The sequence below is a fragment of the Pocillopora damicornis genome, chromosome 1, assembly GCF_964200805.1.
Source record: "Pocillopora damicornis chromosome 1, jaPocDami1.2, whole genome shotgun sequence".
Taxonomy (NCBI): Eukaryota; Metazoa; Cnidaria; class Anthozoa; order Scleractinia; family Pocilloporidae; genus Pocillopora; species Pocillopora damicornis.
Window position 1 is genome coordinate 11,055,527 of NC_142670.1, and position 142,192 is coordinate 11,197,718.

Sequence of the window (142,192 nt, forward strand, 5' to 3'; positions counted from 1 at the left end):
GAGACTACAATTTTAGAAGGTGTTGCGATGTCTTTGATCAAGGTGTTGCGATGTCTTTGATCAGAAATCTTCAAAACTGTTCAACGACAAAAATACTAACGTCTTACGAAAGGGAGTTATGTCACCGCAAACTTCTTTGCTTCTCAAAATCCTTGCTCTAAGCTTCGAGTGCGAAGAATGGACACAGAAGAAATGTAAGATTATGTAACTTAGGGTCTTCATCCACGAGAAGGTTGTTTGAAAAGACAACAGACCACCCTTAGACGGAGTGCTAGAGTAGGTGACGTGCGTTTTCACTATTTATTCGTAAAAAGGTGTGATAGTCAAAACCTTTATTTCCTCGATTTTCATTTCGACAGAGGGGTGCTAGCTAGGAAGGGTTGTGTTATCAATCATTTATCTAGTTGGTCATTTTTTCTCTTTTTTTTATGTGAAGTTTTAGCGCTCCTAATTTCTCGTGTAACCCGATCCCAGTTGCACGCGCCCGTAACGCGTTTGTCTCGGCTTTCCAGAAAAATGCTCAAAATAGCTCCACGCATGTTCTCTGGGTCACGTCTACGGTCGAAAGTTACTAGATGACAAGAAAGGGGAGTTTTAAAACACTTAGAGGCAAATATTTATTCCTCACGATCATAGACCCTTTGAAAACCAAGAAGGATTCAACCCCATCGTTCGCCTAGGGACGATGGTTACAAATGTTTGCATTCTGCCTTGCAAACTGACACGGTGAAGACTTGTGATAACTCGTGTTAGCGCAACAGGTTGTTCTTAACACAAGTCGCTCGATTAACTTCAGTCATGAAATACCACAATGCTGTGTTAATTATGATACTAGGTATTATAAGTTGCTTATAACTTAATATTTCTTCGTTATGTTAATAACAATGTTAAACTTGTATGGGGAAGAGTAAAATAAGTATTGCCATGATATGGCAAAGTCCGAGGACTCTTATGTAATAACCTGTTAATAGGGCAAACTTGGATGACCGGAGGTCATTAGAAAGATGACTCGTTCGAAAGTACGAAGGTTACAGTTTCTTCCTCACGTTTCCTTTGATATGAATCAAAAGGAACCATTTTTAACAATCTCTTAATGTTATATATGTAGGAACACAACGAGACAACTCAAGCCCGCTACTTTGAATTGTCTGTTTTTTTTAGAAATGATTCCGGTGGTAAATAAAGCTGTCAACTTCTGGAAGGTTGAACATGGTCAAATGAAAATAAAATTTCAAGGTGATTGTCAAATTGAAAGTGAATTATGTATTTCTTGTAAGGATTTGTACGCGTTTACCTATGTGGACATATCTACGGTAACTCAATATATACACGTGCTCTTTCAGCGCCTTAAAGCGATTCCTCCTTCATACGCTGTTTGTGCGTTCCCTCACGAGAGGAGCTGTCTTTATTACGTAAGCGGGTCAGAAGTAACAGATATCGATATAATATTCTGTGCTGTCATAAAATTTATTTGTGAGAGTAGTTATGGTAGACTTTTATTGTTTCTCGATGCCTTCACAACTAATGGGCGAGATCGAGATTTGAGAACCAATGTAATAAAAGAAATACATTTGAACATTTCAGCGAGTGCCTGGAGTCGGTTCACTTTACTCCTCATTAATTAGCTTTGACCGGCATGACTAAGAACATACTCGAATCACGTGAATGCCTCGTTCGCACCAATCGCGCAGTAATTTCGAAAACTGAATGACTCCCTAGAAAGTGGGCTTTCTTTCCTGTGATGACAATTTCGTGAGTCACAGAGGATTTCTACATCAGCTTTTTCTTGGCCATTGTAAGAAAAAAATTCATGCTGTCAACATTGACGCATTCTCAAGTTGTTATGGTTAAGTCGGCGATCTTCAGAGGTCACTGATTATATTTGAAACGGAAATTCCACGAGAGGCACATTACGACTTTCGAGTAGTGCGAAAAAAGAGATGTATTTGTAATCTTGAGTTGCCTTGGACTCGAGTGACGCAACTGGCATTGGGGCCGAAATCAGTTGTTTTAAAAAAAATTTCTAAAGGATTGCTACGTCTTTCGAATTCGTCAACAGATTAAAGATAGGAAACCCAAGGAAAACTGAAACTTTCTACGTTCTCACTAGACGTAAATACAGAAGAAAATATTTCCTATCAGTTAATAGACGAAACAATAATTGTGATCGCAAACTTTCTCGAGTTCAACTCATCGGTAAATGTTGTTATTGTAAGTTCCATTAACAACATTTACCGACGAATACGGCGGATCCCTTGTAAACTTACTTGCTGTTTCTTTTAAAAGAAAGGACAGAAGTGATATTCAAGTTTAGCGATGAAGGGCAGAGCGTGAATAAAAAAATTAGTTCCTCATACAAGATGTTGGCGAGTTACAAGAATTCGGCAAACTACACAACGCGATCCGACCCAGGCCTCTCTCTTTTTTTCACTCCTCCGCTGCCGTGTTTCTTCCCTTCACTACGGCACTTCGTTTTATTAACTGAACGCCTGGAATAGTGTGGATGAAGTAGGATGTAGTCTCCTTCGAAACCGTTCTTTGGGGTGTCATACAACGCTTCGGGGGCGTTGCGTGACCATATAAAGAACAGCTGCAATGGAGACTAGAATAGATAGTGCCCGACTTTGGCTGTCACGCACAACCGACAGTGCAATGTTCAGAGTCCAGTTTTCCGAGTCATCAGCTAAAAAGTTTCTCGTGTGACTTCAACAAATAACAGATGTTTTGAGCAATGTTCTCGACTGCACGCGCCTGTGAGCGCAACCAAATCACGAAAAAATTCCTGAATACATCACCAATGCAAAAATGCGCGCGCTATTTTCGCAAGTAAACAGCTCTTTGATGCGGAAGGCTGCTAAAAAAGAAAGCAACAGAATTCTCTTCGCTTTTATCACTATGACCGCGTTTGCTTCAATCATATCCGGCTTATGGGACTTCTACGTCACCAATGCTATTCTAACTGGCTGGTGCGTTGCACGAATGAACACGTATAACACAAGTTTGCTACTAGCTTGGTTAGTATGCCTGTGCGACTTGGTTTACATAATCGACGGCTTTGCACGAACATCGAGACGCGTTAACCATTCAATTTTAACACTGAATTTTTCTTTGCTCATTGGAGATGTAACTGTATCTACTCTACTTCGACTGGTTTTGTATCCGTTGAAGGTCTTCTCTTTCGTGCCATATCACTGTCTGGTCATGTTAGACGTAGAACATTCTGGGTTGTACTTGGTGATTTGCGTTCTACGGTTCCTGAAGATTTTAATGTGTGGAAGACTATACTTTTTATTTACAATCTGTATCAAGATAAATTCAAGTGATCAAGAGCTCCATGCAGCTGATAACTCGTATAGGGCAGACTTGTGCGCTAACTTACAGACGGACGAAGGAGATCAGCTCTCGCAGGACAAAAATAATGAGGATTGAAATTTGGACCATATGAAGAACCTGTGGAAAGTATTAATATTTAAGATTTGTAAATAGTATTCGCTCTTATTTACATTGTACATAAAAAAATGAGGGTTTGCAAAGGCAAATTGAGAAAAAGAAGTCAAATTAGCTCTTTTTAAATACATTTTCGCGTCTTGAAATGTGTGAATTCTTCCCTATGTATATTAACGTATAAACAACAACCTTTTCCTTTCAGAAACAAGTTATATTGAAAATCTCTCTAGAGACAGACGTCTTCGGATAAAAAAGCATTAGGTCTCGGAAGAAGCAGATATGAAAATCGCTTTCATCCACTTCGGTTCCGACTATCAACGAAAACATCGAAAGAGATAACCAAATTCCGTGAAAACTTTCAAATTTCTTGGACAATCAATCATTATTACTCCAATCTTATTAGGGTGTGGTGTTTCGACACAATTTTCTGTTTTGTGTATCGGTCTATCCGGTGAGAATGCAAATCCTTCGTTTCGCGACGGTAAAGCGTCTTAGCCGCTGATCGAAAGGACTGGAAAGCTCTTTGTTGAATATCACCACACTATTTGCAGGTATTCCTGACAGATTGCTACGACACTTCGCTACTCCTGGGTGGTGTCAACCTCTCCAGGAGTAGCAAGGGGCCCCCAATTATTATTATTATAGCATATTTGAGTCTTTGAGTGACGCCAAGTCGCGCGAGGTTCGCAATGGGTACAGACTCCCGGCAGTACCCCTGCTCATGAGGGCCAACAAAAGTACCTCTACATCGGCCGTTGTAAATGCTCTTCGCCTGTTACAAGTATACATCGACAATTATAATTATCCACGCGAGAAAAGTAGATGTAATTTTGTTGGCTCATATCAGCCACGGTAGAGCAGTCGTCTTCTCAACCCGTCTCAAATCTTCCTATGAACAGAGAAACGCTCGTCTTGCTGCGCTAATAATGAGAGTAGGCTAGCATGCTATAACAAGATCAACTCATCTTTCAAACTTTCGTTTTATTACGTCCTTTTATTTACCAGTCATTTAAAATTGGGAGTGGATTGTATACCAATCTGGACAAAACCAGCAGAAATTCGACACAAAAAAAGGAGTGTTCATCTCATTAACAAGTAATCTTGCGCTTTTCATCGAAATGAAAAGGACGGCCCTTATGACCCAATAAACATTTACAGTTTTGATGTACTATCTCACACTTTTAATGAACAAGTATTCAAAAAGTAAAAAAAAAAAGCAGTCAAATTGTTGGGTTTTTCTCAAGGTCAATTTAAGAGTCTACGAAACTCGCCGATTTGATAATCTGTACACTAGTCTTTAGTCTGTATTTTCAAGCTGCTGTAGAGCCTTTCTCTTGTTTGGCGGCGTATTCTGCCATCCTCTCTTCCAGCATCGGCCTAAAGTGACGAATCAATCCCTAAAAAGATAAAAAATACAAGAGCAGTTTCTTCGGCTGTTTCACTCAAATTGAGCTCCACCTGTCACGTTCGTCCCGCAACGTATATCTACTGAGTGTCCCCTGAGTGCAATCTTCTACCATTTGTAAGTAGTTTTGCGCGGCTAAAGGAAAGTTAGGAACAAAAGAGGATTCTAAACATCTGAAGTAATGCTTTCACAGTTCACAGCTTCATTCAAGAGTCCAATAAACCACTAGCCAAATATCTGCACGAGCGAGCACCTTTCACAAACATGATGCCTCTGTCCAAATGACGCACGCATCACAGGTTTTCCCGCGCGGTCGATTTGATACTGAAAGCGCGCGAAATTAAAGCCTTGAGGAGGAGACTTTCGCTGGAACCTCCTTACCTGCACTGGCCAGGCAGCACCGTCACCCAATGCACAGATTGTGTGTCCTTCAATCTGTTTACTCAGCTCCTATTAAGGGCAACACATTATGATAGTGATGAGGTTACAGAAGAGACGAAATGAGAGAGAGAAAGGTACCATCTTTAACCTTTGACTCCCCAGATCTGATTGTTAATTCTCCCCTCTACCAACTACAGATTTCCATCTAAGTTAGTAATGAGAGGTTTGCATTGCAGATCAAGATAACAAGTTCTACCAGATAGGTTTGAGTGTTCTCAAACCCTGTTTGCTGGATAATGTATATGGATATTATAGGGAGAACTTATATGTTGATCCGGCACTTGTGGGTGAATTACTACACTCAGTAGGAGGCGCAAGATTTTTGAGAAGCAAGGAAATAGGATTTAATTACGACAAGAAAATGGGGTTCGGTGCGATGCGTAATAATTTAAGGCTGCACGAAAATTAATTTAAAGGTAAGTCTGAGAACATTTGAGGCCATCGATCCGTCGAAATTTCAAATTTAAGAAAGTTTCTTGCACTAATAAACGAAGCAATTGCCCTATTTAAAACAATTCCTCTTTACTTAATAAATCTCTTACCCACAACATATCAATCTCATCTGGTGTTGCTTTCCCCTCAACTTAAAAAAAAAAAAAAGAAAAAACGAAAAGAAAAATTAAGAACGAACGAAAAAAATATTTCTACCAGGAAAAAAAACAGAAAGGAAATAATAACTAGAGATGTTCCGCTACTAAAGAAACATAACTACACTCAAGGAACTCAAAGTCATGTATTGATATTCTACTTAATTCGTTGTTGAAACTGAACAACGTGTATTCTTTCAAAGCGAGATAAGACAATCAGGAATTGCGGTGTCAAAATTGCACCCTAGTTAAAAAGAAACATAACGAAAATTAAACAAAGTGAAGAAATAAAGAGATTTTTACAACACGAGGCTTACAAAATCAACAAGTAATCATTTAAGGAGCGACATAAGATGGTTAATGAGCCCCTTTTTGGGAATGAGCTCACGCTTCTCGAACGCAGACCAAGCCTAACCGAGAGTACGGGGTAATTTGAACCTAAGTACCAAACGGGGGAAGATAATGGATTATTCTAGCTGAAAAAAGATCTAGCAATGAAATGACAATTTACCAAATCTGTACATGATGGTAGTCATCCAACTACAGCCTTCCCTGCAGGGTGTGCACTGAGGAACAGGAAATAAAAATGGTACAATCACTGATCTTAACCCTTTACACCCTAACATCAGTATGCATATTCTCCATACTGTTCTCTATACATTTCCTTAGGTGCTGACAAGGAGAATTTGTTTAACAATCAAGAGGTTCTTCAGTTGATTATCATTTCCTTTATTCTCCTGACCTTAGTGTGTGATTTAAGGGTGTGATTGTAAGGAGAATTTAGATGCAAAACACTTTTAGGGTTGAAGGATTAAGTTTGAAACCTGACGAAATAATTAATTCAAGCGAGCATATTCATATACGTTTCCACCTTGAAGTGTTGCAAGGAGGTCACTGTACACAATATCAAAGTGCCTGTAATTCTTTTTAGGACGTTAGTAGTTAACGGAACACACATAACAGACTTACCTGGCCACAGCTCTCGTGCTTGTAAAACTCAATCAGTCGAGCAATGGCAAGGATGAGATCACACTGAAGGAAAAAAAAAGACAAAAAGGAGGAATATTACTGTACATGAATTTTTTTTAGCATGAAAACAAATGAACGTTAACGAGAAAAAAAAAAAAAATTTTTTATACGATTCCGAGAATGGTGCATTCGCGCTGACCATGAATACCTCTTTAAATCCCTCTGTGTATTCCCCTCGCAATTTATATGTAAGTAAAAGTTAAACCTTTTTTTTCAAAAATACTTCTCTTTGGAAATTTTAACCTCGACTATAAGAGTTTTGCAAATAACGTTTATCAAACGTTTCTTTCGATTTAAGACCAATTACTTTGCATATCAAGCCATAGGGAAGTCAGCTATAATTTTTCTGGCCACCAATCCCTTAATAGCTTGGCTCCGGTAACCCCCGAGTTACGGATAAAAAGCCGTTTTTAAGCTAGCGAGACAGACGCCTGTCGACCTCCCGATACATCGGAAAACTGTGGAACGGTCGGGAATGGGGAAATCGCCGATGGTCTATGTTTTCCTGACACATGAAAACCAGGCTTTAGGAGATAAAGTCTTCAGTTCTATCAATTTCACTTACCTGCTTGTTCATCACGATAATGGCAGCCGTTCCCAAACCAGTCTGTGCCTCAACTAAGGCATCAAAGTCCATCAGTACATCTTCACACACACTACAAGAAACAAGAGAAGAAATTTTCTAGTCCCTGGTAAGCCAGCTACCACCAGTAAAATTTAACTTGTACAGGTATGCCTGGAGAGAAATTGCCATAAGTATCGAGCGTCGCTGGTCGAGTTTCGAAAACCCCATACCAAAGGAATCACAACAGCCAATCGGAGAAAAGGTCGACGTTATCATTAGCCAATGAGAACTCAAGGTAAAAAGAAGCAACCTACATGAAACGCGGGAAAACGCGAGTGGCCAAATCACGATTGGCTTCAGTTTTGAATCTGATTGGTTTGAAGGTGGCGCGATTTTCTGCCCAATCACGAGGTGAATTTACGCAACACCAACGCCAATGAGCCCTTTTCGATACAGTAAAAATCAAACTTGTCTCCGAGGCTTGGGGGAATAAAACAAAGGAAATCACATTGAGGTTGAGGGATGAGTAGTTTACTTCTTTTCTTTAATTCCCCATAGCCTCTGAGCCATGTTAGAATTTTAATATATCGAAAATGGCCTATTATGCAGTACTTTCGACACTCGGGTTATAAATTGCTCTTGAAAAATTTCAACAACTCACCTTTTCGGAATAAGCGGAGTTGATGAGCCGCCGGGTATAACAGCTAACAGGTTGTCCCAGCCACCTTAATGGCATAATTGAAATAAATAGAAACAAAAAAATATCAAGTATTTTGTTTTTAAACAATAGAGTTGATTCAGTGCTCTTAGCTGCAACCGTTGTGAAGGAGCAAACCTATTTCAAGTTTCTCATAGAAACGGGAAGGATTGATCCATCATATGAGAGCAGCCGTAAAAAAAGAACCTATCACCTAGTGTACTCAACTTATCAGAGGTAAATTAAAAGATTTCCTTCTATCATGTTGAGTGGAGGTTGCATGTCGCGAATTGATGAAGTTGAAAAGATTGAGCTTGAAGCTCTGTTATACGCAGTTAAATAAGAAATTTTATTCTCAAACAACATACCAAGTACTCCTCCGGCGTGCTTTTCAATGAGCAGCTTTAAGGGAACAGACATCTCCTCTTCAACAGTACATGGATTATTTACGTGGCCAGATATGTTGAATAACTGGAAAGAAAGAACAGTTATAACTATATAAAAAAAGATACTTTAACTAATTCTAGCTGAGCACTCTTAGCGATACGTGCAGTAAAGAATGTCGCGTTCTAAACCAAAATTAAATTGATAATGAAGTGTTTCGTCACTCTCTGCCTATTTTCTTTAAAACTTTACTGGGCTCGCGGCCGGCCAAATCGATCCCTTTGGGCATACCCTACGTTTGACCGCGAGTCATAACGCTCATATCAAGGAGAAACACTGTGGTCGCCCAAGCACATTGAGCAAAAATAGCACTAAGTGTCTTCTTTTCCCCCGCGATGACCGAGCTTTACTTCTTGCAACCGTTCCATAATTTTAGATCATGAAATGGCGACTTTGAAAAACGCGAGCTTAGAGCATTGTACAGATCTAACTCCACGGTGGCAAACTGATCTCCTTTACATGTATATGCAGCTCAACTTTGTTGATAATCTTACTATGGATTCAGAATCCAATCTATTTGTTTTGTTTCAGGCACTTTTGTCTCACTAAACGCATTTCGTGATTTCTAGTTGATTGAGTACGTGTATTTGCAAGCATTCGCCCCTCACTAGGGTGCATTTTTTTATTGCATTCGCGTGCAGTGACGCTCCGTATGTGTTTTTTTCGCGTGTAACGCGCGGGAATTTCACGAGCTTCAAGTGCGTGTAATACTGCAATACACGTTAGCGGTAATGTACATGTAAATCTTTGTGATACTTGCCTTGGTTCCAGTGTTTCTTGGTCGACCAAATGAAGAAAACCAGTCACCTCCTCTCCTGCAAATGGCCTAAAAAAATTCAAACAAATGATAATGGTTTGTCTTTGCAACAAGATGGCCATTCAAGACACGGCAAAGGACAGTCGTAAGAGAGTTAAAGGAGCCGCGGCTTAGAACCTGAACGGCTAAAGCAGCCGCAGCTATGAAGAATTGCGGTCGTTTCACCGACGACAAGTTCGCCAACGTCCTTAGTCGTTTCGCAACGAGTCAGGTCAGTTCGCTAGAGTCTTAGAGGTCGCTTTGCTAACGTTTGAACGTATTTCACTGTAGTCTCTTTTCAGTATTGCTTCTTCAAGGAAACGACATGTGACATGTACCGTGAACATACGTGTAAGATCGTCCGAAAATGGTCTTGTTGAGATCGAAATGACTTCATTTGTATCAAATCGACTCTTTCGTGTGTCGAACCGACTTTCAGTTTGTATTGAAATGACTTACCTCCCTTACGACTTTTTATACGTTTTGTAATACGTTAGCGAAACTACCAGCTCTTTATAAGACGTTAGGGGTACCACCTGAGACGTCGGCAAAACGACCGGCTACCGCAGTGGAAGAGTACCCCGAGAATAAAATGTCAAATACAAACCGGTGCCACAGCAACAGTTTCCACATTCGCCACAGTCGTAGGGCAGCCAAATACTCCTTAAAACGGAAAAAAGAGGCACATCTAATCAGCAACGGTGAGGGAAAAAAACAATTACAGGAACAAACTCAGTCTCAGTTGGTAAATATTCACCCCAACGATCAGAAAACAAAATCAGCTTAGATGAGCCAGTTAGCGTCTCTTGGCCCTCCTCGTGTAGACTAAGAGCATTTCCTTCACTGTGACGAAGTCCACCGCACGAGTCCAAAAAATTTTGCCGAAAAAAATTGACGTCGATGCCCTGCGGGTGCTCTAGGAATGAATTGCATCGACGTCAATTTTTTTTTTTGGGACTCGTGCGACGGACTTCGCTGGAAAGAAGGACTTCTCGTAATCTACTTCATATACGCATCCAATCCAGCAAGAGTGGCAATATCCACAAGTTTCAAAAAACACATGTTACCGATGGTCCTTCCCCGCCTATAGGACCTTTCACCACCCTCTGTTCAGCCGACAAGTGGACTCTCGGGATTAAGTTTTACCTTCCCACTCCTTTTCAGGGAACAGCTGCCTAAAACACCCACAACAGCCGCTTATGGGAAAAGTTAGTGTAACCTTTAATCCAGGGTTCGTACCCTTTTTCAGAAAAACATTTCGAGGATTTTTCTAGGACTCAAATTGATTTTTCCACGACTCCCAATTTCCTCTTAAATTCCCAAGATTTCAAATTCAATTCTCCCTACGGTCTTTATTTATGTCTTAAAGCGTAAAATCTGAAAACTTTATTGCTTGAGTTCAGTAGATTTCCACGAATTTCAAGGATCTGTAGTCTTTTTCCACGATTTTCTAGTCCTGGAAAATATCAAAATAAAATGCCAGAGCTTTCCAGATTTTCCAAGACCCATGAGAACCCTGTTGAATACCTCGAGTCAGTTTGTATACCACGAAAGACTTGGATACGTGGGTGGCTTGCCCTAAGTGCGAAACCTTTCTTTTCCTCCTTGTTGTAAGTGCTGGGTAGAAATGAAACATAAGTGTACCTAGGATGTTTACAAAGACTTACCAACATCTGCAGGGAAAGGAGGCTTCAATCGGGGTTTGCCTTGTTTTCCTTCTAAACTTTCGATCAGCGCCTGATTACAGAAATGTTCAAATCATTTCAGATCAACAACAACATGTGCAGTATTCACACACACAAAATGAAATTCAACCTGCTTTTCTTGCAAACAACAAGCATTGTTCTCTTTACAGGAAGTGACCAGTAAAATTTGCAACCTAGATTATCTCTTAACTCCTAAGATCTGATTGTTAATTCTCCCTTCTAGCTGCTACACATTTCTTCATAAATCGGTTACAAGAATTTGGTGTTCAATTGAGACAATAATCATGTTATGACTGATCAGTTTGAATATTCTCACTACCTGTTTGCTGAGTAATGTATGGACACTGTAGGGAGAAGTTACGAGTTAATCACGACTGAGAGTTCCAAGGTCCATACCGCCTAAAAACACTTGGAATTCTTGAAAATTAAACTAATAAAAGGGCTCATCTATCACTGAAAACTTATTTTACCTGTCGTGCTAACAAGGGAGAACAGCGAATATGCTCAAAACACACTACGTTTTACAGTGAAATTCAGTCACACCATCTTGCACTGTGCATAAGTATCTACTACTTTAACCCCCGAGAGTGACAAAAATCTAAATTCTCCTAATAATATCAACCCTACAACAAATATTAAGGAAATGAGAACAAAGGAAACAATCACAAACTAAAGAAGATCTTGATTGCAAACCAAATTCTCCTTGTCAGCACTACAGAAAAACTTATAGGGAACAGTAAGGAGAACTTGCACGCTGATGTTAGGGTGTGACTCATCAATACGTTCCATGCTCAAGAAAAGAACAGTGGATCCACATTACCGTTTCTTCTCCACAGATGTATGCCCCTGCTCCTCTGTGCATGTAGACGTCAAAATCATATCCACTGCCACATGCGTTTTTTCCAATCAGTCCTTCGTCATAAGCTTCATTAATTGCCAACTGCATGTTGGATGCTTCATTGTAGAATTCCCCTCTGATGTAAATGTAAGCTGTGAAGTTCAAAAATAACAAAATCGCTTGTTTTATTCTAAGTTTTCTTTATGATGGGATCACAAAGTTTTGTTCCATAAAAATTGGGAAAAACAAAAATTCTTCTCATTTCCAAGTACCTCAAAACATTCTTTCAATAGAGGCAATCCTACTAAAGTCTTCACCAGAAAGCTTGTATGAACCAAGTATTCAGTCTCTAACATGTACATGTATAGTGAAGATAGCCACAATTTCCTTGCAGCTTAGGTTTACAACATTTGACTTCCCATCAAGCTCATGTCCAAAAATTGATTGCATAAAACTACAGTTAGCTGAGTCTTGTATCAGCCAAGAAAAAAGAATTGAATCTGGAAACATTACAGACTTTTCCAATATCTGACACTTCAAGTTGTATTATTATAAGGGTTACAACCATATGACCCTCTTCTCCACAACTCAGATACAAATATCACCCCTGAATCACACATAAGGTCACACGACAAAAGGAAATTATAACCAACTAATGAAGCTCTTGATTGTTAAACAAATTCTCCTTATCAACAATTAAGGAAATGTGTGGAGAAAAGTATGGAGAAGATGCATACTGATGTTAGGATGTAAAGAGTTAACCTTAAATTTTCAGCATTTACTACTTGAACAATCCTTTAATTCCAAGAAAAGGATTAATTTTTTTGTGCCAATGAGTTTCACCAAGTCAAGCAATGATCTTCACAAGCTGCAATTCAAGCAATAGCAAAAAAGAAGCCTGCAAAAAAATGGGGCTTAAACAGGATTTGAACCCATACCTTCCAGATAATAGTTGGGGCCCTATTGCCTACTGAGCTACAGAGCTGCACATCAGGAGTGGGGTACATTTGAGAGGGTTTTTCCTGTCCAATGGAGGAATATGATCCCAATCTTGTCCAAGCCTGAGGCATCTTTTCTACAATTCCTTAAATTGCACCTGACCTACCAGGGCCACTGCTTTCCTTGAGTTTAATCAGATGGTCAAATGTAACAATTCATTCAGAGTTGTGAGCAAATTTTATATTTAAGCCACTAATTTTTCTTACCAGCTCTAGCACCCATGCCAGCACCAGCCACCAGACAACCTTCAATAAGTTTGTGTGGATCATGCCTCATAATCTCTCTGTCTTTACATGTCCCTGGTTCTCCCTCATCAGCATTTACAACAAGGTACTTGGGTCTAAAAGGTAAATAAGGAAAAACACTTCACCAATTGGCCAACAGAGAGCTTGTGAAATAAAAGAGGAAAGTTTCTAAAAAAATTGTGGTGCTGTGTCAAAGGGGGGAGGGGGGGGAAGGGGGGGGAGGTATGTTTTACAAGATAATTTGGTTTCTAAAGCTGATCTTTCCTGTAATTCATCATTTGCTCTGATCTCTGATGAGGTGTTAGGTAATGTTGAAATGTCAGCCTTAGAGAATCCTTGAACAGTGGCCAATTTACATTATCAACTCAGTGCTTAGAACCAAATGAACTCGCTAAAAAGTAATACTGTACTTCTCAGAGGGGGTCAGACTACTTTCTGTTATTATATTAATTAACCCTTTAACTACCAAAAGTGATTCAAATCAAACTTCTCCCTGCAATATCCAAACATTATCCAGCAAACAGGTAATGAGAATACTCAAATATATCAAGTATAAGTTGTTGTCTTGATCTAACACCAAATTCTTGTTAGTAATTTAAAACGAAATAAGTAGTAGCAGGAAGGGAGAATTGACTATTGGATCTTGGAAGGATGAATACCCTGAATATGTATGCTATACCTTCCATCTCCTGGTTTGTTCATAAACCCCCACTTCATGCCAGTTGGGAAACCTGAAAGAGTGGAGAAATATTCCACATCTCATTTTTTTAATTGTTGGAGAATTAAACAACACATAACCTCTTCATTACACAGACGTCAGCACATTGCCAAAGAAAAAAAATCACAAACCAACCTGCCCCTCCACGTCCTCGTAATCCAGATTTGCTGATTTCTTTGATGATCCAGTCCTGCCCTTTCAGTATGATTTCTTTTGTCTTATACCAGTCACCCTGAGATAAACAAAAGCAGACAAAAATGGAAAATATTTTGACTTTTGTTTTGTTACAAGATTTTTTTCAACCTGAGCCTGGTTGTCTGAAAGGTGGTTAGTGCTAATCTAAGATTAAAAGTTAAACTTGCTCTTGATTTCTCTAGAAATAGAGTATATTTCGGGGCTTCTATTTTAAAGGTTTTGCCCTAGGAGATGACCAAACTGAAGGAAAAGGTATAAACAACTAAAAATGTCTGTAACACTACAAAACTAAATGAAAAATTGTTGGCTACCCCTTTCAGAACTCCTACCACCTTCATGCTATGGAAACAGAGATAACTTCAATCAACTCCAGTACCTTAACGTGAGTATGGACATAACCTACCCTTTTACGTGCTCCTGATAACTTCCAATCATGGCGACCGTACAAGTTTGTAAAGATACGGTCCTCGTCCTGGCAACAAACAAACAAATAGATAGGTGCATTTCATTAGCAAGAGATACCTTCATGTATCTGATATTGTATTACTGCTAGTGTCTTTTTGCTCTAGATACAATTTCGCATTTCTACATCATATCCTGCAAACTGAAAGATTTGAATCACATTAAAAATGTAAAAAGACTAACCTTTAAGTTTCCAAAGGAGGTTTTGGTCTGAAAATAAAAAATAACAGCAAATTAAGTGAGTCCACAGAGAAAAAAAAAAAGACAGGTTGATTATGCATCAAAGTTAATCAAGCACCATCCATTATTACAAAACCCACTAAAAACAAGAAAAACCAACAAACACCACCCCTGAATAAGTGCTGTATATAGAGGCATTGCACTTATTCTTTGATTCCTAAGAGTGACTAGCACCTAATTTCTACTCATAGCATCAGCCCTGAATTGCACAGAAAGGTCATGAGAATCTCCAAAATGATCACTCAATGAACGGGGCTCAGAAACTATAGATCATTATAACATCATTCTCCCTATTATATTTAGGAACTTGCATCATGAAGGGGGGCAGTAGCATAAATTTTCTGCAAACATAGAGCGTGCCAGTACAAAGAGAAAACTAAATAATCTCACCCAAACTACACAGTGAATTATGTTTTGATCATGTTTCCATTTTAACTGCTAGGTCACTTTCGAGAGTGGCCCTCAAAATTTCAGAGGCGCTATAGCACTTAACCAAGTAAAAACTGTATTTAAAACTCTTAGAAACAAACCTGTGATGGAGTAGCCGCTGTGGAAGACAACCTTGTGCTAACCAAAGCTCGACATAACGAGTGTAACTGCCCTCCTTAAATATTTAGAAACAGATATAAAAAAATCAGTTTCGTTGATGTTGTATAGATCACATTCCATAACGAGCCCAAAGCTTCCGTTACACGATGTAAAGCTGTACAAAGTTTAAACCAAGCCGAAGGTATCCCGTCGTAGTCTCAGAGCACTTCAGTTCATATCGACGGTTGTGTTTCACACGCAATAACAGTTTTTCTTGTTTTAAAAACGTACCTTGCAATCCATTTGTGTGTAACCTTGTTAAAGGCTTGGCCATGGTGATGGCTTCTGGTTGATCTATGGGAGTTTAAATCTCAATTAACAATGTGAACGACAGAGAATTCTTTAAGTCGTGGATCACAAGTTGCATAACTAGACACTCCGTTCAATATGGCGGACTAGTCAACAAAGCAGATGAATGATGGGATATTTGGGTCCAGTACTTTGCGGATTAATCTCGGCTGTGAGTTCCTGGTACTGGTAAAAAGTGTGCTTTGGATGACAAATAAAAGCATTGAAGGAGCGGACTGTTTTGTCCAAAAATATTGCTAGGTGGCATACTTAGCCAAACCAGAGTTCTCGGTTCCAGACCTCTCTATTTAAACTTATGCCCCATTCACACCAAAGCTTAAACATGTTTAAAAGTTGTTTTGTTAAACACAGTTTAATTTTTTTTTTCTTCATAGAAACTATTTAACCGAATATTTTTGACTTGAATGTAGCACATTGGAAATGTAAGTTAGCTAGTACTTGAATCCAATGGAAAATCAAGTTTTTCAGTTCTCTGTTTATAATTTTCATTCAATGAAAACCAGTTTAACAAAACATGTTTTGCTGGTGTGAATAGGGTATTAGACTTAACAGACTTAACCATTTACTCGCTCTGACGAAGGGCTAACGATCGAAACGTTAGCTTTGAAACTCTTTACGGTGGCCAATTTACATAAGCGACTCAGTTGATAAAGCCAAATTATCTTCAGTAAATTATCACGGTGGCTAATTCACATTATCAACCCAGTTGATGTAACCAAATTGTGACCTGTTTTTGCATAACTTAAACGCTTTTTAGCAAATTTATTGTTGCATAAAGGGGTAAGTTTCTAAAGAAACTGTGGTGCTGCGTCGGTGGGAGAGTATAGCAGGTAATTTAGTGTTAACAACTGGGTTGAAAACGTAAATTAGCCACCGTAAAGCTTTTTTACCCTTTACGGTGGCTAATTTACGTTTTCAACCTAGTTGTTAACACTAAATTACCTGTTATTGTTGCATACATAATAAATATTTTGTAAATGTCCCTTGAGAGCGCGTCTGACGCAGATGTGTTTTTTTCTTGCCATTTTTGTACGATCTTTTATAAGAGGAAAGTTTCCGAAAGTTCCTTATGAAACGTGAGCTGAGAATCTTCAGATTAGTATTCGTTTATTTCGCATACAGTTCTTCTTTGATTAAAGAAACGATGACGCAAACAATAGCTAACCTTTGGGAGTTAGGCTTTGTCTTTGTCTCTTGCATGGATCCGTTTGGTGATGGCCACCAGATGCAACTACATAGTTCATAAAGCCGGAAAAAATGAATGATTAAAACAACGTAACTGCGTTTCATGTTGAAACTCAGTAGCCATGCAAAATCTTTTGTCTTTTTTTTCACTCATGGTGAGGTAATAAATCATTGGGACGTGTAAAGTTGTAAGCCATGAAGGCTTCAAAACAAGAACTTTTTTTTGCAAACACTAATACTAACTCTCACTCAATTCCCGCCCGCTGTCTACTGTTAAAATTCCTGGATGTACTTATCCTTAAAATAATATCGCTTGCCTGTTTAACCACAGCTGGAACTTTCTTGTGGTCACTTGGCTCAAAATGATTGGAGGTCCATTGAACGTTCTGTTCGCCGTCCGAAAAACGGCTGGGAAAAAGAAAAAGCCGCAAAAATCTTGTTTTCAAAGTTTTTTTTTTTTTTTTATCATATTCGACAACTGTGGATATCCAGCCACAAGAACAATCAATCTAAAACCCTACTGTACTCAACTGTAATTATAATAATGCGATCCAAAAAATATATATTTTTGTTGATTGGGTCATTTGACTTTCTTATACCCCATTCACACCAGCAAAACATGTTTTGTTAAACTGGTTTTCATTGAATGAAAATTATAAACAGAGAACTGAAAAACTTGATTTTCCATTGGATTCGAGTACTTGCTAACTTGCATTTCCAATGTGCTACATTCAAGTCAAAAATATTCGGCTAAATAGTTTCTATGAAGAAAAAAAAAATTAAACTGTGTTTAACAAAACAACTTTTAAACATGTTTAAGCTTTGGTGTGAATGGGGCATTAGATACAAGTCATTGTCGCATAGGGTGGGGAGGGGAGAGGAGAGGGCAGTTGTCATCAATAGAGTATAAAGGGGTACTATAGAAAATCGACTGCAATTGCCAAAGAAGGTGGTGGGGGTGGGGATTCATGAGAATACTACTGAGCCATATATGACGAAAGTGAATCATTGGTCAAGAGATTCTATGCAATTGTGACACACAATGATAAAGTGACACAAAAGAAAAACAAAACAAAACAAAAATAATTGAACATCTACGGCTTACATATAGCCCTGCATATCTTGAGCGACTTCATTTCGCCACCTGAAAGTGATCGAAGCAAGTCCACCAAAAGCGAATTATCTTAAAATGATGAAATCAACTTTCTTGGTAGCTTTCGTGGTTAGTGCATTTCTGCTGGTCATTCTATCAGCCCGGAAAATTCCAAATGCCAGACATGTGCAAGACTCTCCAGGTTAGTTTTGAAGATAGAACTGTTATTGCATCAAATCCGCTTTTGCAGTTGCGCGCCTTTTTTTTCAAAGGAAATTATAAAAAGTTGAATTACCTTGAATTAGACAAGTGCTCACAACTGGACCTAAATTTCGAATCTCTGTTGAACACGCGAAAACACACAGATTTATTTCTTTGGTGCTAGCTTGAAGTTTTTCAAATTTAATCCGCACTCAAGCTTCCGATTTGAAGATTTTTAAAAGACTCGCTTTTCTCTCGATATTATTTTGTATTACATAATTTTTTTTGTGTTTTTTCTCCAAAGAGCGTTCTCTCAAGACTGGAAGAAAAACATCATTGGCTCGGTTCTTCGAAAGAGCCAAGATTCCGATGCAGGATGGTAAGTTACTGAATATCTTGTAGTTAGGATGCGCGCCAAAAGTAAAAGGCTTCTGTATGCTAAATCAGTAGCGCCTTAAATTGCTTATGACACGAAATTTTGTTTTTGCATTTTCTGGTTAATAGCTGTTTTTAAGATTTGAAATAATCGACCTTAGCGCTTAGCGAGCTCCCCTTGACAATTTTTTAGCGCACTGAAAGTACGATTTTGCGAAAACAGTGTTTGTCAGTCTTGGCGTAATCTTCGTTCGATGCACGTAGCACTCCTTGGTAGGCTAAACCGTTCTCGCAACTTATATTTCTTCTTTACTATTTATGCATGAAGGTAGGTATAAAACACTATCGGACATTATATCAAGAGTATTTCAACGCTGACTAATTCAAAATTACAAGAGATGTGAGAGAGTTTTCACAGTTTTTTATGTCATTACCCGCTAACTCGTTACCGGTCTGCGGGACACTTTTAAGACAACATTAGAGCAATTTAACGCCCGGGAAAAAACGAGTTTCAATTTTTTTCCTTTTATTTTCCATCGGAATTGGTTTGTACCTATTATAAGTTAAATGAGTACCCATAAAAAATCCGTGTCATAGGCACTTTGATTTCTTTGAAGAAAAAGGCGGGCGGCAGTTAACAGAGCTCTTAAACAACAGAATTGTGTCCTCAAACAGAAAAATTAACATCTCAGCTACCTTCTGGATCCCATGAGAATCGACTTAAATAAAAAAAACAAAAAACAAAAAACGAAATAAAACTATGGGGGCTTTTGTTTTTTAAAACAATAACACCTAATTATAAAAATGTTGATGATAAGAAAAATGCAAAGATCTAAAAATCTAGATTTTTACTGTTCACCTCAGAGACTGTGCCGTGAATGAAAACTTTTCCAAAAAGTGGACAGGAGACGTTATTGAATTACTTTAAATCAGTTCAACTCGAATTTTTTTAAGAAATGCCTTAGAACTGTCAAGATTCTTGGAAGAAAATTTATATGCTAATTATTTCTAAATGGGTTTTCCCTTTTGATTTTGTGTATTTGTTTACCACAAAGAGACCTTTCAAAACCGCCTCGTCGCCAACACCTGGGTTCGTGATTTAGTAAGCACTGACGCCCAACAAGCAGCTACTTAGCAAAGATCTAAGCCCGCTAAAGACTTGATAACTTTTTCAGGCCTCAAATTTAGACTGCAGTCGACTCCCGTTATTCCAGACACCCTCGGGGGAGATTTAGTGTCCGTAAGAGCGAGAGTCTGCAATGGCAGGAGAAGGAAAGAAAAAAAATTGTTTTGTCTCTAAACATGTGAATTAATATGTAATTACGCAAACAGAACGAACCAGAAAAAGATGCGTCCGCAAGCAGGAAATTCTTATATTCGCACCCAATTGAAGAATGGTTTCTTTGTTTTCGTTTATCAGGCTGTCGCTTCATTTTGGACCGAGTAGCGAGTAGCGAGAGAAAAAACAAGTGAAATGTCGCGCTGGCGGGGGAGCAATGTATATGTGTGGGGTGGGGGGAATGCATATGTGGGGGGGGGGGGGCGGGCGGGCGGGCGCTGTGTTGTGTTCTCGGTTGATCAGGCACGTTACTTCAAGAACGTACATTGGTGAACGGTTAGGAAAGTTTCACGAAAAACGGATATGTTAACTATAAAATTACCAAAATTTTAGTCGTAAAAGCCAGCACCCCATTGTGACCTTCTTAAAAAAAAGAGGAGTCTATCCTGATGCCTTAAACCAAAACGTTGCCAAACCGTTTTATTACGCTCCAATAAATCAACACCTAACTTTTTGTGTGTGTTTTATTCTTCCAGCGACTGAATATTGTCCTTGTTACTTTTGTGCCTGTGGCTGGGGTGTGGCAGATCCGGACTGTGATTGCAACGCTTCTCTCCCAGACGAGGAAGGATCGGGAAGTTCATAAACATTTAGCCAAATACAAGAATGTAATCGATTCTTTTTTTAAAATTCGGTGTACGTTGCTGAAATAAAGTGCACCACACTCAAGAAATCGATGTTATATTTAACGTGTTACGAGTTATTTTCTTTTGAGTGGCAGGTAATTTTTTTTAACATATCGAAAGGGGAGGGGAACCCGCGTTGTGTGGAGGATTTTGGGGGTACGTTTTCAGAAGAGGGGGGGGGGGGGGAGAGCCATCGTCGTTAAATGAGTATTAAGATGGGAATATAGAAAATTGACTGCCAATGAGAGAGATCATTAGAATACTACGGGGCCTTAGTAAGGATCAGGTAAATTTCATTGCGACATAACCAATACACCCCCTCCCCTCCGCGTCCCTGGCGATAAACGATCAGCATTCACCATTTTGATGCTCATTTTGCTTTCGTTACGTCAACAAAAACTTCCTTTCGGCTGAATTAGGAATCCATGCCGTTATTCACTCACCTCGGACACCCTTATCATCATTTTGCTTCGCTTGTTTTATTTCGAAATGTTCCGCGCACATTGTATTCAATGTCCAACAGTTTACCATAAAATAAAACCTTGATCTTAAGTTAGAGTGGCTACCTCCTAAGCTAAGCTAGAATTATTTTCTTTCTGAATACAAATATTGGTTTAATGTCGGACCATGTCGGACTGATGTTGGTTGGTATTTACTCGTCGCTGATCAATATTTTTCTTCCGTTTTGTCGATTATATTTTTTGCCCTTTTTCGTCGGTGGTTAGCCCCATTCAGACCTCTTACATAAAAATATAAAAGTGTGGCGTTTATTGGAAACCAAAATAATCAAATTAAACCCAAAAGAAATCTATGGAAGACAGAGCGGAAAGTTGATATTTGGATCCTAAGAAAGAAAAGATTTGAGCAAGGAAGAGCTGATATTAAGCTATCGGGGTCATTTATGTCAGAGAAAGCCTCCACTACAGAAAAAAAGGCCTTTGATTATCACTCAATAGGATCATCATGGGCATGAATGGAAATATATCAGTTAGTTCGAGAAAAATTCGACACAAATATCACCCATTTTGAGACTGCAATGGACCATTTTCGATGTAATTAAATGCTAACATGGCTCCGAGGCAATAAAACAAAATAAATTAATTATACATCCATAAACCTCGATATGATTTCCTTTGTTTTATTCCCCCAAGCCCCTGAGCCGTTTGAATGTTAACATACCGGAAATGGCCTATTTGTGTGCACGCTGCCATGTTGGATTGTATGACGCTTTATGGTTGCAACCATATTCGATACGATCCTTCTGGGACACTCAGAAACGAAATAGCTTCTGTTTGATGACAGGGTAATTTTCGGGTGTCGAAAGTAATCTCAACCAGTCAGATGCAAGCTAAAAACAATCGCGACTTGTCGTAAAAAAACAAACAAACAAACAAACGACCAATCAGAAGAAAGTAAAATACCGTCAAGAGCCAATGACAGAGTTAAAGAAACCAAACTGCCTAAAGCGCGGGAAAACGCGGGATTAGTTTTGGTTTTGCATTTGATTTCTCGAGAGAGTGGCACATGTTTTCTAGACCAATCGCAGAGGGTCTTATAACGGGGTTAACCGTTATCCGAGGACGGCCAAAAAATTTAGCCGTTAGGCGTAAATATTGACAAATTTTAACCGGTAATCGTAAAAATAGATGTCCGTAAAAAATTTCTTTTGAGAACGATGGAAATATATATCAACCGTTTGCCGTAAATTGACCGAAATCTATCACCCCATTGAGAACCTCATTACAGAGCGAAGTTGTACATAAACAAAGCAATTACAGATTAATTTTGAAACTGAAATGAAAATTTACTTTAATCCTGGTTTCTCAGCTACTCTAATGGATCTTTATATTATAAAATATTATAAAACATTTTTATGTTATAGGCTGGTTTCTGGAAACAAGTGTCACTGAATCTTTTGTGGCGGCAATTTGCTCCTCCCTTCAGTGGAGTCTTGTCGTGCAAAGAATATTAAACGAGAGAGACCTGACTGGTGGATCTATAAACTCTACAAGGTCTCATTTGGTTTGATTCAAATTCCCTGGCTTTATCCCAAGCTGGCCTGCTGAGGACGATCTGACTTGTCGATCTTTTGATAGGCTGGTTACTGACAACAAGTCTCACATTATCGTTTGTGTTTTTCGACCCGGTCCCCGACCGCGGTCGTCCCCCGCTATGCATTACGGGCATGCTACCGTGCCTCGTGAGTGAGCCAAATACAACAGGTAGTTTTTTTGGGGAAGGGTAAGACACTCTGTTGTCGTCCTCGACTTCGCTCTGTTGGCGACGATATCCATAAAAAGCGAAAGTTTTTGATCTAGTTGTGTTCCGCTGTAGAGCGTCTCCGGGAATCTCGTTGATAACTGGCATACTTCCAAAGCGATTGAAAGTTCCGTCCGCAAAGAACTGGGGTCGATTTCGCGGTGACACTACGTCGGTTGATGGTCGTTCGACTTCGATTCCCGCAACACTCCGCGCGCGGACTCGGACTACCCCACGCGTGGGTCCACGCTCAGTTTCACCACCGCCATTTTCTTCTCGTTTCACACCGTAACCGGCATACTTGGAAGAAAAGGAAAAAGAGCTGCTTCTAGGTCTGACGGGTGGCGGAAAGGTTTTTAACAATTCTTGTACACTCTCCTCTAACTCCTCATCATCGCTTCGTTCTTCGTCGCTCAAGATCCCGGAATCTTGTTTAACGTGACTTATTCTGAGCTCTTCCCGATCGTTGTTTACGACTTCAACTTTGGTGACGTAGCCTCGAGCGTGGGTGGGTTCGGGTTCGGGTTCGGGTTCGGGTTCGGGTTCGGGTGTATCTTCTTGTTGGTTCTCTAATTCCCATTCCTCCCGCTCGGTTTTAAGCTCCTCTCGGAGACTGGAGATGCTTGAACGCATTGTCAAGAGCTGTTTGTGCATGTCTCTGTCTTGCAACTGCATGGCCACCTGCAAAGTTTGATTAAATGACTTAGCGAAATGCGCAACTCCATTAAATCACTGAACAAAGTACGTAAGTTTCTAAAGAAACTGTGTGCTGCGTCTGTGAGAATATTACAGGATAATTGGGTTTTATTGACTGAGTTGAAAATGTAACCACGGAGAGATAATTGCCACCGTCAGAGCAAATGACGAAGGACTAACGTGTTTCTGTATACCTGCTGTTTACGTGACTGTACATACTCGTAAGCCCTTATTCCATCCTGACTCAAAGACAGTGCTCCCGCAATTCTAGATAAGGATATTGATGACTCCAATTCGGTCCTCTTGTATCATTTTGTTTATTTTCTTAAGTCACCGAGGCGCCATCCACTATCATTTTCATCTAAACGGCCCATATTTATACACAATAAAGTTTATATTCAGCGCGTGCCATGGCCTCTTTTTTTCCTCCTTTCTGATACCGTCAACTAAATATAAACTCCTATTGTTAGGACCTGAATGGCGACAGAAGGCTTGTGAAAGCTTACCACCGAATTCACAGCAATTTTCAAGCAGTTACAAAAGCCAATCAGAGTGAAGGTTAACATCACTATTAGCCAATGAGCGCTCGAATTTAAAGCCGATAATGTGCCTGATGCGCGGGAAAATGTGAGTGCGTAATCGCGGTTTGTCTTAGTTTTGCATTTGAAAGGTGGCGTGAGTTTTCTAGACCAATCACGTCGCGAAGTAAAGCAATAAAAAAGCCATCCTAAATAACTTGTGACAAGCTATTCAAACTTCAATCATCATACGGAGAAATGATTTTTTACAAGTAAATAAGTAGTAATTGGAAAACTGTGAGCTTTATTCCAAGAGTCGTGCTCTTACTCACCTCGCCCCTACTCAACTTAACACGCAAAAATATGGGACCTTTTTCTTTTACTGAGCCACTGAATGGTGTCAAATTTCACATGGACTTAACACCGGAAGCTGGATAAGCTCGCTTCATAGTGAAACCTGTATTAAGCCGACACCCACGGGATTAGTAAAATGCGTAATGACAGGCTTAAACTTTTCGGTCTGTTTGAGATCAATAAAGACGTCACTAACTACTTTATTAAATTAAATGTTTCGCGCCTTTTTATTCTTCTTCTCACTTTGATTGACGCGGATTGCCGAAAGGAAATTAGATTGCAAATATCGCTGGAGACAAAGAAGGTGTATCTCGCTTATTCTAGTTTATGCATCAACATGTTTACTCGACACATTTCGGTGCTGTTGGGTCATATCACATTTTTAGAAAGGATAGGAATACCAAAGGATGGAATTTGGCGATTTTGAAAGAATCTTTCGAGTTTGGTGAGGTTCCAGCTTAAAAAATAAAACTTAAAATGTGAATATTGCGCCGACACGTTTGATGGATTTGTGGTTTATATCGGTTTTTCGAAATCACTTCACCTCTATCATCTCTTCGATATTATGTTCTATCAAAAATTTTCCTCTTTGCGGTTGGTTTAAACGCGTCACTTTGTCCAATATATCCAAAATTTACGGGGAGTATCAAGTGTTATTAAAAACTGGATCATTGGTTAATGTTATTCAAGATATTCCATTGGCTTAGTCATCATGCATCATTGGTTATGAGCCATTATATCCTGCATGCGCACGAAGGCGAGCTACACCAGAAGAGTTTTTGTACATTGTAACATGCTGATCGTTCTTAAAAAATAAAGTTGGAAGATTTATCTATATTTTAGGGTGTTTTTGATAAAAAAAAAAGTTATTCCACTCGCGCTTGTAGAAGATACGGGCCGGCCTCATCCATGTCCAACGCACGCTCGTGGGGTAATTGATAAGTATTCAGTCTGTGATAGTTCTCGAATTTGGGACCATGCGTCCACTTCGATTATAGTATATAGAAGTTGATTTAAGAAAGCAAAACATATAGCTTTTGTTACAGGGAGTGAGGCAGACATATTTGTTTTATAAAGTTTCTCCGAAAAATCAACAACCGTTTTCCACAGTAAGCTGTTTGTAAATGTTTTGTTTCGTGCACCACAAAAAAAATTGGAGGATGATAGAGACAATAGCCAGCCTTAGGCTCGCAAATACGCTTGTATATTTGACCTGTCTATAGAGGCTCACAGCTTTTCTCGAGCATCCCTGTGGGAAGATAGATTATTTGCATCTCACAACAGACTGTTCCCGAACAAATATCCAACATTAGACGCGCTAATGGGAGCCTTTTGATCACATTTAAGTTATTTTAGCCTTAGTTTGTCAACACACGATAAACCTCCAAGGCACGTACGTTTTGCCATAAGGATTAAAGCTATGACCTCTGGATTAATTTTTTAATCAGAACTGTAGCTAAATTCGCGAACGTGATTGGTTATCAGTCGCAGGATTTGAGCACTAATAAGACAGTTGACGTTTTATTCCTGTGTAACTGGACAGTGTATGCGTTTGGGGGCGCTGTTTATTTAGCTACTGCACTCATTCTCTCACTTGTGGGAAAAAGTTCATTATTTTTTTTTAACCCTTAAACACGTGTAGCTTAAAAAAAGTTACCTAAATGTTTTTAGAATTTTGATATAACTGCTTTACGATGTATCGTCAAATTTTGTCTCTGTTCTGTTCACAGGCGTCTGATCCCTCGTACCATCCCTGCCTCAGTTGTGCACCATTCTGTCCCATCACCTTTATCAATTTTCGAGTCAAATATTTTGAAGTGATTCGCGAAACTTTTCTCAAAGAATCTCTACGAATGTTATTTACAGACATGTTGCATGACATGAAGAAATATACACGTAAACGATATTGATTGTCTTCACAAACAAAAGCTTTAATATCCTGAATTAAAAATGAAAAAATAATAATAATGGTCCCAACTAAAGCGAGAAAACTAATTTCAAAGCATTATGCAGCATGCACGAAAAAAAAGAAATCGGTTACAACTCGGTTATCACAGCCTTGTACCACAGTATTGTTGTAAAACAACACAAAAACTTATGTAATCAGTAATGAACAAATTAAAAAAAGTAATTTATTGCGTGCTCGAGTGTTTAATGATGTTTATGCACTAACATACTTCAGAGTGAATGGTATTTGATGATACTAGTTCTGTTGATAAAGTTTAAGGTGACTCTGCTAAATATACTCTCCACATCTAAAAGTATACCGCGTTTTATTTCTTCCTCTTTAGCAGGAAACATACAATTGTATTCATTCACGAGGGTGGAGTGTCCAATATAACGACATAGATTTCATGACTTTTAGATAACTTTTCGAGAATTCAGAGTTTTTAAATATTGATCCCTGTATTCTTTAGAACATTAAAAGATGATCATTAGGCTTTTTTGGCAATAAATAGCGATATTACCCTCAAAAATTAGTTTTCTGCGGTTTGAATCTATCAAACGCCTTCTTTTCGATATGCGCTGAAAAAAACTGTAGACCCTTAAAGGGGAAGTCGATTCATCAGTTCTTACTGATTTCCTTCGTAAAAAGATGAAAAGAAAAGAAAGAGATTTGAAGTAAAGGCAGTGTAAAATCACTGACTGTTTGAACTAAAAATCACCGGTTCTAAATTTATTGTGTTGAACCCAAGAGGCAAAACGTGCATTAGTTTGTACTCTGAGTTATGTACATAAATTTTCTTTAAGTGCCCACTTCTGGAGAATGACTTTGGAGAGAAGATCTATAAAATTCAAAAGTTTCCTAACCACCATATTTTGCCACCTGCCTTGATGAAAACCCCAAAAAATCTTCGCTAGAAAATTGAATGCAAATGAGTCTAAAACAGTTATGTCTTTGGAGTGTGAGCAACGTGGCTGTTTTTTCGTTGTATTGAAGATAACTTGATAAAGCGTTTGAAAATAAACTTAATTGCGTTAGCTCTTGATATTTTCCGGTTGATTTGGTAAACTTAACGACTTGCCTAAGGGTCAAAATCGCTCCTGCAATGCAAGTATTTGAAATGCACGTCACAAGTAACATTTAAGACCGCTATATAAGAAGACATGTAAATTAAAAAAAAAATGATAGTCTGACCGTGCCAATATTTTCCACAGTCCATAAAAGAATTTGTTTAAGCAGGTTCTTTCCGTAATATTGATTCGAAGGACATTTAGACCGAGAAGAAAGCGTAAAAGAAATTGGTTGTAGAACTAGGAACTTCAGAACCATGCGTGATGTTAAATAAATGTAAATGTACTGAGTCAATTTGACTGTTATGACCGAGACATCTTTTTGCAGCTAACTATAGTTCATAATTTCGTTAACCTTTCTCGGCAGTGAACGGTTCGTTTATTATTATTTACAAAGTTTTGACTAAATAATTCCTTTCTTTGTGCGAACGAAACGCTATCGACATTCGATGTATACCCCTGAAGTTTCTGGAAAGATAATTGACTCGCGATCGAAATGGAAGGTTTGTTCATATAAATTGAGCGGCTACCATTTTCCTGTTCTTAGCTCTACACTAAGCGTTATTTCGAATGTGCGATCTTTGTCAGTTCACGAACCGCAGAAACACGAAACTTAGAGCAGCCATGCGCGAAGGAACATGAATCGAACACTCGAACGGGATGGCATAAAACATGATGTTATATACACATGTTTTTACTCACACTCTTGGTGATTCAAGTTGAAGATACAACAGTAGTTATTGTAACCGAATAATTTTACATCCCTAAATGCGCGATCAGCCTTCTTAAATATGTATGATTAAAAGTATCTTTTTACAGCAGACACGGGAAAAATCTGCGGAAATCATTTGGTACTGAATTTAAGTCGTTTCATAAATTATTTGCTTGTAGAGAGACCTAAACAAACCTCAAATATCACATGTTAATGAAAGAACGAAGTATATGTCTTCCTTGTATCCTGCAGGCTATGGATAATATTGAGTCTGAAAATATTCTAGATTAAATTAAAATAGAAACACAAAAAGAGAAATCTCTTGTGCCAAAAAATGCGATAAAAAGTTCGATATTCATCGGTGTAGTCTTCATTAAAAACCTTTGAAAATAAATTGCAATAACATAACGCGCAAAATGAATACAGACTAGTGATCAGCGAAGTAATTTTTTCACCATGAATCGTTGTGTTTTTTCGAACACATGATCGATCGTGGTTTTCTGCGAACGAATGTACATGGTCGATCTAAAAATCATTTGGTTCCGGCTGTCAAAATTCAGCCATGGTCAAGTATCTTGTACCACAAAAGAATATTTTCTACCGATGTCACAAAGGTGCGAGTTCTTAGAGAAATGATATCTGTTAACAGAAGCAAAAGGTACTCACTAGCTCTCCTCTCAGCCATGCTAAAGCGGTATCCATGTTTGGGTTTCCAGTTTTTCGAAGTTTTGTATCCAAATCTGGAACTCTTGGACCTAGCGGCGAAGGCCAGAACGGTGGCGAATCTGAGAAATCCATGTTGCTTTCCTGCAATGAGTCGTCGAAAATAACACCACCTTTTAATTCGGTGCTCGGTGATCATACAACAACTTCAGGATTACTGCTTATCCAAGCAATAAAAAAGCCAGGAACGGGTAAAACCAGTTCGCTTAAGTCCTTGCAGCACGGCACTCTAGAATTTCTTGCAACGGTCCATACTGCGCGCCAGTAAATATTGTTTATGAATAAAATTATAATTCCCTTGCGGCCAATCTATTGTTTAGAACACTTCTTGTTTTCTGAACGATTTAATTGTCCAACATTGTTTGCTATTAAATTTGTGGGCGACTTAACTGAGGGTTTATGCGCCCTCCTAGCCAATTACGTGGGAAAGTCCTAAAGAAACTATTATTTATAACAAACGGCTCGCTAACTCTCTGCTGGCCGCGGTTATTGTTTGGTTCTGAAACCACCGGAGTGCTGAAAAATTTGCATATCTAACTCTTTAGCTTTGTAGATATTGAATCATTTTGTTTATATTGTTACTTCAGCCAAAGAAATCTTGGATTTTTATAAAAGCCTAAATTCATCATGATATCTAGTCATAGTGACCCTGATTTATATAAAACTCAAACAATACACGTCTTTATAAGCTAGACTTTTACTACTTCTTTACTCCTCTTTCTAGAACGAAATCTGCTATTAAAATTTGCTTTTCCGGCAACTTGTTCCACATTATTTACAAAACTCAGGGCGAACAAGGAATTTATTTGGCGTGCTTGTCATTTCAAATTATCGTCACGTAAAGTGTTTCTTATAGAGAAATAAAATAAATCAGAATCTTTCCATAGAGTTTTTTTCAAAGTTTTGAAAAGTTTCTTTTACATCCTATTTTCTTTCGTTCCCGAGAATTCTAACAACTTTGTTTTTCCTTTATATACTAGCTCAGTGAACACTCGGATTGTTTGAAAATGTTTACTTTTCAAGTTAGCCTCGAATAACTTTCTTGCGGCACCAACGTCAAGAATAATTTTAATGCATCTTTCTCGTCTGTGAACAGAAAAAGTCGTTTGTCACTATCTTCAGACAATAACCTTTACATTTCAAAGTGTTTAGCCTTGAAGTGAAATTTATAATTGCGAAATCGTGTGGAGGCTAATTGCACAAGAATAACATACCGGAAGACATACTTAGCTCTGTTGTATAAACTGTTAAAACAATAAAAACTCTCCTTTTGAAGTATTTAGTAATAAAACCAGTCTTGCAAATGGAAAGTACTTCATGCGCCAACTGAGAATGTCTTAATCGCTACCGCAGCTTCCTCTTCTTCCGCAAGAATTTAAATAACAAAAAAGTCAATGCTTGTTTAATTGCATGTCTTGTCAAGAGAACAAACTGCAACAAACTAAAGTATTCCAATGATCGAATTTCTCTGAGTTGAATGTATTTATTACTTAAAGATGGAGGCTTGCGATAAAACATTCTGGTTTTTGAACATGGATTCCTATCCGAGAGAAGGTTGAACGATCAGGATAAAAGCTCTCACAGCATATTTGTAGATTAAACCCCACCACTGTACTTTGATCCAAATTATTTTGAGGGATCATGATAAATGATATCAGTGGTTGCTAGGAAAACCTCTGGCACCAAAATGAGCCTGGTTCGGGACTAATAATAATTTATCAGTTAGGGGAGGGGGGGGAGGGAATTGTGAAACGATAAAATTTACCCGATCTCCCCTGAGGCTCTTTAGGGTTCTACTAACCCCCCCCTCTCAATGGTCATCGGTACATGATAATCTCCCTTTTATACTTTGTCAGCGTCGACTGATCCCCCATGAGGCTCTTTAGTGCTCTCATGACCTCCCCCCACCCCCCATTGGTGGTCAATATTTCCCCTCCCCCTTTAAACTTTGTTACCGACGACTGATACCCGCTCCGCTCCGCTCCCCCTGAAAACTATGCGATCCCTAAAATTCCTCCGCCCCACCCTTCCCCTAGGCCGGATAAATAATGGCCAATCTCTGAGCGTTACGATTTTTGTCCTTTGTTCAAACTATTACTCTGATTTTTCCTCTTGGTAAGGGTTAACCGTAGTGATGTGACAAGTTAAACAAATCCTAGACTGTAATAAACCGATTCGACCGTCCTGAGGCTGTAGATTACGCTAAGGCTGTCAGAGAATCAGAAAGAATTGAACGAAGTGGTTGCCAACTCATCCGTTGCGCCTCCTAGCTCGACCAACCTTGTAACGAAGCAAGTGAAGCGAGACAACGTGTGCGGTGCAAAGTTCAGTTTCCGAAATTTCTCCTCCCCAGTCATTTCGCTTGGAAATATTACGCTGATGTTTCAAATTGTGTACTGGCTCAACTCAGTTATTGACATCCTTTGTGTCATTTTAACCGCACGAGTGACTCAGATGAAATAATTTGGTTTTAACAACTGAGTTGATTATGTCAATTGAACATCTAAAGAGATTGTAAGGCTGATTTCTCGAGCGGAAACTCCTCTCTCTGACGGTGGTCAATTCAAGTCATCAGCTCAGTTGATAAAATCAAATCATGTTGTTAGAAGTCCGACCGACGTAGCACCACGATTTCTTAAGAAACTTATCCCTTTTACTGATTTGGACAAACACACGCGGGAAGGGAGTTTATGTCTCTGATCTCTCGCGCGCGTTGCTTGCACTACCCTTGCGTTCTGCTGTGCAGGTTCCATCAGCGAGTAACCTGTCGATGCGCAGGAAAATTCCCCGTATAAACAGTTGAACCGAGTTACATGGACATCAATGACAGGGAAATTTCATCTGCCACAAAACTGAATTTCATCCCGCAAACTTTTCTTTTGGAAAATTTCACCTCGTTTGTGATGAACAAGGTCCAAACTTTAACATATTTCTAGCGGTGTCCATTTTTTCAATCTTCAATTTTACAGAATCCAGGAAAATACAAAAAAATTAAAGACGCGTTTTTCCTTCCAAATAGCCTTTAATTTTTCCTAGGTATAGAACCCCTGCGCAGAAGGAGAACAAGGAATCAGAGACACTATTTATTTGCAACTGCCTTGGTATAGGATGACCTTAGACACCTCTATGGCATCAAGGAGGTTTCGTACGCAGAAAATTCCTAATTTTTTTGTACTCTGTTTTAAGCAACCCAATCAGAATAATTTATACACCTTGAACCCTGACGAGAGTTTCTCAAATCACAATTACCATTTTTTTTAAAACCACATTAAAATAAATGTATGTTGAACAACTGGCTTCAAGACAGTTTCACAAGGGCATTATGAGAGTAAAATCATTTTTCCCATAACACAACATAATGACCTGAACAAACTAACCAACTCGCCACAGCATAACCAACCTTAAACTTCAAAGGAAAACACAGAGAATCACAAACAAGTGAAAGGTGTTTCCAACATGTGTTCATTGCGAACTTCTATAGCAAATGATCTCTTCCCTTAAATAAATGAACTATTTTCCACAGTTATGATCCTAAGGTCTAGAAGTCCCTCCATAAATACTAGTTCCATTTTCTTGTACAAATTCTCTTGAAAGCTGGCAGGTTTGTTTTTTTAGGCTTTTGAAAATATTCCAGCCTGTATGTTTTTCAGGTACTCAGAGCGTGCTGGGAGATCATCTGCTGGCCTGTTATGAGGTGTCCAAACTGGCTCACCAATAAACAGCCGCATGGCTTTGATGTAGTTCTGTAGAGAAAAAAAGCATAAGAACAAAAGAGATACATGTTTTTTAAAAACCTTTTACACCCTAACATCAGTATAAAATTTCTCCACATGGTTCTTTATACATTTATTAAGGTACTGACAAGGAGAATTTGTTTGCCAATCAAAAGGTTCCTTCCCTGGTGATCATTTCCTTTATTCTCATGACCTTCATGTTTGATTCATGAGTGATCTTGTAGGGAGAAATTAGATGCTTGTCACTCTTAGGGTTTAAAGGGTTAATGTATTATTCAGGGGTGATATTGGTACGATCAGATCAAAGGATTTACCCTTTTCAACATTTGTGAATTCTCTCCAATCTCCTATGCCTAATGGACTCCTTCGTTATTTTGGATGGAAAGGATACACCTTTTATAAACTGGAACTAAATTACCACTGCACACCTCTCTCGCTCTGTTAAGGAGTCTCCATTGAGGTGCAAGGGGAGTTAACCCTTCAACTCCCATGAGTGAGCAAGACAGAATTTCTCCTTACAATATCAATGCAATATCAACCAGATAAGTGATAAGAATAAAGAAAAATATCAATTTGGGGATAATTAGTTGATCTGATACTAAATTCTCTGAACTAACATTATAAAAATTGTATGGTTGACAGTAAGGAGAACTACAAATTTGATCCAGAAGTTAAAGGGCTAAAAATCAATCTATTTCCCAGGGTTGTCATTGGAAAATGTCTTTACTGACCAGGTGGCTGAACTGAATCATGCTCACATGTTGTAAAGCACCTTACTGAAATTTGAAACTCTCTATGACATGATTTCCACCATTTCCAGCATTCTGGGATATATTTGAGCTATCTTTGATGTTAGAGTCAGTTCAATATTATTGACTTTTTGTCTTTGATCAAAATTCACAAAGTATTTGGTGCAGAATGGTCTGCAGCAGGCAGGTTTCTGCCACCAGCTTATTTTTTCTATCACACGCATGTTCTTTTTTATGCTGTGTACACTCAAACCAGAAGCTGAACTTACCTTGTCATCCAAAGTGAAACGATGATAAATTCCAGCAGGAAGAATGATCAGATCACCTTTTTCAACAAAGATGCGGATCCACCTGTCATCATAATTCCTTATGTCAAAGTAGCCACTGCCGTCCATAATAAACCTTATTTCCTCATCAGTATGAAGATGCTCTTCAAAAAATGACTTGATCTGCATAAAATTTGTAATAAACAACAGTTTGTTAGTATACAAATTCCTATGATTGCCTTTAAGCAATTAGCAATAAATTATTGCTTTGTAGTTGTCTTAAAGTAATATAAAAAAGGTACAGTTTGTTCAGAGCCACGTGGATCATCCAGGGGAAGCTAATCCCAGTTTCCTTGGCATAGATTGATGAGGAATTTTTATTACTTCCCTCCTGATGGGATGCCAGTGCACAACAATTTTACCCCCCCCCCCACCCCCCAACATTTCATTAGACTTCCCTGACAATTTTCCAGTACCCATTTATACTTCTGGGTGGAGTGGCACTGTGAGAATATTTAGTGTTTAACCAAGAACACCACAGAGTGACCCGACCAGGTCTCGCTTGTAGAGCTAACTAAATGGCTCTACTTGGATGAAAATTTAGCCAAAGGAAATATTTATCCACCTGAAAAGACACCTACCTTTTGCTCATAGTTAGGTAGCCTCTCTGGAGTGCATGTAATGCAATCACTGTACGAATAGCCTCTCTCTTCACGAATCTCTGCCAGTTTTCCTTCCTTCTCAAAATTATCAGCATCCAGCTACAAGATAAAACAGCAGTTGATCTTTCATGCAGATGTCATAACACATTCTCCTAGGTTATTTTAAGACCCTAAATATTGAACTAGTCCAGGCCTTGGACTTGCAACCTCTTGCACAGCAATCCTGTGCTAAATTTTTATACCTTCCAGTACAATACTCCACAGTTCTTCAGATCCTCTAGTGAGACAGGCTGTGGAGGATCCAGTTGATGTGGAAGTCTTTGGTCCTCATCAGAGGAATCCATAAACCATGCTTGAACCATCATGTAACAATCTGTTCAGATCAAATTAAAGTGAGGCTTATATTTATCCTTTAACTCCCTGACCAAATTTGTAATTCTCCTTACTCTCAATCATAAAATTCTTATAATATTAGTCCAGAGAATTTAGTATTGGGTCAACTCACTATCCCCAAATTTATATTTTTCTTTATTCTCACCACTTATCTGCTTGATATTGTATTGATATTGTAAGGAGAAATTCTGTCTTGATCACTCTTGGGAGTTAAGCAGACCCCATAATAAGCTGACACCCAGTTTTTAGGCAGACATATGCCAAATAACAATCTACTGTATTCAGTGGAAAACAGTAGATTTATATTTTTGATAATAATTGTAAAAAATAAAAAAAATATATATATTAGTAATAAAGTAATTATACCAATAAGCTCCAAAGTGCTTTATCACACTTTGTGGTGACTTCATGCAGAATGCACCAAGCAGTTTATAACAATTTGCAGGGGACTAATTTGGCCAGACTGCAATGAGCAGATTACAAATTTTAAAAGGAAAATTTTCAGGTGCCCCCAATTTTTTTAAATTTTATTTCTTTGGTATACAAGCCCTGACCATAACACTGGAAGCTGCAGGGTATGGAGAAGTGAAGAAGTGATCAGTATCTTACTTCTCTTTACAATATCCATAGATTAACCAGCAAAAAGGTAATGAGTCAGAATACTCAAACTTATCAAGTAGAATTTGTTTCCTAAATAGATTTAACGATAAATTCTCCTTTCTAAATTACGAGGAAATTTGTAGCAGCTAGAGGGGAGAATTTACAATCAGATATTGGGGTTCAAAGGTTAGAAGGCTGCAAATGTGTTTTTTCAGAGAATTCAGGCTTGTCTATCACATCATGCCATACTATACAGAAAAAAAATTAAAGTAAAAACACAGCACAAACTGACAAAGAACAAAAAAACATTTTACAGAGTTTTATTGTTACGCTGGTGGATATGATTCTGTATGTTTGTGTCTTTGCCAAGAAAGCTGAAAGCGTATCGATTTACGAAGTAAATGAAGGATAAACAAAGCCTGCTGCCTCAAAAGGTGATCAGGACTGAGATTGTTAAATTTCATAAATGCCGTTTCAGTGAAAAACAAAATAATAATAATAATAATAATAACCTTCGGATCTAGTTTTTAAATATTATTCAAAGAGCGAGCTCGAGGTAAGCCAAACTTTGTATAGACACACACAAGCGAACTATGTCGGGTCTTACTGATTTGCGCAATAACTGTAATTCAGCAATTTTCAAGGTTCTAATCCCTGATCATCGCAAAAATAATTTCTTTAAGAATACCCAACGACTATCTCAAGTTGTGGAAGCTTCTGAAAAGGCAGCATCGAGGTTTAAATTTCCGATTCATGCTTCAAATTAAACCAAAATAAATGCAGAATTTCGCAGCCTATTCTGATATGTAATCAATGCTGTTTTGCATAACAGCCAACGGGAAAACAACGCGGATATGACATCAAATACAACAACACTCTTTAAACTAACATAAAACGTTGAAAAAGTCGTTAACAGACGGTTTAAAGTCTTAAAAAAAGTACTCACGATGTTCGCTTCCGTTCGGGAAAAAGTTAACACGTCTGTCTGTCTGTCTGTCTACTCGTGATCGCGTGACCACGTTGACAATCTTGGTTCCCAAGCTCCCTTCCTCTGAAACGTCGTTTGATTTGGTCACATGTCAGAATAATTGGCTCGTTGGGAGCCATTTGCGCCGAAGTTATCAATCGCTTGTGATAAAACTCAAGCGTCAGTGGTAGCAAAAAATCGTTATTGTAAATCAATCTAGTTTCCGTTTTAGGAAGGTTAATCGTTAGTGCTGAACCTCGACCGCTTGTGTTGTGGCATCAAACATTGTTGTAAGCGCAAATTATAAATCGCTGGTGTTTTGAGGCAGATCCGTGATAGCGCTAAATATCAATCATAGTTTTAGTGTCAATCGATAGAGTAAAACCTTTATGGTTTGATTCATTTTTAAAATACAGCAGTCGTTTTTTTTTTTTTTTTTCACTCCATGCAAGGTAATAAGGATTCCGGAATCCATGCAGGAAATTTTTGCTTCTGGAATCCGGAATACTGGGCGTTAACATCCAGAATCCCGCTAAAGAAAGAATCCAGAACCATTTGCGGAAAATCAATTATATTTCAAACGGCATTGACGGCTTTCACGCTCACCCATGCAACCACTGGAGGGTGCAGTTCACTCAAGTGTTCAATAAGTATGCAAATTTAGAGGGTCAAAAAGAAAGTGTTTACATAACAAAGGGTTTAAATCCCACATGGTTTCCGTGAAACACCATCGTGGGCGCTATTTCACTGTTTTAGAATACCTTTAAACAAAAAAGTGACCTCTGAGACGTCCTGTGGTTGTTATAACAAAAGTTGGGACGTGACTTTGCTCATGAGTGGTTGTGTTACATTAAGTTAAAAATTACGAGTCGATATAAGTATTTTTATTGTTAAAGATACGCTTTAGTTTTGTTTTAAATCGAAGAATTTGTAATTTTGTGTGAAAATAATCTAACTATTGATATCTTGAATGCTTCGCTTTTGCCTGCTTTCCTTGCCGGTTCTTTCTCAAGCAGCCCAAGCTGCGGCTGTTGGATGATCGTTTTGCGAAACTGGAGTCATGGCGAAAATTTAAGAGTTTGTATGAGAATATTTACGACCGCTCTTAGGAAGTAAAAATACTGTTAAATCCTCAATAAATACCTCACCTTACTTCCACCGTGCATCGCTTGTTGTCTGAGCGCTTACTAGGTTGAAAATAAGCCATTTTAGCAAGTTAACCATTTCTAGGTTTCCAACTCTTTCTCTTAGGAGTAATAAACCTAGTTATGGATAACTGGCTAAAATGGCTCGTTGAAACAAAGTAAGCGCTCAAAAACGGGCAATGAACTGTGAAAGTAAGGTGAGGTATTTATTGAGAATTTGAACTTATTTTTAATCCTTAAGAGCGGTCGTAAATATTCCCATACAGACTCTTATATTTTCGCCATTGCTGTTATTTTGAAAGATTATCACCTCACAGCTGGAGCTTGGGTTGTCTGTGGTTTGTTAGCGATTTGGACGCCCAGCGAGCACTGCGCTACTTTTATCTGGCACCCAGGGTCGAGGTATAACCTTGGATCGACTTAATACCCTTTTCACTTTGGACGTTTTCGAACTTTCTGGCACTTCTAATTCGCAATTGACCAAAATTAAAAATAAATATTAATTTTCCATAAATCATCATGAACTCGAGCATCAAAAAGTGGTAATATATTCTCCTGGTGGCCATGGAAGCACAGTTATAATTAGAAGCAGTCGAAAGCCAGGAACTGTCAAAATAGCACGAGAGAGTTGTCACTCAGAGCACGTGGGAGGGGGGGTGGGCACACAGGCCGAAATATTGCGGAAAATTTGCAGTATTTTTTCATTCAAGTTTTTTTTTCAATTGAGATATCAGTTTGTTTGTTCGAATCGCTCTTTGACTAAATCTCAATACTTCAATCATTATCTGTGGGGAAGCAGAATAAAAAGCAAAATGCGGAGAGGGAAAGTTAATTGTAACAGTCTAGTGATTCAGTTGATTCTCTGTTCCATTTTGAAGAGCAAGGCGAGCTGGCGTATCGGTGAGGGAGGAGGAGCTTTACGTTTGCGTTTAAGGGAACGACAACAACACAATTTTATTTGACAACAACACAACTTAATTTGTACCCTACATTAATTTACATGATACAAAAAAAATATATATACATGTTGCATGAAGATTTGAGAAAGTTCAAGCTGCCCATAATAACCATTGAGGGCTATAAAGATAGGGCAGCCTTACTTAAGTTATTAATAAATTATTATGTCGAAGGGCCAGGTACCACACACGCGCACACACTACATAAAACACAAAAAGAAAAAAAGAAAAAAAGCTAATAGAAAAAGAAAGAAACAAAAGAAACCTAAATATGCCAGTAGGAACGGAAGCATTAGAGTGGCAAATGTGAGATCGCTTTTCTGCCATGCTTCCAGGATTGACCAAGAAGATTCAGACGCGCAGGGAAAGCCAGAGTGAGGATGAGGATTTCGCAAAAAAAAGAAAAAGAAAAAGAAAATAAAACACGGCAATGGAAATTTCCCCCGCCTTAAGTGAAACCATATTTGCCTGAAATGTTGTGTCTTGCATCATTGTTCTTGTTCTTGATAATACAAAAGTTTGTGGTAACTGTCCTTCTCTTTCCACATCTCACTATATGGTAAAACTCACGACCTTGTGGTTTCTAGCCTTCCCCATGTGGGTTGTCCCTCCTTCCTGATAATAAAATCCTTAGATCGTCCGAGACTCCTACCGAGATTTTCTTACCAGTTTTCCTTTCCGGTCTCGTCACGCAATTCTTGAGAGAATGCAATGCGTGATGAGTGGTGTCACGCAATGCGTCTAGCGTAGAAATAACAAACCATGGCAAGGACAAAATTAGTTTTTTCTTTTTCTTCTCTTACACCACGCCTTAAGTTTCTTCAAAATATCTGATCTGGTTCGCTAGGTTTGATTCCTGCCGATTTCTCGGATTCCGTATTCGATCCTCCCGTAAAGAACGAGGGATGGGAGAATGGGCTCTTGCAAAGGCGACCTTTTGGCTTTTGGCGCGATAAGAAAAGGAACACGTTGCTAATACAATACAAGCTGATTTGAGCTAAGGCTGACTTTTACTCAAGATTGCGCGGCCACCCCGGACGAGAATCCTAGGCCTTGCTTTTTGTGATCAAGATAAGAGAAGCCGACGACCCCCTTAGTCGAGAGCATCAAGGGTTTGGTCCCTTATCAGTCTCATTATGTGCCCGTCTGATCCAAACGTCTGGAGCAATAAGACAACAACAGTGCAAGAAACGAAAAAGACTGCTTGTAACCAACAAAATGCTCGCAGGGTGAATAAAGAGATTGCTCATTGGATTAAATCAGTTTATTTTTCCGGCCGAACGACTTCAGAATAAAGACAAAACTGCTCGTGTAAAATTACTCAAAGGATAAACAACCATTAAGACTACCAGTAACTCCTAAAACTTCTTGAGGAGATCAATTTAACTGTTGAAGAATGAGATCTTATCTTACTTTTCACTATCATGCAAGCAAATTGAAGAAAACAACGCTTTTTTTGTTTCCGGAAAAAGGTTGCACTGATTAGGGCCATTATAAACTAGTTTGATTGTTTACGTAAAATACGCGAAATCTGTTTAAAACAACTCAAAAGATTCCTTGTTATAAGAACTGTGATTTCTTCAGTGAAACAGTATTTTCTTAATTTAACCCTTCATGTCAGGTTACAATCAAAAAGGTTTTAAATCTATCCGAATTATATGAAAAAGATGTCAATTGCGTGGTCTCGAGAAAAATCAGCAAAAATCGCTCGGTATTTTTTTTTCTGCCCGTCCCATGTAAGCTTGTCAATCAATCCAACAGTTAACCACATTAGCTTTTCTCAGTTTACAAATATCTCATGCCGCCTTCCTACCGCATTGTGTCATACAACAAAAAAATATTGTGTCTCGTTGATCAAATTTTGAGTGGTGTGGGAGAGAAGCGATTATTTCTTTCACTCCGTGAAGTTGAAAGTAGTGAACACATATGCCAAGTGATCGAGGAATTGGAGAGAACGAATCATTTTGAGGGGAGATTTCTACTCACGTTATCTGCCATTGTTCAAGAATTTATGTCAACAGACAGTTGCTGTGAAATGTCGGAGTTATGGGTCATGCTAGGTAGGTGAATTTGTGTTGTTGAGCGTGAATGATTCGTCTTCGAGCGCCATCAACTTGAAGCATAATTACCACTTAAAATGGTGTCTTCTTTGAATTTTCAGCGTTATTATTCTGCTTCACTACTGTGCCACCGAGTTTCGCAACTGGGCCTATATATTCTTCGCAAAGCAAGAGTACTTCGAGTGTCTTACTCAGCACCTTCGTCAAAGTGGAGTCTGATGAAAAAGAGTTTTCGTCCTTCTTTACTGTATCAAAATGGACTACAACAACCTTGCCCTCGAAAACAAAGAAACAATCAGGGATTTACTCATCGCACAACAATGAAGCAAACGGGCGTTTGTCTCCTGAAACAATTCAACCAATCTTGCCTTCGTTATCAAAAGTTGTTACCGCTCCGTCAAGGACAAATTTACCCACATACGGTATAGTTCTTAAAAACATTTCATCAAAGGATCGCGCGGAAAAATTTTCTTCGTTTAAAAACCTGAATGGATTTTCCAGTGTGGGTGAAAATATGTCAGCAGTATCATTGAAGCCTGCCGTCACCATTCCGGAAATTGCTACAACCACATTCCGAGTTAATTTTTTCCCTTCCACGTCTGAAATGAAGAAATATTTGGATTCCTCTCAAACAGGGGATTATTCTAATGGAGATAACCCCTCGCGTTTATCGGATTTACAAAGTAGAAAACTCATCGATCAAACAGCTCATTTTTCAAACGAAAATTCTATTTTGGGACATTATAACAATAGTGGCATCTCTGTCGGCGGAAGCAGATTGTTTACAAAAGGATCGCTTTCGTTAACAAAGCAGAATATTAGATCTTCCCTTCTTCAAAGCCCCTTAAGAATGGATATCAAAACCACACAATCACACATCCTTAAAAGTGCTCCGAGCCCTTTATTTTCTGTAAAAGTCAGTGCTTTGTTGACTCACGCAACGAGAACATGTGACACCAATATGATAACTGCATCCGTAAAAGCGTTCTCGTCCTCTCACGGAATGCCGAAGGTTACTACAGCGAGTAAAATCGCCAGTGAAAATAATTTATCTCAGATAAGTTCCTCGCCAGCAAGCACACCTCAGATGACGGCCAGTTCTTTGGGGCATTCCCCAGCTGAAAAAGAGAATTTTACTTTCACTTCAATAGTAAAACCTTCTGTTTGGAGCAGAGAAAGAAACCGTACTCCTCATACATCAGGTGTTGCGACGGCTTTTTCGGAAACTCCATCATTGAAACACTCTGTCTCTAGCGATGCAAACTATATGTTTACTCTAATTGATGAAAGTGAATCCCTGTTATTAAAGATCCGTTACACAGAGGAGTTTTCCAGCCGGGTTTCTTCTTCAACTTTGCGCGTTATACGTAGTAATACTTCACATTCCTCTGCAAGAGACATTCCTTTGATTCCTTTTCATAAAACTTTCCTTTCCGCTCCACACGAAACGACAACCACTTCCTTAGACTCACCTTCAATTTCCTCATCAAAAGCTCACGCGATGACGGAAAAGCGAGCGACACAGTCCAGTGTTCAATCTGCAGATTTGACTTTATCTTCGACCCCTCAAGAGAATTTCTTCAAAGCCAGCCCGTCGCAACGACCACATATTTTGAGAATTAGCCAAGAGAGTGCGAACTTCTCTACAATTATGCAGGAAAGAGACTTTGCCTCCATATCCAGGAACCAGGTAGCTCCCTCCTCTTCCCAAAATAAAGCCTCTCAACATGGCACCGACCTTTCGACGTCTTCATTCTCGAAAATACAGAGCAGTTCGGTGGTATGGCAAAGAAAAAGTCCATCTCCTACCTCTGTTGCTTACTCAGGTACTACCACTACCCTTTCTACGTCCACTTCAAGGACTGCTCAGAATATCCAGTCCTCAAGTCTGAGGCCAGAAAAACGTTTTACACCTTTACCATCGACAGTCCAGAGCAGCTCGATGCTGCATTACAAAAGAAATTTAGTAACCACTGTTAGCTTCACCAAGAGTCATATGTCCAGCAGTACCTCAACAACTGTCCACCAAATCCGTTCCTCTTCTAAGATGCTCGATTTTCAAAGCACCGAGATTAGATTTTTGAACAGTAGTTCGAAGATCATACATCAGAAACACTCCACGTCTTCGCAACACATTGTAAAGCTACGTGATACAGTACTGCAAACTTCAAATCCTTCTTTCACGAGGACAAGCTCAAGGTTATCAAAGACAAAAGATTCCTCTACTACTCCTATTCGCAGCCAGGGACGCCTCTCTGCAAGTATCTCCTCTACTTCCTCTTGGAAGGCTGTTATGCCGACGAGACAAGTAGCACCTTCTTCCCCAGTCCAAAGAGGTCGCGGTTTTGGAAATGTAAGCCTTACAACCCTTCCGATCTCACTTACGATAAGCAAAGAAACTGAACATTACACAATCTCCTCCTCTTCCTCATTAAGCAAATTACCATCGACACGAAAAAATATTCCATCATCCTCGAGCTTGAATATTCCCTCAGTTTCTCGCAGGAAAAGTTCTCCTTTTGCTGGTATGAGCCATTCCACCCCTCGGATCGTTGGTCTGACGATATCCTCCGAAAATGGACAAGGAATTCTTTCTTCTTCCACTTTGAGCCGATTTGCATCGACATCCGCATTTCCGTTATTTCCTGGCACAAAAGGTCTCTCTCGACCGTCTTCTAGGAGAAGTTCTGTTCACAAACTCGCTGGTAGCTCCACTACCATTCAGACTCAAATTTCAGCGAGCGTGTCATGGGGTGCGAGTAAAATGCTTCCCTCTTCTTCAAAACTTTCATCGTCCTCTACAGAAAGTCCTCTTCCTGTAAACTCTCACATAAAGAGCTTCTCCCAAGTACCAGAAGTGGACCGTTCGACCTCATCCAAAGATCAGAACAGCATCTCATTCCCCAAGTCCACCGCGACAACATATATCGATAAAAGCAAGTTGCAGACCTCCCCTTCACCGATGTCAACTACCTTATTAGAGAGAGAAATACCCTTTGGAACAATTGTAAGTATCTCCGGTTGTGTTTTTGTAATTAGCAATGGCAGTAATAACAGGTTGGGAAGAGGGGCCGGGCCAGAGTAGATAAAATGGACGATCAAACCTTGCCTTTTTCATGTCAGTCACTCAAGACATTGAGTAAACAGATAGCAGATGAAATTTATTAGCACTGACACATCAAAGGAGTGCATTTCCGTCTACTGATTCCGGGTCGATCTGCATCTGTACTTTGGAGTATTGATTTTTATGCGGGTGGGATCAACTTTAAAATCCGGTATCAAAGTGTAAAAACCTCTGGAGCAGGGACATAAGCATGTGACAACAAAGGCCCGTTCTCGAAAGGCCCATTAATGTGATTTTTTTTCTCCGTTTTACTTTCAAGATAGAGGCATTGACATTATAGAAACTCGGATCGTTGAAATATCGGGATTTGAAACAGAATGAACTGGTTTACGAGCGAAGACCTGCACTACTTAACAATTATAGTCCTATCGCGTGATAGTTGATGAGGCCGAAGCACGAATGAATTGTCACGCACAGAAATTTGAGATCGAATAATCCGATTTTCTTGGTATAAATCTCATGTAAGTAAAAGATGATGTTATTCGGCGGTGCATGACACAGGCATACGCTGAGAAAAAGAACCGTGAGTGCTCCAAATTGAAGTCGAACTTACGACCTTCCGATTACTACTTCGGACGCTCTCGTAGCAACTTCGGCCCTTTCTCTAAGTCCATGGTGACAACATCCTGCATACTGTTAGGATAAAAATATCGATATGTAATGCTTCTGCGCAGTGATGATGGAGATGACGATGGTAAATTTCAAGCCTACTGAATTTTAAGAGAAAAGTTAGGTTATTCGGTGAATAACACAGGCACTCTCGAAGAAAAAAATAATCTACTATACGTCAAAAATAAAACAACAAGAGAGGTTATTAATTTTTTTCGTTAATCAGTGCCCACTGTAACATTAAGATTGTAAGCTTAAGATTTCTATCGCGTGATAATTGATGAGGGCGAAGCCCAAATCAACTATCACGCATAGAGATCTAGAGTGAATAATCTAATTGTATTAGTATAAATCTGCTAAGTCGTCTAAATCTTGACAACAAGACAGGCCCATTTTTTTTCTATTTCGTTTTTTTTACAACGGCTCACTGTTAGGCTGCTAATTCTACTCTATCTTTTACGGAATAGACAACGAGTAGCGTAACCAATCAGATAGCTACATTTGTGATAGGGCACCATTCGATTTATGTTTGTATTTCCTGGAATTAGATTTGGAAATATCACTTCGAGCCCGCAAAGCTTTCGATCGAGAGATAGACTCTCGGACTGGCAATCGAATTAGCCACAAAGCGGTATTGTAGGTGAGCGCTGTCACTTCGCTCCATACATACTCTTTTGTAAGATGTAAATTGGATGAACTATTGGGCAAATCTTAGGAAGATTAATGCAAGATGTTGTAATGCCGATATCTGCTTTCCAACCATGATTTAGGCCTACTAAAGAAGCCGATCAGAGAACTTCGAAAAGCGTATGAATACCCGGAAAGGCTCTGTAGATACTTAATCCTTTGGCGATCAATTTGGCAAGATCTAGCAGCTCTCATCGTTTAAAGCGATTGGTGTTAATCCAGATCACAATCAAAGTTTTGTGATAGTAAAAAGCACTTATAGCGTGCGCCTGTTAAGTAATAGATCACAGATAAATCGACGTCAAAATGTGGTAAAACCAAAAAACAGGCACAGGAGGCGCACACAATTTGACCTCCTCTGTAATCTATAACTGTACAGACCTACGGCAACAAATAATTTATTTGACATGGTTTGATGCTGCACTGGTTTAAAGATTTCATGAATGGTACCGAGAAGTTACAATTCATAGACCCAGTGATTCTATGAATTGTAACTTCTCGGTTACATTCATTATAAATCTTTAAACCAGAGTAGCATAAAATCATGACTGATTGTCCACCTGGTTACCTTGTGAACTTAAATATATGTAATCTATATATACGTCATCAATGCGCCTGTCCACAAATTAATCTTAAGCAAGGGCCAATCAAAATACGTGTAGAATTCAGCTTATCATATAATTTGTTATAACTCATCGGCCACCATGGTTTACGAAACTGTTATCTTATAAGACAAATTGGCCAAGAGCATTGGATCAAAATCAGTTTAAAAGCCATCACTCAAATTTCATTCCTTACATTTAGGCTGAGAATTGATGAGTCACCGGGTCACCTCTATCTTTTGAACAATCTGTATTTGTGGAATTGATAGATAACTTTAAAAGAAACCAGTTGGCTCCTATGCCTTGGTGCGCGCAATTACGGACTTTGTTTCATTTTAATTGTTCAATTCCAGGCGAGCACGCATTGGTTAATTCAAATGATTTAAATTTTAATGACGTAACATGTTTTGTCGCGCGTACGAAACTAGAGAGGTTTTGGGATTTTTGAGTCGAACTAGACTTGTGCTGTTCCTTCGGCATTTTAAGGGTTTTAAAGAAAGGAAAGAAAGGAAAACCGTCAGAACACCAGCTTTTCTTAACTTTCGTACCCTTACACGACTATAATTGAAAGACAGATGAACTTATTTGACCCAACAGCCAACAGAGGTGTCTGTCAATTCTGATGATGGAGAATAGATGTGATCAATCTTTGTTTTGATTATTTTTCTCAGGTTCCCTTTCCTGGTGAAAGCTCAAAAACCTATAAAGCAACCAAAACAGACGCAGTGCTCCCAACTCGTACGAGACCATCCACGGATACAGTAGCCACAGCGCCTGCGAACATTTCCACAGAATCTCCGTCAGCAGTATCAACAAATTTCGGTCAAATTAGGCTCCTTATCATAGTTGCCATCATTCCAAGCGTTCTCTTGTGCGCTTTTTTCTGCGCCTTCCTTTTATTTCGCCGTAGTCGCAAGCGCAGAAATAAATCTGTGTACTCCATAAAGTTAGAATATGCAGACGAGAACAGCGGATTTCGAAAACGATGCGTGAACAGTCGGTTGGACTTGAGCCTAAAAGGAATTCACATTGACTTAGAGTTTCCATACGACTGTGAGCGTCGCGGGAGCTATGTACGGGACAGTTATTCCCGCGGATCCGCCTTGAGCGAGACTCAGATGCGGGAATTGCAAATTTTATCTCAAGAATGTAAGGAGAATATGGAATGGATCAGCGAGGTGATTGCCAGAGAGATGGAGGCCTCTATAAGTGGTCGCAATCTGCCTGTAACCCGAGATAGCGTTTACTCTCTGAAGGAAAGAGAGAATTTTGAACCGAGCGAAAAATTACGGAGTATTGTACGAAGGGAGTCTTCTAAAAGAGGACGAGAAACAGTCAAGTGGAAGATTCCAGTTGTACAGCGGCGAGATTCGGAGGATTTCGATCAAAGGGACTCTATGTGCACGGACGACACGACACTTGAGTGGAAAGATGGGCAAAGATCGACACTGCGAAACTGCGGAGAAAATGGAAAAAACATTTGTTCAAAGTCGAATCACGCTCTGCAGGATTGTGCAGATGAGGATAATTTAGACAAAGGATTTAAAGTCCAGACATCGAACGAAACATTTGACAATAATGAAACCCGAGAAAACGGTAAAAAAGAGAACAATGTTGTTGAAAGTAAGCCACCAATTGTCGATTTCGATCTTAAAAAGGACGATATACCTCGAGAAAAACGTTCTTCTTCGCGACCAAAGAGATTTGAAACATTGTAAATGACATATACGTCCTTAGTAGAATAGTTCAAAGTAGCGGTTCGAGATAAACTTTCTCGATAGAAAAAGCTGTTAAGTTCTATCCGTAAATTCAAGTGTACTAGCTCGAGCTCTCTGGAAGCTTTTCATTTGACCCTTCCGTCAGTTCAAGAAAATTTTTTAAACCGTCAGAAATAGATTAAGTTGGAGGTAATGCTACTTATTCTATCAAAATGTCTAGTTATGACGCGATGTAACAGATTACATCTACAAACAACAAAAAAAAAGTTTATACGTTCTGGAGTTTCTGTTGCAATTCTATTACTGGTGATAAGCTACTGATTTATAGATCTTTCACTGTGAGCATAGCGCCTGTGCTTCCAAGGCAATTTTAGGCTATCATCACGTTGATGTCATGTAGTGGATGCAAACGAAACGATCTGACAACCTTTAACTACGACCAAACACGCACGAGTGGTCTCCTTGTCGAAACAAAAGTTTGTTTGGAATGGGAGGGCTGGGAAGGAGATTAAGACAAACACCTGGCAAAGCGGGACATTTGATTGAAGGCGTTCTCACTGCTCGTGCGCGCCACCTGCTTCTTTAAGATAACCCAGCTATGCTCGATTTAGCACTCTGAAGGTCAGATCTAGAGCTTCAAGATGACTTATCGACATTCAGGTCTAGAAGATAAAATCGTCGAGTACTTTTTTCTTCCCTATGCGAGTACAGTTTTGATCCAAAAACGAAGTTTAACACGTCAGATCAAGAGAGGGTGGAGGCTTTCTTTCACGAATTTTTGAAAAAGCGCGCCACGAACCGAGCCTCGCCATACCCCATTTGAACAAGTTTCAAATCTTATTTAATTAGATCAAGAATAATCTTGGATTTTAACGCAAGTCATTTTATCACAGTAGATATTTTTACGCGGGGGCCGGGGGAAGCAAAGTGGACTTTCAAACCTGGAAAAAATTTCGTTGCATCTTAGTTCCGTCTTGATTCCCGTGACATTTTTACGGGATAAATATAAATAATGTAAACTCAAAAATACTTGATAATTATTATACGTCCTCTTTACACAATAACATCAGTGTGCATATTCTCCATACTGTTCTCTATACATTTCCTAAGGTGCTGACAAGGAGAATTTGTTTAATGATTAAGAGCTTATTAATTTGGTGATCATTTTCTTCATTCTCATGACCTCAATGCGTCATTCAGGGGTAATATTGAAAGAAGAAAATAGATACTGGTCACTCTTAGATATCAAAGTGTTAAAGAAAAGCTACTACACGTCTCAAATTTTCTCACCGGCGAAAATCAAGCGCCCTGCAGTCCAAATAGTGAGGGTCTGATGATTTTAGATATATGAAAATTCATATATTTGCAATGCGGTGGAGAGATGAAATTAAGAGATCCTCGCAGCTAAGAACACTACTGAAACGAGTAGTTTTAAATAGGACCTGAAAAAAATTCAGGCCCGTACGGGATTTGAACCCGTGACCTCTGCGATACCGGTGCAGCGCTCTACCAATTGAGCTAACAAGTGAGGGTCTGTTCCCAGTTTAACAATTTGGGCAAAGATAAATTTCTTGAAATTAAAGACTGTTGCATTATTTTCAAAAACAATCCAAAAAGAGTGCAAACGAAAATAATTTTTTGAGATTTAAAACTGTCTGAAAATCTTGTATCAGTCTCAGGAGCCACCCATTGTATTTCAGCCAATCAGAGGATGAGTGTGAAACAAAACATTCAAAGTTCATTTCGTACTTGAATTTTTTAATCAAAACAGCTATAACAGGCGATGTGGACTATGATATCTGATACAACGACTAAAATCCTCACTCTGAGGCCTTTACCAACAAGCAAAACGCCATTTGATCACAATAAAATAGAAAAAGGTTTCTTCTTTGCTAGTAAGACACCGAACAACATAACCGCTTTTCTTTGAGTTGGTAAGTGTAGATTTTCGACCGTTCTTGCCGAATATGTTTGTGTTGGGCCTCAAAATAGTAAAAAAGAGATCCGCTTGCTAATAATCCGATTTATGTCGTACCAGTTTTCGTTAATAAAGAAGAGGGTTAATAAGCTAGAGACAGGGAGCCTATTTTTATTTGGAGAAGGGGGATGGGGCTAGTTTGTAGGGGACGTCAGGGCCATCTCTCCCCTTCTTCCAAAGAAAATTTAAAAAAATCGCGATGTCGGGGATGGGATAATCCGTGGGAAACTGGACTTTTTTCGTTTCATTTTTCTTTCTCATTTACTCTTTATATGTAACTCATACCAAAATAAAATAAATGTCTTACCCACAAAAAGTAGAGGGTGGTAAGGCCCCCCTGGCCTAAGCCCCTTGCCCCACTGCATTCTCCCCCCTCCTACGTATTCTCATGGTAATACGTATTTAGGACCGGAAGACCTCAACTTACTTCCTACTAGGTTGCACGTGGTTAAGTACTCACAATGACATAAACAGGTCGACTGTTTTGCCCCTTAAAATCTACTCCCGATGTGATCAAAATAATGTTCGGTCCACCCCGGTTGGAAAGTCATTGTACTGTCACTTGGTCCAAGCCCAATTTTCTGCCAAGTGTGTGCGGGGAAAAAGACCTATGAATTATTGAACAGCATAAAAATAATTCTGTATCCAAAATTAATTGTGCTATTACTAGTCTCACAGTGGGACGCCATGGTTTGTCAATTCAAGGTGTCATTGCAAACATTTTGAATAAAAGGAAAATACGTCATGTATATAATCGTAGTACAGATGATATCGGATGACATTTTTAACCTTTGACTTTTACCATATCTTTCTTCAGTTCCCATGAAAATGCAGTTTTTTTAAACATTTGATTTTATGTCTTGATCGTGCTTACTGTGTTTGAAAAATGGATATTGAAAGTTGATATTTAAAGGGGCCAATATGTTAATGACTCACTTCCATCTGGAGGTAATTATTTTAAATGTAAAAGTGGATCTTTTGTTTGTTTTGTCATCCTTTTCGTGGCCACCCTTCTTTCGTTTACATAAAGTGTATACAGCACTTTTTACGCGAAAGATGCATGGTAATTTTCGATGAATGTCGCTCGACCTGGATGGCCTAGAAGAAACGTTAATTTTCCCTTCCCCTCAAAACATTGTATTTAGTGGTTTGATTAAAACGACTTTCTCGACATTGGAGAAGCGCTATCACCGAGAAGCGGCGACTTGTACAGCCTGAGGTACTATCAGTTGTTTATAGTCCTAATAACTTTGTTATCGGACCGGAGAATGCCTCGCAGCCGGGCAACAATGGAAACAAAACGAGAGCAAGGTATTTTGATTCTTATTTAGTTATTCATTTGGTGCAAAATTTATATCTGATGTGTATTATTTATGTTGCAGAAAAAAAGGGTTGACGCGTTTGGCACTTTTGACGTTGAATTCCGATCTCCTAAAATTTACGCTATTTCTATTTGTTAGCGCGTATTGCCCTTAAAACCATTTGAAACGCGTACCTTTTTTGAACCCAACGTGGCGACTACTTTATGAAGGAATAATATTTCTTTTTATTTTGAGGAGAATTCTTCTTGCGAATTTAAAATTTGATTACACACCTGTCCAACTTCCGTAAGACTTCGCTGGGAATCGGCCAATCTCCGGCAAAAATCGCCACAATAGAATTTCCGCAGGCCGACAAATCGCGGGCCTTTGGACCGTAAAGAAAGCATTAAAGCACTGCAACGATCCGTGCAGTGCGGCATGTATTGGGGTCTGTGTTTGGGTGAATTGGGGTAAAGTCTGTAAACATTACCTACAATAATGTCTCAAGTAATTTTGTACTTGCTCATCGAACTAACCAAGAGGCTAAAGCAACTCATGTCCCCTTCTGGTACCGGGAAACAACCTCTTAAGCGAAAAGCCGAAGATGTTTCGTTCGATTTTGACACAGATGAACCGGCCGCCAAGAGGGAAGCTTATGCACGAACTCGATTGCCAACTTTGCTGAATGTCGAAGGAGCCGGTCAATGTATAGCTGTTTTAACAAGCGGTGGAGATGCACAAGGTATGAAAAAGTTAAATTTTGTCTTCTAATATCTTTGATGTCTCATTTTCGAGCTCAGACGATAAATTTTGTTCCACCTGAAAAATATCTACTTTTGTTGATATTACACAAAATTTGTATGCAAGGGAGTGTTTACATTCTTCCAGATTGTGCGATGTTTTAATTACTGGAAGGCTTTTCTTAAGATTCTAATAATTTTTTGTTGTGATTTTTCGTAGATTTAATGTTTGTCATTGAGAAGTACATTTTTATTTTGCAAACGATCTGTGCCGCCGGTACAAATTATGTTATTGCTTGGTCAGTCACATCAATTCAAGCTGAGCTGTTCGATATTTTTTTACAACCGATGGAAAATTTGATTTCATCGGAGCAGCTGGTGTCAGCTATTCAATAAATTTATCGTTAAAACCTTTATTTTCCTGTAATGGAATCCATTTTATTTGCGTTTCTCGAAACAGTACTTATGAGTTGCAATTAAGTACATGAAATCTACCAAATTAAATTTGACACCGATCAAAACAACATACTGAATTGCATAAATTAGTAAGAGTGCCAAATATTTGGTTTGCCTAGACACGAGCAAGAAGAATGAGATCTAGTGGATAAAATTTTGAATTATGAAAGCAAACTTCAGAGGAGTAATATTCTGAAACAAAAAACTTAACTCTTTTTTTTTTTTTTTTTTGTACAAAATCACTGTGGACAAATCAAACCACAATGCATCTGTCTTCCAATAGATCATGTGTAGGAATCAATCAAGTGTGTGTATTACTCAGTATATCTTAGTTCTTTGTGTAAAATAATTTTAATGGATGTGTGACTTATACGATATACATACAATAGATTACTATCCTTACATTATTTTTTAAGGGATGAATGCAGCCATCAGAGCTGTGGTTAGGATGGGTATCTATGCAGGAGCCAGGGTCTTTACTGTGTGGGAGGTAGGTTTTATTTCCTGAGTTGATTTGGTAGGTCTTCAAAAAAAAAAAGAGAAAACAAAAATGCACAGATGTATGCGTGTGCAAGGTGTTAATTTAGTACCTTGTACCCCAAACTCAAAGCAGAGAGGTCCTCAGTGCTTTTAAACCTAGCTAGTTCAGTGTGCTGTGATTTTAGGCGAGATAAACTTTTTCTCTATACCCAGTGGTTTAACCCTTTCACTCCCAAGATCTAATTAGTAATTCTCCTTACTATCTGCCACACAATTCCTATGATTTTAGTTCAGAGAATTTGGTATTGGATCAGCTAATAATCCCATAATTGATATTCTTCTCTATTCTCATCACCTGCCTGCTTGATATTGTATAGATATTGTAAGGAGAAATTCTGTCTTGGTCACTTGTGGGAGTGAAAGGTAAAAAAGGAGTACTAGTAACAGTTCTGCTCAAATGTAAGTTAACCCAAAAAATGCATATAAAATGCACATAAATTTGCATTTGAGTGCTGATAAATAAAAATATGTGTGTCCTAATTTCTCATATACCCCAACCTAAGCTTGACTCATTGGCCTCATTAGTCATATGAGCTAGGTCTTTTTCTGTTGTTGACTAATGTCACTTTTTGAAACCCAAAAGTTCTTTATTTTACATAACAATGTTGTACAAAGGATTAACTTACAGCACTGAATAACAAAGACGCATAAGTTGCACATGTCTTTTGCCCTTGCATGCATGAATATCATATATGCATGTCTGACAAACTGCATCTGCACTTATAAAATGCGTTTAAACAGTTAACACATATCTGAGTGGTACTGTAGCTGTTAGGAAAACCTGATGAAATGCCAGTAGAGGTGAGGAGGGGAAGGATTTCGACGTGTTACTTACAAATCTTCAGTATCCCACTCGGGGAGTGTGGCAATACACTAAGTTACCCAATATGAAAGTATAGTTTTAATCATCTCATTTTCATAATATGTATACCATTATGATTTTGTTGTCCAAGGGTTATCAGGGATTGGTGGATGGCGGCGATAACATCAGAGAAGTCAGATGGGAGGAAGTGTCTGGTATCATTCAACTGGTAGGTACATGTATTCTGCACTACCTTGTAGGTACAAACATCATTGCGATCAACAAATTTGAATGGTAAGTGAGAAAATCTGTATGGTACATTATGTTTTGACTTTATGGCCTACATTTTGTGCATAATTTTTGTAATATTAGCTCTCTCAGGTGGATTATTTTGCCAAACAAAAATGGTTTGTAACCTCATCTCTCTGAGAGCCTAGTTTAAGTGTTAACCAGTTTGGGTAGCGAGTCTGGTGTTGCTTTGCAATATATACTTTATTTTGTGCAAGGAAATGAGCCATAAGGAGTTTGAAACTTTGAATTATAATTAATTGATCCTGGTATGTATTGCATAAAAGTCATAATGTTTGCTTTCCTTCTGCATCTACCTTATCAAAACTCTTTATACCGATTAGAAAGATTGATAAAGTTATCGTAGTAACAAGTAATTTCCACTGTTGATAGTTATTAATTATATGATATTCATTTAATTTTAGGGAGGAACAGTCATTGGAAGTGCAAGATGTAAAGATTTTAGATCGCGTGAAGGTCGTTTAACAGCTGCTAAGAACATGGTGACCTTAGGCATAACAAATTTAGTAAGTATGGTAACTGTTTGGTGTGATTATGAAACAATTCAGCTGGTTTATTCAGCCATGATATTAATGAATTTGCCCCTTTAAATAGTTTCTTTAACTGTCTGTTTGAGTTTCAGCCCTTTAATAGCCCTATGTCATTCACTCAGATGAAGGGCTAAAGCTTGAAACATCAGTTTTTGAAACTTTCTTTGGCGGGCCATTTACTTACTTTAGTTGATAAACCAAGTTATGTTGTAGTACCCCCCCCCCCACTCCCTCTACCCCTCCCCCCTTCAAACCTCCCTCTCAAAAAAAAAAAAAAAAGAAAAAGAAAAAGTAATAAAATCTTTTAGTCATGTAGGCATTCAGTCTGACATTGAATTCTAACCCAAGTCAGTCAGCCAGTCAGCCAGTGTGTCAGTCATTGCATCAGTCACTTAGTTAGTCGGATATTTGGTTATTTGTACAGTCAGTCACTCATTTAGTCGATTGGTTAGTCAATCTGCACATCAGTCATTTAGTCAGTGACGGACTAAATGACTGATGTGCAGTCAGTTAGTCAGTCATTCAGTTATTTGTATGGTCATTCAGTCATTTTGTCAGGCAAGCAGTCAGTCAGTGGATCAATCAGTCAGACAATTCAATTAATTGCTAAGGAAGTCAGTTGGTCAGTCAGACAGTAAGTCAGTCCGTCAGTCATTCAGTCAGTCGGTCAATCGGTCAAACTTTTATGTGCATGTAGTTTTTTAGACCTTAAGGCAGTCAAGTATACAGTCATTCATTAAGGTGCAATTTGGTATTCATCCTCTCACACATGCATTACTTTCTGTGAAACTTAAAGGAGTAATATTATTAATACACTGAGAAAATTCCATTTCATTTTGTTGCAGGTTGTTATTGGAGGTGATGGTAGTTTAACAGGGGCCAATCTGTTCAGACAGGAATGGCAAGAGCTTTTAAAAGAACTTGTAGAAACTGGTGAGTTTTTGTTCGCTTATCAAGCAAAAGATTGAGCTTGGTGGTTAAATGTTTCTTATTGTCCTATATGTAAATAAAAGTTTATTTCGTGTATTTTTTGTGTATTTGTTTACCTTTCCAGCTTTGTTTGTTTAAAACGGCTGTGAATATATGAAAGTCATATATTTGAACGGCGGATAAAGACGTGAATATGAAAGAAATCTTTGCAGTAATGAGCCTGAAAAAAAAAAAAATCCCATATAGGCCTGAATTTTTTTTTCAGGCCTTCTTTCCACTACTGCTTTAAAGTAGCTCATTACTGGGAAGGTCACTTTCATATTCACTTTTGTTTGTTTTGTTAGCTTATCTTTTGGCTTTCATAATAGGATGTTACTAAAACAAAGATTGCATAATGAGTAGCAGGGAATTTTTGTCTTGGACTGAAACTACAGCTGCAGTAATTCGCATAACAGTTCATAATGAAAGATGACAACATGGGAAAAGGATCTGAAAATCAAGTTTTGAGCAAATGTTCTTTAAACTCAAGGTCAATTTACAACAAACAGCATGGACGATGAATGAAGTTTATATCATAGGCTTTTGGACTTGATTTTTGACTTGAAAAATTGAGATTTATGCTGATTTATATTGCAGATGTGAAAGAAGTCAAGTTTTTGTATCATTTCATATTCCTGGTTTTTGTAACAACCTTCTTAATATTTGTCTGTAAGCCAGTCAGTCAGTCAGTTTATCAGAGATTGTGTGCCTGCTTGCCAGTATGTACATTTCTGTCTGTCTGCCTGGGTTTCTATCAAGATGATTTGGTTTTATCAACTGAATTGATGAATATAAATTGGCCACCATAAAGAGTTTATAACCTGGCATTTTGAGTATTAACCTTTGCCTAACTTTTGCTCTGACAAAGGGCAAATGCTTAAAACGTCAGCTTACACTAGGAAGAACCTCTTTATGGTGACCAATTTACATTTATCAACTCAGCTGATAATACCAAATTACCCAGTTATACTATACCCACGAATGCAGCGCCACATTTTCTTTAAAAAAATATCCATTTTGTGGATATCTACCAGTTGGTCTTTCGGTTGGTTTTTCCATTTATTTTATTACAAATAGATGATTTATTTATTTATTGATACGTAAATATTGCTTTATCTTCTTATTTAATTATCATTATTAGTAAATCAATAATTGCATTTCCAGGTGCTGTGACTGAAAAAATGGCACAAGAAAATAATCACCTTAATATAGTGGGGATGGTAAGTCATGTTTTCCTCAGAATATGCTGTTCAATAATTATATATGAACTGAGTTTTCATGTAGATTGAAACTTCCAAAGCATATAGTTACTTTTCAGTCATTACTCCATGCAGGGGTGTTAAATAAATTTCATTCCAACTTCACAGGTCTGAGTTGCAGGTGGGAAGTTCTTTTTTAGGGCCAAGAGGACACTGTGTTCTTAACAGAGTCTGAGTGATGCTCTCCTGAGGAATTGTAATACTGCAGACTCCTGCCAAAATATTTTGCTACATTTTTAGGATTATTTTCATGTTGCATAATGTCATTTTCAGGTTCATCATTGTGCTGCAATATTTCATTTTTAGGTTGGCTCAATTGACAATGATTTCTGTGGCACTGATATGACCATTGGAGCTGATTCAGCACTTCATAGGATTTTTGAAGCAGTAGATGCCATTACAACAACAGCTTCAAGGTATGAATTTAAGTTTTTGGTCTTTTTTGTTGCGCTTTCGTTGGCTTTTAGTTCTGTTGTCTATTATGTTCTTTGAATCAAGCAGAAGGTAACTTCAACCTTTTCACCTATGAAAAAATGTTTGTTTGACTGGAGTTTTGTACTTCTGTCTACAGCCATCAGAGGACTTTTGTCCTTGAAGTTATGGGGAGACATTGTGGGTAAGACTTTTTTTGTTTCTCCTGGGTGGCAAATGATTTATCCAAAAAGCAAGGGTGTTTCAAAACTTTTGCCTTTCTTTTTGCTGTTAATATTGTTTTGTTTTCTCTCTTCCTTGGAGTCATGGAGAAAGTTGGTCTTACAGGCTAGCACAGTTTTATATGGAGACTTTGACACTCCCCAAATGTACAATAGTTGAAGCTTTGTTCTGCTATATACATGTGTAACTCAAATTTTGTATTGATTTTTTTATAAAATTTTTTGCAGATACCTAGCTCTTGTTACAGGCTTGGGAGTTGGTGCAGACTATGTAAGTTTATCTCTTCAATCAAACTCACCACAAATTGTACAACCATGTTAATGTTTTTCCTGTGAGATACATCTGAATTAAATGGAACATTTCAGAGGCTTGACTTACGGCTCATATATGCATGCAAAAAGTCAACTATTTTGCAATGCTTTTAGTTATGAAAGAATTTAACATTCACTAAACTGTTATGAATGACCAAGAAAGAATTTCTCCTTACAATATCAATGTAATATCAAACAGACAAGTGATGAGAATAAAGAAAAATATATATTAGGGGATTATTAGTTGATCCAATACCAAATTCTCTGAAATATCTTCATAAGAATTGTATGGTAGACAGTAATGAGAATTACCTATGAGATCTTGGGAGTAAAGGGATGAAACCACTGCTGTTTTGTCTCTCAGATTTCATGCTAGTTTTGATGGCTTGTAACTGATAACAGGGCTTTAATTCATCCAATTCTGTCCATTAATATATTAATGGTTATCAAGTGGTACTCCCACCTCATTGTTGTCCAATTTTGTCAACTACTGGTCTAATTGTACACCAAATTGGACATCAACTTATCATCTTGTTTTAGATTTTCATCCCTGAATGGCCTGTCCAAGAAGGTTGGGAGGAAAAAATGTGCAATCACTTGAGAAAAGTAGGTGTTCTTTTCTTATCATTGTGGTATTTCAACATATATTACACTCATTTTGAAACTATTGGTGATGCTTACAATTCTGATTGACTCTAAGGCAATGCAATTGAATTTGTGAATTTGTTGTTGTTGTTGTTGTTTTTTGCGGTGCCAGTGGACCTAAGACCTGAAATTTTCTGTTAGAGATTAACAGTACTGCCATCTTTTGTGTTGTTTCTATTAGGTCAGGGATAGTGGAAGACGTTTATGCATTATCATTGTGGCAGAGGGTGCTCAGGATGTTGCAGGAAACCCTGTCACTGCTAGTGACATTAAGGAGGTACACAGTGCAATTTATAGTATTACATAACAGTCATTCAGAATTGTGTTTAGTCAGGGAGAAAGTTCTTGCACAAAAACCTATATTTTGTGTGGTTTTTTTTTACAGCTTGTCAAGACAAAACTCCAGCACGATGCACGAGTCACGATTCTTGGACATGTCCAGAGAGGAGGAATCCCATCTGCTTTTGACAGAATTCTGGTAATTGTTTTGGTATCGGTAATTACACGAGTTTGACTGCAATTTAGTATTAATAAGCATGAACATATTTTTCAAAGACAACAAAATTGCACAAGCCCATAATTACTAGTTAATAATTTACATGAAAAAAGCATCACAGGAAGTCACGGCAGATGAAATTTTGACAGCATGCGCAAGTTATTTGTAAGTTGCACTCATGTTAGAACTTTGCACTTGTGTTATAAGAAAAATGCGCTAGTTTTCAGCCAATCAGAAGTGCAAAACGAATGTAATGAAGTGGTGGTTAAACTTTATGTCGTGCAATTTTGGTCTGAAATCATACTTCTATTGATTTCAAATCGAACTAGCGCTGCACACTCATTTGGTTTTGAAATCACACGTAAGATTTCAGACCAAATCGCACTTCATGCAGTTCAATTAGCATTACCAACTAGGTGAATAGGTCACATAATAAACCATGTAGGGTTGCTGTCTGCAATGTGCACAACTATCTTTAGCTTTTGTATCTGCAAAAAAGTGGTACATTTATATATCAATTTTGCAGTCTTGTCGCATGGGAGCAGAGGCAGCCCTCGCTGTCTTGGATGCCAAGCCAGATACTGCCCCATGTGTAATCTGCCTGGACGGAAACAAGATCAAGAAAAGAGGACTCATGGAATGTGTCCGTAAGGTAAACTCATTTATAACATAGCGTTTGTAATTCATGTTGTCAAAGTAGCAAAGCGATTCCCTGTTGCCATGCTCATGTTCAGTAATAGATCACTGATGACGTCAAAATGCGGTACAAACAAAAAAGAGTGGTTCACATGGTGCACCCGAATGTATCACTGATGTTCTAACGGCATTTTAACGTCTTCTGTGATCTATTACTGAACAGACCCATGGCAACATGGAAAAAGCACTACCCACATGTCTACAATGTAAACCTATTTTTCATAATCAGCATTCATCATTCAGTGTAAATATTATCCTGCAGACTCTGGAAGTCAAGGACGCAACGAAAGCAAAGAACTTTGATAAAGTTGTCGAACTGAGAGGAAGGTACAACGTGTGATATTATGTAACTTTACTATTTCCCTCATAAGTCTTCTATTTTCCTTTACTGTTTCGCACAGCACCGTTTTAGATTAAGACAATTGGTTATCATTTCCTCCTTAATTGGCATTCAAAAGACTGTAATGAAAGTTAAAGTTTTACCAGATAGGTATCCCTTTACCAATGGATGTTTTTTTTTTTTAATTTCAGAACCTTCCAGAGCAACATAGATATTTTCAAAGTCTTGAAGGAAGTGGAGCCTCCAGCCTCGAGCCAGTGTGATATATCTGGCACTTGCAAAGTATGCATGCTCTCTTCGTAAATATTTGGATACTCAAAGATGCAGTAATTCGTAATTGTGAATTTGAGACGTTTCAATTCCCTCTGAGAAGAAAGAATTTACAGTGTCCACCTATATCTTCAAATATCCATGTGCGACACTACATGTCCTGACTCTCGGCTTTTCCTGGATGTGTTTACACCCTTCTCATCTTTCTGATTCCTTCCCTCTCCCTCCTCTCAACTTTCTCCATCTGACCCCTATAGTCACTCTTTTCGTCCTATCTTCTCTTCTCTCTTTCCCGCTACCTCCTTCCATCCTTTTCCCTTCCCTTTTTTCTTATTTTCCTTTTCCCTTGCATCCCTGATTCTACACCATTTCCTCTTATCTCAAATTCCCCCAACTCATCTTTCATTCTACTCACTTTCCATCCCTCCTTTCTTCATTCCCTCTGTTTTCCCTTTATTCCTTGCATCCTGCTAGCTAATACCCCCCAACACCTGTTCCCGCCTCTAACCCAATTCTGTCCTGTTCAGTCTGGTCACACCTTGGCAGTTATCAACATTGGTGCCCCTGCAGGAGGCATGAGCACTGCTGTCCGTGCCTTTGTCCGCTTCTCACTCTACCAAGGACACACAGTACTGGGAATCAGAGATGGAATCAATGGGCTCTTTGATGACAAGGTAATGAATACAAGATAATCTTTTGACCCGCAGATAACAGATGCTAATCGAGGCGGGTCAATTTTTTCTTTACTAAATTGAATTTGACTTAATCAAATTACATTGGAGATAACGCAGAAATTAGGAAATAACACATAAAAATGCATTAAAAGATGCACAAGAAAGGGATGAAAAGAAATTGAAAGACGTTTATTGTAAAGGAGAAAATGTCTGGACTTTCTAAGTGTATGGAAAATATTTATGGCCAGATAGATAGCTTGCGCAGCGGGAAGTCTTTTTTTTTTGTTTTTGTTAACAAGACTCCCTAGCTACAGAGGTGTATCAGAGAAGAATGGGCATGTAAGAACACTTAGAGTGTATACCTTTTTGACGTAGCTGAATGTCCCTTGGTGAATGGTTGTTAATTCAAGCTGACTCCATTTGATTGTCAGAGCGATTGGAACGCTCTGGCGAAGGGCTAACGCTCGAAACGTCAGCCTTTAAACTCTTTATGGTGGCCAATTTACGTTTTCAACTCTGTTGATAATACTAAATTACCCTGTTATAGTCTCCCACCGACGCAGCACCACAGTTTCTCTAGAAACTTACCCCCTTTATCCTTTGGCAATAAACTTGAACAGGTGGAACAACTAGGATGGCTCCATGTCGACTCTTGGGCAGGGGCAGGAGGATCTAAATTGGGAACCACAAGGTATGTATACATCTTATTACTGTTGTTATTTTTCCGACCTTGCCCACGCCAACGCCTACGGCCTGGATACAGGCATTTGTGTATAATGCACTTCGGTAAAACCGCGAGCGGGGCCTTACTGGTCAATGAAAGTCATGATGATTAAATCTAATTCTGCGGGAAATACGACGACCAAATGTTAAAATTGCTGTCTTGTCGCTTTTGCTGTATGGTATACGGTGTTAGAGAGCTTTTCTTACTTAAAGAAAACTTGATGCGTGAAAGCTTAGCCTACATACAGACTGACCTAGTAAGGACACTGGCAGCGAACATTTTACGTAAAGTGTTTCCTCACACGTTAACTTTTTACCTACAGAACCTTACCTTCTAAAGATATGCAAAAGGTTGCAGAAAAGTTATCTGAACACGGGATTCAAGGACTGTTGGTTATTGGAGGCTTTGAGGTAAGGCGAGGTTGTTGTCTTGCCACCTACCAGTTTCACCACGTTACAAAATATCAGCAAATTTTCGTTGTTTTATGTTCGCAAGGAAAAAACCGTTCCCGTAGTTTTACACGGGCTGTGTTTTTATGCAGTTTTTACTGTTTGCGTGTTCTTATTTTTTAATATTTTTGTTATTATTTCTTGTTTGTTGGTACGTTTGTTTGTTTGTTTATTTGTTTGCTAGTTTTTAAAAAATTGGAGAAATTGAAAAATCGTCTCACTCCGGGACTAAGCTCGTGTTTTGGTTCCACTTTTAGCTGAGCTACGGGGCCACATTTTGGAATCAAACCAACTTTTCATTGATTAGGTAGTGTTTCAGTCGGTATAAAACACTAATTCTTCGATGAATTGCTGCTTTGGCATGTTTTTGTCTGTTTCCTTGGAAATAGTATCAAAAACGCCCAAGTTTGCTAAGTAAGTCGTAATCATGCGTGATTTCTTTCTTCCTAAGGCTTACAACGCTGTTCTAGAGCTTGCAGAAGCCCGTGACAAGTTCCCAGCTTTCCGCATTCCAATGGTTATCATTCCTGCCACAATTAGTAACAATGTGCCCGGTACAGATCTTAGTTTAGGAGTAGACACAGCTCTCAATGTGATAACAGAGGTGAGGCTCTCGAACTAACTGTCCGAAGTTAGAACTCTTGGTTTCTTGTTATTGGTTTGGCATTTTCTTAGCTTTGTTTAGAAATACCAGTTTTCCCCGGCGGCGGTTAAAATGCATCTCTGTGTACAGGAGTCTGTGCTGAATGAGATAAAGAAATGAAAGACTTCGTACTTCTTTTAGCGTGATCGATTAACTTTTTAGAGATTCTGCTATGTTATGTCTGTAGGAAATTGCAAAACTAAGTTCAGTAATGATAATCTAGAACGTTAAAGTAAGGAAACCGTTCGATATCGGATTTTAATATAATTTCCTAAGTTTGAATAAGGGGGGTAAATTTCTAAAGAAAGTGTGGTTTTGCATCGATAGAGGGTTTTAAATGATAATTTGCTTTTATCAGCTGTGTTGATAACGTCATTTGCTCTTACGCTCTTACACTAACACTCGTAACGTCAGCTTTACAAACTCTTCACGATGGCCAATTTACATTAGCAACACAATTGATAAACCCAAATTTCTGTTATATACTTGAGCTTTCTTCATTTAATGTCATGTAATTTCAATTTTATTGTATTCATTTCATATGATATCATTTCCTTTAATTTTTTCTTTCACCGACAGAATTGTGACCGCATCAAGCAGTCTGCCAGCAGTGCAACGAGACGCGTGTTTGTTGTTGAGTGCATGGGCGGCTACTGTGGTTACCTAGCAACCATGAGCGCCCTCGCGGGAGGAGCTGACGCAGCGTACATCTTTGAAGAGAAACTTACTCTTGAAGATTTGAAGGTGTGTGCCAGTGTGTCAAATTTCTGAGGACGCCTTACTATACATAAACTTCACGGATTTATTTTTTTTCTTTTCTTTCTGAAAGATCTTTATAACCGCTCCCGACCGAGAACCCCTATCATTTTAGTTTCGCAAATTCACGATGTTGTAAAGACTTTTATTTCGTACTGAATAAAACTACCTTTAAATTGAAAGAAACGACAAAGTACGAGATGGGTAAGACTGAAGAAGAGAATACTGGGAATTATAAACCAAGAAGAAACACGAATGAATTAATATATAGATTTAGCGGAGCTCGCATTTTTTTCTTGCACGTGTGTGCCAGGACTAGAACCCAGGTCGTCCGACTCGGAGCCCAGTGCACTGCCCACTGGACTACTGAACAAAGCTGTGGCGTCGGCGTGCCCGCGTTACAGTTAACCACGCATGTTAAAAGTAGCATCTGTACGGTCGTAGGGTCGTACATCCAAATTTTTTCGGCTTGATGGGTAACTACTATTTTGTATAATTATGTGGCTACGCTGTGCGAGCTCCGCTATGATTGAACAAATTAAAATCTGGGCTTAAGTTTTCTGGATATATGTGATCCTGTGAGAAATTCCATTAATCCTCTGACCCCAAAGAGTGACTAGAATCTAATTTCTCCTTACCATTTCACCCCTTAAATCACACAATAAGTTCACAAGAAAAAGAGAAATGATCACTGTCTAAAGAAGCTCATGATTATTAAACAAATTCTCCTCGTTAGCATCTTAGAAAATGTATAAAGAACAGTATGGAGAATCTGAATGCTGATGTTAGGGTGTAAAGGGTTAAAAACTGTGTTGCATTATAGATTTAAGAAACTCTTTTAAGTGTGGCCTCACCTTTGTTATGTTTTGCCTTTTCATCAGAAAAACATCGAACATTTGATAGACAAGATGAAAGGTTCTGTGCGACGAGGACTCATTTTGCGGTAAGAACGCCTATTGCTGAAGGTCAGTTAACAAGTCTGTACTGGAGCTAAAAGGTTCATGCAGCCTAGTTTATCCCAGTTTCCATGGCATTAAATAATTATGAGTATTACTACCCGCCCCTGAATGGGATGCCATCGCAAGGTTACCCCCCAACATTTCATCAGGCTTGTCTGATAATTCACCAGTACCTATTTATACTCCTGGCTGGAGAGAGGCTCTGTGATAGGAAAGTGTTTTGCCCAAGAACACAACACGTTGACAAACGCCAGGTCTCGAACTCAGACCCCCCCCCCCCCCAACCCCGGAATACAGCGCACTATTGATGTAGAGTAGTTTTAGAGTGCCAGAAAACTACTCGAAACCAGACTATTCGTTGTAAATTTCGACAGGAATGCTCAAATCTGTTTCTACCTTTACGCAGGAACGAGAAATGCAGCGAAAATTACACGACGGACTTCATCTCGGCTCTATATCAAGAAGAAGGAGAGGGCCTTTTCACTGTCAGAACCAATGTACTTGGTCATGTGCAGCAGGTGAATCTGATGCTTGTCCACGTGATTTATCCGTGCTTAGTCACGCGAAGCATACAAATTAAAATTCCCATATGACGAGATTGGTTTTCGTAAAATCCCAAAGAACAGATGAAGAGGACATTTGTCAGCCACAATAAGCGACAAAATTGTTCTCACATTACCGCTGTATGTACAATATGTTGAAACAGCGTGCCAATTTTATCCTAAATACGCAATTTCTTACGGATGCAAGATTTAGTAGGTCGTGTTTCACAACAGCTTTTTGTTTTTGTATTTTCCATGTTTGCTAGGGTGGATCTCCGTCACCTTTTGATCGAATCCAGGCCACCAGACAGGCGACTTTGGCCGTTAACTGGCTGACTGAAAGGATTGGGGAGAATTTAACAGATCAAGGTAACGGTTTTTAAAGAGGGAGAGGAAAGAGTTCAAGAAGAATAGAACATATTATTCGAGTTTGAAAAAAGCGGTACATTTTGTTTGGATGCCTTAATAGTTTTTTTCCACGATTCTAGGCTGTTGTGCAAATATTTCAAAGACTTAGACGGCGAGAGCCCACGTAGTTACTAAATTAACCGACTTTCCACTATACCAACTGTCTAAAGGTTACTTTAGTGTGAACTTTAAAATAGCAGTTGATGTTATGGTGTAATCCTTTGTGTGGCAATAGGCCTCAAGAGGACTTTGTCGGTTAACAACGATCGGCAGAAACCGCTAGTATTTTACAAATCATTGATTGACGACGTTGACGAGGAAACTGAACAGAACCTGACTTAACAACGGACCGAAACTGACTATTTGTGACTGAGGAACGCTATTTAAGTGTTACATCCAATAAGATGACGAGCAATCAATTCATCGCGCAGACTTAAAGCATTCCCCTGAAATAATAAAAGAACAAGGCTTTTCACTTTCCTCTGATGATGACTTCCGTTAAAGCTGTCGAAGGGTCAGCCAGTTTGCGTCCTTACACAGTAATCCGCGTGAACAAGTTGTCTGTTGCTTGAATAGTGAGTAGTGTTTTTCACACCCTTCGTCCCCACCCCACCCCCCACATCTTCGTCGTCAATCTTTATCTTTCTTTACTAAATATAGCAAGTTATGTTTTCCGAGGGAAAATGGCACATTGAACAATATCAAAAGAAGAAGACTAATCCAGGAAGAGTAAATGCATAGTGGTGAATGACTTCTGATAATTCTTTTTTAGGATCTGTTGAAACTTCATCTCCAAGCACTGCTTGTCTTTTGGGTATCAAGAAGTCTGATAACCCTTTCACGCCAGTTCAAGATCTGAAAAGTGTCACAGACTTTAAGTGAGTGTATTAGAATTCATCTCATTCCAGTCACTTTAAATTAAAGGGGCTATGTCATGCTGTGAGTTTGCGCACTGGGATGTTTGATCCTTGTGGTGAAAATTTACTATGAAAATACTATTTGATGTAGCGCAGTAAACCGTACCACATGGGAGTACAAGTCAGAAGCGTTCTGCTGAAATGGGTACAACTTAGTTTTGGAGAAACATCTCAGGCATCGAAGTCTATGAATTTCAAACTTAACAATGTATTGTGTCCATTTTTCTTCAGACACCGCGTCCCTAAAGAGCAATGGTGGTTAGAAATGCGTTCCTTACAGAAAATATTGGCCAAATATCAGCAGCATTTTGACTACCACCGGGAAGACGATTTATCCCCTCTTCCATGAAGCGCACGTGATGTACACGTGTTGTCTAGTTCTGGTCACGTGGATTTGTGTCTCAGATGTAGTGAAAACGAGATTGATTGGAGACGGAGATTAGAAAATTCCGAGTAGGGTTTATTTCGAGTCAAGATGCTAAAATGAAGTGTTTTAGTACAGCGGTCTTTGAATAAGCCAGGAGGAACAATGTGTGTTGTCTGAGTTGTCACGTTTGGCCAAAATATCGCAAATGATGATTTCATGAATGGTTGTGCGATGATTTGTGAAGTGATTTTGGTATAAAATGTGAAGGAATATTTAAGAGACTGACGAAAAGAAGATTATCTAGAAGTTAAACAAAATCGATGAAAATATTGAAAGGTGTGAAACCACACTAAAGGAATTATCCACAATTTTTGGTTGTGTTAAATAGAGAACATTATATAGCCGCGCGGGGATACGAATTTTATCTTCGAGTGCTGAAAGTATCTCTCACGAGTGAGCGAAGCGAACGTGGGAGAAATACTTTAAGCACGACAAGATGAAATTCGTATCCCTAAGCGGCCACGTCATGTTCTGTTTATGTTTTAGATACTGATGAAATTCCCACATAATTTCAAAAGAACCAGCCGCGCGCCTGAGCGGGAAGCTCTCTTGTAATTGGCTAATTATATTAGTAACCATGGCGACACCAATATCCTCACACGTGAAAGATGAAAGTGGTTTCTTCACTGCGCGCAATGAAGATATTTTTTTTAGTAAAAGGAAAAATCCTGGTATTTCATCAGTATCTATATAATAATAATAATTGTGTATGTGGTAGAAGATCAACTAATTTATGCCATACCGGTAACTTGTCCAAAAAGTTGTATTAGTCTATTAATTTTTATTATTATCTTATTAATATAGTCGGTTACAGGTGAAGTTGTGTAGAGTTACTTTAGGCCCTTGTTCTTAAACTGGCGAGAAATGTTGACTGGTTTCTTCAAAGTCGGTCTGCAAAGAAAAGAATCTGACTTACTACTCTTCACCGCAGAAACTCTTTAATAAATGTAGGTCATTTCCGTCTGGTTCTGCACTCTTTACGTTCAGCGGATATCTACCATAAACCTTCTGCGGGGGAAGGAGGGGAGGAGGGAGAATAACTTGCTGGGTGGGGGTTGTCATCCTTTCCTGCTAGAAACTAAAATATCTAAACTTTACGGCTGGTGAGTCAAAAAATTGACGGCAGAATCATACGCGCAACGTGGACTGACTTCCAGTTATAGTGAATTGAAGCGACGTCAAGTGTTCGTACTCCGGCCGCCTAGGATGTTACTTCATCAAAACCATTTTATGAGAGCAAACTTTCTTGCTCAAGAACACGTCACTTAATCCTGGCACCAGTTCTCGAACCCACTCGGATTGCATTGCCTCGTCCTCGTGAGTATTTTTTTTTTTTTTTTTTTTTTTTTTTTTAGTTCCCCTCCCCTGACCCCTCGGGTGACATCGATAAGAAAGAGACTCGGTTCTTCCTGGAAGCGTTCCTTTGATTTCCTTCATTTAAAGAAATGCACAGGGGGGCTGTGTGTTCGCCTTCCTTGCCCCTTTGACAGCTTTACACATTTACATGACAATACACTTCAAGATTCTCGACCCAGATTTTGGACGAGCAACTTTAAATTATTCAAAATGGTGTTCAACCATCCTGAATATATTATTGGATATAAATTTATGGAGATGTGTTTTGCATCCGTCGCCATTGTCAACATTTAGATTATCGCCATGGTGGATGTAAAGGACTTGAAAAGTGCAAGGCTTATTGCCATAGGCCACATTGTGGTTGGAATATTGCTTATAGTATTCGGAATTGTGGACCGCGTTGAGGGATATTTTTGGACCGGCGAAGGGTGTTTTGGAATATGGTGCGGCGTTTGGGTACGTACTAGATAAATGCAATACTATACGCAGCGATTCGTCGAGGTTTCGCAGCTTGTGCAGAATAGGGTGGCGAAAGGCAGTGATTTGAAGCATAAAACTGGGTCAACTACCCACTCTTAAGTTCTCGCCCGTTTCAAATTCGATGGATTATAAAGATTCTGATCGGGTGAATTTGGCTGCTCGAATTGAATTGCTTCGGGGATTATCGAAGTGTCGTGCAAAGAATAAATCGAAGATAGTTTTACACCTCCTTCGCCATAAGAAACATGAATTTGAAAAATAATTTTATCGATCCGTAGAAACGAAGTTTATTAAATTATTACATTACTAAATGCAAGTTTGCGTGAAAAACATTTTAACAACTTTTTTGAAGAAAGTTTAAAAAGGGTTGCAGTAAAGTAGAACGCGTCCCCATTCTACGCCTGGAATTACATAATGTAAATCTATCTAGAGTAGAATGTATCTCCAAATAAGATTAATTCAGAATGTCCATAGTTCTAGCTCGTAGAGCGGTATATCGAATTAGGTTATTACAAACTTCTTACAAGTTTACGACAAGTTTGAAATACAATCTAAGTTAGACGCTGCTCGCAGTTAGCTACAACCAGTCTACATTTAAGCGAAAACTAGCAGGAATACAGTTATGCAAAACGAAAATTATACTAGAATAATATTTTTAAATGCAAAAGGCCTTAACCACAGAATAACTAGTAATTACCGTCGATTACCGCAAGTAAGTGAGAAATTATGTGACCGTAACAATGCACTGTTACAAGAAAAGAAAGAAGTTTACATGCAGAGAAAAATAATTATTTATTCCTGTGTAAGGAAACATTCTCAATTTATGAAGAGGAAAATGAGAAATAAAACTACTTTAATTTAAAACTATCGTAGCCAGCTAAATAGCACTATGAATCATAACGCAAATATTAATTTCAATCATAATAGACGATGGAGTTTGTTTCAGGTTTCCAGAAATTATTTGAACATTTCTTGTTTAAAAGTAATATTGGATGTGATTCTTATCAATCAGACTCTTCTTAGAACCTGCCTCAGTTGTTGTAATGGAGTAAGTTGAAGTTCTTTTCATTCAAATTGAGGTTGTTGTTAGCTTGATTGAGATTTTTATTGCAAGTGCAGGCTTGGACAAAATATTTTGACAACATTTACAGTAACTGATTATGACCAGCTCCCAGTTGACTTGTTAGTTCAGTTGGTAGAGCACTGCACCTGTTGTCATAGTATAGAGTCAATGTCAACCATGAAAACCTATGAGGTCTTTTATAACCATTTTTTTTTACTATACAACAAATATGCAAGTGCTACACAAAATGAATAAGTGAGTGATGAAAACAAATGACGCAAAACTATTCAAACTAAATTATGCAGATTCCAGTACAATATGTCATATAGCATGTTGCTAATAAAGCATTCTGGAAGGGATTAAAAATTTCAATATTTTAATTACAGTATACAACACCAGTATCACAGAGGTCATGGGTTCAACTCCTCCAAATATCATTATAACGGCTTAACCTTTAAACTCCCAGAGTGACCAAGACAGAATTTCTCCTTACAATATCAATACAAAATCAATCAGATAAGTGATGAGAATAAAGAAAAATATAAATTTGAGGACAATTGGTTGATATTCCAACACTAAATTCTCTGAACTGACATTATAAGAATTGTATGGTTGACAGTAAGGAGAATTACAAATTTGATCTGGGAGTTAAAGAGTTAATTGGTGTTTATTACTTCAAAGATCACTTTCATATTCATTTATTAATCTGCAGTTCACATATATGATATTCTTATATTCACAGTCAAGACAACTGTAAAACTAACAAACTACTCTTTGGTCTTCTTGTTTCTTGCCTCCAGATGATTGTCACAGGATCTCTTGGGATTCCAGGAAGTAACAGAGAAAGGAACTCATCAAGCCAAGCTTTTGTAAGTTGTAATCTTTCAAACTTACCATGATTACCCTGTTTTTGTGCTTGTATTGAAGGTTTTGGGGATCCACAGTTTTACGTTATGTAGATGCCATTAAATGACACAAAGGGGGAGGAGGGGGGGGTGCAGTTATGAATTTTGACACAATGCAATTTGTCTCAAATATCAGTAAGCTTTACAAACTGAGACATGTCTAAATCCTCTGTGGTTGTGTTGCAGAGCTGCCCATCTGAGTAAATTTTATGGTCTTGGGTATGTCATATCTTCTTTAAAAAGAACTGCAACCATCAATTCATTTGTAATAAAAATGTGGTAGTCCCCTCAAAGCGCATGTGAACCAAATATTAACCCTTTAACTCCCATGAGTGACCAAGACAGAATTTCTCCTTACAATATCAATACAATATTAACCAGATAAGTTATGAGAATAAATAATAATATCAATTTGGGGATAATTAGTCGATCCAATACTAAATTCTCTGAACTTACATTATAAGAATTGTATGGTTGACAGTAAGGAGAATTACAAATTTGATCTGGGAGTTAAAGGGTGAACACTTTGTGGTACATGTATCCTTATTACTCAGGAATAGTACTTTGACTGTAACAACTATTTCTTCTTTATGACCCAGTATTAGCCATTATGCATTGGGTGGCTCTTTTTTTGTAAAGGTTTCCATAAGAAGGAAGCATGTATCGTTTTCCCAAAGCTCGTGAAATACTCACCATCAAGTTAATGGTCACCAATGGTGAATGTCGTGTCCAATGCATCCTGGTAAAAACTGGGTCTTTAATGAATTTTAAAACAACATTGAGAGTTTGAAATTTTTCTAGATCTAATTATTGAAATGTTGTGGTCTTGGTCTTTAACCCTTTGAGGCTTATGCTCTGTTTTATAGTCCTTCCCCCCTAGCTGCTACACATTTTTTTGTAAATTAGTTTGGAGAATCTGGTGTTTGATCAAGATAACAACTTCTATGTGATAAGTTTGAGTAAATCATTACCAACTGCTGGATAATGTTTGCTTAGGGATACTATGGGTCTGGAGAAGTTACCAATTATATCACTGCTGGGACTTAACCCCCTAACTTCCATTAGTGACTAAAATGAAAATTCTCCTTTCACTATCAGTACAATATCAAGCAGGCAAATGATGAGAATTTGAAAAAAAGTATTGATTAGAGGATTATTACTTGATTTCTTTTGTGTCTTGATTTCTTCAGGCTGCTGCTTTTATGGGTTGTGCCATCACCTCTGCTGTGTTTGGAGGAATAATAATCATCTGTTTCAGTATTTCTATTGCAATGTATCGTACTTCTCCTTGGTATGAAGATGATTTTTATCAGCGCTACTGGTACAACTATGATGCAGAAATGGCTGTTACAGTAATCACATTGATTCTTGGTATTGTTGAGTTTGGCATTGGAATTTGGGCTGCAGTTCTGTGCTGTAATATAAATGCTTGCCAGTGCTGTGCTGTTCAAGGAGGCCAGGTACTGTATATCTACTGGGTAAATTTTGCTTTGTCTGCTCCTGTCTGTGTTAGGGCCTTTCCACACTGGCAACAAAGTTGTTTATTTCAACAAATTTTCTGTCATGGCCAACATTTTACAAGTGCGGATGGTTTGTCGCGACTTGACAAATTTTGACCAAAGCAGACAAATCTTCAAATGCACTGCTGACAAAATTTGTCTCGGGTAAAATAATTGGCAAAATCAACTGAATAAACAAAACCATGATAAACTTGTCGATCATTTGTCATATAAGCTACAACAAACATGTAATTGAACCAAAATCAGTTTACTAGAAAGGCAAAAATTGTCTTTTGCTGCAAAACTTGGATACTCTAAAATTTTAAAACGACTTGGGATAAATCCTGGAAAGCAAAGGTGGAATCCTTTGGCAACTATGCTGGTCGGTCTTATGAACAGATAGATGCTGATGGAATTTGACAGCTTTGAAATTGTTAATGGGGATGCAAGAGATGAGACAAAAACTTTTCGTGACAAACTTTGTCCTTTGATCTTGTGGGAACAATTCTAGTTTTGTTCACTAGTGCAGGAAGACCCTGCCTAATAGGTTATCTACTGATCTTGCTCTAGTTCGTTCTGATCAATCATAATTATTATTAGCACTACTATAACTATTACTACCATTTCGACAATAGAATAAGATCATTATTTATCTTCATCAACATCATAGTCATCCTCGTCATCTTCATTGTTGTTGTCATGGTTGCAGCCATGGTTATGGTCATGTCATCATTGCCATAGTCATCATTATCATCATTATCATGTCAGCATGGTTCATTGACTGTGTAGGCACTGCCTGTTTCCTTGTTTCTATGTTTCCTTGTTTATCTCTGTCTGTCTGCTGATCTGTTTCTCCTCACAATGTAATTGTCTTGTGATCCCTGAACAATGAGATCAAACAGCTTTTTTGGGAAGGTTCACAATTATAATCACATAATCAGTACTTTTCTTTCCATTTTTCATTGAAAGCCGTTGTTTCTGATAACTCTTTTCTGTAAGGAAAGTGTGTAACTGTGGTTATCATGGACAATTTGTGTATTCATAAAGCTGTAAAGTTTCATTGTTCATTGTTAACGCTTTTCAGCTGTCAAGGTTTTTGCATTATCAAGTGTCTACATCTGATGATATGTAAACTTACACTTGTAGGCACCCTCAATGGTTTATGTGAGCAACCAAGGCATGGTGTATGGTGCTGGGGGTGCTCCCATGGGAATTCCTGTGCAAACAGCCGCTGGTGTGGTAATGGTTCCAGTATCCTCTTCAGGGGGTGTAGGAGGCCATCCTCAAACAGTTCAAATGCCAGGAGGTGGTGTAATGCAAGTAGTCACTCAGCCACAAATGTACCAAGCTCCTATATCTGGGGCTGTGAGCATGCAGCCTCAAATGATCCAGGTGCCAACATCTGGAGCTGGGGCTGTGAGCATGCAGCCCCAAATGGTCCAGGTACCAACATCTGGAGCTCAGGGAGGTCCAGCTCCAATGGTCCAGGTTCCACCAACAGGAAATCCCCAAGGACCTCCTGAGTTTGTCAGGGTCACCACTGGTGGACCAGTGCCAGAAGAGAAGGTACCACTTCCTTAACTAATTGCAGGTTCCAATAGGTGAGTCCAATTAAGTCCTTTGACATAACTTGTAAACTACTCCTTGAATTGTCTTTGCCGAGTTGTCTATTTTCCTTCTGGTGGTGTAGAATCACTCCTGTTAGTAGTTTTATATTATGACTAAATTATTTGTCTCTCAAAGTGTGAAAAGCCATTTTTGAGACATCTTGTTAGATAGTCTTCTCCACAAAGTTTATTCATGTTCTTGTGTGCGTACAGTGCTTAGAGAGAATTAGTGAAACATCATATCAGCGCACTCTTTACAGGGCTGTGGGGTGGGAATGTTTATAAAGTGGTCAGAATGGTGAGATAATGAGAAAGTCTTAGAGACTTGCTCTCAAACAGGAAATTCCTTTTTTCTTGTAGCTCTTTGTGGAGATCAACGGACAAGCACGGATGATGATGCTCACTATTGTTTAAATGCACCACACGTGGCAAAAGTGACACATGTATTTTGAATGGTCATCTTTGAGTTATTAGACGTAGAGAGAAAAACTGGAAAGTAGATCAGATAGAATGAAAACCATATATGTGGCTGTTTTGATAAAGGTGGTCAGGAAAATAGCATATAAATGCACATAACAAGCCCTAAAGGCATTGTGGGTGCTTTTCAGGCCACGGTTCCGTAACCCTTTAATTCTCAAAAGTGGTCAACATGAAACTTCTCCTTCTAATGTTTTACATTATTCAGCAAACAGATGATAAGAATTTTCAAACTTATCAGGTAGAAGTTGTTATCTTGATTGAACAAAAAATTCTTATTACTAAGTTACAAGGAAATGTTGAACAGCTAGAGGGGAGAATTAACGATCAGATCCTGGGAGTTAAAGGGTTAAACTCAGGATTTCAGGGAAATCTGAGAAAACGTCGCAGTAAGGACGACGCATTGCAGGTTTGGTTAATTAATTTATTTATTTATCTGACTTCTAAAAATAAATATATTACCAGATACTTAGATTACTCTTCGAGATTGTCGCGTCCTTTTTCTGACAAACTTTATTAAAACAGCTGTTCACTGCACTGTGTTATTTATCCCCAGCTAATTGATGAATTTTACTAGACTGTAAAACTGGTCGTAATAAAATCTGGAATGCAAAACATTTCCATGAAATAAAGGCATCTCAAAAGCATCTTATCTATTTGCTCGTTACTTTTGGTGTAATTTTGTCAACGAACTGATAATAATTTTTTACCGATAAAAATGAAGAATCCAGCATGCACATTGAAGCACGAGTGAGGGCCATATGATCACTTATAACGTTAGCAGCATTAATAAGACAAAACACATTGTTTAATTGTTGGTATTGGGTAAAACTTTTCAGCTTTTTTCTTTTTTTTTTTTTACAATAGCAATTTAAAACTTAGCACAGTATCTTTCGCGCAAATCACGTAAAATTTCATTCAACCAGGTTTGGCCTCAGCCTAGAGAAGAAAATTGTTTAAGGGCAGATGTATACTGGGGGTATGTTATGCCCTTTAAGGGCTCGAAATAAAAAAAAACCCAGTCGCCTATTGGCGACTATCATAGAAAAAAATGGTCGGTTAATTGATATAGTTGTTCGGCGTCTGGGACTAAACACGTTGCAAAAATATCCTCCGGTAGCTGCTGCATGAGATTCACGCTCCGAACAAACGTTTTTGAAAGGCTTTGAAACGTTCCTTGTTTGCATACTAACAACGATCTTGCTTCCTGGTTATTTCTGAACTGCAGCAAATTACGAAAATCGCTCAGTGTATCCTTCTCTTGTGATAAATGATGCATGCCTTTCGGTGTAGATTTGTTGCACTTGATCTAGCACATGGTGAAAGAAAGCACCTGCTTTGAAAGCCGACTCCTTGTGACAGAATCTGCTACAGAACGCTTTTAAATTCAGCGACCTTTCAACAAAATATTGCGTCCGCGATCACCATGTAGAAGCTGCTTTAATGTCGTCTCGGAAGTCGCGATCTTAAGGCGATTTCAAGTTTTAACTTAAAGATTAACAGACTAAATTTGCATTTCATTTTGCAGAAAAGCAGAAACGAGACTAGGGAAACTGTTTTTCACCTTTAATGCTTTATATATCAGAGGAACATAGTCGCCAAAATGGCCACTAAACGCCAAATTTTAGTCGCCAAGTTAAAAGTTTTAGTCGCATTGGTGACTGTATCGGTCGCAATTTCGAGTCCTGCCTAAGTCTTGCAAACTTTATTACTCTGATAAAATCAGTTTTATTGTCCTGGAATTTTTACATCTTACATTCCGTATTCCTAAGGTCATCCTTTCGTATGCTCATCTCTAACCTCATCCCAATCATCTTTTTAGTCCTCATCCTCATCTCATCATCATTCTTACCCTCATTCTCATTCTGTATCAACCTTGTCCTCATCCTCACCTTCACTCTCATTGTTATCCTCGTCCCCCTCCTCATCCCTATCTTTATCCCAATGCTCATCCTCATCGTCATCTCATTCTCATTCTGTTCTAACCTTGTCCTCATCCTCACCTTCACTCTCATTGTTATCCTCGTCCCCCTCCTCATCCCTATCTTCATCCCAATGCTCATCCTCATCGTCATCTCATTTTTATTCTATTCCAACCTTGTCCTCATCCTCACCTTCACTCTCATTGTTATCCTCGTCCCCCTCCTCATCCCTATCTTCATCCCAATGCTCATCCTCATCGTCATCTCATCCTCATGCTTGTCACTATCCTCATCTCGTTCGCATCGTTACCCTTACTCTCATCTTCATCCATCCTTGCCTTCATCCTGGTCTTCATCCTTATTCCTATCCTCGTCCACATCCATATTCTTATCTCGTCCTCATTCTCATCCCCTTCCCAATCCTCAACCTCATCTCTTTCTTGTCCGCATCTCCATCTCATCCTCATACTTATCATCATCCACATCCTCCTACATGCCTACGCTCACCCTCGCCTTCATTCTCATTTTTATCCTCATTACCATGCTCACCTCACCTCATCCTCGTCATATTTATCCTTACCCTCATCCTTATCTTTACCCTTATTCCTATCTCCAACCTCATCCACATCTACATTCTCATCTCGTCCTTACTCATATCCTCGTCCTCGTTCTTATCATCATTCCAATCCTCACTGTCATCTCATCTTCATCCCCTTCTTATCCTCATTTTTATCCTCATTCCCAGGCTCGTCCCCATACTTATCGTCATCCTCATCCTCATCCCTGCCCTTTTTCTTATCCTCCTCCATCCTTGCCCTCATCCTCGTCTTCATCTTCATTCTTACTCTCATCCCCACGTTAGTTCACATCCACAGGTACATTCTTATCTTATCCTCATCCTTACCCTCATCTTCATCCTCCTCCATCCTTGTCCTTTTCCGCACCTTTATCCTCATTCTCGTTCGTCCTCATTCTTTACTCTCATCTCTCCTAACTCATATCCTCGTCCTCATCCTTATCATCATCCCAATCCTCACTCTCATCTTATCTTCATTCCCAACTTATCCTCATTCTTATCCTCATTACCAGGCTCATCCCCATCTTATCTTTATACTTATCGTCATCCTCATCACCATCCTTACCCTCACTGTCATCCTCCTCCATACTTGTCCTCATCCTCATCTTTATCCTCATTTTATCCTCACCCCCATCCACATTCTCACCTCATCGTCATTCCCAAAAATCATCCCCATCCTTATCTCCATCCTTATGCTCCTTCTCAACCTTGTCTTCATCCCCTCCCCCATCGTTATCCTCACCTTTATTCACATCCTAATCCTGTGCGTTATCCTCATTTTCAAATTCATACTCATTTTGTTTTTGATTGCATGTCTGCGAAAGGCCATTGTGACATGATTGTGAGATTTTTTTTTGTATTTTATTTGTTTACAAGTACGCAAGATACATCACAAATTTCTACATGCATAAATTTACATTACACTACTCTATTACACAAAGAAAATACCACTACACTGGACTACGAGAATAAAAGAAAAGAAAAGAAAGAAAGAAAAAAACAAAAAAAAGAGGCATCGCGTATTGATATAAATAATAAATTAGTTCAGCTATTGTTCTATCAGTTGAAGGAGGGGTTTCCATTTGTTGTAATGGATCTCAAGTTTATTATTCTTTCTGGCTATAAAACGTTCTATTTGAAACCTACTCTTAATTCTTTCGAAAAAGGATTTAAAGGATAGAGAAGTCTTATTTAGCTTGGTGCGATAAATAAAATATTTACCTTCTAGTACAATATAATTAAGAAAGATTCCGTCATTGTCATGATTAGGCGCGTCAAAAAAACCAAAAACAATATCTTTAATATCAGTAGACTTCAAAGTAATGCCCTGTGAGCTTAACATGACAGTGACTTCATCCCAGAGAGCATGCACTCTTGGACAATAAAATAACATATGTTCTAAAGTCTCTAACTCCTTTTCGCAAAAATAACACAATGGGGAGTCTACTTTCTTAAATTTAAACAACATAACATTTGTGTATAAGATTCTGTTTAGTATTTTATATTGAAACTCCCTTAGTTTGGTATGCAAAGTTGTTTTAAAAGGCAGTAAATAAATCTTCTCCCAATCAAGATGAAAAGTGTCTGTATTAAATGCTTTGTCGTATTTCTTCATTGCAGTTGGTATACTACATATCTTAGAGACGAAAATCTGGTACAATGATTTTGAATAAAGCTTCTGTAAAGTCTTCTGTTCACCATCAACCCACAGGGAGAAATTACTGAGATTTTGGTATTGTGTGTTTCCGTAGATAGAAGTCCTATTTAGTTTCAATTCTCTACGCCACTCTTGTGGGAAAGCATTGAGGAGACGGAAAATTAGGAAGCGATCGACCGGTGAGAGAGATGAACGCCATGGCTCCTTATCCAATTTAAGCTCGCCATTTTCATCATAGAGGTTGCCAATTTTTATTAATCCTGCGTCAAAAGGCTTTTTACTATAAACTGATCTGGAATCAATGCATATAAACCTGTTGTTCCATAAGACCTGATTTACTATATCTGAAAGCGAGGAAGGGTTGTCCTCGTTCAAAGAAGGCCAAGTTGAAATGCATTCTTTGTAGAAGTCTGGAAGAGCTATTGGTAACTTTGTAAAATCAAAGTTACATTGGAACAAAAATTTACCTCCTACCTTTTTGAGGTAAGACTCCAAAAAAAATTTCCACCCAGCTGAGCTGGTTTCTAGAAATTTCTTAATACAGAGTACTCTTTGAGTTTTAATCATGGACTCGATGTCGGGCATTTTTAACCCCCCTTTTTCGAGGGAGTTTATCAGTGCATTTCGCTTAACTTTGTCCTTGCCCTTCCAAACGAATGAATATAGTAGATTATTGATTTTTTTAATGAAGTCTTTCTTGGTTGAAATAAGAGATGCTCGATACAAAATTTTTGGTATAGCGAATGACTTGATTACTTGTATTCTTCCTAACAAAGTAAGACCTCTCCAACTCCAGCCTTTCACAGATTTTCTCAGGGATTTCTCGATAGTTTCAAAATTCATTTTGTAAAACAAAAGAGATACTAATTTATATATATTCGGTTCTGCTGGGCATAATTCGCTGATACAAAACAGTAAAATGCAGTATCTTCAAAGATAAGATAGTTCTTTAACACACTGAGCGCATTTATTAGGTTTTTCTGCAAGGATAGTTTTGTTTCCTTATCACGCGTAAGCTAAAGACCATTGTGAAACAGTCATGATTGACTTCTTTTATTTGGCCAGGATGAAGTGGTTTTCAATGTAGTTTCACGGCAACCACTGAGAAAATTATATCTTAGATTATGACGTAGACTCAAGGCTGTCTCCTAGAAGAATGCCAATAAATAGGGCAAAGAGCAATCAATAGTGGCAAGTGACCACTCAGTTATATCAGTCAAATACCGGTTAAACACTGAATATAAATCAAGGAGGACTTCGAAAAGCAAAAAAGATATAAAATATCAATAAAGAAAACGGATGGTTGTGAAACATCGAATCAGAAGCAGAAAGTGAATGAAGCTTCCTCATCTCCCTGCATAGGTGGGGAAAGAGAGAGGTCAAAGAGGTCTTTCCACCCCCACCCCCTCCGTTTTTTTGCGATTTTTGAAAATGTTCTCTGGAACTGCCGAAGGCCTGAGAAGTGAGGGGAAATCAAATTTTGAAGGGTATATGGTAATCATACCTCAGCTCTGATCTTTTTCAACCCGTTCCACAGTAGCGTAAAGTACAGGATGGGGTATTAATCAGATGGTAAACATAGTACGACCCACAGTTCCTTACTCTAATAATAACTGAGTAAGCACAACAACTATGATATCCGAAGCAAACTCTTCTGTTTACTGCGCCTTCAGCCACTGATGGATGAGTGCCGCGCAGCCAACCTGTTTTATACGCATCACATCTCAACATGGGTTGACAAGTAGTCGGCATCTTGGTTCCCGCGTCTCCTTGGAAACGAAACCAGCCAGGACCAAGGTGATTGTCGCATTTTTTGTTTTTGGTGACGTATGTGTTTTTCCTGGTCTTGTCCGTCAATTTTGTGTATCTTCGACATTCTAAGTAATCATTAATTGCACATTGATTTCTACAAATGCTTCCTTTATCTTTTAGACTATTTTTCAATGGAGTGTCGAGAGTAACCCGGATTGCATTGCTTTTGCTTTACCTCGCTCTGTGATTGGTTTAGACAACTCGCAACACTCTCAATCAATCAGAGAAAAAAACTAAAACCAACTCAGTCTTGGTCACCCTCGCTTTAGGCAATTTGGTTGTTTTTACTTTGAGTTCTCATTAGCTCTTATGCGCATTTTCCTTTCTTTTGATTGGCTGTAGTCAGTGCTTTTGATTACTTTGGTTTTGGCTTTACGACTCTCAATCCAAAACTGCGCATGCTCCAGTGCTTTAATTAAGTTAGCTCAAATTTGGTTATTTTTTTTACTTTAGCATGTGAAAGAACTAAATAAAAACAAGAGGCTAAAAGAGGAGATGCAGTCATTGGAAGAAATATTGATTTTATGAATCAAACTTTTTCGATAATTATCTTCCTCATATTTATCTCGTACGTGATAAAAAATAACTCACCTTCAGGTATGCAACTGGTTTTTCCGTTCCCCGTGTATCCATGATTACAAATACAATACTAGGATCCAAGTAGATTTACACATGTTGCCACATCCTTGATGCACTCATGCATACCATTTTTGCATTCATCGACATCTGTAATACAGCATTTAAGGTATTAATAATGTCACCAGAAAAACACCTCCAACGATATTTCTTGCACTCGTTGAATTTGAAGGAGATCAGACGACTGATGTGGAATTTATTGGTCTTGGATTGACCGCGGTTGGCGCTCGGGATTGGTTCAGCTGACCCGCCTTCCCTATTTTTATAATGCACAATAGCCGGTACGAACAAGGTTGACAAAATAATGTTGAAATTAACCTGAAGAGATAAGGCGGCTATGGTGCGTTTGTTAACATTATTGTTAATCTTATTTTATTTCATTTTATTTACGGCACACGCGAACGACTTAAATTCAATCTAAATTTATCCCACAATCGTTCAGTACTCGAGGAAAATCGACTCAGTGAACCAAAGAGTGAATGAACAGACAATGAGGCTCCCGTTCATATCCAGCGTATACATTAGATATTCCTATTAATGACCTTTCAACCCCAAAATTGCACAAGTTACGCTTGAGCCACCTGTGTTGCTTGTAAATAAAAATTAAATGTAATTTCTCGTTTTCCTGCGGTCTTTCCTCCTCTTTTAACATCTGCAGCCACTGCACCATCGATAATAGTAAACACATGAAAAGTCTGTGAAAATAGTTGACACTGTTGGTACACTCGCGCACTCGTCACGTTTAGACATGTACCAAAAAATAAAATATGACTGTGAATCTGCTGAATTGGATGCCTGGAAAAATCTAGATGGATACTGGGATTTCACTATTACCGGTACAGTTTTTTCCCGTGGCCATTAAAACCTTTCCTTGCAACCGCAGTTTAAGTGTATGGTCGGTTTTGAGCTCTGCCAGAAGGTCTTCGAGAGGGAAACAGTTACCCTGAACGAGTGCAGACCAAAGAAGAACAAAATAGGAAGGTTTGAAACGGCTCGTGAGCAATTTTATGACAATAAAAGAGCCTCCGAATTCAACTTGGAAAAGAAAACGAAAACTAAAAGGATACAATGTGATTAAGATGACTCACAAGTCATTAGACGACGTTTAGAAGCATACGAGACGAGACCAAAACGGAAACAATATGCATGCATTAGTGAACATAATTATGACAGCGCAATCGCCCCCTAACCTTAACTATTTCGCAATGTTCTCCTGTGTATCCAAGCGGACATATACACTTATATTCCTTGTCCGTAAATCCAACCAGGCAAGTTGCCTTGTTGTAGCACTTGTTGAAGTAGCACTTATTCTGGTGGAAAATAATATAGAGCTAAGGGTTCTTTAATTTTTCACGCTGATTATTTCAGAATATCTATAATTGCTGAGCCACCTTGAACTAACGGCACATGATGATCAGGTGATTCATTACACGCCTGTAGTTGTTGATAGCGATCTATGCTGATGAATCCTACAGGGCACCCAAAGCGATCTTTTTTATTATTGGTTCGATTGCAATGCTCTCAGGCTCCAATTTGAAAAGTTTTGTGATGAATTCTCCTGATCTGATTCGGTGAGGACTCGCAGAGGGCTTAGGAAAATCTCTTGAAAGGTAAACAAGGCTGACGAACAGCAAACAATTCTTACCTCCGCTCCTCTATAAATTAAACCTGCCGTCGGTTTCAGATCATTTGGGTGTTGTAATTGATCCGAGTCACTCAGCTGGCATATCATTTTATCTTTTTTTCTTGGTACCATGTTGATCGATGTACATCTGTCTTCCATAGTACACCAATTTCTGCAGTGACTATACATATGCATTCCGACTGGTAATGAAATGTTTTTAATGACGTGGCCTATCAGTGCATATCCATTTATTGGCTCCAGAAACTTGAGACGTCGACAACCATATGTAAGTTAGGCAGGAATACATAAGATAGGGATCGGATCACTTACGTTCAGCAGCAAAGTAAAAAACCACTACTGAATAATTCTTCAACCCATGCAGTCTTTTTTTGGGTTTGTTTTCATTGTTTTTCGGAAGCACGATGGCACAGATAATTACCTCCTATTGCGATCTTTGGAAAGCTAAAACCTTTTGGAGAAGATATCAAATGGAAAATGTCAAAGCTCTCACAAGCACGTCACTCTAAGAGCTCCCGTGCTGAAATAATTTTTTTTCAGCGATTTGTTTTTTAACTCGCGCGACTGATTGTACGTCTCCTGCGTCTAATTTTTTCTGCAATAAAATATTTAATTTGTTTTTACATATGTCAAAGTTACTCCGTTCGATCTAACTGCCTTTTCTGGGGAGGTTTTTAGCAATCATTCTGTGTACCTTTTTTTTTTTAAAGAGGGAAACGATGAGGAAAAAACGAGTTCGCAATATCTCATAAAGATGACAACGTTAAAATTAAAGAGAACGTAAACAAAAGAATTAAATATTTTGCGGTTTTGCACATTAATGAAATGCATGTGTAGTGGTGTTTTCTTTGGACTAATCAAAACAATCTACGCGTTTTTCTCAGCTTCAGTTAAAATTTGCAGGCAACGCTTTTGAAGCATTTCTTGAACTAGCTTTCTTTGTTTTTAAGAAGATCATTTGAAAGAATTAACAGTCTTTTTTAAGTTTTGCAGCGTATGAAGAGCGAGTTAAAGTCCAACACTTTTAGAAGAAGATATGCAACGATGTATGGTACTTCTCAGACTTACGCACACTAACATTATTTTATTTTAAGAAATCAATGGAAAATTCCCTCCGAAACAACGAAAAAACTTTAACTCGGTGAAATGACGGACGGGTTTTAATGTTTAATTGCATAATTGGCCCGCAGGAGTAAAAACCATCATTGAACTTTTGTTAGTATATTCAATAGAAATACATTATTGATCAAGTGTAAGGTAAAGAAGGCGTGATATTAGCAGTTCGAGTTAGCAGGGATTCTACAGTAGTGTTATTCGTAAACGCAAGGGATCACGGGTGGCCATCTTAGAAGAGAAACAACACAATTTACAGTCGAACCTGTATTAAGCGGAACCGTATTAGGCGGCGATTATCAAAGTCCCGAAATTGTTTCCCTTAATTATTGTAATTTTCTCTTCCATCAAGTGGTCACCTTTATTAGGCGGTCGTGTTCACCCTTTAAGCTGACGTAATAATTTAAGAAGACGCTTTTGTGATACCCTTGTTTCATCGAAATGTTTTCATTACGAGGGAAGGCCATATAAACACCTATAGCTTAATTTACACCGGTAGAATAAAAATTGTTTGATTATTGGTATTGGGCAAATATTTCCATCCCATCATGAGATAATTTTCTACAGTGGCTACTTAAAATCTACATCAGCACAAAAAATTGCCCCTTTTTCACAAATCATATAAGATGTCTCTCAACCAGGTTTTAATCAGCCAAACGAATAATTTTTTCGAGTGGAAGAGTACAGATGTATGTTTGGTAGGGGATATATCGAGGTATATATGATGTCCGTTAAAATCAGTTGTATTGTCACGGGCACTTCAATCGTGCCACAAATGAATGTTGTCATGTCTCGTGCTTGCAAAGGATGCTGCGTTACGTACACTCTATTTAAGGGGTTTGTATGGGAACGCAACAATTTTGTTTTGTTTTATTTATTTATTTATTTATTTTTTGTGGGTACTAAACAGTACCAATTTAGTACTAAGGTAGGGCAAGATCGGAGATTTTTTACAGCACGTGTATATGTAGCCTTTTCAATACAAATGGATTTGGCAGTTTCTTTTGTTCATGGGGACAGTAATTTTACCACAATTACAGGAAGCGCTGGCTGGGAGGATTAAAGTGCATTAGTCATAGGACATCATTGTCCGTCAAGGATCCTGAATCCCCGTCAACAGACATCATTTACCTTCATTAAACATGACAAACCGTCATTAGATATCCCTCATCCTTATTAAACATCATAAACCATCCCCAGAATTGATTTGCCGTCATGTACCACGTAAGTGTCACTTATCGGTACGTTCTGTTCCGCCTTTTCTGCACATCAGGGACCTTAAACAGTCAGGACGTAAACTTTGAGGAAGACTTCGATTAAAAAATAAATTTTAGTTCAAATATTTCATTGATGCAGTACTGAGCCAGTTTGAAACTAAATTCATCCATTTTGGGAGGGGAGGGGGAATAAGAGTTCTTGAAAGAAAAGTTGCAAAATTTGTCACACGATACTCTCCTTGAAATCTGATCGGTTATTATGTGTTTAGTGGAACCTCCTCATTGGCTGGGAAAGAGATGCAGTTTAAAGCAAAAATTGGTGTGATTCGTGAATAAATCGCACCAATGAGAGCCAATCAGATTACAGGGACCACCAATGATTTCAAAATGGGTGCAATAAATCATATAAACTACGGTGTTATACAAGGATTTCCAGCCCTTAGAAGAGCCGTAACAATAGACGTGAAAAAATATCGTATTTTTTCACGTGTGTTTGATATCACCAATCAGCTGTTGACACGTCACTCGCCTTTCGCACCACTTGGTCAGGTTAATGAATGAACGAGAAAGCCCTCACCATTCTCAATCCAAGATTGTTTGTCGGAATTTGCTTAGGGTTAGGCTCTTAAAACACTGAGACACCTGTATCGCTTACAGACAGTGACGTTCATACTTTCTCAGAGACGGAAGAAAACCAAAATACGGGGAGAAAAACCGAAAGTTACGTATTAAGTGGCTTTGGTAATGGCATTTCTCGCGGCTGAGAACGAAAATCGACAACTGGAAGATTTGGCACAGGCCGATTGTGGCCGTGTACCTGAAAGATTTCTTTTGTCGGTACGGACCAAGTCAACAACTGAGAATTTTGTGTATTGAAAATTATGCCCATTGTTTTGTTTTTGTAGTGTCTTAACTCATTTTTTCATCTTGAACCTTAACGCCTACCCGCTTTACGATTTTTATTGGGGAATTGTCGATCCTTTTACTTTCATTCATTAATAAAATTGACTTTTCATGTCAGTAAATGGCTATTGTGTTTATATGATAAACAAAATAATATGTGATTGCTTGTAGGTATGAAATTTCTCTTCTCGTGTTCAACTCGACATCTCACTTGTTGGCTGCGTTCACTCGTGAGCTACCGCGGTAAACACTCGACGAGAAATTCGATATCCACGCGCGCCCATGTATTATTCTTTATATATCATCATGGTTATTAAAGTTTAATGTAACGAAAGTGATAAAGACAGAGATGTGAGTTGTTCTAAGTAAGATGCAGAATTGTCGAGTTCCAAAAGTACGACTGGTGAATTGTGTGTGAACCCTGAACACACAAGAAAACTTGTACAACGTCAAAATAATATCAGAAAGAGAGGTAGTGCATCAAAACGTCAAACAAAGGTAGCAATGCAATGAATTCAGAAGAATTCAAAGATGTGTTTTGATGATATTTGAGTTATTTGACGTAGAGTGCAAAACTGAAAAGCAGATCAGATAGATTGAAAACCATATATGTATATATGAAAAAAGCATACAAATGCACGCAACAAGCCCTAAAGGCATTGTGGGTCCTTTTCGGGTCACGGTTCCTTAATCCTTTAACTCCCAAAAGTGGTCAACATGAAACTTCTTCTTCTGATGTTTTACATTATCCAGCAAACAGATGATGAGAATATTCAAACTTGTCAAGTAGAAGTTGTTATCTTGATCTAACAAAAAACTGTTATTACTTATTTACAAGGAAATGTTTAACAGCTAGAGGGGAGAAATAACAATCAGATCTTGGGAGTTAAAGGGTTAAACTCAGGATTTCAGGGAAATCTGAGAAAACGTCGCAGTAAGGACGAGGCATTGCAGGTTTGATTAATTGACTTATTTATTTGACTTCTAAAAATCAATATATTACCAGATACCCAGATTACTCTTCGAGATTGTCACGTCCTTTTTTTGACAAACTTTCTTAAAACAGCTGGTCCTACTTTCGACTACTCTTTTCGGTAGTGTTCTTAACTGCGAGGATCTCTTACATTCGTTTCTTCACCGCAGTGCAAATATATGAATTTCATATATCTAAAATCATTATGTGCAAACATGTGGGTTTAATTCCGTGCAACATTTTGCCATGACATGATTGACATGAAGGAAAACATCCTTATTCCATCAAGTATACCCCAATGCAATGCTGTGATCTGATCAGTGAAAGATACATACAAAAATGCAGCTGATTGGCGCTATACGTATCCCAATAGGGCAATTTGATTGGTGCAATCGATAAGCTGGGTTTTAAACGTAAAATTTAAAAAAATCTCAATACTTCTCACCGAGTGGTTGGCTGCATGTTTGTGGGCACAATGAAAAAACGAAACACACCTGACGCTTGAGAGACTGATCATTCAGTTTACTGCAAAAGCAGCAAATTAAAATTATCATATCGATAATCCTAGCATGTCGCATGTTTTGTGAGACTAACCGTCTCTTATAATTTGAGCGAATGAGGCTTCGCACGCTTCACACCATTTTTCATAAGTATGGGGCTTCGATGCGCGCTGTTAGTTCAATGTTTGATGTTAAAAGCGACTTGGGACTGGTTTGAGAGATTGTGGGAAGCTTGAAAAGAAGATATTCATGGATAGACAGTACCTCCAAACTCCAAGTGCTTGCCTTTATTTTAATTTGTACTCTATTATTCAAGTTTGAAACTAAGTGAAACTAGTGCAACACTACTTTTAGGCGGGGAGAGCGGGAGGTTAAGGTAGTCTTTTTTTTACGGTTTTTTGTTTATGTTCTCTGGAACTGTGGAAGGCCTGACAAGTGGGGGGAAATCAAATTTTGAAGGGTATATTGTAATCATAACTCAACTCTGATCTTTTTTAATCCGTTCCACAATAGCCTAAAGCACAGGCTGGGGTATTAATCAGATGATAAACATAGTATGACCCAGAGTTCCTCACTCGAATAATAACTGAATATTTACAACACTCATCATATCTGAAGCAAACTGTTTTGTTAACTGCGCCTTCAGCCACTGATGCAACTGGTTTTTCCGTCCCCCGTATATCCATGGTTACAAATACAATAGTAGGATCCGCGTACATTTACACATGTTGCCACATCCCTGATGCACTCATGGATACCATTAAAGCATTCGTCAACATCTGCAATACAGCATTTAAGGTATTAGTAATGTCACCAGAAAAGCGCCTCTATGGTTATTTTCTGCACTCGATAAATTTGGAGGAGATCAGACGACTTATGTGGAATTTATTGGTCTTGGATTAACCACGGTTGGTGCTCGGGATTGGTTCAGCTGACCTTCCTTCCCTATTTTTATAATGCACAATTCCCGGTACGAAAAAAGTTGACAAAATAATGTTGAAATCAACCTGAAGAGATAAGGCGGCTATGGCGTGTTTATTAACATTATTATTTATCTTATTTTATTTCATATTATTTACAGCACACGCAAATGACTGAAGTTCAATCTAAATGTATCCCACAATCGTTCAGTACTTAAAGAAATATAGACTCAGTGAACCGAAGAGTAATTTTAAAAGTACTAACAGACAATGAGGCCCTCGCTCATATCCAGCGTATAAATTAGATATTCCTGTTAATGACCTTTTAACACCAAAATTGCACAAGGTACGCTTGAGCCACCTGTGTTGCTTGTAAATAAAACTAAAGGTAATTTCGCGTTTTCCTGCGGCCTTTCCTCCTTTTTTAACATCTGCAGCCACTGCATCCTCGGTAATTGTAAGCACATGAAAAGTCGGTGAAAATAGTTAACGCTGTTGGTACACTCGCGCACTCGTCACGTTTAGAGATGTACCAAAAGATAAAATATGACTAAAAAAAAAAAAAACAAACAAAACAACTTTGGATGGATACTGGGATTTCATTGTTACCGGTACAGTTTTTTCCCGTGGCCATTAAAACCTTTCCTTGCAACCGCAGTTTAAGTGTTTGGTCGGTTTTGAGCTCTGCCAGAAGGTCTTCGAGAGGGAAACAGTTACCCTGAACGAGTGCAGACCAAAGAAGAACAAAATAGGAAGGTTTGAAACGGCTCGTGAGGAATTTTATGACACTGAAAGAGACTCTAAAAGGACACAATGATGACTCACAAGTCACTAGACGGCATTTAGAAGCATACGAGACGAGACCAAAACGGAAACGATAGAGGTGCATACATGCATTAGTAAACATAATGACATTATGACAGCGCAATCGCCCCCTAACCTTACCTTTTTCGCAATGTTCTCCTGTGTATCCAAGTGGACATATACACTTATATTCCTTGTCCGTAAATCCAACCAAGCAAGTTGCCTTGTTGTAGCACTTGTTGAAGTAGCACTTATTCTGGTGGAAAATAATATAGAGCTAAAGGTTCTATAACTTTTCCCGCTGATTGTTTCAGAATATCTATAATTGCTGAGCCTCCTTGAGCTAACGGCACGTGATGATCGGATGATTCATTATACGCCTGTAGTCATTGATAGCCGTCTATGCTGATGAATCCTACAGGGCACCCAAAGCGATCTTTTTGTATTATTGGTTCGATTGCAAAGTTCTCGGGCTCTAATTTGAAAAGTTTAGTTATGAATTCTCCTGATCTGATTCGGTGAGGACTCGCAGAAGGCTTAGGAAAATATCTTGAAAGGTAAACAACAGAAAACAATTCTTACCTCCGTTCCTCTATATATTAAGCCTGCCGTCGGTTTCAGATCATTTGGGTGTTGTAATTGGTCCGAGTCACTCAGCTGGCATATAATTTCATTTTTTTTCGTGGTACCATGTTGATCGATGTACATCTGTCTTCCATAGTACATCAGTTTCTGCAGTGACTATACATATGCATTCCGACTGGTAATGAAATGTTTTTAATGACGTGGCCTATCAGCGCATATCCATGTATTGGCTCCAGAAACTTGAGACGTCGACAAACTTCTGTAAGTTAAGCAGGAGTGCATAAGATAGGGATCGGATCACTTACGTTCAGCAGCAAAGTAAAAAACAACTAATCAATAATTTTTCAACCCATTCAGTCTTTTTCGGGTTTGTTTTCATCGTTTTTCGGAGGCGCGATGGCACAGATAATGAATCTTGAAAAATTTTCATGACTACCTCCTATTGCGATCTTTGGATAGCTAAAACCTTTAGCAGAAGATATCAAATTTTTTGGAAAATGTCAAAGTTCTTACAAGCGCTTCACTTTAAGAGCTGCCGCACTGAAAGCAATTTTTTTCGCGATTTGTTTTTTTACTCGCGCGACTGATTGTACGTCTCCGGCGTCTAATTTTTTCTGCAATGAAATATTTAATTTGTTTTTACATTTGTCAAAGTTGCATCGTTCGATCTAATTGCTTTTTCTGACGAGGTTTTTAGCAATCATTCTGTATACCTTTTTTTAAAAGAGGCAAACGACGAGGAAAAAACGAGTTCCCATTATCTCATAAAGATGACCACGTTAAAATTTAAGAGAACGTGAACACAAAAAATTAAATATTTTGCGGTTTTGCACATTAATGAAATGCATGTGTAGCCGTGTTTTCTTTGATTAATCAAAACAATGTTCGCGTTTTTTTCTCAGCTTCAATCAAAATTTTTAGGTAATACCTTTGAAGCATTTCTTGAACTAACTTTCCTTGTTTTTATGAAGATCATTTGAAAGAATTAACAGTCTTATTCATGTGTTGTGGCGTATGAAGAGCGAGTTAAAGTCCAACACTTTTTGAAGATGATATTCAACGATGTGTGATACTTCTCAGACTTTGAATACCAAATGCATACAGTAACATTATGATTTATTTTAAGAAATTAATGGAAAATTCTTGCCGGAACAACGAAAAAACTTTTGTTTCAAATATAATTCTATTTGTTTACTTTTTCCTTAAGTTACTCAAGTCTGATGAGGGTCATATCTGTTCTGATCAATTGTTCATCAGTGTTTTTCCGCAAGCTTGATTGTTTAGAGGACAAAAATATGAATTGTTGACGATAACCACGAAAAATTTTATTCCTCTGAGTTTTAGTTCTCAATATTTATTGATAGTTTAATGATGGAATTAATCTAAATAAATTCTTACATTTAAAAAAAAATTGCGTGCTCGCCTCGAATTTCAAACAGTGTCAATGAACTGCATGTGAATGTACATAGGTTCAACAACTTTTTCAAATTGGGTTCTGGCATCTTAATATATCGCATATTATCTCTTAGGAACAAGTAATCATTGACTTTAAAATACATTGTCCTTTAGAATTAGTTTGAGAGCCGATTAAAAACCTTTAACATCTAGTCAGACTGTCATAACAGTTGCCAGCACCTGTTTTAACGTGTGGATGACGAAATGCACTGTGAGGATAAAATATCTCTCTCAAGAACATAGTGCAAGGGCCGTGCTACTTCGCGTACCCGTAAATTTCGATTAAAAGTCGAAAGCAATGATCGTTGGGACAACACATCTCCCACACATCAGGCAAACGACCAAGAGAAGGGAAGCCAGCCTTAAAGAATTTGTAAAAAGTTTCATAGAGCACGCGAAAAGAATGTTAAAGTTAACTCACCATGGTTTGCAACTGTTAGAGTGTAAAACCAGCCTCCGAACAAAAAAACAGAAATGAGAAAGAAAACATGCGGCGGCGACAGCGCCTCATCTTTAGAGCTTGTAAGAAAGAAAGTTCTTAGCCTTCTTTTGACAGTAATTCACTCTTTAAAGAGATTGTCAAAAGCATGTGAAAACTGTCACCCATAAGATGCTTATCTCTCGCAATGAGAAAAAGGAGAAATTTTATCTCCTATTGTGATTAATTATTAATCCCAAAGCGGTAGCCGTTTATGAAGTTCTTCCAATGGCGTGTTTAATAAGGAGTCTCTTTGTTTTTGGCTCTTCACAGAAAACAATGATAAAAACAAAACAAGTTCGAATGAAGTCAAAACAGTGCCTCTGTTTGACAAAAGGACTGAATAACAACTTAGTAAAATGACGGACGGGTTTCAGCGCTTCCTTGTTTAATGGCATAATTGGCCCGCAGGAGTAAAACCATCATTGAAGCTTCAACTTGTCATTATATTCAAGATAAATGCGTTATTGACCAAGTGTAAAGTAAAGACGGCTGGATATTAGCAATTCAAGCTAGCGGGGACTCTACAATACTGTTCTTCGTAAACACAAGGGATCGCGGGTGATAGTTTTAGAAGAGAAACGACACAATTTACAGTCAAACCTGTATCAAGCAGAACCGTATTAGAAGGCGGTTATCAAAGTCCAGAAATTGTTTCCCTTAATTACTGCAATTTTCTCCTCCATTAAGCAGTCACCTTTATTAGGCGGTCGTGTTCACCCTTTAAGCTGGAGTAAAAAATAAATATGAACGATAAACTTAGGCCCCGTCTTCTGCATAAATAAAAAAAATAAGAATAAAAAAAAATAAATAAATAAGAATAAAAATTGTTTGATTATTGGTATTGGGCAAATACTTTCATCCCATTATGACATAATTTTCTACAGTGGCTGCTTAAAATTCACATCAGCACAAAATATGCTCCTTTTTGTGAATTCATATAGAATTTCGCCCAGCCAAACGAATAATCTTTTCGAGTTGAAGAGTACAGATGTACGTATACTCTAAATATGTTTGGTAGGGGGTATATCGAGGTATATGTAGTGCCCGTGGTTATACAAACGTCATTTCCCCTTTAAAATAGTTGTAGTGTCACAGACGCTTCAATCGTGCCACAAATGAATGTTATCCTGTCTCATGCTTGCAAAGGATGCTCCGTTACATGGACTCTATTTAAAGGGTTTGTACGGGAACTCAACGCTTTTGTTTTGTTTTGTTTATCTATTTGTCGTGGGTACTAAACAGTAACAATTTAGTACTAAGGTAAGACAAGATCGCAATATTTTTACACCACGTACATATGTAGCCTTTTCAAGACAAATGAAGATTTGGCAGTTTCCTTTGTTCATGAGGAGAGTAATTTTACCACAATTACATGAAGCGCTAGCTGGGAGGATTAAACTGCATTAGTCATTGGACATCATTGTCCGTCAAGGGCCCTGAATCCCAGTCAACAGACATAATTTTTACCTTCATTAAACATCACAAACCGTCGTTAGATATCCTTCATCCTTATTAAAGATCATAAACCATCCTTAGACTTGATTTGCCGTCATGTACCACTTAATTACCACTTATCGGTACAAGCAGTTCCGCCTTTTCTGCACATCAGGGACCTTAAACAGTCAGGACGTAAACTCTGAGGAAGACGTTGAATAAAAAATGAATTTCGGCTCGATGTGTTTCCGTCTCTTAAGGTGTTAAACATTAACTTTAGCATAAAGTGTTAAAAACTAAAATAATTTGCGCTCTTAGAGCATCCAAATTTTGTATGCATGTATGTATGTATGTGTTTTTGCAATATTTAGACACGCTGACTCAGTTCAGCTAAAAGCTGGTTAAATTGTGGGCCTGTGTAAACAATGACAAGACCAGACCACAACACCGGGAACTACGTTCCCTAGTCTTTGCAAGAAGAGTGTGGGTTCTTTAATGCCCCTGCTGACCGGTATAGAGTATATGCAGAAGACGAGGCCAACGTTTATCGTTCATATCTGAGAAGATAAGAATGTCTTACTTTTTGCCGATATCAGTGTAAAAGTAGCACATTGTCTTAAGTTATTTTAAGACCCTGAGTATTGGTCCAGTCTGGGACTTAACCCTCGACCTCCCGCACTGTAGTTCGGCGCTCTACAACGTAAGCGAACGAAGCGCAGTGATTTCACGTTGTTGCTTTGAATAGGACGGCTACAAAATTTAAAGAATTTTAAAACGCGCTCGCTGAGCTATTGTTCTTCCTATTAAATCCTTTGTTTTCCTCGTCTTCGTTGCCGTCATCGCTGTGGTTTGCCTATGGTCCCAATCTCCTAACCTGGCCATTCCCCAGTGTGCCCATAAGGCTATCTTGTCGAAGTGCTTTTTGGACTCTCTAGGACAGCTTCTTGCATTCACTTAAAGTGAGCAGTACTTTTTCAGAGTAGTCTCACGCACACACACAATCCACACGGTGTTGTCCTTTCTGTCTCTTCTTTGGTATACTTGATTGAGTTCGTCCTTAAAGCATGTTCTCGAGCAGTTACAGTCAAGCCCTCTGTCTATTCGTCATAAAATATCCATACCTAAGTCATACTCAGGAATCCACTTTAGCGACATCTCAGCTGTTTGCTGAAGAAACTCTCAGTGGAGGGCTTTGCCCTTTCACTTCCTGGATTTCTATTCTTTTGTCCCTTTTCGAAATTTCATGAGATTCTCTTCTTCACTCTTTAACAATCGCCTTCTCCTGAAACGCAAATTGAGGCATGAACACCAACATACTTTTTGAGGCAGCCGTATTAGTATTTGTTCTCCCTCCTGGCACTAAATCTCGAAATACTGTTTATAATGGTAATTGAACCTAGTGGAGTGCAATTTGGGCTGAAAACATATGCTTGATTTCAAAATCGAACGAGCGCCAGGCGCGAGTTCGATTTGAAATCACAAGTTGGATTTCAGACAAAATTGCATTACACGAGGTTCAATCACCACTTTATTATATCCATTTTGAAATGGCCTAAATAGGACTCGCTTAGTTCAAATATTTCATTGATGCAGTACTGAGCCACTTTGAAATTAAATTCATCCATTTTTTTGGGGGGGGGGAGGGGAATAAGAGTTCTGGAAACAAAAGTTGCAAAATTTGCCACACGATACTCTTTCATTTTCCTGCAATGTGATTGGTCACTTTAAACAAGCCTTGAAATCTGATCGGTTATTATGTTTTTAGTGTAACCTCCTCATTGGCTGGGAAAGAGATGTAGTTTAAAGCAAAAAATGGTGTGATTCGTGAATAAATTGCACCAATGAGGGCCAATCAGATTACAGGGACCATCAGTGATTTCAAAATGGGTGCAATAAATCATATAAGCTACGGTGTTATACAAGGGTTTCCAGCCCTGAGAAAAGCCGTAACAACAGACGTTAAAAAAATATCGTATTTTTTCACGTGTGTTTGATATCGCCAATCAGCTTTTGACACGTCACTCGCCTTTCGCACCACTTGGCCAGGTTAATGAATGAACGAGAAAGCCCTAACCATTCTCAATCCAAGATTGTTTGAATGAATGAACAAGAAAGCCCTCACCATTCACAATCCAAGAATGTTTGTCGGAATTTGCTTAGGGTTAGGGTCTTAAAACACTGAGACATCTGTATCGCTTACAGACAGTGACGTTCAGACTTTCCTAAGGAGGAAGAAAACCAAAATACGGAGAGAAAAACCGAAAGTTACGTATTAAGTGGCTTTGGTAATGGCATTTCTCGCGGTTGAGAACGAAAATCGACAACTGGAAGATTTGGCACAGGCCGATTGTGGCCGTGTACCTGAAAGATTTCTTCTGTCGGTACGGACCAAGTCAACAACTGAGAACTTTGTGTATTGAAAATTACGCCCATTGTTTTTTTTTTGTAGTGTTTTAACGCATTTTTTCATCTTGAACCTTAGCGCCTACCTGCTTTACGATTGTTATTGGGGAATTGTCGATCCTTTTACTTTCATTCATTAATAAAATTGACTTTTAATGTCAGTAAAGGGCTGTTGTGTTTATATGATAAAAAAAAAAAAAATATATGATTGCTCGTAGGTATGAAATTTCTCTTCTCGTGTTCAACTCGATATCTCACTTGTTGGCTGCGTTCACTCGTGAGCTACCGAGGTAAACACTCGACGAGAAATTCGATATCCACGAGCGCCCATGTATTATTCTTTATATATCATCAAAGTTATTAAAGTTTAATCGAACGAAAGTAATAAAGACAGCGGATGATGTGAGTTGTTCTAAGTAAGATGCAGAATTGTCGAGTTCCAAAAGTACGACTGGTGTATTGTGTGTGAACACTGAACACACAAGAAAACTTGTACAACGTCAAAATAATATCAGAAAGAGAGGTAGTGCATCAAAACGTTAAACAAAGGTAGCAGTGCAATGACTTCAGAAGAATTCAAAGATGTCTTTGGATGATATTTGAGTTATTTGACGTAGAGTGAAAAACAGGAAAGCAGATCAGATAGATTGAAAACCATATATGTATATATGAAAAAAGCATACAAATGCACGCAACAAGCCCTAAAGGCATTGTGGGTCCTTTTCGGGTCACGGTTCCTTAATCCTTTAACTCCCAAAAGTGGTCAACATGAAACTTCTTCTGATGTTTTACATTATCCAGCAAACAGATGATGAGAATATTCAAACTTGTCAAGTAGAAGTTGTTATCTTGATCTAACAAAAAACTGTTATTACTAATTTACAAGGAAATGTTGAACAGCTAGAGGGGAGAAATAACAATCAGATCTTGGGAGTTAAAGGGTTAAACTCAGGATTTCAGGGAAATCTGAGAAAACGTCGCAGTAAGGACGAGGCATTGCAGGTTTGATTAATTGACTTATTTATTTGACTTCTAAAAATCAACATATTACCAGATACCCAGATTACTCTTCGAGATTGTCACGTCCTTTTTTTGACAAACTTTCTTAAAACAGCTGGTCCTACTTTCGACTACTCTTTTCGGTAGTGTTCTTAACTGCGAGGATCTCTTACATTCGTTTCTTCACCGCAGTGCAAATATATGAATTTCATATATCTAAAATCATTATGTGCAAACATGTGGGTTTAATTCCGTGCAACATTTTGCCATGACATGATTGACATGAAGGAAAACATCCTTATTCCATCAAGTATACCCCAATGCAATGCTGTGATCTGATCAGTGAAAGATACATACACAAATGCAGCTGATTGGCGCTATACGTATCCCAATAGGGCAATTTGATTGGTGCAATCGATAAGCTGGGTTTTAAACGTAAAATGTAAAAAAATCTCAATACTTCTCACCGAGTGGTTAGCTTCATGTTTGTGGGTACAATGAAAAAACGAACACACCTGACACTTGAGAGACTGATCATTCAGTTTACTGCAAAAGCAGCAAATTAAAATTATCATATCGATAATCCTAGCATGTCGCATGTTTTGTGAGACTAACCGTCTCTTATAATTTGAGCGAATGAGGCTTCGCACGCTTCGCACCATTTTTCATAAGTATGGGGCTTCGATGCGCGCTGTTAGTTCAATGTTTGATGTTAAAAGCGACTAGGGACTGGTTTGAGAGATTGTGGGAAGCTTGAAAAGAAGATATTCATCGATAGGCAGTACCTCCAAACTCCAAGTGCTTGCCTTTATTTTAATTTGTACTCTATTATTCAAGTTTGAAACTAAGTGAAACTAGTGCAACACTACTTTTAGGCGGGGAGAGCGGGAGGTTAAGGTAGTCTTTTTTTTACAGTTTTTTGTTTATGTTCTCTGGAACTGTGGAAGGCCTGACAAGTGGGGGAAATCAAATTTTGAAGGGTATATTGTAATCATAACTCAACTCTGATCTTTTTTAATCCGTTCCACAATAGCCTTAATTACAGGCTGGGGTATTAATCAGATGATAAACATAGTATGACCCACAGTTCCTCACTCGAATAATAACTGAATATTTACAACACTCATAATATCCGAAGCAAACTGTTTTGTTAACTGCGCCTTCAGCCACTGATGGATGAGTGCCGCGCAGCCAACCTGTTCCATACGTCTCACATCTCGACATGGGTTGACATACAGTCGGCATCTTTGTTCCCGCATCTCCTTGGAAACGAAACCAGCCGGGACCAAGGTGATTGTCGCATTTTTTGTTTTTGGTGACGTACGTGTTTTTCCTGGTCTTGTCCGTCAATTTTGTGTATCTTCGACATTCTAAATAATCATTAATGGCAAATTGATTTCTACAAATGCTACCTCCTTATCTTTTAGACGATTTTTGAATGGAGTGTCGAGAGTAACCCGGATTTACCTAGCTCTAAAACCTAAAACCAACCGAAACTTGGTCGCCCGGGCTTCAGGCAGTTTGGTAGTTTTTACTTTGAGTTCTCATCGGCTCTTATATGTGTTTTCCTTTCTTGTGATTGGCTGTCGTCACTGGTTTTGATTACTTTGGTTTTGGCTTCACGACTCTCAATCCAAAACTGCGCATGCTCCGGTGCTTTAAGTTAGCTCAAATTTGGTTATTTTTTTAACTTTAGCATGTGAAAGAGCTAAATAAAAACAGGAGGCGAAAAGAGGAGATGCAGTCATTGAAAGAAATATTGATTCTATGAGCTAAACTTCCGATAATTATCTTGCTCATATTTTCCTCGTAGGTGAAAAAAAATAACTCACCTTCAGGTATGCAACTGGTTTTTCCGTCCCCCGTGTATCCCTGATTACAAATACAATGGTAGGATCCAAGTTGATTTACACATGTTGCCACATCCTTGATGCACTTATGGATACCATTTTGGCATTCATCGACATCTGTAAAACAGCATTTAAGGTATTACTAATGTCACCAGAAAAGCACCTCTAAGGATATTTCTTGCACTCGTTCAATATGGAGGAGATCAGACGACTGATGTGGAATTTATTGGTCTTGGATTGACCACGGTTGGTGCTCGAAATGACCTGCTTTCCCTATTTTTATAATGCACAATTCCCGGTACGAACAAAGTTGACAAAATAATGTTGAAATTAACCTGAAGAGATAAGGCGGCTATGGCGCGTTTATTAACATGATTATTTATCTTGTTTTATCTCATTTTATTTACGGCAAACGCGAACGACTGAAATTCGATCTAAATTTATCCCATAGTCGTTCACTACTTAAGGAATATCGACTCAGTGAGCCGAAGAGTGATTAAATACCAACGGACAATGAGGCTCCCGTTATTCCCGTTAATGACCTTTCAACCCCAAAATTGTACAAGGTACGCTCGAGCCAACTGTGTTGCTTGTTAATAAAAATTAAATGTAATTCCGCGTTTTCCTGCGGCTTTTCCTCCTTTTCTAGCATCTGCAGCCACTGCGCTCTCGGCAATAGTAAACACATGAAAAGTCTGTGAAAATGGTTGACGCAGTTGGTGCACCCGCACACTCGTCACGTTTAGACACGTACCAAAAAATAATATAGGACTATGAATCTGCTGAATTTGATGCCTGGAAAAATTTAGATGGGTAGATTTCATTGTGATCTCAACAGTTTTTTCCATAGCCATTAAACCTTTCCTTGCAACCGCAGTTTAAGTGTTTGGTCGGTTTTGCGCTCTGCCAGAAGGTCCCCGAGAGGGAAACAGTTACCCTGAACGAGTGCAATTTTTGACAATAAAAGAGACTCCAAATTCAACTTGTGAAAGAAAACTAAAACTAAAAGGACACAATGTGTGTAAGATGACTCAGAAGTCACTAGACGGCGTTTAGAAGCATACGAGACGAGATCAAAACGGAAACAGTAGAGGTGCATACATGTATAGGTAAACATGATTATGACAACGCACGCGCAGCCTAGCCTTACCTTCGCAATGTTCTCCTGTGTATCCAGGTGGACATATACACTGATATCCCTTGTCCGTAAATCCAACCAGGCAAGTTGCGTTGTTGCAGCACTTGTTGAAGTAGCACTTATTCTGGTGGAAAATAATATAGCTAGAGGTTCTTTGATTTTTCACGCTGATTATTTCATAATATCTATAATTGCTGAGCCACTTTGCACTAACGACAGATGATGATCAGGTGATTTACTACACGGCTGTCGTAATCGATGGCGATCTATGCTGATGAATCCTACGGGGCACCCAAGGCTATCTTTTTTTAATATTTGTTCGATTGCAATACTCTCAGGCTCCAATTTGAAAACTTTTCTCATGAAGTCTCCTAATCTGGTTCGGTGAGGACTCGCAGAGGGTTTAAGAAAATTGCTTGAAAGGTAAACAAGGCTGACGAACAGCAAACAATTCTTACCTCCGTGCCTCTATACATTAAGCCTGCCGTCGGTTTCAGATCATTTGGGTGTTGTAGTTGGTCCGAGTCACTTAGCTGGCATATCATTTCATCTTTTTCTCGTGGTACCATGTTGATCGATGTACATCTGTCTTCCATGGTACACCAGTTTCTGCAGTGACTATACATATGCATTCCGACTGGTAATGAAATGTTTTTAATGACGTGGCCTATCAATGCAAATCCATCTATTGGCTCCAGAAACTTGAGACGTCGACAATCATCTATAAGTCAGGCAGGGGTGCACAAGATAGGGATCGGATCACTTACGTTCAGCGGCAAAGTAAAAAGCAATTGCGCCCAGTTGCACTATGAAAAGTCCTTATAAATATTCATTTATGCAAATTAGCTCGTTTCAGTCTTCCATTGTTGTTATTTGACGCGCGGCCGAATTTCCTTTTCGCTGCGTGGCTTGCGAGTCTTTCATGCGCGAAGAGACTGGAAGCGAAATGGAGCCTTATAAGCATGCGCAGTTGTTTCCAATCGATTCAGCGTGGCTGTTTTCGTGTAAAAAGTTCCTTCGAGTGTTGATCGAGGTTTGTTTTAGATTTTTTAAGCTTTCGTCGAATTTTCAGCTGAAGCTAGATCGAAAGATTGTAAACGGTAAAATTATCTGTGTTTTAACGACCTTGCCGGTCCATGCCGGTTAGGTTTCGAGCTTTTACATTGCTTTTGGACTTCTCTGGAGGAAAGTAAGTGGTTTCTTTACTTTGTGCACACGCGTGAACATAGTTTAATTTCACGAAAAAGGTTGGTGGTTTAAGAGTGTTCCGTCCAAGATGGACGTCAAGTGTCACAAGGAAAAGTTGGCTTCGTTTTGTCGGCGATGCGGGAACTTTTTTGATACAAATCCAGCAACAAGTAGACATAAACCGAAGCTTGCTGTAACTTTTTCTAAGGAGCTCCAAGCAGTTGATGGGTTAGATGTTAGCAACGACAGTGAAGAAATGCATCCACCGTCTCTGTGTCGATGCTGTATTTTAAAGCTTGAACGTTTCAAGAAATCGAGAAACAGACACGATCGTCAATTAAAGTTTCCAGGTGACAAAGGTAAATGTTGTGTGTTTTTGACTCATGATTCCTATGTGAAAGAGGGAAGTTGCCCAATTTGCTGTTTTAATTTAAGACAAAGCCCAAGAAAAAAAAGGCCCCATGAACCTGACAACAGCCCCTCTGCAAGTGGAAATGCCAGTGCACTTGTCACCAAGGTCACAGTTATCAGCTTGAGGTATAGTTTTTGTAAACAACAGAATTTCCTTTTTAGTCCCCACACAAATTAAAAAAGTTGAACTGTCTAACAGGAACATACTGTGACCAGCAGTGGCATGTTCAGGTTTTGCAGTCTTGCTGAGGTAGACCTGCTTGTCAACATCAAGTACAAACAAACATGAACTTTGATTGGTTTAGTAGAAAATTGTTCTAGCATTAGCTTGATAGCCACCAAAAATATGGATGATATTATCACAAATTGTGGCAGCCTGCGAGGACAAATATTGTGGTGCAACCATGGGAAATTGTACAGAAGAGGACAAAATTGTATTTGTGGCAAAGTTAAATTCTACTGCTGTAACTTCATGAATACTGCAATACTCAACTGCATGGTCATCAGCCAGTTGAAAACCCCCGGCAATGTAAAGAGTGCTTGTTGCTGACTGAAACACTGCAGCATGATAAGCTCTTGGAGGGATTTCCTCAGACAAGCATGTCCAAGAATTCTCCATAATGTTGAAGGCATATAGCCTTCCATCCTTAAATGATTGCCAAAAGATATTGTCCACACCCTCAAGGCTGTTTTCTAAGGTTACCCCACCAAACAGAATGGCTCTTTTACTTGAAATTGTAGCAAAACTATGCCCTGTTCTTGGGGAAGGAACTGTTCCCATTTGAAAAGCTGAACCTTCAGTTGAAGGTGTTTTGACCCAGTTAAAGCAGTCAAGTCTATTTCAAAATTCAAAGACTCGGGCATCTTTTTAGAACCACTTGCTGTCCTTTTATTTTGCTTGTCTTTAGCAGTAACATTTATTTTCATTAGCTCGTTCGTACATGTCATGGTTCTCGTATCTATCCCTCCCCACAAAAGCAAAACATACTCCTCAGGATCAGGCGGTAACTTTGACCGTGCGTTGATGAGCGTACTCCCTTGCAAGGGAAACAAAGATGATCCTCTCAATTTATCGGGTCCAAACACATTGTAAGAATTAATTTCAACATCACTACTGGATAAAATGGATTCCATTAGAGTAAGGGAATTCCCTAACTCCCATGTGGACGGCTCATTGTATCTAGCTCCTCCAAGAAACAATATCCCCACATGTTTCTCTTCGGATTCCTTCGGACTTTTTTCCCATAAAATACACGAACAGTGTCCTTCGGGTAAGAAAAATTGTTCCTGACGGGCATTCAGTAAGTGCTTTTTCCGACTAACTTTTCTGTTATCCGCCGAATACTCGAGTAAAGAAATAAATTTGAAATCTTCTAAGTCTACACTCGACCTTCCCTCTGGGTCCGCCATCTTGTTTCAAAAATTTCACACCACAGCGCTTGCGCAGTAGACCGGCCGCGCAATAAAAAGCCTGGACCGAGCAATATGAAATTTACTAAGGTCAGTGGGCAGTAATTTCGTAGTGAGTTGTTCAAAGGGTGGATAACTCTATCCAGCTGGTAAATCGCTATGCAGCGGAAAAGTGTGAACAACTCACAATTGGAAAGTTTAGAGACACTTGGGAAGTTTGGAGACCACTCAAGAAGCTAGAGTTGCTCGAGGCTACGCCTCGAGCAACTCTTACGCATCTTTTGTGCTCAACTCTTACGCATCTTTTGTGCTCAACTCTTACGCATCTTTTGTGCTCGAGGCTACGCCTCGAGCAACTCTTACGCATCTTTTGTGCTCTCCAAACTTCCCAAGTGCTTCATATCTCGATGAACGCACCACTGACGTTTCATAACAATTTTAACCTGATGGTTTAAATGTTGTTAATATTCCCTCTGCTACGCTTCTGCGCGTTGGTAATTTTGTTTCAGGAAAACATTTCGCTACGCTATAAACGATCTTGTCTTAGATTGGTCAAAAAACCGACAGGTGAAATCATGCGTGGAAATAAACTTTATTTTCTGATTGATTACAAAATTCTCGAGGGATTTGGTAGCTGTCGTCATGAGCGTGCACAATAGGAATATGAAGCATGCTCACGCAATTGAATTTGATCAGAGAAATTCACGCGCTATGTTATATAACATATTGTGCTCTCCAACAGATTGAGATTTATCCAGTGGATAGCGTTATTCATCTTTCGAACAACCAGAGCCTGATTAATAATTTTTCAACCCATGCAGTCTTTTGACGAGTTCGTTTTTATTGTTTTTTTTTTGTTTTGCCATTGGTTTTTTTTTGTTTTGTCATTGGTTTTTTTTTGTTTTGCCATTGGTTTTTTTTTGTTTTGCCATTGGTTTTTTTTTTTGGAAGCACAATGGCACAGATAATGAATCTTCATAAACGTCCATGATTACCTTCTATTGTGATTTTTGAAAAGCTAAAACCTTTGGCAGAAGATACAAAGAATTTTTTGGAAAAAGTCAAAGTTCTTACAAGCACCTCACTCTAAGAAAAATTAAAGAGAACGTAAACGAAAAAATGAGACATTTGGTGGTTTTGCACGTTAATGAAATGCATGTGTAGTCGTATTTTCTTTGGACTAAGCGAAACCATCCACGCGGTTTTTTTTTCAGGTTTAGTCAGAATTTTCTGGCAACACCTTTGAAGCATTTCTTGAGACTGGCTTTGTTCGTTTTCTAGACGATAATTTGAAAGAACAGTCTAATTTTGTAGTGCGTGAAGACCGAGTTAAAGTCCAACAATGATATGCGACGATGTGTGGTACCTCTCAGACTTTGAATACCAGTTGCGTACACTAACATTATGATTTATTTTTAAGAAATCACTGGGAAATTCTTGCCGGAACAACTAAAAAACTTTCGTTTCAAATATAATTCTATTTGTTTCCTTTTTCTCAAGTTACTCAAGTCTGATGAGGGTCATATCTGTTCTGATGAATTGTTCATCAGTGTTTTTCCGCAAGCTCGATTGTTTAGAGGACAAACATATGAATCGTTGACGATACTCACGAAAAATTATTTTTTTCCTCTGACTTTTAGCTCTCAATATTTATTGATAGTTTAATAGTGGAATTAATATAAATAAATTCTTACATTTAAAAAAAATTGCGTGCTCGCCTCGAGTTGCCTTCAGTGTCAATGAACTGCATGTAAATGGATATTGGTTCAACAAATTTTTCAAATTGGGTTCTTGCATCTTAATGTATCGTATGTTATCTCTTAGGAACAAGTAATCATCGACTTTAAAATACATTGTCCTTTAGAATTAGTTTGAGAGCCGATTTAAAACCTTTAACATTTAGTCAGACTATCATAACAGTTGCCAGCACCTGTTTTAACGTGTGGATGGCGAAATGCACTGTGAGGATAAAATATATCTCTCAAGAACATAGTGCAAGGGCCGTGCTACTTCGCGTATTCGTAAATTTCGATTAAAAGTCGAAAGCAATGATCGTTGGGACAACACATCTCCCACACATCAGGCAAACAACCAAGAGAAGGGAAGCCAGCCTTAAAGAATCTGTAAAAACTTTCATAGAACACGCGAAAAGAATGTTAAAGTTAACTCACCATGGTTTGCAACTGTTAAAGTGTAAAACCAGCCTCCGAACAAAAAAAACAGAAATGAGAAAGAAAACATGCGGCGGCGACAGCGCCTCATCTTTAGAGTTTGTCAGAAAGAAAGTTCTTAGTCCTCTTTTGACAGTAATTCACTCTTTAAAGAGATTGTCAAAAGCATGCGAAAACTGTAACCCATAAGATGCTTATCTCTCGCAATGAGAAAAAGGAGAAATTTTATCTCCTATTGTTATTAATTATTAATCCCAAAGCAGCAGCTGTTTAGGAAGTTCTTCCAATGACGTGTTTAATAAGGAGTCTTTTTTTTTGGCTCTTCACAGAAAACAATGATAAGAACAAAACAAGTTCGAATGAATTCAAAACAGTGCTCTGTTTGACAAAAGGACTGAATAACAACTTAGTAAAATGACGGACGGGTTTCAGCGCTTCCTTGTTTAATGGCATAATTGGCCCGCAGGAGTAAAACCATCATTGAAGCTTCAACTTGTCATTATATTCAAGATAAATGCGTTATTGACCAAGTGTAAAGTAAAGACGGCTGGATATTAGCAATTCAAGCCAGCGGGGACTCTACAATACTGTTCTTCGTAAACACAAGGGATCGCGGGTGATAGTTTTAGAAGAGAAACGACACAATTTACAGTCAAACTTGTATCAAGCAGAACCGTATTAGAAGGCGGTTATCAAAGTCCAGAAATTGTTTCCCTTAATTACTGCAATTTTCTCCTCCATTAAGCAGTAACCTTTATTAGGCGGTCGTGTTCACCCTTTAAGCTGGAGTAAAAAATAAATATGAACGATAAACGTAGGCCCCGTCTTCTGCATAAAAAAATAAATAAGAATAAAAAAAAAATAAATAAGAATAAAAAAAAAATAAATAAGAATAAAAAAAAAATAAATAAGAATAAAAATTGTTTGATTATTGGTATTGGGCAAATACTTTCATCCCATTATGAGATAATTTTCTACAGTGGCTGCTTAAAATTCACATCAGCACAAAATATGCCCCTTTTTGATAATTCATATAAAATTTCACCCAGCCAAACGAATGATCTTTTCGAGTTGAAGAGTACAGATGTATGTATACTCTAAATATGTTTGGTAGGGGGTATATCGAGGTATATGTAGTGCCCGTGGTTATATAAACGTCATTTCCCCTTTAAAATAGTTGTAGTGTCACAAATACTTCAATCGTGCCATAAATGAATGTTATCCTGTCTTATGCTTGCGAAGGATGCTCCGTTACATCATAGTTAATCGAGTCCCCTCGATTAACTATGGTTACATGGACTGTATTTAAAGGGTTTGTACGGGAACTCAACAGTTTTGTTCTGTTTTATTTATTTATTTTTTGTGGGTACTAAACGGTAACAATTTAGCACTAAGGTAGGACAAGATCGCAAAATGTTTACAGCACGAATATATGTAGCCTTTTCACGACAAATGAAGATTTGGCAGTTTCCTTTTGTTCATGGGGACAGTAATTTTATCACAATTACAGGAAGCGCTTGCTGGGAGGATTTAACTGCATTAGTCATTGGACATCATTGTCCGTCAAGGACCCTGAATCCCGGTCAACAGACATAATTTACCTTCATTAAACATCACAAACCGTCGTTAGATATCCTTCATCCTTATTAAACATCATAAACCATCCTAGACTTTATTTGCCGTCATTTAATTACCACTTATCGGTACAAGCTGTTCCGCCTTTTCTGCACATCAGGGACCTTAAACAGTCAGGACGTAAACTCTGAGGAAGACATTGACTAAAAAATGAATTTCGGCTCGATGTGTTTCCGTCTCTTAAGGTGTTAAACATTAACTTTAGCATAAAGTGTTGAACACTTAAATAATTTGCGCTCTTAGAGCATCCAAATTTTGTATGCATGTATGTATGTGTGTGTTTTTACAATATTTAGACAGGCTGACCCAGTTCAGCTCAAACAATGACAAGACCAGACCACAACACCGGGAACTACGTTCCCTACCCTATGCAAGAAGAGTGTGGGTTCTTTAATGCCCCTGCTAACCAGTATAGAGTATATGCAGAAGACGGGGCCTACGTTTATCGTTCATATCTGAGAAGATAAGAATGTCTTACTATTTGCCGATATCAGTGTAAAGGCAGCACATTGTCTTCAGTTATTTTAAGACCCTGAGTGTTGGTCCAGTCTGGGACTTAACCCCCGACCTCCCGCACTGTAGTTCGGCGCTCTAGAACGTAAGCGAACGAAGCGCAGTGATTTCACGTTGTTGCTTTGAATAGGACGACTACAAAATTTAAAGAATTTTAAAACGTGCTCGCTGAGCTATTGTTCTTCCTATTAAATCCTTTGTTTTTCCTCGTCTTCGTTGCCGTCATTGTTGTGGTTTGCCTATGGTCCCAATCTCCTAACCTGGCCATTCCCCAGCGTGCCCTTAGGGCTATCTTGGCGAAGTGCTTTTTGGACTCTCTAGGACAGCTTCTTGCATCCACTTAAAATGAGCCCTACTTTTTCAGAGTAGTCTCACGCACACACACAATCTACACGGTGTTGTCCTTCCTGTCTCTTCTTTGGTATGCTTGATTGAGTTCGTCCTTAAAGCATGTTCTCGAGCAGTTACAATCAAGCCTTCTGTCTATTCTTCATAAAATATCCATTCCTAAGTCATACTCAGGAATCCACTTTAGCGACATCTCAGCTGTTTGCTGAAGAAACTCTCAGTAGAGGGCTTTCTCCTTTCACTTTCTGGATTTCTATTCTTTCGTCCCTTTTTGAAATTTCATGAGATTCTCTTCTTCACTCTTTAACAATCGCCTTCTCCTGAAACGCAACTTGAGGCATGAACGCCAACATACTTTTTGAGGCAGCCGTATTAGTATTTGTTCTTCCTTCTGGCACTAAATGTCGAAATACTGTCTATGACGGTAACTGAACTGAGTGGAGTGCACTTTGGGCTGAAGTCATACGCTTGATTTCAAAATCGAACGAGCGCCCAGCGCGAATTAACTTTATCTTTCCTTTGCGTGTAGGTGTTGATGAAGGATTTTATTGATTCTTGAAGGCAGAATTCATTTTAAATTTTCATGGTCGTGTGTTTGACATCTATCGATGACTCAGTGATCATTGTGCTGGACCTCAAAGGGGAACGTGTGGGCTCTAGCGAGCCTAGCGACTGTGCTAGATGTTCTATCCTCAGAGAGCCTTTTTCCATCCAGGAGTTATAACTTTTGGTGGAAAACTGTTTAGACAATCTTACTAAATGTAAAGGACGGTCCTTTATTGAGGACATGCGCATTTATACTCAGTACATATACACTTAGTACACATACACTAGAGTAAGTTCTAAAGAAAGCTGAGGGAGTCCACAATTGATGGAAAGCAAGGTTGAACCGAAAATTCGGTCCTAATTCAACTCATCGATAGGGCTGTGATTTGAAATGCATTGTGATCATTGGAAGAAAGTCGAGTGCAAACAAATTTGATATTTTGTTGATAAGTATAGCTCAAAGAAGTCCAAGAATTAAAGTGAACCAAGATTTTAGGAGAAGTAAGTACTTGTGGAAACTTTCTAGTTTAGTTTCATCACAAAATGCGGTTCCTGGGATCGAAACTTCCTCAATTTTATTTTTGCGAAGAAGTTATTCAGATCTATTTTACCATTAAACAATTAAGTAAATACGTATTAAAAGCTAAAATTCTGTGGGGAAAAAAATTTTTTTCTGTTCATTATCAACTATCCAGAAGTTTTGCCCCCAGTAGATCGAGCTTGCAGGAAAACGCTGATAAATAATTAATCAAACAGAGGATAAAGTCGGCGTGGCTGTTTAAAGAAAACAGTCGATTGGTTATCGTTGACGTTATGTTAAGCAGGCTGTAACATATTTTGTAAACATCAAAATGAACTTTGCGGTAGATCACGTTTGTGGAAGCATCTAGAGATTTTGACTTTCAGAATAACACGCGTGGTTAACTCATGCTCTAGAGCAACCCATGCGCCTCTCGCAAAGAGTCAGGAATGCAGCTGCCGGTGTTGTAGTCTGACCTTGTTGTTGTTTATCCATTTTAAAGATCTTTTACAGGCGTAAATATTTTCTATAAAGAAAGTGGTGGAGGAATGATTGAAAAAGAAAAATAAGAGAGAGAAATGCTCTCAATGACGTTAACGTAAATGTTCACGGCTATTTAAAGTTAAATGTAACGAAAGTGATAAAGACAGAGGTGCGTGTTGTTCTAAGGAAGATGCAAAATTGTCGAGCTCCAAAAGTACGACTGGTGTATTGTGTGTGAACACTGAATACGATTTTTTAAAATTTTCTCTGGAATTACCAAAGGCCAGAGAAATGAGGGGAAATCAAATTTTGAAGGGTATACGGTAATCATGCCTTAGCTCTGATCTTTTTCAATCAGTTCCACAGTAGCCCAAAGTACAGGCTGGTGTATTAATCAGATGGTAAACATAGTACGACGCACAGTTCCTCACTCGAATAATAACGGAGTATTTACAACAACTACGATATCGGAAGCAAACTGTTCTGTCAACTGCGCCTTCAGCCACTGATGGATGAGTGACGTGCAGCCAACCTGTTTCATAAGTACCACATCTCGACATGGATAGACATTTAGTCGGCAGCTTTGTTCCCGCTTTTCCTTGGAAACGAAACCAGCCAGGACCAAGATTTTTGTCGCATTTTTTTCTTCTGGTGACGTATATGGTTTTCCTGGTCTTGTCCGTCATATTGTGTATCTTCGACATTCTAAGTAATCATTAATTGCAAATTGATTATTACAAATGCTATCTTTATCTTTTCGACCATTTTTCAATAGAGTGTCGAGAGTAACCCGGATTGCATTGCTTTGCTTTACCTCGCTTTGTGATTGGTTTAGACAACTCGCAACACTCTCCCAACCAATCAGAAAAAAAACCTAAAACCAATCGTTAAGATGCTCGCTCTTCAGGCAATTTAGTTGTTTCTACTTTGAGTTATCATTGGCTCATATAGGTGTTTTCTTTTCTTGTGATTGGCTGTCGTCAGTGATTTTGATTTATTTAGTTTTGGCTTTACGACTCTCAATCGAGAACTGCGCATGCTCCAGTGCTTTAATTAAGTTAGCTCAAACTTGGTTATTTTTTAACTTTGGCATGTAAAAGAACTAAATAGAAACAGAAGGCGAAAAGAGGAGGTGCAGTCATTGGAAAAAAATATTGGTTTTTATGAATTAAACTTTTCCGATATTTATCTTCCTCATATTTTTCTCGTACGTGATAAAAAAATAACTCACCTTCAGGTATGCAACTGGTTTTTCCGTCCCCCGTATATCCATGGTAAAATACATATGGTACAATACAATACTAGGATCCAAGTTGATTTACACATGTTGCCAGATCCTTCATGCACTCATGGATACCATTTTGGCACTCGTCGACATCTTTAATACAGCATCTAAGGCATTACTAATGTCACCAGAAAAGCACCTCTAACGATATTTCTTGCACTCATTCAATTTGAAGGAGATCAGACGACTGATGTGGAATTTATTGGTCTTGGATTGACCACGGTTGGTGCTCGGGAATTATTCAGCTGACCCGTCTTCCCTATTTTTATAATGCACAATTCCCGGTACGAACAAATTTGACAAAATGATGTTGAAATTAACCTGAAGAGATAAGGCGGCTATGGCGCCTTATATCTTATTATCAATTTATTTGCAGCACACTGAAACGACTTAAATTCAATCAAAATTTGTCCTACAATCGTGCAGTACTAACGGAATATCGACTCAGTGAACCGAAAAATGATTAAATACCATTAGACAACGAGACTCCTGTTCATATCCAGCGTATACATTAGATATTCCTGTTATTGACCTTTCAACCCCTAAACTGCACAAGTTACGCTGGAGCCACCTGTGTTGCTTGTAAATAAAAATTAAATGTAATTTCGCGTTTTCCTGCGGTCTTTCCTCCTCTTTTAACATCTACAGCCACTGCACCCTCGGCAATATTAAACGCATGAAAAGTCTGTGAAAATCGTTGACGCTGCTGCTACACTCATACGCTCGTCACGTTTAGACAAGCACCAACAAAATTTAATAGGATTATGAATCAGCTAAATTGTATGCGTAGAAAAATTTAAATGGATACTAAGATTTTCATACTTCCGGTACAGTTTTTTTCCGTGGCCATGAAACCTTTCCGTGGAACCGCAGTTTAAGTGTTTGGTCGGTTTTTAGCGCTGACAGAAGGTTTCCGAGAGGGAAACACTTACCCTGAACGAGTGCAGACCAAAGAAAAACAAAATAGAAAGGTTCTAAACGGCACGCGAGTAATTTTATGACAATAAGAGAGACTTCAAATTCAACTTGGACACAACGTGTGTAAGATGACTCACAAGTCAGCAGACGGCGTTTAGAAACATACGAGACGAGACCAAAACGGAAACGATGGATGTGCATACATGCATTAGTAAACAGGATTATGACAGCGCACGCGCAGCCTAGCCTTACCTTCGTAATGTTCTCCTGTGTATCCAGGTGGATATATACACTGATATCCCTTGTCCGTAAATCCAACCAGGCAGGTTGCCTTGTTGTAGCACTTGTTGAAGTAGCATTTATTCTGGTGGAAAATAATACAGCTGATTATTTCAGAATATTTATAATTGCTGAGCCACCTTAAACCAATGGCACATGATGATCAGGTGATTCATTACACGCCTGTAGTTATCGATAGCGATCTATGCTGATGAATCCTACGGGGCACCCAAAGCGATCTTTATTTTTATTATTTTTTCGATTGCAATGTTCTCAGGCTCCAATTTGAAAAGTTTTGTATTGAATTCTCCTAATCTGGTTCGATGAGGACTCGCAGAGGGTTTAAGAAAATCGCTTGGATGGTAAACAAGTTTGAAGAACGGCAAATAATTCTTACCTCCGTTCCTCTATACATTAAGCCTGCCGTCGGTTTCAGTTCATTTGGGTATTGTAATTGGTCCTAATCACTCAGCTGGCACATCATTTCATCTTTTTCTCTTGGTACCATGTTGATCGATGTACATGTGTACATTTCAGAAATCAAAGGGAAATTCTTACCGGACCAAGTTACTCAGGTCTAATGAGTGTCATATCTATTCTGATCAATTATTTATCAGCGTTTTTCTGCAGGCTCGATTGCTTAGGGGACAAACATTTGGATCGTTGACGATGACTACGAAACATTTTGTTTTCCACTGAATTTCAGCTCTCAATACTTATTTATTGATAGTTTAATGATGGAATTAATCTAGAGAAATTCTTATATTTTAAAATAAAAGGGCGTACTTGCCTCGAATTGCCTGTAGTGCTAATTAATTAACTGTATGGTAATGTATATAGGTTCAACAACTTTTTAATATTGGGTTCTGTCATCATAACATATCACATATCATCTCTTAAGAACAAGTAATCATTGACTTTAAAATACATTGTCCTTAAGAATTAATTTGAGAGCCGACTGAAAACCTTTAACATTTAGTCAGACTGTCATAACAGTTGCCAGTACTTGTTTTAACGTGTGGATAGCGAAATGCATTGTGAGGATAAGATATCTCTCTCAAGAACATAGTGCAAGGGCCGTGCTACTTCGCTTACCCGGACATTTCGATCTGAAGTCGAACGCAATGATCGTTGGGCCACCACATCTCCCACACATCAGACAAACAACCAAAAAAAGTGAAGCCTGCCTTAAAGAATCTGTAAAAACTCTCACATAACACGCGAAAAAGAATGTTAAAGTTAACTCACCATGGGTTGCAACTGTTTAGGTGTAAAACTAGCCTAAGAGCAAAAAAATGAGAGATTAGAAAGAAAACATGTTGCTGCAACAGCGCCTCATGTTCAGAGTTTGTCAAAAAGAAAATTCTTAGCTTTCTTTTGACATGCACAATAATTCACTTTTTAAGGAGACTGTCAAAAGCGCGTGGAAACTATATCACCCGTAGGATGCTTATTTCTCGCATGGAGCCAAAAGGAGAAATTTTATCTCTTATTGTGATTAGTTATAAATCCCAAAGCGGCTGCTGTTTATGAAGCTCTTCCAATGTCATTTGTGCATAGAAATATTCAGTAAGGAGTCTCTTCTTTTGGCTCTTCATAGAAAACAACGACGAAAACAAAACGAGTTCGAATGAAGTCAAAACAGTGCCTCTGTTTGACAAAAAGACTGAATAACAACTCAGTAAAATGACGGAAGTGTTTTTAGTGTTTCCTTGTTTAATTACATAATTGGCCCGGTGGAGTAAAAACCATCATTGAAGCTTGAATTTGCCACTATACTCAATATAAATGCGTTATTGACCAAGTGTAAAGTAAAGACGGCTGGATATTAGCAGTTCAAGTTAGCGGGGATTCTACATTAGTGTTCTTAGTAAACACAAGGGATCACGGGCGATCATCTTTGAAGAGAAACAGCACACTTAATAGTCGAGCCTGTATTGAGCGGAACCGTATCAGGGGGCGGTTATCAAAGTCCCGAAATCGTTCCCTTAATTACTGTCATTTTCTCCTTCATTAAGCGGTCACCTTTGTTAAGCGGTAGTGTCACCCTTTAAACTCAAGCAATAATTTAAGAAGACGCTTCTGTGATACCCTTGCTTCATCGGAATGTTTTAATTACGAGGGAAGGCCATGTAAACACCTATAGCTTAATTTATACTAGTAGAATAAAAATTGTTTGATTATTAGTATTGGGCAAGATTGGCTGAGAACGAAAATCGACAACTGGAAGATTTGCCACAGGCCGATTGTGGCCGTGTACCTGAAAATTTCTTCTGTCGTGATCTGTCGGTAAGGACCGAGTCACTAATTGTTTTTGTAGTGTTTTAACGCATTTTTTCATCTTGAACCGTAGCGCGTTCGCACTTTATCCAGGGATTTTCGATCCTTTTACCTTCATTCATTAATAAAATTGACTTTTCTTGTTAGTAAAGGGCTATTGTGTTTATGTGATAAACAAAATAATATATGGTTGCTGGTAGATATGAAATTTCTCTTCTCGTGTTCAACTCGACATCTCACTTCCGAGGTAAACACTCGAAGAGAAATTCGATATCCACGCGCGCCCATGTATTATTCATTATATGTCGTCATGGTAGCAGTTTGTTTGAAGTGCTTATTCACACCTGCCTTAAGACAGACTTAATTTTTCACGCTAAAATTCATAGGATTTTTTTGTTATTCATTTTTGACTGCTTTATTCGTTTTGGTGGTTAAAAATGTGGAAAAGTCCCCAAAAGAGTATATTTTAAAAAAGGATTCACGTTTCGTGATGTTTCTCTCGTTTAATTCAAAACGTGCGATTTAAATGTAATCGTTTAAATATCGAATACAGTACCGAAGCTAAAATGATGGTCTGAACTCCCGCATAACAAAGGAATAAGAAAACACAAAACACATCATTCATTTTCCTTTGTTTTTATTCTGTCAGTTTACAAAACTTTGGGATTGTTTTGAATTTCAATTCCACCAAGAATACAGAAGACTTACAATTATCAAAATTAATTCAAACTCAAAGCTCAAATTATTTAGTCGTCTGGGAGGTCATTTAATGATATTAGACATGATCGTCATTATTTTGATAATAATGACATATTAGTGATAGTTACAGTTTAAATAGAAACGACATGCTCTCTGCAGTAGTTCCTAGTTTCTTTTCTTTTCTTTTTTGTGTCGTTTCGTTTTCTTCTTTCCATTGGGGTTAATTATTAACGATGATGAGCTATAAGATTTGGCCGTTTTGCTCAGTGCGAGAGTTATCTCACGCTATTGAAATTTTCGTATACAAGGAATTACCGCAAGAAAAAGGCTGAAAAGTTCCTTTGTTATAAGATTCTGAGTATGAAGCTCTATCGCTGTCCGGTGCTTTCTTTCCTCTTTCTACTTCTTTTATTTGGAGGCTGGTTTTACATCTTGACGGGTGCAAACCAAGGTTAGTTAGCTTTAACTTTCCTTTGCGTGTGGGGGTTGATCAAGGATTTTATTGATTCTTGAAGGCAGACTTCATTTTAAATTTTCGTGGTCGTGTGTTTGATGTCTATTGATGGCTCAATGATCATTGCGTTAGACCTGAGAGCGGAAGGTGTGGGCTCGAGCACCAGCCCGACGACTGTGCTATGCGTTCTACCTTCACAGGGCCTTTCTCTATCCAGGAGTTAAAACGTTTGCTGGAAAACTGTTTGGACAATCTTACTAAACGTTAAGGACAGTCCTTTACTAAAGACATGCGCACTTATACTCAGTACATATACACTTAGTACATATACACCATAGTAAGTTCTAAATAAAGCTGAGGGAGTGCGCAGTTGACGGATCGGAAAGCAAGGTTGAACCGAAAATTCGGTCCTAATTCAACTCATCGATAGGGCTGTGATTTAAAATGTAATGTGATCATTCGAAGAAAGTCGAGTGCAACCAAATTTGCTATTTTGTTGATAATTATAGCTAAAGAAGTCCACGAATTAAAGTGAACCAAGATTCTAGGAGAAGGAAGCACTTATGGAAACTCTCCAGACTAGTTTCATCACAAAATGCAATAAATTTGTTTAACACTTTCCTGGGGAAGTTTCCTCAATTTTATTTTTGCGAAGAACTTATTCAGATCAATTTTACCATAAAACAATTAAATATATACGTATTAGAAGCTAAAATTCTGTGGGGAAAAAATATTTTTTGGTCATTATCAACTAGTTTTGCCCCCAATAGATCGAGCTTGCAGGGAAACGCTAATAAATGATTAATCAAAGAGAGGATGAAGTCGGCGTGGCTGTTTCAAAGAAAGACAGTTAATTAATTATCGGTGACGTTATGTTAAGCAGGATGTAACAAATTTTGTAAACATCAAAATGATCTCTGCGGTAGATCACGTTTGTGGAAACATCTAGAGACTTTGACTTTGAAAATGACACGCGTGGCTGGCTCCTGTTCAAGGGCAACCCACGCACTTTTCGCCTTGTTATTGTTTATCAATTTTAAAGATCTTCTATACGCGTAAATATTTTCGATACAGAAAGTGGTGGAGCAATAATTGAAAAGAACAATAAGAGAGAGAGATGCTCTCAATGGTTTAAATGGATTTTTATGGCTTCTTTACGCGACCTCTGATTGCTTTTTAACCCGGATTAAATTACCATGCTGGGTAAGCGTTTGTAGGCTTTTACACCAAAAAAATATTGAAGTCAAGCCAGCCCTCCTTGCCAAGCAACCGTCGTTGAGAGCCGAGTTGACTCGGCGAAAAGTGGTGTAACTTCCTCAATTTTTTCATGTAAATACTAACCCGGGCTAGCACTTTCGATTAGATGACCAATTTTGCTTTGTTTTTCCACCATTCCGTCACTCCTGTCTAATATACAGATAGCTGTCGGCGTCTCGTGTTCCTGCAACCAACGTATGGATATGCATTGGTGGGTCATGTCCTCAGAAACATTTCATTACCGGTCGGTATGCATATGTATAGTCGCTGCAGAAATTGGTGTACCATGGAAGACAGATGTACATCGATCAACATGGGACCAAGTAAAAGGGATAAAGTTTTGTGTCAGATAAGTGACTCGGACCAATTGCAACACCCAAATGATCTGAAACCGATGGCAGACTTTATGTACAGGGGTACGGAGGTAAGGATATGATATTTGTTTTGAGTTTTTTTGTCTACTTGTAAGCCTTAGGTATCGTTCAAAATATTTTCCTTGCTCCTCTGTGAGTTCTCACTTGTAGTTAGCCCGGGCGATTTCATCAAAAAACTTTTCAAAAGAAGCCCAGAAACACCGCCATCGACCAAAATGAAAACACCAAAACCTTCAAGTATGTCCGGCATGAATCCACAACATTCAATGATCACTTGCGATTTGCGCTGGCGATGAAACTCGCCGCGATGGTGTAAGAAAGCAGCAAGTTCCTGGTATAACGTTGGCGTAAAGAAGCATAGCGAATATGAATGTTTTGGAAATGATATAAGTGAAAAATTAAAGAACATGGAAAGATTGCGCCTAAAAAAGGAGGCAGATTATTTCGGTTTGTTGTGTAGAAACTCACACTTGCTGTTATACGCGTAATACGAGCATAATCAAATTATAACAAAATTCTCGAACGTGATTGGTTATCACCAGCCCAATTTGAGCACTTATAGAGCAGTGTACGCGTGATGCTTGTAATTGGACAATCGCCGATTAATATTAATATTTTCATGAAAACGTATACCCGATGTCTAATACTCGTGATTAACAAATTGGACTCCCGCTTCGTGGTCGTCTTATTTTGTTCATCACTCGTATGATTACAGACCGAATTGGACTCCAATCGGTCCTTTTACCATTAATAATAGAACACCGGAAAAATCTGTTGCGTTGCGTCTAATCTGAGACGATTCATGTACAAGTTTTTCTGTGTTCTCATACTACCTTAAGGGATTTTCTAGTAATTGGAGTGCGTATATTCTCTTCAAATAAGGCTAACTATATTTTTTTACCAGAACAAATGTTGTTTCAACAAGTGCTACAACAATGCAACTTGCCTAGTTGGATTTACAGACAAGGAATACAAGTGTATGTGTCGGGCTGGTTACACGGGGAAGCATTGTGAAAAAGGTGAGGAGTACTGATAGCTCCAAAAATCATGTTTAGTATTGCATTTATGCGTCTCTTTTGTAACTGTATTTTAGTTTGATCTCGTATGTCTCTTGCTTCCGTGTGCTGTATCACACTCTGTGCCCGTTTTGGTTTTGGTTTCATTTAGGGACTCAAGTTTCCTCCTGTCGTTTCACGATTGTCTGTATCTCTCTTTTTTTTTTCCTTCACTTTTGTTTTGTGTGTTGCCTCGTTTTATCTGATGATTCGCGTCTCGCTCTTTATCCCTTGTAGTTTTCGTTTTATTCATCCACTCGTGTTCCGTTTGTTTCCTGGTGTCATCTGTTGATTCGAGTTCCTCTCATCTCTTTTGTGGTTTTCATTTCTTTCTTGTGTCCCCTTGTGTCTTGTCATGCGATAACACGCCAAGAGATAGGAAAAGCGATTAAAGGGTTTTTTTTAATCCCCACAGCATTCAATGCCGTTTTTACAAATAACAATGCCTCAGGTAGATATGGTCCACCAACACAAGGCAGTCATTACACAGGTCAGGATCATGACGGACAAGCGACATTATCCAGTGGTATTCAACAATGGACTGTGCCTTACAGTGGTGAATACAGAATAGAAGCAATAGGAGCAGCAGGAGGGTACGATTCAACACCTAACAGCTCTCAGTACCGCGGAAGAGGAGCGAAAATGATTGGAACATTCCGTTTAAACAAGGGTGAAGTCATTCAGATACTTGTTGGTCAAGAAGGAGGAATAAACGAGTGGAATAAGTCCTCTGCAGGTGGTGGAGGCACCTTTGTAGTGAGAGGAAGCAGAACACCTTTGATAATAGCTGGAGGCGGAGGAGGCGGTCAAAGTGTTATAGCAAGACATGGAGGATGCGACGCCAGTACAAACACAACAGGAAATCCTGGATACAAATCATGGCCGGGGGGTAGTAATGGACATGGCGCACAGACTGCCGATGATCAATGGGCAGGTAAGGCGGAATATTGCGATGATCCCTTTCAACTCCGCTCCTCATTTAGCTATAGAGAACACTATTCACGTTCCGTTTTATCAAGCCTTACACGACATCTTTAAAGACTATTAATAAATACTTCGAAATGACACAAAATTGTAAATCATCTGCCATAATTGCGCAATATTGAGGTAACATACGGAATTTTGTTTATGAGTGGCAAAACTTTGGAAAACTAACTCGTTCATATAATCACTCGTTCGTTTTTCCGAGTTTTCTAACTCGTGAATATAAATCCCTACGTCGTACTTGCTATGAAGAAATCTGTAGAAGTCTGAGAAAGGTTGTCGCAAAAAAAGGACAAAAGTGCACGCCGCGACAATCTTGAAAGTTAATCTGGTATCCGGTAATTAGTAGATTTTCATGGGCCAAATCAATTGATTGATACCTTGTGCTTACCGTGAGGTTTTCTCAGATTTCCATGTAATTCTGAGGTAAAAGAAACGTGACCTGACAACTACCCACATTACCTCTCGGAGTAGTCGCGTACACTTTTACACTTTTTGGCCGACAACCTTTCTCGAAGCAGCTGTATCCACCAAACGGGTCGCGTCCCAATACAAAGGCATCACGTAAAGGATTGACCACACTGATATGAGTGCATGTGAGTGTTTTGTTTTTTCGCAATAAAAATGCCAATAATCGAGAAGCGTAACATTTCAGTTTAACACAGTTCCGTTTTTGTTTATTATTGAAATTTTTTTCAGGTGGTGGTGGTGGTGGGTTTTACTCCAGTGGAAGAAGTAGTGTAAATTTTGGTGGAACCGAGGGAAAAGGTGGAGAAGGTGGTAAGGGATTCCTTCAGGGAGGGGTAGGTGGAAGATCCTTGCATAACGATATCGTTGGTGGGTTTGGAGGAGGAGGTGGAACTCACGGATTCAGAGGAGGAGGGGCAGGAGGAGGAGGCGGATACTCTGGGGGAGGCAGTGGAAAAGGCAGAGGGAATTCTTGTGGGGGTGGCGGTGGATCCTTTAATGTTGGACACAATCAGCAAAATGATTGTTGTTACAAAACGGCTGGTCATGGTCAAGTGACCATCACATTTCTGATAAACTGACATACCGCATCGCATAATTTCAAAAACAGCGATAACGAAAGTAGAATTTAGCCGTGATTGCTTGGTATTGTAACTGACGAATAGCAGCCACTATTAGCCAACATTAATTTTGGTCATTTCCGACGTGATGAGATGGGAGAAGAAGAAGTGCACATTGTCAATCAATGCTTGCCCTTTTAAGGAATCATCGTCTCTACCAACAGGCAGATATATTCCTTTTTCTTTTAAATATTTTAAGATTATTACTTTCTTTCTGTGAAATGTCTCCATGCTTTGCCACATTATGGAAATGATATTGCCTGATCTTTGAAAATGGTAAAAACGGTACGTTGTTGAGACTATTTTGCTAATATTTTCTAGTTTGTTTTTTTTCCTAAACATATTCGACCAGCTCTGGCAGATTTTTACTGAAAGAGCAGGTGACAAGCAAGTATCGTCCAAGATCATTTCTGTGTAAGCTGCTGTGATCGCAGAAATTGAAACAAGGGTTGAGGATTTCTTTTTCAACTTTCCCTCAATCGTTCACGGAAGCAGTTGTCACAAATAGAAAGATTGCCGCCGTTAGCCGAACAGGTTTTTTTTTATTTTTTTAACACAATTGGCAATAATGTCGCCATCTGATTGGCCAGTTTGCCGTTGTCGATGCGAGTACGGTAGCGCTGCTTGTCAACTTGTCACGCTATTGTTAAGCACTGAAACAAATGTTTTATTTGACGTCGACATAGTGGTAAAAACAAAACGGCCGTGGATTAGCGTGGTCTGCACTCTTATCGAAACGATATTCGTCATAACAGTGGTCAAAATTTGTTACGAACTCACACGGCTGTGCCTGGTGAGTCCACAACGTCTTTGAAACCTTTCCATTGGATTCGCAACTGTTTTCTCCACAAATTTACTTGCAAGACCACGGGCGCGTACAATGAGCTATCAACATTCGAAAGAAAAACTCTCTTATAAACTCTCTTATAAACTTCAATTCCAAGCTGTTGCTACATCGTAGTTGAAACTGGAAACTTAGTGCAAAATTATCAATAAAAAAGGGTTCTCCAGTATATTGTGTGTGCTTTTCTTCACTGTAAAAGCAATTATCGATCAAAGAAACAAAATCGAATTTCTTCAGCTTCTTTAAATATGATTTTCGCGCTAATAACGCGATGATTTAACGAGAAAAGGTAGATGTAAAGCAGTTAAAGATAAAAAATAAATAAATAAATAAGCAAACAAACAAGGAAACAAACGGCACAGCCGAAGCAAATATGAAGCCAAGATGACGGATCCAAGTTGGGGAGAGGGAAGAGGGAGCTGTATATTTTTCGACGAAAACGTGCTTTGCTAATATTATACCTCGTCTCCCAAACCACCCTGCTGAAAAAAGGGTTGGAAGAATTAAAAGATACAACAGTGGCGACATTCTCGACAATAACAAGGATTGGTATATCTTCGGGTAGACACTATATCCTTTATATTGTAAGAAAACTTCAATAAAGATACGAAGAGTTAATCTCCTCAAATTGCAATCCACGGAAAATAACGAAGTATGGAGTTTTTTTGAGGTCACAAAGACACCCACGTTGGAGGAAACCCAAAATTGACTATTTTCGACTGAGCACTATGATTAGGTCATACCCCATTGAGGCTCAGCCGATTAACCATTTACAGTTACTGTATTTCCTCAAATAAGTGCCCACCCACGAAAATGCGCCCATCCCTAATTAGGTAGCGACTCCATAGTAGGCCATAATGTCAAACAAGCGCCCCTCTCGAACTAAGCGACCGAATATGCTCCAGATAAAACTGGGAAATATCTGAGGATTTGATCCAAGTGACAGTCTCCAATTTTCAAACCCTACACCCACTACGAAAAGTCTTCATTTAAAATTTAATCCAAGATTTGTGGTTGTTACAGAAGAAGGGACGTGATTGTTTGTTTATTGAAACTGAACATCTCACTTAGGGAACATTATGCTGTTTGTAGATCCACCTTTTTTCCCGCGTGTTGCAAAAATGTTTGTAGGACATTTAACATATTTAACTTATTTTATTCCATTTTGCACGAAAATATGCACTTATCTTCGTCCTTGCATGTTTCGGGACTTAAACATGAGAACACATTGAAATAAAGAGCAAAACAGCTTTTTTTTTCAGCTTTGTTTCTTGAGGCACTGCAACCATCAAAGTTTGAATGAATGTGATTCAACGGATTTGAATCAATTATTAATACTAATAATTAGGCGAGCCTGAATGGCTAAAAAACTAATGCATTTTTCATTGCACTCGAAATCAAGTTATTGCATATAGTAATTGCTTTTACTCGATGGTGATTTTAAATTTGGTTTCCAAAAAAGGATAAATTTGGTTCATAGGTTTACGTTTGATTTAGAACTTTCAACATTTTAACTGTTCAATCACCCAGCCAGTTAGATACCTGGTTGCTCCTACATGCCATGTAAACGTGATAACACATCACACGTCGGTCATCTAATGTGTTTTTATTGGACAGTAGAACTTAAAACTAGAACACAAAAGACTCACATGTCAAATTTGTCCCAAGCTGTGAGGTTTTCATTAACGCTTCCCCTGTGAACGATCTACATTCTGCAATGGACCCGTCAAACGTGTGGTTTAAAGAAACTCACGGATAAAATGGAGATGATGTTACAGCGGAATGAGTGAATTTCATTGATTGGTTGTCGTACTTTTCAGCGCTATGTTTTCTTTCTACTCGATTTGTTCGAACTTCAGGAATTGTTTGTCACAAAATATGGAGCCATTTTCTCTTCGCTCAACATCTTGAGGCGTACTTACCGCTCGGGTTATGATGAACTGCTTGTGATACGATTATTTTTTCGTAATGCTGGAAACTGAAGAATCAATCTCTGAAGGGAGCAGTTTTCAAGAGCAGTTTTCGAGAGTCCGTTTCTGAAAACTTCCTGCATATTTTCTGTTGAATTCATTCAGGTACAGTCTCGAAATTTCTTAAACGATTATGAACGATGAATTCGTATCGGCACCATAATTTAGGAAAGTTTTGTCGACACATTAATAGTTTACAATTCGTGAACCATTTCTGTAACCTGCTTTGATATCCTCTTCTGAATTAATTGAGTCACACCCTCGGAATTTCAGTAATTAAGAACGGTAAATTTGTATTTGTAGCTCGAGTCGCGTTCGTTAAATTGGCCTGCCATAACTCGTTGATTATTTTATGATTCTGAAGACCCAAAAGCCCGGCATGTGACTCAGGAGGTAATGAACTGGTTTCCTGGAAAAAACCGGATAAGGATCAAGGATCAGTTCAAAATGAATCAAATAGATCAAATAAATTAATAGGAATGAGTGATGGCTCATCTACGTGACTCAGTCAAGATCTCCCGTATGCTCAAGCGAAAATAAGCACAATCGGCACAAATTTAATAGATATAATAAATATAGATATACTTAAGACTGAAAAAGCTATAACACTTTGTAGAAGTGCCAATTTTCGTCTACCAACTCGTAGGACAGTTATTGAAGACCGACAGATACAGAGCGGGTTCACTTGAGCATTTAATACATTCACATTAAATTTCTAAATTATCCCGAGTATCGGTATGTGATTACGTATCTGACTTCCGGTGCAATTTCGGAACATGAAGCCATTTTTGGCGACTGCCGGAGTGAACAGCAAATCTTCAGCTCCTTTAATTTCATCTCTTCAAATTTTTACTGATGTCATGTCCTTAAAGGAAAAGAGATGGAATGCATCTGAAGAATCACTTGCTTAGAGGAAGACATTTCAGTCGTTTTTCCGATAGGACTTGACAAGAGACATGATTCGGAAAATGATAAAACTGCATCGCCCCACTGAGTTGTTGTTGTGAATCCCTTGGAGTATACACAGAAGCAGCAAGTCGAAAATCTCAAGGGCACACTGGAGAATTAAATCTGTTCTTCGTCTTACGTGATTTCTTTTTTTAAAAAAAGTACCTGACGACCAACGAGGAAGAACTGTTTTTTCTTTTTTTTTTGTCATCAGTGGGCACGGCAGGCAGAAAATTTAGTCCCACACTTTCGATTACTTCCGACAAAATAAAGGACGTTGACGTTTGCCGATTCTCTGTTTCTCGATAGCCTCAACAGGGGAACCGCACCAATGGTTAAGCATAATGCGCAAAAGCAGAAGTGCTCTAAAAAACGTGATTTTTTCAACTACTTTTTCGCGAACAGATGAAATATCCAGCTCAAGGTCAAAGAGAAAACCTGGGAATATTTGTCAGATTGACTAAGATTTGGGTGAAAATGCAAAGAATTGGAAAATAATGGCGATTTTGTTGTCCTTTGGCCGTGTCTACAAATGTCTCAGTGCAGAAGAAAGGTTTGTGTGAATGACAAAAAAACCCTCTATTTTCATTTCTCTAGCGAAAGAATAAAATTTCAGACGTTTGCGTTGTCTATGCATTGAAAATCCCTGGAAACTACACTGGAATCAAGAATAGACAGTTTCTTATCTAACTTGAGATCAAGCGCTCGCGAGATTAGCGTGAAAGTCGGCGGACAGGGGAAGGGCTAAAAAACAACGCCCGTCTGTCAACAGGGAGAGATCTTGACTGAGTCCCGTAGATGAGCCATCACTCATGCCTATTAATTTACTTCATTCATTTTGAACAGATCCTTGATCCATAATCCTTGATCCTTGGTCCGGTAATCCTTGATCCTTGATCCAGTTTTTCCAGGAAACTTACTGAACTTGATATATTTGATACACAAGGCAATCTTCAAGGAGGAAGGTTATAATAAAATTGCTTTTATGACCGTATATTGCACCCAGTTTGCATATGTAGATAATTACTTGAAAAATACATATTATAGCTGTCAATTCAGAAGCATAGGCAACACGCTTCTGCTTTATTTTATTTTGAGGGGTTCCTTTTCATGTAACATGTTTGCATTCCTATAATTTCCTCCTTAACCTGCCCGCAAATAATTAAATTTCATGTTTTAATTCAAGATAAAACAGAAGTGTTGCAGAGTTCTCTTTCCAGATTGATTGCAGGCGAGACAATCAGTTAACCAATTAATGTCATATGCCTCTTCTGAATCTTTGATTTTATTGCCCTGGTTTTTTTCACAAAGCCTTCTTTATATCTGTGTGGCAACTAATGATTAAAACCTCAATGAATAGATATGCCATATTTCAGTAGCTTTTTTCGATTCCATTGTTAAGTTTTGGCAGTTTTACTATTTTAAAATTCTTAAATGGCAATCCCTTCATCCTAACTGTAAAGAGATATAATTTACACATTTCTTTATCTATAATCTGAATCATGAAGTTAACTTAATTTTAATGAGTTTGAAACTTCATTCTGCATAAGAACACTATACTGGAGTATAATGTTATGTTTATTTGCTGTTTTTCTGGTACATGACTACCATGTGTGTCGTAACCCTTAATTCCCAAGATTTCTGGAGTAATACTCACTAATGTCAGCCATGCAATTTATGCGATTCTAAATTGGAGAATTTGGAATTGGATCAACTGATAATCCCCCAATTGATATTTTTCTTTACTCTCATTACTTGTCTACTTGATATCATACTGATGATGTGAGGAGAAATTCTGTGTAGGTCACTAGTGGGACTTAAAAGGTTTAAAACGGGGTTTTCATGATATTGTAATGATTAAATTATTCTTTTGTTTTCAAATGTAACAAAAAATGTGATGAGAATCTGATGTTAAGAAACACTTATAATGGAAAAACCTGTTGCTGGTAGCTTATGTCTTAAATGTTTCAATTTTCATGGGAAATGCTTTTCTTTGAAAGCCAGGATACATATTAAGTTTTCAAAGCTAATAGAAACGAGCAGTTTGCAAGTAATAAAAAGCAAATTTAGAATCATACCTTAATGCTTGACATGCTAATCACTCATACATGCAAGTAATGTGTGTACCTACCAATGTAGAGGTGCCTTTAAAAATTAATATATTTTTTTACACATGGCACCCTCTAAGGTGGAAGATTAGAAGACCATAGAATGATGTTTACTTATAAGCACTTGCACTGACTGCAATCATATATTCAAAAGAGTACTCTACACATACTAATTACATGATGTCTTTAACCCTTTACACCCTAACATCAGTATGCATATATTCCATAATGTTCTCTATGCATTTCCTAATGCGCTTGCAAGGAGAATTTGTTTAACAATCAAGAGATTCTTAATTCTGTTGATTACTTCATTTTCTAATATAATATAAATAAATACTTATTCGGCGCAAATATCTATATGAATATATTCAGATGCGCCTTAGAAGTTACAAACCCACCCAACCCAACCCAGGGGAGGACATCCACTATGAACTCAAAACCCATGAAAATCTTGTGAAATAATTCATTGTAAATTCACAGATTTTTCACAGGATTTTCATGGTTAAATCAATGACATTTTCATGGTCTCAGTGCCATGAAAAAGGCCTTAAAAATCCCATGAAAAACCTGTGAAAATTTCCATATTCACGACCCATGAAATATTGAGTAAAGTGACCTAGAAGCCATGAAATACCCATGAAAATGGCATTTCATGGCCTTTTCAAAGGTACTGAGAAACCCATGAACTTCAAGCCCAAAATTTCATGGTGTCAAAGTTGACTAGTTTTTAATGGGTTGCAACAAATCATGACCCATGAATATCCTGTGAATATGTAAAAAATTCATAGACCATGAAAATTTTCCTTGAATTTTCATGGCCTCTACATGGTTTTTTCATGGCACATGAAAGTTAATTGCCAATTAGTTTTCATGGGGTTGTTAGGAATATACAAGCACCATGAAAATTCTTTGGAAACCCTATGAATTTGGAATTAAAAATTCTTCACTTTTCTTGTACCAAAGACTGTACTACAGTGTATAGCTTGCAGCACACCACAACTGTAATACATACACTATCACTTAAATTATACACTGAAGAACTAACCTATCTGTGAAACTTCTTGGTCCTGTTGTACAAGCACACATACATGAAAGACATGACCAGAAGTCTGGATTCTCTGATAGTTTATTTTGTTTCACCAGCTGTATATAAATATTACTTTAGGATTCCAAAATTGTGATAATTCAGTTTACACTTTCTTAAATAAAAAAAGTTGGTATGAAATTTTCTGCATAAAATTAAGATGTTATTGATTTTTAGCTCTATTTTGATATCACTGATTTTCCTTGTGGAGACAGATTCTGCTCCTATATTTCTGTTTATTTAAACTATTTTGAAGGTATATTATCAATAAATTTGATGAGAAAAATATTTGGACGAAATTATTGAAAATATACTCACTGGTTTGATGTATTTTTGTCTAAACTTCAAATATCATTTCCTTCGTCTAAAATCATGTGTAAAATGTTATGGACAGTTATTATAATGTCTATTTATGTAACAGCATTCATGTAAATTTCTTGATATGTTTTACACTTGTGATCAATACTCTCAAGGTAACTAACAACAAAACAATTACCAACTTTCTGCACTCTTGCATGTGTGAAGATATACCTATGGCTGACTATGTCAGTGTCTCTCTGTTTTGGCCACTTGAATGTGCCATCCTTCTTTCGGTTATCATTACTATTTGCATCTTCATCATCATTTGGACCAAGATAGGCTGCTTTAGCAAGTTTGCATTTCCTTTCATCAGTTTTGTAGACCAACACTCTTCACTGTTTGCAAAATAAAGGGAGCACATCATCAGTTATCTAAGAGCCTTTCTTATGTACGTAGTAAACCTAGAAATGGATAACTCGCCAAAACAGGTTCTTTTCAACATGAAGCCGTCAGATATTAAGCGACGCACTGTGGAAGTGAGGTGAGGTATTTCGTATTCAGAATTTGACTGTATTTTTTATTCCTAAGAACGGTCGTAACTATTTCCATACAAACTCTTGTGATGTTTCGCCAGATGATCACAGAATAAAATTTTCAAGTTAAATCAATAGTTAGCGTGCGCGCTTCGATGTTTACGCGTAATAAGATGACCAAGCTTGAACTTACCCCTTCACGTTGTAATGCATATCGATAACTTCATCTTGAGGAAACCTCTTTGAAAAAACTTTTCAAACGGTCCATTGCGTTGATCTGGAAAAAAAGAGACTGCTACACAAACACTACGAGAAATGCAATTGGAATGGAACCATTCCGTTCGAGGTACGAAAAAAACCGCCACTTCTTCGTAAATCACGTGTACTTTCACGTGGTGACCTTAGGTCATCGCAGCCATCATAGGTCAGCGGTCACATAGTGACCTCACAGGTTATCGTGTTCGACGTTACGAAATGACTCCGAAGAGGTTTCGTTGCTGCGTCTGTAATCTTACAAAATAAAGCAGCACAAAAAGCTGTTCGGTATTTGGAATTCGAAGCAAGTAACAACCGACAGGACATCAGAGTCCAAGAAAGTCAGAGCTGACATCGACAGTGATTCCTGTGAAAGCGATCACGAAATCAACAACGATGTTGTAGAAGGCGATCTCAATGAATACATGAAGGTAACGTTTCATCCCGACCGAGAAGATGGCCTGACTCTGTTAACCGGCGACTCTGTGAACGAGGTAAAAATAGAATTTTTTTCAGGTTACATTTGCACACCATTCAAAGTTCCAAATTGAGGTGACAAAGTAATTGATTGGTCATTGTTTTGTTCCACATTTCGTGTAGATGCAATGCGTACCATTGCTGTACAACTTAAGCATCTGTACTCTGCAGGTGCCTTACTGGAAAAGCCCTAGAAGATTCCTCAGCCGTAAGAATGTAAGAGAAGGCCTTGAACAGGTTTCCAGAGTCATGGCTAACAATCAAAGCCAGCAGTGAGGCAGAAAAAATTCAACAAAGTCGTCCAGGCATGGCGAAGGCAAAAAGGCCCCAAAAAATCAAAGTGAGGATCAAACATCTGGGTCATTGCCTCCAGCCCCATTTGTCTCAACAAAGGAGCAAATTGAAGATCCATTGTTTTTAGTCATTGTTTTGTGATTTCCTGTACATTTTACGTTAACAAAGGCCACTTAAGATGTTTAGGGACATTTTCATTCGACAGTTTTCGCGCTGTACACCAAAATTCCATCGGTGGATAAATTTATAACAAGTCAGTTCCACGGATCATGAAAGTCAGCTCGTTGACGAATCAGTGACTGTGATGAACTCATTAATACCACTTTTAATGGCCTATGGATTCATCAATGAAATTCATGGGCAACAGATTTCAGGAAATATTCATGGCCCATTAATTTTGTTCTCCCAAAACAAATAAATTGTTAGCCCATGAAATGCTGTTTGATTGCAATTCATGGGCATGAAATTCATTCTGATGACTTTCTGGGGAAACTACCCTTGCGAAATGGCTTTTGGAATTCCTAGGAATTCCTAGGAATTCCTAGGAATAAAGGTGTGAATTTTCACGGTAAATTCGGACTGGGAATTCCTAGGAATTCCTAGGAATTCCCAACCATAACAACTCTGGTTCTAAAAACCTAGAAATTCCTAGAAATTCCTAGAAATTCCCAGAAATTCCCAGAAATTCCAAGTTTATAGCCAACAGGACTTGGAATTCCTAGGAATTCCTAGGAATTCCAACTCAGAGAACCAATGGCTTTCCCTGAAAAGCTGTAAATCTAAAAAATTCCTAGGAATTTCTGGGAATTTCTGGGAATTTTTGGGAATTTTTAGGAATGTTTAAGAATTACTGGGAATTTTAAGCAAAAATTTGAGGCTAATGATATAAAATAAATACTTTAAATTAAAAAAACTCAGCCAAAATTCAAGTATTCAATGAAATTTATTTAAAAGCTTGATTAAGGCGTACATGTAAAATATTTTTGATTAATTATTAACATCAATGTGTGGTAATATTAGGATGGAATTTGATTTATTTTTCTTTTCTTGAAAACTTCATACGGATCAATCCTCAATTATAGCTATTCGTATAAAATAGTTCTAATCAATCATTAAATTTGGTTTGACACAAATTGTGAATAAAATCTGTTGATTCTTTTCCAAAAAATACAATATCCTAAGTTATATTTATATAGTTATATTCTTGGGAGTGAAGGGGCTAATTACAGACAAATAAAATTGATTTTTTGATTAAAATCTTGTTATAACTGTAACAATAAATTAGATTGAAGTTATCCTAAACTGCAAACTTAGCTGCTGTTTGTACTGTTTGTGTTTTTTTTCCTGGACTCACAATGAGTTGGCCTTGAATGAGGTTATCAACAAGAACCTTGACCATTTTGTATCTGGATTCCTTGACATCTGAATTTGAAAAAAAAAAATATATTAAAATATGTATGTTTAAAGCTCAGACCAGGCTTTTAAGATGGCTATGAGGAAAAGGGCATTCATTGGATTCTCAAATTGAGAAATCTCTGTTATATTGAGTGACTTTTATATTGGAGTTAGTACATCTCTCTCATGGATTTTACTAAAAAAGGGCTGAATACATTATTTTGTTTTTACCAAGGAGGGCTTCTTTATGTACTAAAGTTTGTTATGAATCTTGAATGTTCCCAAACGTGACTAGAGGAATCTTGAAACCTTACTGATAGGTTTATTTCATTGTAAAGCATAAGCTTAAGAAACTGCGGCATGCAAGTGACCGATTCGATTCTCAGAATTATTCTAGTTTCAGTTGCGCCGAGCGTTATGTAAGCTTAATTCAACCCGCTACATCTATTCTTTTATAAGATTTTGATCACAACGAATATCGCAATTTTTACTCACCACAAACTTTCAAAATCGTAGCTTTACAGATGGCCACTCGACCCTTGTTTGTACCGGTCCATATGTCAACTGTTGTCCCTACTTTTAACTCCACGGCGCCAACGACTTTCTTCTCTTTTACAACACTCACGCTATTCTCGTTTTCCCATTGAACCAGAATAAAAGCTATCTTTAGAAATGTTATATTAAGCAAAACAGTTGAGAAAAGCGATCAACCGATGAAAAGTACATTCAAAGATGAGCGCCAAATGGAGTCTTCTTTGTTTCCGATCACGGGCATGATCACGTGGATCTTTTAGGACTTGTCATTGGCTAGCAAAGTGAATCCGCTGGCTTGCCGATTGCAGTGTTAAGAGAAGCGCCGAACTTTATTTTGACTTCTCCGACCGGTTCTCTGCTTCTAGAAGATGGATAGCTTGGTGATATAAATAAAGATGTGAGCTCACTCTATGTAGAAATAATCGACAAGAATCGATCGTATTACAAAGGCACGATTTGTGGCCGAAAGTTGTCGAGGAAACAAAGACTCGAAACTCACTTGAGTTGTGTTAATGGCAAAGGTGAGAAATAACACAAGCCAATCACAGTTTTGAATGCTACTACAAATCGTCTTTTACCCTCATATTTATAAAAGAAGGATACCACATTCGGAAGTGTAAGAGATACATAGATGATCCCAGTGTACCAGTACCTAAATCTACAAAGCTTGACCGTAGCAAGCGTTCAGCAACACGTTCCAACACCGCCATCTCGATTCCTCAGTCAGTCGTTTCCACTGAACTTAAAGCAGTATTGACAACAGAGTAGAGTGCGTCTTACAAAGGAGAAACATTTGTACAAGAGACAGGAGTAGCTATATGCGATTACAGAGGTGCGTTGGAACTCTGGTCCACAAATAGTTATGCACTGCCCGAAGTTTAAAACAATTTTGTTGATAGCTGACAGACAGAGAAGAACAACAAGTAAACTTAAGAGCTGTTATTACTGAAGTGTGACTAGCATTTTTCATTTTTATATAAAGAAGGACTTGTAATTTGCACCAAAAATAAAAGGATGTAATATTTTTTTGGGAGATCCAGTGATTGGGACATTTAAGAAATTAAGTTATGAAAGGAAACTTGGTTGGTACTTCTCACTACTAACAAGTCTTGTTGACAAATATTTTCAGATCAGAGTTTCAAATAAAGTAAATTGAAGACGTCATATAAAAGGTGTTTTTCCTCAAAGGGTACGTTGACTACCTCTGTCTTGTCTGCATGCCAAATGTTTGCAAAGTGTGTGGATGATCCACAAGTATTGGAACTCTTACAAAAATGTTTTGTAAGAATAAAAACAGGAAAACAAATTACAGCAATTAGTCATGAAAATAGAGCAAAAAACTGAAAAAAAGCAGCAACAACAATCATGAAAAAAAAAAGATTAATTAGGTGTTGAATTTGTTGGTCTAAGGCATGAAATTTCTACTAAAAGTATTGTCAACAAAAAGTCTCTGACAGCGTTTGAGGCAACTGAGCTTGACTGTTCCAAGGTTTTCTAACAAAGGCAACCAGTAATGTAGGTTAGGGAAGTAAGATAACAATGTAATTATTGTTAATTATTGTGGAAGTTGGCAATTTCCATTTAACATAACTGACAGCTGGTTCATGAGAAAATCCATATTAATATAAAGATTTACTAAAACTTAGTTTGAGTAATACATTTCATAATCTTTAAGTTATAAACATGTACTTGTATGTATATCTCTTGGTAAGTTTTGTATAGCATACCTTTTATTGAGCCAAAGTTTTAAGCCTCTGAAATTACTCTTTTTCTTAAAACCTTCACATTCAAGGTATTGAGAATTTCTTAGAATTTATGTGGACCTCAGGGTATTAAAATTGCCTCAAATTCAATTCCCAGCAATTCCCAAGAGTTCCACACTTCTTAAATTATAGGTAGTTTGTAAAGCTGAGAATTCTTAGGAATTCCTAGGGATTCCAAGTCCTCACAAAACTGGAGTCTTCCTTTCCCAGAAATTCCCAGTAATTCCAAGCTTTTTAAATCAGAGTTAATTTGCATAGATGGGAATTTTTGAGAATTCCTAGGAATTTCTAGGAATTCCTAGGAATTCCCAGAAATTCCCAGAAAACTGGGAATTCAGTTTGCAAGGGTCATTTGCATAATTGGGAATTTTTGAGAATTCCTAGGAATTCCCAGAAAACTGGGAATTCAGTTCGCAAGGGTAATGGGTCATGAAAGTAGACTTTGAAGAAATTCATGGGTCATGAAAGTATGCATATAAAGAAATTCATGGGTCATGAAATTAATTCTGGTGACTTTCATGGCAAATCAATGGGTCATAAAAATTGACTTTGAAGAAATTCATGGGTCATGAAAAAAATTCCCCTAATTCATGGAAAATTCATGGCTAAAAATAACCCCATGAAATTTCATTTTGCAGTATTCATGGGCCATGAAATGATCTTCATGGGTTTTTCACACGAAATTCATGGAATTTTCATAAAACTACAGTTCATAGTGATCCATCACACAGTAATCTCGTGCGTGGGAAATTAACGTCTCCTACCCCAAACCCTGCAGGAGACGGGACCTCCGGCTTAACGTCTTATCCGAGAAGACGAAGCAAGGTGAGTGAAGCGACTTGCTTAAGGCCACAACGTAGTGCCCCATCCAGGACTCGAACCCGGGCCGTCCGACCCAGAGTCCAGCGCTCTGACCACTGGGCCACTCACGCCTCACTTTTCTCTATTCTCATGACCTCAATATTTCATTCAGGGGTGATCTGAAAGGAGAAATTAGATATTAGTCACTCTCAGTACACGTTTTATATACTCCTTGCATTTGTAGGCAACAGTAGTCAAGATTGTCAGGAAGGCAAACAAACAAATGAACTGGAGACAGTGAAATGAGGGAAACTGTAAACTTTGCCATAAGGTAGAAAAACATCAAAGATTATCCTTAACTGAAGGGAAACTTGAATTGTGCTAGCTTATTTCCTCTATTGCCTTTAATGTATTTGATCAAATAAAATTTAACTCTTTAACTCCTAGATCAAATTTGTAACTCTCCTTTCTGTCAACCATACAGTTCTTGTCAGTTCAGAAAATTCAGTATTGGATCAACTAATTATCCCCTTACTTACTATAATTTTTCTTTAATCTTGTCACTTCTCTGGTTGATATTGTATTGATATCGTAAGGAGAAATTCTGTCCTAGTCACTCATGAGAGTTACAAGATTCATCAGTTGTAATGTTTGCCTGCAATGTGTCAAATTGCCAGTGTGGACTTGAATTCTTCTCAGATGTCGCTAAATGTCACTGATGATACTAAAATTAGATGTCCAAAAGAAAAAGTACACATCATCAAAAAAATCATACTGAAGCTAGTGGTGGCATGACTGATTTGTGATATTTAGAATGACAGAAGCAGGAAAAACACATTGAGCTTTCTCCTATTCACCAGTAAGTTAACTAGGTTTTGGATTCAACATTTAAACAGGGTGAAATTTAATCTACTCATATCATGCTTCATGATGGTTTGTTTACATGGAAAGGTAATTGTTCTTTAGCTTCACTGATGTTTCTATTGCCATCACAATTAACATATAAGAGAGTTTCATTTAACATAGAATGTTTCAAGAACTTTCTTCCTTTCTCTTCAGTACCATTTAGTTTTTCTGGAGCACAAAAAAGCAGGTTATTAAAAAAAATATAACTTTTGGTGTAGGTAATTATTTTAATATGCGAGTAGCATTCAATGTTTTCACATGTAACAGAATGATCAAGCTGAAGATAGAAAAATGCATTTATGTCCGTAGAACTATTGTAAATACAGTACCACTTAGTGAAAAAAATTAATGATTTCTTGTAAGCATGAACATTTAGGAGACGTTATGATGGTAATTGACCCTTTTTTTGCAAGGATGCAATAAGGCCTGATGATTGTAATGTATATCTTTTGGCATTCAAACTTTCAACTTTGTATTAATTGTAATTGTTCACCATATCTACTTCTCTGTACCTTAAGCCCTCAAAAGTTGAAGCAGATGAGCCAATATAACCTGACTTCCTTTGTTCGGAATTGTGCAATTATATAATTTTGCTGTGTAAGTTACCACACTCTAACATGAAAAATGATTATTTAGATTGCATTTAATGCACTAGATAAAGCTTTCATTAATGCTTGGTGTTTCTTACCAATGGTCATACCCAAACTAAGCATTAAAATAAGGAATTGGTCACAAGATATGTGAGTTTTAAAGGGTGGGAATCTGGAAAAACAAGAATCCTCCTTTAATTAGGACCGAAATTAATGAGTGTTCTCCTATTTTAATTCATGTTTTTTACTTTGACCTGCCTCCTCTCCTGTAATATTTGGGCACATAGATGAAGAGAACATTTTTTGTATTTTGATGCATAAAAGTCAAATTAATTGGCATCCACATAATGCACATTAAGCATGAGTATAAATGCCTTAACTTTATAGGTTAAAAAAATTAAAATAAGAGATTTTTGTAAACCATATCTTATTTGTTATCCTCCCCTGAATATTTATTCGAATAACATAGTCACTATCAGTCTCATTCACTCTCACTTTCCACTGAGCTTGTGGAAAGATGATAACCTCAGTATCTCTTTAAATGAAGAAAGGAAAGCCTGCCCTCTTACCACAGATAGTTCTCTCGGGAATTATCAATACAAACCTGGTCTAATTTGTACATAAAGGTGGTTGTTACAGGTAAGCTAACCTTAGAAATTAGTTGTGAAAATTTCATGAACCTGTTGTTGTACGTCTCGATTGTTTGACTCAATTTTACCTCCCTAACCTGAACTGAATAAATAGAAATGTGAAATCTATTTATTGTATTTTTGAGGTGTGCAGTAAAGTCATTGCAGGCTTAAACTACTGGTCTATGGGAAATCTGCATGTGTATGTGTTTTTAACATATTTTGAAACTTAGATTGTAACTTAACTTCAAAAGACTTTACTATGTTCTGCACAGGAACATGCAGGTGTTATAAAAAAGTTTGCTTGGCTTTTGCATCGGCACACATTTCTTTTTCAAAGAATCTTATTTATCCAGCCTGTGCTGATTTCTAATTTTTTTTACCAAATTTAATTTTCTTTTAAATATTCTTAGATCTCCCAGTATCAGTTAAATAATTACATGAAATCTTGCAGATGTATGGCACATTATTTTTATGTGAAGGGACTGGTATTGGCTATAAAAGTATAGTCAAATTAAAGTTTTGTTCACAGCCTATGCACCAAGTCCATATTATAAACTATTGTATCCTTTTTAAAACTAGTTTATCAAAATAAGAATGAGTTACCAGACACTAGTATGGCTTTCACGATGATAGCTTCCAGGTTTGAAAAAGTCACTGCCCTCTAAAATCTTCAGTTCCTTTGCCCTGACAGCCCAAACTCATCAAATCTGCCAACAGGAGTGATAAGCATATTAATGATACAGACAAGAGAGCCTATTCCCACATACATCCTCCTCAATCCTGTTAATGGCTTATTATGGACATGGCATTTCAAACATGGTGTATATGCCACAAGCTTTCCATTTTCCTGAGTAATTATTTTGTAATAGTGTTTATAAGTTATGGAAAATGGTCTACTTGCCAGTAGATAGTCAAATGAAAACTTTTTATATATCAATAAATTTTATTGTTGCACTTCATGTTAACATGTTGCAACAGCTCCACCTTCCAGTAAATACAACCTATTTAATAAAACCAGTAAAAACATCAACTTAACTCTCAAACTGAAAAGAAAACTTGATTGAAGTTTGGAATTGAATTCTGTGATGTAAAAATGAAATCCAGGTATTATCTCAAGTTTCCTTAAAGACACCCACATGATGTGCGATTACAACACAGGCTACCGGAGTAAATGACAGAAAAAAATCTCAAAAAGACGTCGTGCATTTCAAGCCAGAAGACAATCATGACACAAAATTAGCCAAAAGCGAAGAAGTAATTTAAAAAATTACAGGTTCAAACAAGAGTTGAATATTACTTTTCTTTTTAAGTTTCTACGCTAAATAGAGGAGGTTGAACCGTTAAGGAATAGCGGTGGGGCAAGCAATCGCACCTGGCAACTTCAAGAGAAGATATATGAGTAGGCCATGCGATTCTGGCGTAATGTTTTACTGACTCTCCGTACTCACGTGTAAATTCTTAAATCGACCAGGATGTCTTATGCAAAGTAGTTTAGCGTCGTTTCTTTCAATTTTCGCTCATTTTCCCACACTGAAATTAGAAGTCACGCTCAATAGAATATAATTTCAACTGATGCTGACCTCATACAGTTCATCCGAAGACGAAACATTCCCTATCTTCTAAAATTTGCTCAAAACATTCAGAACAACGACGAAAGTCGTAAGCTGTTTGATATACCGCTGACTAGGATAGGATTGTATTTTTAATTTACAATCAGTAAACGCAACGTATTTAGAAGCTTTAACTATTAAACTCAAACTGAAAGGGTTTTAAACGTTACTCATAGAAGAATCCATAATTTAAAACCACCTTAATGAAGCTAGGATTAATAAATAAATAAGTTGAGAAGTAAATATATTAATGCTGATAGCGTAGTATGATTGTCTGGGTAAGGGAACTTAATTTTAAGTGATAACAATTTTCCTCTCCATTCCGCTCAGCGAGACATTGGAACTGGTGCCCATCACTTTCATGGACATTAGCTCTTTTCAGGACTATCAGCGCTGCACTCCGACGGTTCTCTCTAAGTTTAAGCAGTTTCTACGGCGAACATTTTCTTGTTGTCGTATAGCTGGAAGTTCAAGAACAAGAAGTGTTATCGATGACCCTGAAGTATCTAGAAACTACGCATGAATGGTGATAAGTATTACTGTTTTTCTCTAAGAAACTTTTCTTAAATTTCTAGTTTCGGCAGTCCTCTTTGAAAGTGCCGCTATATTGTTAAGTACATCCCGCGTTTCTAGAAGAGTACCCAACACTTTCATTTTTAATCTCGTATCTTAACCAGCAGTTGATATCTCTGAGAATGTTCAAGTCATTTGCATCAATCTCAGACATACCTCTATTGTCTCTTGACGTCATCCAGTGACTGAATAACATTAGCAGGGTAATTAGAGGTTGACTTAAAGATCAAAAATAGACATATCAGACATATCATACGATCAACCCGTCACAGTGAGCCCGGAAGGGACACGATTCATTTCCACCGCTCTTAGAAAGTATGTCACCCCCTTTCTTTGCAAGGGTAATATAAGTAACAATTTTTTTAAAAAAATGAAAGGAAAGTGTGTACTCCAAACACTTTGAAGTAAAAGCTTTCCTTTCCCTATTAAGAAATTCTGCGAACAGCTTTTTTTGAAGAAACAGAAAGAGAACAAGTCGTCAACACATCCCCCACTGAATACATTTTGAGTTATAAGGTAAAGAAGCGAGTTGTTTTTCGAACGCGATTAAGTAAAGATAAATATCTTCCTCAAATTTTTTTCCTCGAGCAACGCATTGAGAGGTGGGGGCCGCCCTATTTGACGTCATTAGCAATCATTTTATCACTTTTCGTGGATGCGGAAGTAGCAGTTGTGCTTTTGATATATCATCTCTGGTTGATTATCGAGACTTATAAATGGGGAATGCAGCCTGTACAACTTCGAAATCATGCGATGTGAACACAGATGGACAAAATCAAGTGTTACAAATCACAATCAAGCGCGGAAAAGACGATACATCATGAGCGAAGCCACCTCCAAGCTTGCAGTTAGAGGTTGTCTCTCCGTGCATCGATGTTATGTTCATCTGTAGTGAGTGGGGCTCTAAAAAGGGAGGACTCTCAACGTTCAATAGAGAGCTAGCTGTGAATCTAGCGAATATATCAAACGGCAGAATCAAGGTTCACTGCTACGTATCTGAAAGCAGCGAAGCGGAAAGGTAAGATGCAAGCAGTAAAGGAGTGAATCTTATTACCGCTAAGCGCTCTCCAGGATCTAGCGATCCCTTAGATTGGCTAAAAACTCCGCCGTCAGATAGATTAAATCCTGATGTTGTGGTGTCTCACGGGAGGAAATTTGGTAGCGCCGCTTATTTCATTCAAAAGATCACAAACTGCCGTTGGATACATTTCGTGCATGTCAATTGCGAAGCTCTTGGAAAACACAAATTGGAATGTAGCGTCACGGCGGATGCGATTGCAGATAACGAAGAGAAGAACAGACAAGAACTCGAACTCTGCAGAGCATCTGAGTTAGTTGTTGCAGTAGGCACTCTACTACAAAGAAAATATCAAAGAAGTCTGCCAGATATTAAAGTAGAGGTCATTACTCCAGGGATTTTCGAAGAGTATATCAATCCGGCTGCAACGCAATCCGAGCGTGAATTATCAGAGGAAGACTTCAGTATATTTATGTTCGGTCGTGGAAGCTTTGAGGACTTTTCTCTCAAAGGATATGACATCGTTGGAAAGGCTGTGGCTTCTCTGGAAAGAAAATTTGAGCTCACATTTGTCGGTGCGGCACAAGATGAACAACGGAAGATAGAAACGTGGTTTCTGGAGGAAACCAAAATATCACGTAACCAGTTAACCATTCGTGGCCTCTGCAGTTATGAACAAATTAAAACAATGTTACGTGAAGCAGACTTAGTCGTCATGCCGTCCCGCACAGAGGGCTTTGGTTTGGTTGCGCTGGAGGCAATATCAGTTGGTGTGCCTGTTCTTGTCTCCAGTGAAACTGGAATTGCCAAAGCCCTTCAAGACTTAGAGAATGGGATGTCTGTGGTTGTCAAAACAGATGTATCTGATGAATGGGCGAATAGAATCTTTCGTTTGTCAGAACAGACACGAAGAGACAGACATATTACTGCCTTGCGGCTTAGAGAGCAATATAAGTTTAAGTATTCGTGGGAGAAAGAGTGCAAGAAATTTGAGAAGATGATCCTTGAGTTAGTGAAAATCACTGATCAAAATGAAATTCCCTTAAATCTTCGTTTGACAGGTATGCATTTTTTTCCTAATGTTGTTTTTGCATAGTTTACCTCAAAATGCTTCAATACAAAGAAATTTACCTCCAACTGGAAAGTCTGTGAATAGGCTCAGATGTAAGTTCCAGTAATGAAGTCAATTTGACCCTAATTGCTCAGATTCCCCTATGAATAAATCAAATTTTCTCATAACTGGAAATTGTTTGTGTGTATTGGATAACCTTCCATTATGAGCATCAACTGGTGAGATAATTTGTCTGATCTGCGCATATAAAATTCACAGTTCCCAGAAAATGAAAGCCTTTTCAGTTTCCAAGTTTTCATCATTGTTAAAAATGTTTCATTCTAAACATTAAGTTGAATTCAACCTACTAAGTAATGTTTATAATTACAAAAACCCTTTGTGTATGTGTAGTAAAACCACTGTGTTGATTAATGTGTTGCCCTCAAAAGTGAAGATGTATATTGTATATTCACTGAGTCCTCTGCGGACGTGAGTTTTTACTGGGATCTCTGTATCTCTGTGGACATAATCTGATCATGATGCAGGAATATTCAATTATTAGACAACACAACTCTGAAGGATGCTCTGAAAGCAGTTCTCAAAGTAGATGACGTACAATCTCCCAAAAGTGAAGACGGAGAGCTGTTAAACGCAGGTGTGCAATTTGTGCCATAAGAATGTTTTCAAGGGGTAAGAATGGGGCCAGGCAGTAATTACAGGCAACAAATGGTAAGAAACTCTAATATCAATGAATTTGGGGCATAAAAAAATTTTGAAGTAAAACTATCAAATGACTTAAATTGACAATCTATGTTCTTGAGTGCGTGATCAGTTTAAGATTTTGCTTAAGTAATGGTGTTGCCAAAAAATTCATTTCGACCAAATTAAGTTTTCGTCAAAATGACATGATGTTAAAACATAATGGAATTCATGCCACTGTATTAATTATTTAATTCATATGGCTATATGTTTTTTTCTGTTGCTTGAATTTTCTATTTTTCAAATGCCTCTTAATTTTTTTTCCATGAACGCTTCTTAATTGGTTGTAACCGCATGAGTATGAATATTATTTCCATCTTGAATAGATCCAAACATTTTAAATAAAAAAACAGAGCGAACCGAGAAAAGAAAAGAGGGAGAGAAAGTAATAGGTATGCATGTGAACCTGTTTTTTAGTGTGTCAGAAAAAGCTATGTCTATTCTCATCACCAGCTGTTATGGTAATTAATGTGTTATTACATTTTTGTATTTCATCCTCTGAATTAAGATCCAGGAACTTCAGATAAAAAAGCAAAACAAATAAACAGCAGCCGCCAACGTGTAAAACAAGCAGGTATGTCCATCAACGTCATGTATCACTTTTCATATAAGGTGGTGAAATTAATACTATAAATCTATTGGGACTGTTTGTACAACTAGTTCTATTTCTATCTGCAGCCTTTAGAGATATATAAACGCGTTACTGTTGTACTTTGTCTTGTGTAGATCCAGACACTTCCAATAAAAAAGCAGAACAAACTACAGAAAGAAAGACAGGTGGGCAAGGGGCAGCTACATATATTTAACATATTTTGTAAAGTGCCCTTAAAAAATGCAAATCATTTCTTGTTTCAGTACCTTTTGTAGACCCAATTTAGTGAGGATATTTCGATATCCTCTCTACTGATATGAGGGCATGATTGAATTATTTTGACCACAGATGGAGCCAGGTCTTTCTTTGATTTGTGAACGGTAAACAGCTGTCTGGGTTTCATCAGAAAATTACAACCTATTTAAAACTAATTAAGAATTATTCTGAGTTAACATACAACAAGCATTATATAGTGTGCATAAACTGAATAGTTCCTTGAGGCAACATATTCTTGGGAACCCAATGTCGGCTTGTTGTATATTCTACCAATCCAGTATTTTTGGTATTGGTGAAATGATCCAAGGAATTTTAAATTTTAAAAGCAGTGAAATAGATAAAAAACAAAATGACTGGAAAGAGCTAATACTTTGAGTTACGGAGGTGTATTAATTGCAGTTTATAAATATACTTAAATCAGTTTCCGGTGCAGATTATGACACCTTAGATAAAACAAGAGAAACACAAAGGGAGGCAAGAAATTACCTTTTTTAAAATGTTATTGGTTACATAACTTTAAATAAACATTCTGAACCCAGGGATAATTTTGATTGTTCATACTCTCACTCTACAGGTGAATAAAAGTCAGCTTTTTCTTTATTTTTTGTACAAGTCCACAGCTGCTTACTTTCATAGCTTCCTGTAGGATTAAATTATAAGAAATTTAGAAGCTGTTTTAAATTGATTAACATATTCTCTTCTGGGTCTTAAAATATACAGAGTACTCTAAGATGAACATTTTCTTTCAGTGCTTATAATAAAAATCCCAAGACTTTTCATTTTCACTGACTTCCTAAAATCATCATAGTACTTAAAGAACGGCATGATTCTAACATCAGTGTTGTCATTCTATGCAGCTCCAGGCTCCCCAAATGAAACAAAAGAACAAATACAGGGAGACAAGGAAGTAGTGCAAGCAGCAGGTATGTAATATTTACCTACTTGCAGGATTCTCGAGGTAAACAAAAACTCCTGTTGAGGAGTGTTGTCAGTGACAGCTGAGACTAATATTCAGAAAATTTTAGAAGATGTCATCTTGAGAGTCAAATCACTTGACTAATAATAACTTCACAGCTATCACCAATACCGTGAGATCTTTTCAGAAGTAGTTTTACCTGAACAGTCAGATTATTTCACGGAGAAAAAGCTGTCATTCAATTTTACTGAGATTGATTTATATGGCCTCTAATACGCTAAGAAAGTAAATTTCTCTGGCTTGTAAGATCAGTGCATTGTTGTCTGTGGAAGCAAAGGGTATGATTCTTGACCAGTTATATGATCAGAAATTAATCAAAAGTCAGGTTGGCGTCTGAAATTTTGTATTTTGTTTTTCAGACCTAATCAATCTTTTATGATTTGTGATTTTTTTTGTCTTTTTTAAGACTAAAAATCTGGGTTAAAATGGGGGAATCAGTTAGTTCTTTTTGTCAGAGACAATGTAAGAGTTTCAAAAGGCAATTGCCCAGTCATCCTACTCTAAAAAATTCAGAGGTACTCTCCTTAGTGCACATTTAATACTAATTATTCATAGTATTACCCTGGGTATTTACAGTTTCCTAGGTATAATTATCTTAAGTTTTCATGGAAGTTCAGATCTACAGACTGTCAACAAAAAAAGAAAAGAAAAAATGAATGCATGAAAGGCGGTGTTTACATTACACAGAAATGGCCAAAAATGCGATGTGCTGCTAAAATGTGATTACTTTCACATCATTTACTATGCTGTTTAATTTTACTGGTATAATATATTTTATTATAAAGTTCGGAGATAATGCGCGTTGTCTTTGGTTGAAAGAGCGCGCTCTATTAGACTACGTCTCGTGTTTGTCCCCACTCTTATTTCGTACTCTCACCGCTTCCTGTGTGCTTTAAAACAGACCACAACACAGTCAAGGCTTCTCCATTTGTTAAGTATGTGAAGTTAAATGTTAGCAAAACTGTAATGGAAAGATGCTAAATTAAACGGAACTCAGACTTCAGAGATTTTATACAGTATGTGTAAAAACTTTTATGGCTATGAAATTTTCAGCCCCCATTCTATAAAAATCTCTTTGCAAATGTCAATAGAGGAGATGTAATTTTTATCCTAGTTGTTTAATAATAAGTTTAAGACTACTGAGTTAACTATACTACAAAAGCAACTCCTGGAGGGTTTGTTTATGCTCATTATCCGTGTTTACAGAGACTGAAATACTCCCACAATCCTTCAATCTCACCTTCTTTAAGTAATGTTTGTCTCTCATTTTCCTTCTCTAACAACTCTATCGTAGGTGACACTTATGTGAACCAAGACATGGAGGAAAGTGTTGTTCTGCTTTTCTCTGCTGCAAGTGAAGATAATATCGCTGAAATTGAATCCTTGCTCTCTCGTGGAATTTGTATTAATTCGCGAGATTCGCAAGGCTGGACGCCGGTAATGATTGCTGCTGGAAATGGCAAGGTACAAGCGGTGGAGTATCTGATCAGTAAAGGAGCTGATCTGGGTCTGCGAGACAACAATGGCAGGAATTCGTTACATTGGGCCTCACTATGTGGTGACGTTGTTGTCATCCAGCTACTGGTCAGTCATATGACTGATATTGACCCAAGAACTGCCACTGGTAGGACGCCCCTAATGCTTGCTGCTGAAAATGGAAAGGTGCAGGCGGTAAGGTGTCTGATCATGAAAGGAGCTGATCCGGCCTTACGACACAGGACAG

The 142,192-nt window shown here is 38.2% G+C and overlaps 9 protein-coding genes, 5 long non-coding RNA genes and 1 pseudogene across 20 annotated transcripts in view; 7 read left to right on the forward strand and 8 right to left on the reverse strand.

Moving 5' to 3' along the window:
* Positions 1-4,413: 4,413 nt before the first annotated feature.
* LOC113686173 (NADH dehydrogenase [ubiquinone] flavoprotein 1, mitochondrial) lies at positions 4,414-15,822 on the reverse strand. Its single transcript, XM_027203770.2, has 19 exons — positions 15,634-15,822; positions 15,345-15,418; positions 14,758-14,784; positions 14,516-14,584; positions 14,053-14,149; positions 13,879-13,930; positions 13,161-13,294; positions 11,938-12,107; positions 11,079-11,148; positions 10,019-10,074; positions 9,376-9,441; positions 8,540-8,642; positions 8,136-8,199; positions 7,475-7,565; positions 6,850-6,912; positions 6,392-6,446; positions 5,836-5,876; positions 5,234-5,302; positions 4,414-4,844 (listed from the first exon to the last, which is right to left on the reverse strand). The coding sequence occupies exons 1-19, from the start codon at positions 15,674-15,676 to the stop codon at positions 4,758-4,760; spliced, it is 1,431 nt and encodes a 476-aa protein (XP_027059571.2). The 5' UTR covers positions 15,677-15,822; the 3' UTR covers positions 4,414-4,757.
* A 2,089-nt stretch (positions 15,823-17,911) lies between these two features.
* LOC149051944 (uncharacterized) lies at positions 17,912-20,577 on the forward strand. Its single transcript, XR_016186393.1, has 3 exons — positions 17,912-18,191; positions 18,495-18,569; positions 20,381-20,577. It is a non-coding gene; the product is annotated as an uncharacterized LOC149051944 (long non-coding RNA).
* Positions 20,578-22,313: 1,736 nt separating this feature from the next.
* Positions 22,314-29,277, reverse strand: LOC113686183 (uncharacterized). 2 transcript variants are annotated; one of them, XM_027203776.2, is made up of 2 exons: positions 28,751-29,277; positions 22,314-23,470 (listed from the first exon to the last, which is right to left on the reverse strand). In XM_027203776.2, the coding sequence occupies exons 1-2, from the start codon at positions 28,880-28,882 to the stop codon at positions 22,499-22,501; spliced, it is 1,104 nt and encodes a 367-aa protein (XP_027059577.2). In that variant the 5' UTR covers positions 28,883-29,277; the 3' UTR covers positions 22,314-22,498. The 2 variants fall into 2 exon arrangements, with proteins under 2 accessions (XP_027059577.2, XP_027059578.2); XM_027203777.2 differs by lacking the exon at positions 28,751-29,277 and adding an exon at positions 23,680-25,873.
* A 2,532-nt stretch (positions 29,278-31,809) lies between these two features.
* LOC149051945 (acireductone dioxygenase-like) lies at positions 31,810-36,761 on the reverse strand. Of its 2 annotated transcripts, none has more exons than XM_089203811.1 (5): positions 36,158-36,761; positions 34,461-34,591; positions 34,198-34,317; positions 33,560-33,739; positions 31,810-32,550 (listed from the first exon to the last, which is right to left on the reverse strand). In XM_089203811.1, the coding sequence occupies exons 2-5, from the start codon at positions 34,581-34,583 to the stop codon at positions 32,419-32,421; spliced, it is 555 nt and encodes a 184-aa protein (XP_089059937.1). In that variant the 5' UTR covers positions 34,584-34,591; positions 36,158-36,761; the 3' UTR covers positions 31,810-32,418. The 2 variants fall into 2 exon arrangements, with proteins under 2 accessions (XP_089059937.1, XP_089059902.1); XM_089203776.1 differs by lacking the exon at positions 36,158-36,761 and adding an exon at positions 35,221-35,296.
* A 3,291-nt stretch (positions 36,762-40,052) lies between these two features.
* On the forward strand, positions 40,053-47,361 carry LOC113686172 (uncharacterized). Its single transcript, XM_027203769.2, has 3 exons — positions 40,053-40,339; positions 40,441-43,346; positions 46,033-47,361. Exons 1-3 carry the CDS (start codon positions 40,078-40,080, stop codon positions 47,077-47,079), a joined length of 4,215 nt encoding a protein of 1,404 aa, XP_027059570.2. The 5' UTR covers positions 40,053-40,077; the 3' UTR covers positions 47,080-47,361.
* Positions 47,362-49,839: 2,478 nt separating this feature from the next.
* LOC113686166 (ATP-dependent 6-phosphofructokinase, muscle type) lies at positions 49,840-66,836 on the forward strand. Of its 3 annotated transcripts, XM_089199438.1 has the most exons (27): positions 49,840-50,005; positions 50,203-50,368; positions 50,987-51,100; positions 51,971-52,044; positions 53,048-53,125; positions 53,610-53,711; positions 54,581-54,668; positions 55,869-55,924; positions 56,270-56,379; positions 56,535-56,579; positions 56,845-56,887; positions 57,469-57,534; positions 57,755-57,850; positions 57,959-58,051; positions 58,596-58,721; positions 59,028-59,092; positions 59,297-59,387; positions 59,903-60,049; positions 60,670-60,740; positions 61,096-61,183; positions 61,674-61,826; positions 62,445-62,609; positions 63,503-63,564; positions 63,987-64,098; positions 64,389-64,491; positions 65,303-65,408; positions 65,679-66,836. In XM_089199438.1, exons 2-27 carry the CDS (start codon positions 50,326-50,328, stop codon positions 65,794-65,796), a joined length of 2,415 nt encoding a protein of 804 aa, XP_089055564.1. In that variant the 5' UTR covers positions 49,840-50,005; positions 50,203-50,325; the 3' UTR covers positions 65,797-66,836. The 3 variants fall into 3 exon arrangements, with proteins under 3 accessions (XP_089055564.1, XP_027059565.2, XP_027059563.2); XM_027203764.2 differs by lacking the exon at positions 49,840-50,005 and having other exon boundaries at positions 50,055-50,368; XM_027203762.2 differs by lacking the exons at positions 49,840-50,005; positions 50,203-50,368 and having other exon boundaries at positions 50,745-51,100.
* A 134-nt stretch (positions 66,837-66,970) lies between these two features.
* Positions 66,971-73,908, forward strand: LOC113686171 (uncharacterized). The gene is made up of 5 exons (XM_089202982.1): positions 66,971-67,686; positions 69,574-69,642; positions 70,869-71,138; positions 72,324-72,778; positions 73,145-73,908. The coding sequence occupies exons 1-4, from the start codon at positions 67,534-67,536 to the stop codon at positions 72,756-72,758; spliced, it is 927 nt and encodes a 308-aa protein (XP_089059108.1). The 5' UTR covers positions 66,971-67,533; the 3' UTR covers positions 72,759-72,778; positions 73,145-73,908.
* A 1,416-nt stretch (positions 73,909-75,324) lies between these two features.
* Positions 75,325-79,955, reverse strand: LOC149051946 (uncharacterized). Its single transcript, XM_089201374.1, has 2 exons — positions 79,821-79,955; positions 75,325-79,294 (listed from the first exon to the last, which is right to left on the reverse strand). Exon 2 carries the CDS (start codon positions 78,258-78,260, stop codon positions 76,809-76,811), a length of 1,452 nt encoding a protein of 483 aa, XP_089057500.1. The 5' UTR covers positions 78,261-79,294; positions 79,821-79,955; the 3' UTR covers positions 75,325-76,808.
* A 16,374-nt stretch (positions 79,956-96,329) lies between these two features.
* LOC149051947 (uromodulin-like) lies at positions 96,330-103,696 on the reverse strand. The gene is made up of 5 exons (XM_089179980.1): positions 103,463-103,696; positions 98,741-99,003; positions 98,295-98,406; positions 97,127-97,261; positions 96,330-96,664 (listed from the first exon to the last, which is right to left on the reverse strand). Exons 1-5 carry the CDS (start codon positions 103,551-103,553, stop codon positions 96,330-96,332), a joined length of 936 nt encoding a protein of 311 aa, XP_089036106.1. The 5' UTR covers positions 103,554-103,696.
* A 9,509-nt stretch (positions 103,697-113,205) lies between these two features.
* On the forward strand, positions 113,206-119,651 carry LOC113686176 (uncharacterized). Its single transcript, XM_089206890.1, has 5 exons — positions 113,206-113,419; positions 114,841-115,103; positions 115,958-116,072; positions 116,524-117,042; positions 117,792-119,651. Exons 1-5 carry the CDS (start codon positions 113,329-113,331, stop codon positions 118,139-118,141), a joined length of 1,338 nt encoding a protein of 445 aa, XP_089063016.1. The 5' UTR covers positions 113,206-113,328; the 3' UTR covers positions 118,142-119,651.
* Positions 119,652-125,158: 5,507 nt separating this feature from the next.
* Positions 125,159-126,300, reverse strand: LOC149051948 (uncharacterized). The gene is made up of 2 exons (XR_016186995.1): positions 126,161-126,300; positions 125,159-125,829 (listed from the first exon to the last, which is right to left on the reverse strand). It is a non-coding gene; the product is annotated as an uncharacterized LOC149051948 (long non-coding RNA).
* Positions 126,301-126,585: 285 nt separating this feature from the next.
* LOC149051949 (uncharacterized) lies at positions 126,586-127,482 on the forward strand. Of its 2 annotated transcripts, none has more exons than XR_016186601.1 (2): positions 126,586-126,716; positions 126,823-127,482. It is a non-coding gene; the product is annotated as an uncharacterized LOC149051949 (long non-coding RNA). The 2 variants fall into 2 exon arrangements; XR_016186577.1 differs by having other exon boundaries at positions 126,590-126,716; positions 126,871-127,482.
* Positions 127,483-127,917: 435 nt separating this feature from the next.
* LOC149051950 (uncharacterized) lies at positions 127,918-130,281 on the reverse strand. Its single transcript, XR_016186939.1, has 2 exons — positions 128,884-130,281; positions 127,918-128,415 (listed from the first exon to the last, which is right to left on the reverse strand). It is a non-coding gene; the product is annotated as an uncharacterized LOC149051950 (long non-coding RNA).
* Positions 130,282-131,687: 1,406 nt separating this feature from the next.
* LOC113686178 (uncharacterized) lies at positions 131,688-136,141 on the reverse strand. Its single transcript, XR_003447628.2, has 3 exons — positions 135,063-136,141; positions 134,218-134,321; positions 131,688-132,210 (listed from the first exon to the last, which is right to left on the reverse strand). It is a non-coding gene; the product is annotated as an uncharacterized LOC113686178 (long non-coding RNA).
* Positions 136,142-136,513: 372 nt separating this feature from the next.
* Positions 136,514-142,192, forward strand: part of LOC149051951 (uncharacterized) — a 6,041-nt pseudogene continuing 362 nt past the window's right edge. The window contains exons 1-7 of the transcript XR_016179051.1: positions 136,514-136,529; positions 136,623-137,896; positions 138,446-138,521; positions 139,134-139,199; positions 139,352-139,402; positions 140,351-140,416; positions 141,764-142,192. The exon at positions 141,764-142,192 is cut by the window's right edge and continues 362 nt beyond it. The product of XR_016179051.1 is annotated as an uncharacterized LOC149051951 (transcript). The remainder of the gene's footprint in view (positions 136,530-136,622; positions 137,897-138,445; positions 138,522-139,133; positions 139,200-139,351; positions 139,403-140,350; positions 140,417-141,763) is intronic.

Coding starts and splice junctions, on each gene's coding strand:
- LOC113686166 (XM_027203762.2), top strand. CDS start 50,857: ATGTCTCAAGTAATTTTGTACTTGCTCATCGAACTAACCAAGAGGCTA. Junction 61,827..62,444: donor CTCTCAATGTGATAACAGAG/GTGAGGCTCTCG, acceptor TTTCACCGACAG/AATTGTGACCGCATCAAGCA. Junction 62,610..63,502: donor TTACTCTTGAAGATTTGAAG/GTGTGTGCCAGT, acceptor CCTTTTCATCAG/AAAAACATCGAACATTTGAT.
- LOC149051946 (XM_089201374.1), bottom strand. CDS start 78,260: ATGAATTTTGAAACTATCGAGAAATCCCTGAGAAAATCTGTGAAAGGC.
- LOC113686172 (XM_027203769.2), top strand. CDS start 40,078: ATGCCGCCTTCCTACCGCATTGTGTCATACAACAAAAAAATATTGTGT. Junction 40,340..40,440: donor GGAGTTATGGGTCATGCTAG/GTAGGTGAATTT, acceptor TTGAATTTTCAG/CGTTATTATTCTGCTTCACT. Junction 43,347..46,032: donor AAATACCCTTTGGAACAATT/GTAAGTATCTCC, acceptor TATTTTTCTCAG/GTTCCCTTTCCTGGTGAAAG.
- LOC113686183 (XM_027203776.2), bottom strand. CDS start 28,882: ATGGATTTCTCAGATTCGCCACCGTTCTGGCCTTCGCCGCTAGGTCCA. Junction 23,471..28,750: donor CATGGCTGAGAGGAGAGCTA/GTGAGTACCTTT, acceptor CAAACTTTGCAG/GTGGCCATGCAGTTGCAAGA.
- LOC113686171 (XM_089202982.1), top strand. CDS start 67,534: ATGGTGGATGTAAAGGACTTGAAAAGTGCAAGGCTTATTGCCATAGGC. Junction 69,643..70,868: donor ACTCATCAAGCCAAGCTTTT/GTAAGTTGTAAT, acceptor TGATTTCTTCAG/GCTGCTGCTTTTATGGGTTG. Junction 71,139..72,323: donor GTGCTGTTCAAGGAGGCCAG/GTACTGTATATC, acceptor TTACACTTGTAG/GCACCCTCAATGGTTTATGT.
- LOC113686173 (XM_027203770.2), bottom strand. CDS start 15,676: ATGGCCAAGCCTTTAACAAGGTTACACACAAATGGATTGCAAG. Junction 9,442..10,018: donor AAACTGTTGCTGTGGCACCG/GTTTGTATTTGA, acceptor GAATTTTTTTAG/GCCATTTGCAGGAGAGGAGG. Junction 7,566..8,135: donor ACTCCGCTTATTCCGAAAAG/GTGAGTTGTTGA, acceptor TGTTTCTTGTAG/TGTGTGTGAAGATGTACTGA.
- LOC149051945 (XM_089203776.1), bottom strand. Junction 34,318..34,460: donor GTGGAGTATTGTACTGGAAG/GTATAAAAATTT, acceptor TTTATCTTGTAG/CTGGATGCTGATAATTTTGA. Junction 32,551..33,559: donor GTTTCACTTTGGATGACAAG/GTAAGTTCAGCT, acceptor TTTTCTCTACAG/AACTACATCAAAGCCATGCG.
- LOC149051947 (XM_089179980.1), bottom strand. CDS start 103,553: ATGAGGCGCTGTCGCCGCCGCATGTTTTCTTTCTCATTTCTGTTTTTT. Junction 97,262..98,294: donor CACAGGAGAACATTGCGAAG/GTAAGGCTAGGC, acceptor GCTGTTTTACAG/ATGTCGATGAATGCCAAAAT. Junction 96,665..97,126: donor AACCAGTTGCATACCTGAAG/GTGAGTTATTTT, acceptor ATGATTATTTAG/AATGTCGAAGATACACAAAA.
- LOC113686176 (XM_089206890.1), top strand. CDS start 113,329: ATGAAGCTCTATCGCTGTCCGGTGCTTTCTTTCCTCTTTCTACTTCTT. Junction 113,420..114,840: donor CTTGACGGGTGCAAACCAAG/GTTAGTTAGCTT, acceptor TCTAATATACAG/ATAGCTGTCGGCGTCTCGTG. Junction 117,043..117,791: donor TGCCGATGATCAATGGGCAG/GTAAGGCGGAAT, acceptor AATTTTTTTCAG/GTGGTGGTGGTGGTGGGTTT.